The sequence below is a fragment of the Eptesicus fuscus genome, chromosome 14, assembly GCF_027574615.1.
Source record: "Eptesicus fuscus isolate TK198812 chromosome 14, DD_ASM_mEF_20220401, whole genome shotgun sequence".
Classification (NCBI taxonomy): domain Eukaryota; kingdom Metazoa; phylum Chordata; class Mammalia; order Chiroptera; family Vespertilionidae; genus Eptesicus; species Eptesicus fuscus.
The window spans coordinates 31,341,173-31,485,351 of NC_072486.1; the positions used below are offsets into that span (position 1 = coordinate 31,341,173).

The following is a 144,179-nucleotide window of genomic DNA, read 5'->3' on the forward strand; positions in this document are numbered from 1 at the left end:
CCCTTATATAAAATGGCATAGTATCTGCATATAACCTATGTATACCCTCGCTTGTTATATACATTTTGGCTTTAAAAACGTATTAATGTCTTTTCAGCTGTAAGCATGGGAATACCCAAATAACGGTGACTTACACAATAGAGACCCTCCCATTCAAAGTGTGAGCGCGCGCGCGCACACACACACACACACACACACACACACACACACACAGGATATATAATAAGCAGCCCAGATGTGGGTGGTTCACAGGCTTAGACTCTCGTTGGCTTCTCTGGGGATACTTTTGGCTGCTCTTCGTGGTCAGAAGATGATGAAGCATCTCCGAATACCCTGTCCTCACATGGCAGCCTCCAGAGGGATAGCTCTCCTCATGTGCCTCTCTTCCCGTCATTAGGAAGCAAACCTTCCTGAAATCCCCCAACAGACGCATGCCCTAGTGGCTCCCTGGCTGTAAAACTCACACCCCTACCCTCAGCTGCAAGGAAGTTTCAGCCAGTGAACACCTGGAATTTCCCCGCCTTTATATTGGGAGACAGATTCTGCTTTCAAGGGAGCAGGGGAAGAGAAAGATGGCTGTATAGACAACCAAGAGAGGATGGAGAAAGTTTTTAACTTTTTTTTTTAACACAGTTGAAACTGAGCATGCTTCATAATAGTGTGACCTCTGTAATTGTGGAATGCAATGGGATGTTAAACGTGAGAGATGGACAGGCACCTCTCCCACTCTAATTGGAGGGAAGGAGGAATGCATGAGGGTGGATGTAGGTGAATGTGTAGGTTTGTTGGGAGGTGAGGGAATTCCCATTTGATGGCTTCCCTTTCTTCCCCGTGAAGTCGGTGACTGAGTCACCTGAGGAGGGTAAGGGAGTGTTGCCCAGGCAACACAGGATTTCCAGCTGGTTTTAAGGCACGGCTGAGGGTGGCTGCCCTGAATTTAAAATTAATCAGGAGTGTGAACGGTTTTTCCCCTCCAGCTACACTAGACACCTGGTCACAAGTGTTGAGAAGGCAGATAGATTAATATCTCAGGGGACTTTCTGCACAAGTGTGATAAAATAAATGAAACAAGGGAAGAGGATATTATCAAAATAGCACTTGCAGTGCTAGAACACAGAATCTAAGTTGGGAGAAGGTGAAAACAAGGGAGTAGATCCACAGGGAGAAAGTCAAGACAACAAAGGATCAGAGACCATGAAGTTGCTGAAGGACCGATAAGAGTGAGAGGAAGGACCGGAGGACAAGGCATACCAAATGGTCTCTCTGGACATATTCCCAACATGGTGCAGTTCTGAATGATGACCAAGGTCCGAATGTTGCATTGAAATGAGTGGCGGAAGCACAATTAAAAAAAAAAAAAAAATACGAAGAGCTATGGTATTTGGGAGGGTCATCTATATGGCCTGTGGTCCAATTTATAAAACTAGGGATGTATGAAAGAAGTGCTTTTCAAACTTCAAAGTGCATGTAAATCCCCTGGGAGTCTTATTAAAATACAGATCCTGATTCAGTAGATCTGGGGTAGGACTAAAGCTCTGCATTTCTAACAAGTTACCAGGCGATTCAGTTTGGTCGTCCGGGAACCACACTTCCAGTGGCAAGACACTGGATAACCTGTCACTGACTATCACACATACTATGTGTTTTATTTAAATGTCCTCTATCCTGCTCTGCTGAAATGGGTGGACCTTAGAAGAGATATGTTCTATCTGGTCCCAGCTTTAGCTGGTTGGGTATGGAGAACCTGATACAAGTAGAAACCAATCCATAATCTGGACTCATCGGACCAAAGTTTCTCACGTGAATCTGAACTAAAAAATAGAGATGGAAACGCTAAAGCAGTGGTGGGCAGTGGAATTTCAAGATCCATTTTCCCCATTTGGTGCCCTAAATCAAGGTAAAGCCTTATTTAAGTTTAAGTTTTGGGGAGTGGTAATCATGATGAAATTGGTTCTTAGGGGGGGGGGGAATGGAGCAGAGGCACAAAATTGACATGAGATAAGAGACCAAGCAGCTCTAGAAAGAGAGGGTGGTTATCCCTGACACAACCTCTCCTCAAATGTACCCTACACCAGCATCTGGTCTCTCTGGCCAGCCTTCTTGACTCTCTTCTTTACCTTAGCTAAATCATACTCTTTTCTTGGGGGGGTGTCTTGATTTAGAAGGCTCCTCCAGGAAGCTTCCCCTGCCACCTGAGGCTGTGGTGCCCTACATACACCTATAGCATCCCATAGTGTCCAGATCATAGCATCCATCACTATTTATGACAACCGTTTGGATACTTATGTGCCATGTATTATATATATATAAAATACATGGCACATATGTATGAAGTTAGATATTCTAGTTTCATTTATTGTTATCAATCTTCCCTTTTTACATAAAAAGGAGCTCAAAAGAAGCTAGATAACTTGCCCAAGATCACATAGTCTGTGGAATTGAAGTTTGATGGTTGCCTGTCTTCAAAGTGTTTGTGAATGAATGTTGCTGAATATGAGTAAAAGGAAGTTATTTGTTGGGCCAATCAACTTTCTAACAGAACTGGGTAAACAATTCTGGGTAAAAATTCCTGTTATAACCAAGTGTCCTGAACAAAGAGATCATTTATAAAACACATAACTGGTAGATCAGATATGCACAATACCTGATTCTAGTCAGTTGTTGCAACTTCCAAACCTACAGCCAGGTGTCCATCCTGTCCTCATCCCTTGTCCTAAACTGTTAAGGGACCACCCAGAATCTTTGCTTGGACTCTCGTTGCCAACATGGGCCCTCCGCGTGCACCCAAATATCGTGAGCGCTTTCTTCAGTCTAGGAGTTGGCGTGTCCAGGGACACTAGCCTGCCTGTGTTGGTGTCGTATGCTTATAAATGACCCACGTGCACAGCGGTGCTATGTTGCTTGCCTAGAAGTGTATCCACCTCCAGTTCTCTGTTCTCTTAAGAAGTGAAGAGGTTGACAGACACGCATTCCCTGTGGCTGCAAACACGCTTAGTCAGCACCTGCTCTGGCAGGATGAGTAGACAAGTCCACGTACCTCGCACTCATCACCTCCCGACTGTTTCTGCGAACCACACAGGCCCCCTATCACAGGCAAAACCAGACATCCATACCCTCAACCAAATTTATCAAGGACCCCGTTCCGTCCTATTGCGCCAACACTGGGGAGGTTGTGTTTTTCAGATGCTTTCAGCCCCATGCAAAGCTGTCCCCAGACACGGTCTCTGCTCCCGTGGCTCGCGCAGACGCTCCAGACTAAGAGGCTCCGAAACGAGCCGCGGGGGAGCCGGCCGTCCCGCGGGGCATCAACCGGCACCTCCAGAACGAACGCTCCGCGGCCAGCGCGTCGCCCCGGCGCGTGGGATTGGCAGCCGCGGCCGTGACGTGGCCTGGGCGGGCCGAGTCGGTTTGCGACAGCGGCGCGGGGTCCCGGCCCGGAGCTCCGAGGGGAACCCGCCGCGCGGCTCCCGGACCGGACCGTGCGCCCGCTCTCCGCCGGCCCGAGAGCTCTCTAGCCGGCCCGCGCGCCCCAGCCTCGGCACCGAGTCCCGCGCGGGTGTGGACGCGGGACCCGCGGCCCCCAGCGCGGCCGGGACTCTCCGGCGGGCGGGCGGGCGGCCGGGGGCGCCGAGGTGTGGCCTGCGGGCGCGGGGCGGGCGCCCCGGAAGGGCGGCCAGTCTGTGCGGGGCTGAGGCGGGATTCTCCGCACGGAGCGCGAGGAGAGCGGCGGAAGGTAATGCAGCCGACGCGGGGATCCGAGCGGCCGGCCTGCCCCCCCCCCCCGCAGCGCTGCGGGAGGCTCCGCTCGGCCACCAACTTCACTTCTCCCGCCGCCGGGAGCTGGGGGCGGGGGCGGGGCGGGGTGCCGGGGCTCGAGGAGGGGGCTCGTAACGAATTCTCCCCGGAAAACTTTCCCCCGGGCCGGGAGGTCTGCGCGCCCGCGGGCTGGGGGCGGGCTGGGAGCGGGCCGGGGGTCGCGGGTGGCCGGGCCGAGGGGGACGCCGAGCGGCCGGGCGAGGAGCGTTGCCCGGCGGCCCGTGCGGCCCGAGCCCGGCCGGCCGGCGCGGCGCTGAGATTTGGGGGGGACGCGGCGCGGCCCGGGCGGGGGCGCCCTGCGGGGAGTCGGCCCCAGGTGTTTCCTTTCACTTCCTTCGGCAGCTGCTGAGGATGCGGCGGCGAGCGGGGCTCGGGCGGAGCGGCCTGGCCCCCCGCGTCTGAGCGCCCGCCGCCGGGACCGCCCGGGCGCCCGGGGCCGGCGATGTGTGCCCCCCGCTGACCAGGCGGCGCGGGGAGCCCGGACCGGAGACTTCGGGCGGGAATGCTGGCTCGGTGCTGAGTGACTTCGGGGAGAGCGAAGAAGCCCCAACATGGAGGACTTTTCTACCAGGACCTACGGCACCAGCGGTCTGGACAACCGGCCGCTGTTCGGGGAGACGTCGGCCAGGGTGAGCGCGGGAAGGGGCTCCTGGCCCGGCGGGGGGGGGGGGGGGGGTTGTGTGTGTGTGTGTCCGTCCGTCCGTCCGTCCGTCCGTCCAGGCGGGCTCCTTGCGCGGCCCCTGGAGGCGCTTGCAGGGAGAAAGCTGGCTCCGCCACCCGCTTCCCCCTCGAGGTGTTTGCCCCGCCACTCGGCTCCCTCTTTGGGGCGGGGGGTGGCCGGGGGGCCCCGGCGGCGGGCGCCGAGGGAAGTTCGCCCAGTTCTGGGCTGTTGGGGCCCTTGAGTGGAGGGCGGAGGTGGGAGGTGTTTGCACACTCGCCGCCGGGGAGCTGACCTTGGAGAGGCTTCCGTGCCTGGTCCCCCCCCCCCCCCCGCCCCTCCCCGGAGGTGCTGCTGAGGACTGTTGGTCCAGGGCCATTAACGGTTCGCTGCCGAGGCGAGAAGTGAGAGTTTCTTGTTGACTTTCCTGCCAGGAAGCGGTCCAGGGTCTCTGGGCCCACCCAAGCCCCATGGCACGTTATTTTAGGCTTTTCCCCAAGTCTGTTTTCTTACAAGCCTCATCCTGTGATGTCCTGGGCCGGGCCAGGAAGAGAGCGCCCTTTCCTGGCCCCAGCGCTCTTCTTCGGAGTCGTTTGGGCAAGATCAGCTTGTTTTTGTGTTTGTTGTTGTTGTTGGTTTCACCTGGGAAGTGGCCTTGGATCCCTGACACATTGCTTTCAGTCTCTCAAAAAGTTGGGTGCACGGGAACCCACATCCTCTTGGGTTTCTCAGCCTGGGCAGGGACAGGATAGGGACCTGCACACCCCGCAGTCTGGGGCGGGGCCCTGAATCTGGAAGCTGCCAGCCTGCTACAAGACCACTACTTTATTTATTTTTTTAAAAAAACTCCATGTGGATTTTGCTTTCTCTTAAAGTGTCTTAAGAAGAAAGTGTTTTAAGCCTGAAGTCGAGGAAGATGCTCCTTGTTTATCTTGTGGCTTTGCATTATTATCGCAGCCCCCGGCGCACCTGGCTTGAGAAGGACGGCTCTAGTCCAGCAGATGTTTCTCTTTCTGCTCACATTATTGAGCATTGTGTGACAGGCCCCGGGGTCCAAGGAGCCCAGCGAGGTGGAGGAAATATGTGAACAATGTGATACCATTAGGTCTGTGTTGTGGACGGGGTATTGAGGGGTCAGAGGGGAAGCTTGGGGAAGACCCTAGGATAGCTTCTCCATTCAGTGTCTGGTGGCCTTGAGCTTTTAGATAGGAATGCCTTTAAACGAGTTTGAAGCGGATTTGGAGCCTGGAGAATGAATGGAGGCAGCTTGTTGCTTGAAGGGATCAGACGGAGAGCATCTGGTGGCCCAGCTGTTTCCCCCATGGGCCTTGGCACACAGATTGGGGTTCTGTGGAATGCAGGTTCTGACCTCATTTAGCCCCATAGCCCTTGAGTACTGAGGTAGATGACTTGGTAATTGACTTGTTGATTGATTGATTATTTATCTTCACCCGAGGCTATTTTTCCCATTGATTTTTAGGGAGAGTGGAAGAGAGGGAAAGTCAGAGAGAACTATCCATGTGAGAGAAACACATCGATTGGTTGCCTCCTGCATGAGCCTGGACCGGGGCCCTGACCCGGGAGGAGCCTGCCACCGAGGTATAGGCCGTTGTCGCAATGGAGCCCAGGACCCTTTGCTCCGCAGGCCGTCGCTCTATCCACTGAGCCAAACCGACTAGGGCTGGACTTGCTAATTTTATCGATACTTAGAAATATTGGTGTTTTCTTGCTTGGGCCTAAATAGTCAATGACTAAGTTTCCTATTGCCTGTGATCCATTTGAAATCCGTCCAAAAACTGCTATTCCAAATATGTCTCTGTTTATTGAATACATTTTAGTCCAAGAGTATATAGCCCTGATATTACTCAGGCTGTTTTAGGCATTTTAACAGTAGATTTAGCTACTCACAGCTCCTTTGATCACCCTCTGTGATTGGATATGGGGGAATTGTACAGAACAGAGACAGGATGGTCTGAGGATGGAGAAGACATGTTGTAAGTAGGTGCTAGGCCTGAAGAAGAAGAGGAACCATCTTCAAAGACAGCAGATGATTGAACTTGAGGACCTGAAGTGGGCGAGGCACAGGAATGGGGCTTCAGCAGTGAAAGGACAGGACACGTCACAGGGTGCAGCCCCGTGCAGGACAGTCACTGATGGAGCAGGTGGATTCCTGGGCCCCGAGAAACCTTCCAGGGGCACTTGCCTCCAGGTGTTCCCAGTGTGCTCTCTCTCAGATGCCAGGACACGGACACAACAGTCACTTCCCAGTGACACTTAATATTCGTGAACTACTACTTTTGAGGAGAAAAATCTAGAAAGGGGAAAACCCACTTCTTGTCATAGTGTGACAGATCTTCTGAGTTCTTATATTTACCTTATAACAACTGACCAGACATACAGCCTCTCAATTCTATTATTTTAACCTTTTGCACTCGGATGTCGAGTGTGACGGTTATTGAATGTATCAATAATTTGAAATATAAAAAAAATCCAAATAAATAAGTTTGTATGAAAAGAAACTCCAGTTTTTTATTCTACTGCCGCACTTTGTAAAATCTGGGGTATTTAAAAAATTAAATCCCGAGTAGAATAAAGGAATCGAGAAAACAAGCGAGTGCAAAGGGTTAAAATTTATTTTTTAATTAGTTTACATGTGATATTGTTCTGTATTAGTTTCAGATGTACAGCAAAGTGGTTAGAAAATCATATACTTTGCAGAGGGGTCCCCCAGCCTGGCCCCGCATCTATTTATCTTGGTGTTATTGACTGTATTCCCTATGTTGTAATCTACATCTCTGTGGCTATTCTGCAGCTACCAATTTGTACTGCTTAATTCCTCAGTTTTAAATCTAGAAAGGACTAGACCTTAACTTTAAGGCAAAGATGACTGAAGCCCACAGAGTAGAGGAGTCTAGAGGGAAACTGTTCTTGCTTAGTGCCAGCAACTGCTAGGATTCAGCTTTCTTTCCTTTGATCCTCAGATTCCTTGGTAAGATGTGTGTTGTTATTCTTGTTAGAACTAAGGAAGCTGAACCACAAAGCAGGTTACCTTTTTCAGTCACACAACTAGTTCTCTGGTTAGGTTTTACCAATGCCCTTTCATGAGTTGACTGGTATAGTACTTCAAAAGCACGGTAGACATTCACCGACTGACCTATTACCCTTTCACAGGAAATTGGTGAAGTGGCCACCCATGGTCATGGAGTGAGTGAAAGCTCGCGAGCCACATGCGGCTCTTTGGCCCATCAATCGTTGTACTGTTGATATTTGGCTCTGTTGACTAATGAGTTTGCCGACCACTGTACTAGGGAATAATAAATATATAACCATTGGGCCCTGAGCAGCGCCCTTCTGGGCAGACCCTGAGGGAACTTCTGCCTTCCTCTGTACTGGCTGCACACAATGATTTCAGGCACTGAACTCCAACTGTATTCACTCTTTAGCATATTTAGGAATAACTTTACAGATAGAGTCATGGAATGAAAGGCAAAAGTAGCCAGTTCTCTATTACTGCATAAATATCTAAGGGATAAGACAAAGAAGGAAAGCTGTTCAGTTTTTCTAAGAAGTAATTCCCTCATTCCTTGATACCTTTGGGATTACATAATGCTAAATGGGCTATCTTATACACCCTGGTCAGAATGTCTCAATGCTTTTTTCATCTTTTTTATCTGTCCCAAGTTCTGGGATAGATTACCTCTCTTTTAGAAAAAAGCAAACCTGGCACAAATGCCGTGGCAATCCAGGATATCTGAGGTTTTTAATGTGCTGTAGCTTCGCATTTTCTAAAGAAGCACTATCCAGTAGAAATATAATGTGAGCCACGCACCTGATTTTAAATGTCCTAGTAGCCATATTAAAAAGTATAAACAGCCCTAGCCGGTTTGGCTCAGTGGATAGAGCATCAGCCTGCGGACTGAAGGGTCCCGGGTTCAATTCCAATCAAGGGCACATGCCCAAGTTGCCGGCTCTATCCCCATTAGGGGGTGTGTAGGACGCAGCCAATTAATGATTCTCTTTCATCATTGATGTTTCTTACGGATGTTTCTATCCCTCCCTTCCTCTCTGAAGTCAATAAAAATATATATTAAAAAAAAAAAGTAAGTGGTTAAGAGCATCGGCCTATGCACAAAAGGGTCACTGGCTCGATTCCCAGGAAAGCGCATGTTCCTGGGTTGCAGGTTTGATCCCAGGTCTGGTTGGGGCGTGTGCAGGAGGCAACTAATCCATGTGTCTCTCCCATACTGATGTTCCCCCTCCCCCATACACTCTCTAAAAATCAATGGAGGATTAACAACAACAAAAATTTTTTAAAGTATAAATAGATAAAATTAGTTTTAACTCCATACATCCAAAATATTTTAATATATAACCAAAATACAGTTGTTTTATTATATAATCAATATAAATGGAAATATATAGTCTTACAACTTTTTTTTCATACTAAGCCTTTGAACTCCGGTGCGTATTTTTCACTTACAGCCTGTCGCAGTGTGGACCGGCCACATTTCAGTGCTCAGTAACCACATGTAGTTAGAGTAGTATTGTATTGGACAGCCCAGTCTGAAAGCAAGTGAATTATTAGTTAGGGTGGTTCCATAGTCTGTGGACTTCTCAGAATATGTTAATATGCTAATTTTCATTGGGACTCGAGTTGGAGAGTAGTGCTTTTTGTACTGTTTTGGTGGCCAAGTCTTTTAGCACTGGCACAATGCCCTACCCAATTCTTATCTCCCCCTCCTACCCAGGAGTATTCAAGGGACACTTTCTAGGGTTTGAAAGTGTTACCAAGGAATCTCCATCCCCTGCTCCTCCTTTCCCTCCCAGAGTGTGAACTAAAACCTGGAGGTATTCCCCCCTCTCTTGCCCAGGGCTACCTTTAGAAGTTTGCTTTAGGACAGGCGTCCTCAAACTACGGCCCGAGGGCCACATGCAGGTGTTTTTGCCGTTTTGTTCTTTTACTTCAAAATAAGATATGTGCAGTGTGCACAGGAATTTGTTCATAGTTTTTTTTTAAACTATAGTCCGGCCCTCCAGCGGTCTGAGGGACAGTGAACTGGCCCCCTGTTTAAACAGTTTGAGGACCCCTGCTTTAGGACAACACACCCCTGGGGTAATCTTTCTATGTGATGGATGGGCATTAAGTTATCCTCGGGGCCTGTAAGGTGGTCTTGATTTCTTGATTTGCTAGCTCACTGCCCAATCATCAGAAATCATGTCAGCCAGTCTAGACTGGTGAACCTAGCAGGGGAAGGAGAGGATGGCTCTGTCTGGGGAGAAATCTAGTGCAGTTGGTGGGAGGTAGTGTAAACCGGTTTGCAGACCAGCCTATTGATTTTCACTAGTCACCAAGTAAGTGATTCATCCTTTAAGAAGGGTGGTGACAGTTATCCCTGTATTCCTACTTGGATGTGATATAAGAAGAGTGAGTGACTTTGGAGGAAGGCACATCACTGGACTCAGGTAATGTTGGACGGGAACCTCTGTGTAGGGGGCAAGGAATTGGGCCCCGAGTCTCAGATTTTTGGTTGCAAGGCAAACGTTCCATGTACCCTTCCCTCCTCTTCCTGTGTGTGTTTTTTTTTTTTTTTTTTTTTTTTTTGTGTGTGTGTGTGTGTGTGTTTTTAAGGTGTAAAACAAGGTTTTTTTTATGATGTGTAGTCCAATTCAAGCAATTCAAACTTGGGGCATTTGGCTTCTGCAAATACTAGTGTAAGTTTAGAGGGCTACTTCTTGCCTTTTGAGGCGTGAAGGGTGTGGGGGTTGCTTGCTTTATTAAGAACAAAGCTGTGGTTCGTATTGTTGTGTCTGCCAGCTGCCTGTTCCCTTGCCCAGTGCCCCAAAGGCTGTTCTCCCAGGGTTTCTAGCTTCTTTCCTTTGACAGAACTTCGGGGCGATCCTCAGAGGAGAGCTAGTCATCCAAGGGACCAGATCAGCTGTCCTCTTGCCTCTCACTTTAGTTGCAGTTTCTTGGGCTGGAGACGCTCTGGGGGTTTGGCTCAGGCATCTGTGTTTTTAGAAAGCTCCTCAGAGGATGCTGGTGCCGAGGGAGGGCTGACATCCCGGATCTCACCCAGGCTCCATGGAAGCCCAGTCCAGGCTGGCACCTTCTCGTGGACCCCTTTCCTTTAGCTGCCTCCCTGTCTTGGCAAATGTTGTTCTCCTTTCTGTAGCGCCCTGTCTTCTCCAAACTTCGGATTCTGCTCAGTCAACTTCCCACCTCAGAACCTTCCTACAACCAGCCTGCAGCCACACTTTGCTCCTACAAGCCTGGCAGTCAGAGGCGCTCCTGCACTTGCTCCTTGTGCTTTGAGGGATTTATATATGGGTTGTCTCTGGACCAGAGTAGACACTCCTGGTGGGGAGGAGGCCGTGCCCTCAGTTCTCCATAGCACGAGGCACAATGCTTTGATTTTATGTGTACTAAGTTTACAGTGAAGTGAGAATTTAGCATCACCAAAAAGTAACCTGCATTCTTGGGAGATCCTGGAACATCAGTAACAGGCGGAAGCTGGTGTTCAGAAAGAAACCTGGAATGCTGATACCAAAACAGGAAGTGGTGCTTCAGGCTCTCCTGCAATTCAGGTCCTCACTCTCCCCTCTCCCTGCTGAGCTTCCGCAAAAAGGCCGGTAGTAGGAATACGTACAGTATTGTATAAAAACACTTACACTGAGGTCTGGCCTTTCATAAGTGGATGGTCTGCTGGGTTTTCTTCTCTGTAGATGGGTTTTCCAGGTCTGTGATAATAGGCTGGATCTACCAAATTGATCTTATTTTTCCCCTTAAGGTCAATCCATAGGCCATGTATAGGTGACCATGTTTAATGAACTGCCATAGGGACATGTGTTTCTGTGGAAATTATGGAATGCATTTGAAATTGGGGCTGCCCTACAAAGTGGGTCCAGGACATAGCACCCACTCAGCTCCCACACATCCCTGAGGAGCCTCATCTCATTGGGAGATGGGCATTAGATGTGGTAGAACTAACACTGACACCATATTGACAACTATTTACCAATCCTCTGTTAATGTCAGTACTCTGTTCTAGACACTTTATGTGTAGTATTTCCTAGTCCTTACAGCAACCCTGCATATTTGACCATTGTGCAAATATGGGAATTCAGGCCTAAAGTTAAGTGACTTTTGCAAGGCAGGCATATGGTAAGAGAATAAGTCATGTGTTATCTCCTAACCTCAGGGTCAAGGCAGGCATATGGTAAGAGAATAAGTCATGTGTTATCTCCTAACCTCAGGGTCCTTTACTACCAACTCTAGGGATCATTTGCCCCTTAAACATGTGGAATAGGTTTGTTTTCTATTGTTGCTGTAATCTGATTTTCATAAATGGTGCTTCAGTGAAAAGAATATATTTCAAGGGCATGTATCTGTGAGAAAGAGAATCTGGCAGGAATGGGTATACAAAAGCATTCACAATGGAAAGATACTTCAAAATGTGAATCTGTGGTATAAGAGAAACATTTAAAAACGTCTGTGTACTTACTGTGTCGAGAGAGAAGTGAGGGGAAAGTTGGTGTTCAGGGCTACACAAAGCCGTGGAGGATGTGGATACACTGAGAGTTCAGAGCGTGAGACTGTCAGGTGTGGGCGGACCTGCATTCTCATAAATCCTTTCTCACGCATCCGCTGGCACCGCTCCGTCTGGCGTTTCTTTGGCAAGCCTCCGAAGGACAGAACCTTTGATCAGAGAAAAGGTGTCCCTCACTCTCCACCCAGTGGGCGCTATCCCTAGGCTTGTCCCTGGTGCCAGCGTGAGGGGAGGCTCCTGCTGAGTCAGAGCCAGGTACCTCTGGGGACCCAGGTTAAACCCACTGGCTCAGCTGGGCCCAAACCTCCTCCCACATCCTCTCGGTAAGTGTGTTCCCAGAGTGCTGCCCTTTAAGCGTGCCACCCGGCCATTTCCAGAGTTTTCCTGACAATTGATTTGGAAGAAGAAAAGGAAAATCATTTCTGAGAATTGGCCTTTTATTTATGGCACGAGAACCCTTATGTTTGATCGGGAAATGAAGAAGTTTGGACGCAAAATTGCAAAATTGTTGGATGTGGCTCAAGGGTGTGAATCACTCCTTGTAGGCTAACAAAGGTGGGAAGGAAGGTCATGCCCTTTGGACATGTCCAACATGCTGACTAGATTGCTTTCCTTCTCTCCCCCTCACAAGACGGTCACTGTCTTCAGTGACCCGAAGAACATGTGGGCTAGAGATAATAAGGGCTAGGGATAATAAGTACTGAATTTAAAGGGATGAACCCTTTAATAAAAGGATGAGCCAAGTGCCAGGGAGCATGAAGAAGGGAGTAATTCTCCAGGAGACATCAGATCAGAGGGTTTTTGAATCTTAGACCTAGAAGCTGGACATAAGACTTAACAAGAGGAGGTGACCAGAAGTCCCACACAGGAGGTCCAGCTTGTGTCAAAGGGGTAGGAGCTGGAAAGCACAGGAAGTGGCCAGGGGCTGTGATGGTTCCACTGTGACTGGACTCTTGAACTGAGGCAAGGTCAGAGGAAGGGCGGGGCTGGGTGGAGAGCCTTGAATGCTGTGCTAAGGAGTATGATTTTCTTCTGGAGGCTTTAGGTTGTTCACTGTGCATGTACATTTTTTTTACTCAATTATTCATTGTTATGAATACCTCATCTCAGGAAATGTCCTTTGTGCTGGATAGTATATCTTTTCTCATGGAGCATAGATGTACTGCAGGGAAGATAGGCATTAAACAAATCTTTGTTTTTCTTTCTCTTATTAATAAGCTTCAGTCATCCTAGCCTTTTTTTTTTTTAAAGTAGTATTTAAAAAATATGCCTTCCTTCCTTCCTTCCTTCCTTCCTTCCTTCCTTCCTTCCTTCCTTCCTTCCTTCCGACAGATAGAAAACATCTTAGATCGGCTGCTTCCTGCATGCTCCCTTCTGGGGATTGAGCATGCAATCTGGGCATGTGCCTGAGATCAGGAATTGAACCAGTGACCTCTTGGTGCAAGGGTCAATGCTCAACCACTGAGCCATACCAGCTGGGCCTGGCCTTCTTTTTTTCCTTTTAATTCCCAGGCTCACTTCTGCCTCCGGGCCTTGGCACTGCAAGATCCTTCTCTCAGGTCATTACATGTTTCATTTATTTTTCTTATAAAGGCCCCTGCTCAAATGTCATATCATCAGAGGAAATTCTTTTGACTAAAACTGAGCCCCCAATTTCCACCCTGGTTACTCTTCTTTGACCTTGTTTTATTGTCTTCCTAACTTCCTAACACTTAGCATGTGAAAAAAAGTGGAGAATGAATGCTTAGCATCCAAGTTGGAAACAGGATGGATAGAAGGCTCTTCTAATGTTGAGGCAGTTGAAGTTTTTGAGGCCAAAACTCCATGAAGGAAGAAATTCAATGTAGAGATGAAGTCAGAGATAATTAATTGAGCCAGAGAATGGGTACAGGATTGGTAGAGAAACTGATCACCTGCTGGTCCTCTTCAAGCCGGAAGGAATGAAAATAGGGGAGGAGTTTTCCTCTTTTTTTGTGGCCTTTTGTGTGTGTAAGAATTTCTGCTGCTGTATAGTCTTCGAGAGTGGTACCAGGAACCTCTTTGAGGTAGAGCTTCTAACTACTTTCTTGAAAGAGACAGAGTCAACCCAAAATAAAAGGCCATGGAAAAACAGTGAAAGCTCAGCCCAAAACATGAATTTATGGTAAACTCAGTTAGTTTGTTCTTTTAGCTAACATTTGAGCATCTAGTCTATGCTGGCACTGTGATTGGCCGAGGGAAATGACCAGTGCCACTTTCCACCAATACGGTGACACCTTTGTACATTCAGAAGAACATTATCTGCACTCTGGGTAGTGGCAGCTCTGCTCTCTCAGTCGCATGGCAGACATGGCCCTTAGCCTCCAGGACCCTTATAGTGCAGAGGAGGCGGCTGACGAGTAAACTGGGAGTTAAGTTAGGACCGTCTGAAGGTTTCACAGCAAGGCTTCACCCCAGCACAGAAGCAACTGGGGTGTTGAGGGTGACTCGGGGCTGGGTTTTCAAAGCATCCAAAGCAGATGAGCATAGCCACCAGGAAGCCTTCTGTGCATTGCTGAAACTGCTGACTCCACGGTCAGAGATTGGTAGGGAGGCCCTCCGGTCAGAGGTTGGGATGATGTAGTCAGTGGATGTGGGTGAAGTCCAGATTGAGGCAGTAGAGCAGAGGGTTGGAGGAAGAGGGGTGTGGCAAAGCAGGCGCTGAAATAATTGAGGTAACTGAGAAGAAGGGAAGAAGTTGGCATGAGACTGCCTGGGCACATATGTTTCAGAAACTTGAGGATGTTTTATTCTATTCCAGCTGCTCCAACAGAATACCATAGACTAGTATTTCTCTTGTGGTTCTGGATGCTGGGAGTCTGAGGTCAGGTGCCTGCAGGGCTGGGTGAAGGCCCTCTTCTGGGTTGGAGACTTCTGAGTGTATTCTCACGTGGCAGTAGGGGCTAGGGAGCTCTCCGGAGCCTTTTATTTTTTAAATAAGGGCACTAATCCCATTTATGAGGCCTCCACCCTCATGACCTAAGCACCTCCTTCTTAATACTGTCACATTGAGCCTTATATGAATTTGGGAGGGGGGGAACACAAACATTCACACCATAGCAGAGGATATTACTGAAATTACCCTGTCAGCCTGGCCTGGGGAGCAGGGAGTGCCTTGCCCCCCACTTCTGGCCCCGTGAATGTGGGATGAGCTGTGGGTAGCAGGGCTCTGTTGGGGAGAATGTTCAGAGACAGACAGCAAGGGAAATCCAGCATGGGAGAATGCTATAGTCCCAGAAACAGGGTGCTCACATGGCACAGACTTTCAGGGTCGGGGTGGGGTGACTGACAGGACTTGCAGGGGTGGAGTGTAAAGACTGACCCTGTAGGACTGAGAACACCTGGAGAGGGAATGTGGGTCTATAGGGCTACCTGTGATGTTGTCTGAAGAGAAGGACTTTTATGGAGTCCCAGAGAAAGATGTACAGTAAAACCTTGATATAAAGGACTAATTCAGTCAAGGGGGTTTCCATTAAAGCTGAAAGTCCCTTATATAATAAAGTAGGTTTTTTGAATGCCTATGTTAAAAATTTGACAAATTAGTTGTAGATATAGTTGTGTAATTAAAATTAAGTATTTATGGCAGTTTTAATTTCACAGAAAAGTTTTCTCTATGTATTATTGTAATTTTAAATTTATACTGAATAGGTCTAGTAAATGTGTGCATTTACCAGTCACTGCGAGTAAACAAATGCACATGGCTGGGGCGTGGCTTAGCATCACGTGGGAACATCACCTGCACCTGTTAAAACTGCTTCAGAAAGTCACATCCCGTGACAACAGAACCGATGCGATGTGATAATGTGCTAATCATTCACTGAACATTGTTTACAAGTGGTGACTTTTGGATTTAAATATGGATATAGTTGTAAATATGTAATATTTATGTCAGCAAAAAATTAGGTGTTTTTTCAACATATGGCCTATTTGCTAAAATATGTTAAAAATAACAGGGAATTAATAACAAAAAATTCCCTGTTAATTTAATTATTAGGCACACCTTGGTTAAAAGCCTTTTAAAATTGACAGGGTGTTAATTTTCACATATGACATACGGGCTGGAAATTTTGTCCGTTAAATCTGAAGTCCTGTAACACCAAAAATGGAGCTCTCATTGTTAACCCTTCCCCACCTTCTCTCTGGAGTGCGGAGGGAATGTCTTTGTGGCATTGTCCATGCGGGGTTTTTCTCTTCTGCGAGGGTTCTCTGTTTTGCTCCGCTTCTCCCGGGCGTGAAGACGAGCTCCTCAGCAGGAGTGCCGTCACGCCTCTGGCACCCGTGCTGGTCCTGCTGTAGCAGAGCCCTCGTAACTGGGCTTGTGCGCAGGCTGGTTTCCTATGGGTAATTCCCATGGAGTCAGTGGAGCCTAGCCTGGAGCCTCCATTGGATGTGGGCCTTCGTGGCTGGCAAAGACATGTCCTTTTGGGCAACAGGACCAGGCCTAGCCTCTGTGCTGCTGGGTGTCCCTCATGGAGCAGCAAGGCCACTCACTGTTCTGAGGAAGGTGAGTGAGGGGAGCAGCCTGTGTTGTGAGAGGCACTGTAGGAAAATGCTGTCTGTGAATCCTCTAGTTCACCGTCTTCACAGCGCGAGTGCCAGCAGTGTGCCACTATCTAGGAAGGAAAACAGTAGGCTGTCTTCCCCAACCTCAGTGAACCGCCAGTCCTCATTGAAGAGACAGGCAATACCTTTTATTTTGGTGCAAGAAGTGTAACGTGGGTAATGTGATCCTGGAGCCCTGAGACAGGAACATCTCACGTCCTGAGGGTGGGGCCAGAGGAAGGTGCCCAGGAGGTGATGTTTGAGTTGAGCTCTGAAGGATGAGCGGTCACATTGGGAGTGTGGCATGTCAGCCATCCCACCACCACCCACACCTTACTCCTTTGGGAACATGATGCCTTTGGCTTTTCTACGGGTCAATATAAGAAATTATTATGGATGAAGTAGCTGCATGTTCTGTCCTCGTATTTGCATAGACCCAGGCAACAAACTCTGCGTAGACCCAAGGGAAGTTTGCCTCTTGTGACCCAGCATGCTTGCTTTTGTTAGTGAAAACTTATAAACCCCCTTGAATTTCCCACTTGGCTGCCAGGAATCTTCCTACTAACATTTAAACTTAAAGCAGAAAAGTTTTCTTTAGTGAAATTCTTTCCTGTAAACTCTTCTTTTCATTCCTAAAACCCCTTTAGAAATTATTTCTTGCTCTTTTTATTGTTGCTTAAATGGGTTAAGAGTTTTACTGGAGTAGCACAAGTCCTTAAGTCCATTTGGAAGCAGGCAGAACATAAATTGCTGTGGAAATAGAAGGTCAAACATGATATGACTCTTCTTAGCATTTCAAACTGTCTACTAGGATGTTTCCAGGTTGCTGAGGACAGTTGCCAGGTTTGGTTATTTGGGATGTTATTGCCCATTTCCTTCCAGGGCTATCATTAAACAGCTGAGCATTTGAAACAGTTTGGGGTTCGCTGTCTTGTAGCAAGATGCTGGCTAATGACTGACCAAGCAAGATTGGGTGGGGGTGCTTCTACTTTTTGATAACTGGGGAGTTGGCCTTCTACTCTGGCCCAAGTGGTGATAGATGATCCTGAGCCATAAATTGAAGCAGGAAGGGACCAGAGATCATTTGATTTGATAGACCCAAATGGGTTAAGGCAGTGGTCGGCAAACTCATTAGTCAACAGAGCCAAATATCAACAGTACAACGATTGAAATTTCCTTTGAGAGCCAAATTTTTTAAACTTAAACTTCTTCTCATGCCACTTCTTCAAAATAGACTCGCCCAGACTGTGGTATTTTGTGGAAGAGCCACACTTAAGGGGCCAAAGAGCTGCATGTGGCTCGTGAGCTGCAGTTTGCCAACCACGGGGTTAAGGGATCCTTTTCAAGTTACACAACTAGCCTTGGCAGAACTCCATGAAAACCTTGGTCTTTTGACTCTAATTTCAGGGACCACTTGTATTGGTGTAAGGATCCTTAGACCTTTGAACTGCTCGCTAGGCTTGCATTTTGCATAAAGCATTGGATAGGAGACCTTACCATTACCTGTGTCATTGAATCTAGCTACCCGTTGGTAAATGGAGGTAAGGTGTTCCTTACTTGCTGGACAGGTAGAAGCCATTTGCATGTATGTCTATTTTTTTCTTCTTCCCCATTTCAAAGGAAGATGAAGATGTGGCTCCTACTCCTCCTGCTCTTCCCTCCCTGACGGCCAAGGAACCTCACTTCCTTTCTCCTAAGTGCCTTCTGGCGCTCTGGATAGTATAAACTTCCTGAAGGTAGAGACAGTTTTATTCATTGTTGTGTGTTTGCGTCTGGAATATAGGTGGATTTTTCTTTTATTGAAATATAATTGAGATAATGTTTAAATAAACAAATAACTTGTTATATATCAGAATCCTTCTCAAGACTGTACATGAGAATTTTTATGTTCATGTGCTCATATCTGCATGCATATGAGTTAAGACTCGTTCTCAACCTGTTGTCGAGTATTTGTCTTTGGGAAGGACATCCTGATTCCCTATCCTCTCCTCTCTGCAGGTAAGGATCAAGGCTGGTTTTGATCCTGTCAACCTTCCTTGGGGAGTGAAAATAAGCAACAGTATCAAGTTTAAGGCTCTGGGAAGGGAGAATGGTTTTGGTAGATGGAAAAAGGTAATAAAACTGGGGAGGAGATAGCACTAGTTTCTGTGAGAAATTAAAATAATAGGGACTAGCTATACTAGTGGAAATAATCTGAGTTTCAGTTCATTCCATAACAGCAAAGATTAAATTCAGTAGTCTTTTCCCCCCAAGTACTCTATTTCTGATTTGGAGCCTATCAATTCTAAAACTCCTGAAATACTAATTAATTGGCTGTTTAGTTATTCTCTATTCTTTAATCTTTGTAGATTGGGAGCTAGGGGAGCTAGTAAAGCCCTGAAAAACAATCTCTGGGCCCAGGGAAAGGTCTCTCACCTTTGACTTGGACCTAATCAGTGTTCACAATGGTTTCATTTAGAATCTAAACTTTAGAGCAGTGCTTCTTAAAATTTTAAATGTGCACAAAAGTCACCTGAGGAGTTGGCAAAATGCAGATTCTGATTCAGTGGGTCTGGAGTAAGGCCCAGTATTCTGCATTTCTCACAGGCTCTCAGCTGGGGCCGGTATTGCTGGCCCACAGAACACACTTTGTGTAGCAAGCATTTAGAAGAAAGCCGAAGAGTGAGAGGTCGTCCAAAGTTAACTGTTTTTTTGGCCTGTACTCATGGTTACTTTGATAGCAGAAGGTCTGAATCCAAGGTCTTGGCTTGGAGAAAGAATACCCTTGTGAGAAACTCTCCTGCCCTTTGCCAAATAGTTCATCCCATCTTGGGAGTCCAGAGAGACTGCGTTGTAACAATAGAGTAACCAGTATTCATGTAGATGACTCAGCGTTCCATTTGGTGAACTGTCTAGAAGGCAAGTAGGGTAGTAGTCATTAGTTTAGATATATTTTCATGAGTGATTAAAACCAGTTAGGCTTACATGGATAAGTCCGACAATCTGAAAAAAAAAAATCACTTATGAGGAACTCTTCATTCCTGGAAGATAAAACACTTCACGGTAATAACACTTTATGGTAATACCTTGCCAATAGGCTTTTTGAGGTGTTAACTGCCACTTGGTATCTTTGTCTAGACCAGCAGTAGCATTCTAGGTTGCTCTTCCAGTGAGGAGGATAAGTGGAATCTGCTCTGTTGGCATTGAATCCTGTCTTCATCACTCATTGTTATTGAGAACTTGGGCAAGTTTTCAATTTCCCTGAGCCTGTTTTATTCTCAAAATACCATTTCATCCCAAGACTTTTAGAAAAGATATGCAAAAACTTTTGGCATAGTTACTATTCCTCACCATTATCCCCTTCCCCCAACACACACACACACACACACACACACACACACACACACACACACACACACACTCTCTCTCTCTCTCTCTCTCTCTCTCTCTCACACACACACACACACACACACACACACACACACACACACACACACACTTTGATCCTGGTTGGCAGCTTGCTGTTTGGAGATGATTATTCTTGGCTACCTCTCACCTGAACATCTTCACTGGCCTCTTTCTGTTGGTAAGAGGAATGTCGGCAGGTATGCAGACTTCCTTAAGCTTTTGCAAATCTCTGGAGATTATAAAGAGATGAGAGCAGATACTCTTGACTTCTCAGCATAGATCATAAGTTTAGATGAACCTTTTTCACAAGGTAGAATGGTAATAGACTATATACACATTTATGTTAAACACACACATATTTAAAATTTGTGTTGTGTGGGAATAGTGACCAGTCATTAGCCCCTGGGTCTCTTCTCTAAGGATGGTCGGCATTCCAGGCTACTATGTGTTGTGTAGGCTCCTCTAGCTGAGGCGGTGTAAGATTTGGTCTGAGCCTTCCTAGGTTAGAAGGGGTGTGGCAGGTATTCAGTGTCCTTTGTACCATGCCACACGGATTTGCACTGGCCTTGGTCTGGACAGTGGTTTGTCCTTGGTTAGATCAGGCACACCCCATATAACTCTTGGCTTTCTTTCACTCTTGCCTCCCAGCTCTGCCTGCCTCTTAACTTTGGATTCTTATTTTTCACTATGAAATGAGTGTTTAGTTGCTGTTCTGTGCTGGTTCCTATACCCTTCCCATCTCTGAGCTTTTGTTGATTCCATATCCTGCTGTTCTTTGCTAAAACTTTACCAAGACAACAGATTGCTCAGCTTTCTCAGAAATAAGACGGCTTGATTTTATTGGCCTTATAGTAGTGTTTGCTCATCAGGTCTTAAGTCCTTATGACCTTATTCTGTAAGCTCTACAAATAACTTCTGTAATTTAATACATATATATGGTCTGCATAATTAATATTAGTAACATATGTATGTGAAGTATTTAACTTTTTTAAGTCCCCATAAATGAAGCTAAATCTAGTCAGAGGCCCTAATTTCGAAGTTGCTTCTAACTTGCTGCGTGACTTTAGGCAATATTTAACCACACTCACTGGGCCTAAATGTACCTTAACCTGTAAAGTTAAGATTGGATTCGACCAGGTTTTGAAACCATTGTGGTTTGGTGGGGTAAGGATGGGAAAGACAAGGCAGTCAGGGGTTTATATACTGAAGACTTTTCCCCATTTAGTAAGTTGGAAAAAAACTCATGCTGGCACTTGACATCACTCCAGTCCGGTTCTTTTCACCGAGGATCTGGGCTGGCCATCCCAGGGCTCCTGTCTCTGCTCCTGCTCCTACTGTTCTAGCAGCACAGATTTTTTGTAAGCCTCAGTGTTCCCCATTGAATCCTTCTCCATCTTCAAAAGACTTGAATGTAAAAAAATGTCCTATCCTGTGGATGAAATGGGGCCATATGTTAAACCTGACAATCTCAGGAGGCCTGTGTGGTGGCGTTACAAACATAGGATGGTCTGAAATTAAAACTTTTAATTAAAAGCAGTTTATGGTGGGTAGTCTTGTCCTAGGCTAAAAAAACCTCCCCAGACAAAGGTCAGTTTTCACCTTCACCAATAAGCCTGTTGGTGTTTTTTTTTCATCTATAACAACATACCTTTGGAATGTCCAAGTAATTTCCTTTTTCCAGACCCCTCAAAGCAGAGGCACCACTCTGTGGAGACCACAAATCCCTCATTGTTAAGTGTTGACTGTTAACCATCTATCATTTTACTTTTTATACAATCCCAGAGGTTTCCCTGCTTTGCTTTCTCCTGCCTCCCTAATCTGTCACAAGTAGATTTCATGTAACCCACTTATAGCTTCTCTTTTGATTGTAATGTATAAATTAAGGTGCAAAACTGGCATTCTCTGGAGCATTTTCTTAATCTGTTGAGATTTTGCTTCCTGGCAATTATCAATTTGGCTCAAATAAACTCACAAAAATTCCCTATAGGTTTGAATATTTCTTATATTGACATCCCAGTCTTCCCAGAGTACCTTTTCTACACTTTGGTGGCAGAGTACACTTTGCCTTTCTGGCAATTATGTATGTGTAGAGAGGGGCAGGATCTTTGTTTCTTCATTCTAATCATGCAGTGCCTAGTGTACTTTTCTGAAAGTGCTACAGATCTACCACATGGCTCAAAAACTCTTTTCTCTTTCAGGATCGAATCATCAATTTAGTTGTTGGCATCTTAACATCCTTATTGATTCTAGTAAGTATCTTTATTTTGTGTCTCACCCAGGCTCTTAGCCAACGTTTTAAAAACTTTAGTATTGTGGTTCAATGAACTCTTCAAAAAAAAATACTTAAAAGGGGCCAGCATATCAGCACATGAAACATTCCAGTCATAATTACATTAAGACTTTTCAATTCTATTACCACTGAAAATTGCAATTAGTAACTCGAGTAGCTAAATTGGCTTCCACCTGCATACATAGTTGAATATGTGAAATAGTACAAGTCAAATAACTTATTTTTCTGAGTTTGCCTAGTAAATAAGTAACGTGTCAGTGTCTACCAGCAACTCCCTTCTGTACATACAGTATCCAAAAGGTCCTCACTTTTTTTGCTAATATCTTAAGTTTACTTTGTTCCTTAAAGCACATTCATCATATTTTGGGTTAAAAATATTTGGTCATATTATGCAACCTGTATAATATAGGTTGGTAGTATCACAATAAAATAAAAAACAAAGCTATTTCCCATAGTCTGAGAGTGACATTTCTGTGGCGCATATTCATTAAATGAAAGAAAACTTTAGGCAATTTGTTAACAAGGTTTCTTAATAAAAAAAAGAATAGGTATATTGCTGTATCTATGGTAGAAACAGATCTCCATGGGGCATTAGAAATCCCTTTCAGTATTTTTCATAATATTAAGCAAAAACAGTTATGGTTATATTTTTTTGTTGGGAGTATTCTAAGTAACAAAAAGGTTAGAACTTTTCCCAATGTAATTATTGATCCTAGGAATGAGGCTAAAATGCTTTTTAATCTTTGTTAATGAAGAGATTATTTTGAGGTTAGCTAGTTATACTGCTCTTTGTTTTGTCACCTTTCATAAAGGAGGAAAGTTAGAAAGAGGAAGTACTAAATGAAGTAACAGTCAAGCAAGTATTTTATTAAACATTACATTAAATTAACATTTCATAAGGCAAATCTGGTGATAAATATCATTTTACAATGTGAAGTATGTTATATTACATTGTCTAACCAAATTACTCCTAAGGCCTAATTTCTCTTCATACAGGTAACGCTGATCAGTGCTTTTGTTTTCCCTCAACCACCTCCCAAACCATTGAATATATTTTTTGCTGTCTGCATCTCTTTGAGTACTATTACTGCCTGCATACTTGTGAGTACTGTTTAGAATTGAAATTGAGTATCCTGAAGGGCTGAAGGGTGCTGTACCTGGACAAATTCCCAGCTCTGGGTCTATCTGAAAGGGTATCTCTAATTACAACCCCACCATCCCAAGGATGTCAGAATTCTCAATATTAATTGCAGGGTTTTCTTTTTTAATCTGAATTTCTTTTCTCTTAAATCCCAAAGTTGTAACCTTAAAGGGAAACTTCCCTTGGTGCTAAAAAATGGGAAAAAAAGAAATACTTAAAAAGACTTAGGTGGCCAAAGATTTGTTGTACTTGACTTAATTCATCTTCCTTCAAGAACTGCATACTGGGCTCAACAGGCTTTGGGAAAGGCCATTACTGCTCTTATGGGAAGAGATACAGCACTAGCTGTATTTGCATTTATTTCTAATAATTAAAAAGTCTGTTTTAATTTCTGTGCTTACCTACCCAAATGAAAGTAATTCTCCAGGGGAACCCAGAGCTGCAGTTGTACTTGTCACTACAGTTTCAATTTTACTACAAAGCTTTTCTTTTAGGTGAGAAATAAAGATGGTGGTAGGCCTCAGTTGGGTATTTGCCAAGTGTTCATTCATTCATTAGTTGGTTATTGTTTCATTTCCGTTGATAAGAGGCAGAATCAACACAGTAAACCCCTTAAGAGTATTTGTTTTGACTCACATAGGGCTTGAATCATAATAGCAATATGCTCATTTGACTTAAGATTAAACAGGATCTCCAAACTTCCAATGCACCGATTCTGCTGTCCTATGATCTGAGGGGAGGACTGGCCACCTCACTTTAGGAGCCTTTGGAACAAAGCTACCAGAGATGCTCTCTTCCCACCCCCAGACTAAAGCCAGAAGTGACTAACAGTAATTTAGTTTAAACCAAATACATGCATATGTAAGCCCAATTTTGTACTGGCAGCCTGAATTATATATAAATTAAAAAGTTGTTGCCCCTTCCAGTACCTAAAGGAACTGTATCTTTTATTCAAATAATGAAGGGGTGGGGAAAGATAGGTTTAATTGTTTGTATGGAAAATATACAAAAGAATAAACTCTGGCATACTCTTAACTGCAAACCTACTTTTGCCCACCCTGTATTTAAAACTTCCAAAAGGTACACATTTTTGAATGCTTGCCAAATGATTGGTGGATGCTCTTGGTTTGAGCATAGAACAATGTTAACTGAGCAAACAGGAACAGTATGATTTTGGATGCGGAAACTTAGTAGTACTACTTGAATGATAAAGAATAAGAATTAAATTATGGCTGCATTAAGTCTCAGGAATGTAGATTAATACAAAATTGGTCTCATCCAGGGGAAAAATAATTAGTTGTATTTTAAATACTTGAACCAATGGCTATTACTTAAATTTTTATTTAATTCTTCTTCTTTTAGATCTACTGGTATCGACAAGGAGACTTAGAACCGAAATTTAGAAACCTAATTTACTATATCTTATTTTCTATCACCATGTTATGTATATGTGCGAACCTGTACTTCCATGATGTGGGAAAGTGAGGCTGCCAAGGAGAAAATACTTACCAGGTCTCTTCAAAGCTATACATTAGGACTGTGAATAAAAGCTGGATAAGGTATGCTGAAGAATCTCCTGCACAAGTCTGATACATGATTTTCATGTTAATTGTAAATCTAAATCCCCTCTTGCAGGGGAGACATTATATAGATCACTTTGCTTTTTTAAGGAGCTGATGTTGCACTTAAACATTCCAACCCTTAAAGCTCAAACAGCACAAGTGATTTTCACTTTTGAAATTGAAATTTTTTATAATGTAATGGCATGGCGAAAGGCTATGTAACAATCAATCTTGCATTTTAAGACAAATATTCTTTTATTTCTGTTAAACTGAATATACAATTATTGTTCCCTAGGCAACCAACTCTTGCTTAAAACTACAATTTGTTTTCACATTAACAAAACAGAGACGGGTGAAAAGACAATTTGATTGTGAAGATCTAATTACAATAATAAATAAAATAATTTATACAAGGTTGTTTTTTTTTTGTTTACTTTTCTATAGAGTCATATATGTTAAAGCTTTAAGAGGCTAGTTTTGGTTTAACCTTCTCTAGTACAGGAATGACTCTTGATTTGTTTCATTTCATTACAGAAGCAAATTTTGTTTTTTAAAATTGCCCGAGAGGGAGAAATTTTATCACACCCTCACCAGCTAATGCACTAAGTGAACAGCAAACTCTGATACCTTCCTTAATTATTTTCTGGGTACTTTATATTGCAAAATATGTAAGAAATGGCCATAGTATAGGACAGGGAACTTCCTTCCCATTTCATTTTACTTCAAAGTGCTAATTTTGTAAACTGATGACAGTGGGTTCTGAAGAAGTGAAAACTGAGTTTTGACACAACCATTATCCATAGTCCCTTTAAAGTAATAATAAAAAAAAACCTGTAGTGAATATTTTTATCTTTTAATGCTTTCTTCTCTACCCAGCTTGAATCAGCTCCCAATGCCAGCAATCAGTAAAACCAAAGGAAACTGCAGCACAATCACCTCCTAGGTCTGTGTCCTTGTATGCTGGTCAGTCTTGTATGATTATCAAAAAGCTAATGATAATCTTTTTGAAGGAGGTCACTGGTAACTCCAGACCATGTTGATGAAATATAAACAGGCTTACTTGGGACTAGACAGAGATTCATATCTGATCATCAGAGATGAATATTACACCATTTTAAAAACACAGTAGTTAAACTTTGGTAATTCAAAACTCTTCTCAGTGGCTGAAGTGAATGTAATTCCCTGCTAACAGATGGCACTTACCACAGGGATCTATGTATTTAAGACCTCCCATACTATACTTCCCTAAGACTAGACCTCAGATGATGTATTTAAAGGAGGTAAAAAGTCATAGCAGCAACACTATTCGTGGCTTACGCACTGTATGTATTTAAAAGCCAGAGGAATGGTAAGTTAAGCCTCTTGGGGATTTCTCCTATTTCTTTGGGGATGTTGTAATTAACAGTGTGGCTTCTTTGCCTGAACTACCTGTTTCTAAGAATTACCTAATGACAGTTTACCAAATCTTCAACATCCTTTGAATCTTCTGAAATAGGACTGCCCAAAGATGACCCAATGATATTTGATTCTTCTCGATGATGTTGGAATATGGGATCTGTAATGAGTTAAATTTCAAATTAGTCTTAAATGTATATAACATATATTTCCTAATCCATGTCAAGAATCTAGAGTAAGTATTCTACCAAAGTGCAAAATTTAACAAGAAGACTAATCTTTATTGTTGGATCAAGAAAGACTAAAACAACTGAATTAAATAGCTGCCTGATTTTTCTCCTTAAGACTTATCAGGCACATGATGGAGATGTATTACAGTACCTGTTAGTGTTGTCAACGGCAAGACAGATTCCGTATCTATAACATCAGATGCCTGGATAAAGCCATGTGGTGAAGGAACAATAAGTATTGTTTCATCATCAATTGTTTGATCAACTTGTTCTTCTATAGTAGGAGACTCTAAATCCTAAACAATAATTTTAAAAAATGAGATTCCGACTCAGATTCTTAATAGTTTTCCTTAAGATCCCAAACATGTTTAAGTTTGAAAGGACTTAACTTTCAAGTATCCCATCCTATATAATAAAAGCCTAATATGCTAAGTGTCTGGTGGTCTGTTCAACCAATCAAAGCGTAATATGTTAATGATATGCTAAGGGCACTCAACTGATCACTATGACGAGCACTGACCACCAGGGGGCAGTCGGTCGACCGGTTGACCAGTCACTATGATGTGCACTGACCACCAGGGGGCCGACGCTCCAACTCATAGGTTAACTTGCTGCTGGGGTCCAGCTGATCAAGCCTGAGTGGGATGGGATGGACATGCCCTGGAGCCCTCCTGTGGTCCTTCCCCAACCCCTATCGTGCACGGGTCAGGGGATGTTGGGAGAGCCGGTTTCGGCCCAATCCCAAAGGCCAGGCTGAGGGACCCCACTGGTGCACGAATTAGTGCACTGGGCCTCTAGTTTTAAAATTAAAATAGAAAGAAATGAAAGTTAAGGTCTTAAAATGGACAAAAGAACCAATTCAGTTATAGGTCCCCTGATTATAGAATAATGCTGTTCTGTGGCATGAGGTTCCTAAGCTAAACCACAAAGATCTACATTAATCACCCTCAGGAAAATGCTTCCATGGGTTCCAGCAAATGTTTCCAAGGGAATGCTTTTAGTGTGGGACAGTGGTAAGACGGAGCAACACTGCTGGTTGACTGATACTTGTGCGGTCAGAGGTACAGGTTTGCACTTTATTTTGTGTCTAAAGAAAAGCGGTATCACAGGATATCACCTGATAAATTATTTCTAAGCTCTTTCCAAACTGCAGGTTTGAAGCTCAAGGCAAGAACCCATAGGCTGTTCACTTAAGTATAACTTACCTCAGTAACGTAAGTACAGGCCAAATGAGAGCGTGATTCTTCCTCTTGTTTAAGGTCTTCTTCTGTTCTGACCATAATACTATTCATCAGTTCTGTGCTATTTTGGTCACTGAATTTGGATACACGAGCATCATTAAATGATGGCTCTACAGTCACCTTAGGCTGATGAATTTCATCTGGGAAAGTATCTGCTTCCAGGGCATCTGGAGGCTCAGGAAAATCTGATGAGTGAATATCATTATCTACTGTCAGTTCTGCTTGGGATATGGAAGAAGTGATGTCCTCTGTGGCAACTGTCTGAATGATGACTCTTGGTGTGTGACACTGCACTGTGACATTGTCACTTGTGTTCAACAAATGCTCCGGCTATAAAATGTTAAAAAAGAAAGATCAATGGCAAAATGAAAAGTACCTATCATATTCAAGTTATAGGCAACAAATGACATTTATAGGTGCTAATATGAGCTACTGTTCCCCCCACTTCTCACCTGTGGAACTGCAATGTTCTTATCACGATTATTCTAGAAACCCTGTTCTTTGCCCACATGGGCCTTTGCTCACCTAATATTCCTATTCCCCTAATCTAAATCCATCACATGAAAAGATACACAGGGAGTGAGGGATTTACCCTAGTAAAGGCAGAATGAAGATGTAAAACATTGCTCCTGGGACAACAGTGATAGGGAGAATTGTTTAAATAAATGGACTATTAGTTTGGGCTCTTATATAAACTAATCTTAGTCTCTTTTAACAGGTATTCAAATATTTGAACCGAGCTCAAAATAAATCCCCCTCCCATCAGAGAGCTTGTTATGGAAGGCATATGAGTTCTAGCATAATATTAAAAACTAGAAAAACATGGTGACACTTGTCAGCCAATCTACTCTACAAAAATTAGACAGCCCAAAGAATTTATGTAAGGCAACATACAGATAAAGCATGAACAATGATCTGTTCAGGAGAAGCAGGCGCAGCAGCCGTCAGGGTTACTGTGGGACTAGTCAGAGTGAGGGGAAGACCTTGGCTTGAGCTTGTCTGAAGCAGGTAGGTACCTGGAGTCCCAGTGGGCTGTAAATGGAAAGACTAAAAGAAAAAACAACATCAACACAGATGCATAGACTACTGAGTTAAGTAAGTAGACTTCCTAGTACACATTAAGCCCAAATGGGGACTAATTCACTAGCCACAAAAGTACATACCAATTGTGTAGGTGTAAACAAGTAATAAAATGAAGGTTATAATGTCCTTTACTATGTATCCCTCTTAAGTCATTACTTGGCCTAGAGTTAAAAAGAGAGAGGCAAGGCCTTTATCCTGCTCTTTGCTTTCTGTATTTCTATGCTCTGCTCTTACTTGTTTAATGGGACCAAGATGTGGTAACATGAGCCACTGTTTCCCTTGTTATCCTTTCTCTGTAGCACATAAAAACTAGCATTCTCCCAATTTCAAAAGCTTCACATTTTTGAAAAGGCACTGCAGCAGTGTTACTTGAACAGGTTTTTTGCACAGAATGATTTTAGCAAATATTTTTTATATTAAGAGGAAATGTACAGACATAGCAATTAGCAGTGTTCTGCTAAAGGAAAAAGAAAATTCTTATTTGAAAATCTGGTAAACAGACAACACATTTATTTTTTTGAGATTATAGAGGTATAACATAACTATTCAATACCCTTACACCTTTCACGACCATAAGCTTCTATGTAATAATTTGAGTTTAGTTTATCCTAACACTCTAAAGGAAAAGTATTTGCATGTTCTTTAGACTGATGGGGTCTTGTGGACCTAAGCCACAACTGCTCTCCTGGGCACAGACTCATTGAATCCAGGTGTCCTTACTCCTAATGAGGATAGTAAATACTGCTCATGGAAAGAGTTGTGAGGATCAGAAATGATTACGATGGTGCCCGATACCAGTGGGGACTCAATTTCTTCTGTCTCTATAGAAGTGAGAGCTGTTATATGTACATGTATATTTTAATACATGTACTTTATTTAATATATGTATATATTCAATGCTCACAATTATCATCCTTTATTAATAAACTAGTGGCCCGGTGCACAAAATTGGTGCACATTAAAAGGAAAGAGACCCAGACCTGGCAGGCCCCACCCCACCGGCAGGGGACACAGTGTCAAGTCCCTGCCCACCCGCGCCTGCTGCGCATACAGCCTCCTGCTGATCGGTCATTACGGCATGAGGGCATCACGACCATTAGCATATTAGCTCTTTATTATATAGGATTAGAACAGAACTATAAATATTTGATTTTAACTTGATGAGTAAAAACTTGAAACATACCCTAAATATATGAGTATACATTGTTTATGTAGTCAGGGGGAGGGGACGGTAGCAAAAAAGAAAAGTTCTGTTTTCTACCTATGAAAAAAGATCTTTCCCTATTTTGTAGACTACTGGGTTAGGCTTAAATAAACTAACAGAAGTTTGTTCTCAAAGAGAACTTTTTGCTGTGTTGTCAATCCTTGTGAGATTTGGCTGTGGAGAGTAAACTCTTGCACTAATAGTCCTTATGTTCACAGCAAATAAATCTTAACATAATTTAAATAAAATCTACTTTATATTTTCTTCATGAAAATTGAGCTAATTCTGGCTTTACCCTATTTAGAAAGCAGGGCAAGAAGTGGGAGTTTTGTTTTTTTTTAATATATTTTTACTGATTTCAGAAAGAAAAGGAAAGGGGGGGAGGGGGGAGAGAGAGAGAGAGAGAGAGAGAGAGAGAGAGAGAGAGAGAGAGAGAGAGAGAGAAACATCAATGATGAGAATCATTGACCAGCCGTCTTTTGCATGCCCTCTACTTGGGATCAAGCCTGCAACCAGGGCATGTGCTCTGACCGGGGAATCGAACTGTGACCTCCTGGTTCATAGGTCAACACTCAAACCAATTGAGCCACACCAGCTGGGCAAGAAATGGGAGTTTTTAAATAAAATTTCCATTTCCCCAAAAAGAAACTCTTTCAAATTAGCAGTCATTAGGTTTGCCTATTTTGGAAGGTTCAAATAAATTGTAGTTAAACACTATATGGTATTTTCTGTCTAGTTCCTTTAACTTAATATGTTTTCAAGGTTCATTCTGATTGTAGCATGTATATAAATACTTTGTTCTCTTTTACTGCCAAGCCGTTTGTAGGCTTTAGGACATTCCATTTACCCTTTTATCAATGGATGGACATTTGGGTTGTTATTGGTTATTATGAATATGAACATTCATGTACAGGTTTTTATTCAGACATTTCTCTTAGGCATACCTGAAATTAGAATTGGGTCACATGGTTTAACTGTATTTTTAATCTTTTCAGAAACTACAAGATTCTTTTCCAATGTGGCCATGCCATTTAGGACTGTGACTTAAATTCTGTATCCTCAATGGCTAGTACAATGTTTACTGAATGAATGTTGTTAAATAATTTATTCCACAAGCCTTTTCTCAAATAACTAATATGAACCTTTTGGTTATAAATTTACTTATGACTCAATACAAAGTTACAGCATGCATGTGCCCTATTCATTAGCACTGTCATTTTCATATATAAAAAGAACATATTATTGGTTTATATACAAGTGGAGAAAAAGACTAAAATTCATTATAAAAGTGGAAGGCTAATTTATGTTGTCTTCTAAATATCTGGCCTCAAAACCATGGACATAGATACATTTAATGCCAGTCATGTTTTCATATTTCATTTGCTTCTATGTAGCGTTTCCAAAACTGATACCAGCTGATCTTCCTTATACATAAAAATGGCTAATATCTACTTTGTGAAATATTACTCACTGGAAGGATCTCAAACGTTTGTAGTGTCCCACTGTTTAGTGTTATTGTTTCAGAGTCAACAGGAGCAGCAGGGGAGTCTGTTGAAGCTGTGGTAAAAGCAAGGACAACAATTAAATACTTTGTAAATTTAAATTTTACTAGTGTACTTACTTATGAAAGCAATCTCATACTGAATAATTTGCCTGGAAACCTGAATTCATTTAAATTTCTTTTGAGATACTAAGAAATGGATTTTTCTGGAATGTAGCATGTATATAGGTCAGGGATTGGCAAACTGCCCCACAGTCCAATCCAGCCCACTACCAGTTTTTGTAAATCAAGTATTACAGGAACACAGCCACATGTTTCTTTCCTATGGTTGCTTTTGCACTACAATGGCAGAGTTGAGTAGCTGTGAGAGAGACAATATTTACCAGCCTCTCGTATGGGTCGTAAATTATTTCTAGTGTTAGGAAGTAAGAGGAATACACTGAGGCTAACTTGTAAAGAAATAGGAAGGTGGTAAAAAAGAAAATTTCCTAGACATTCCGGAAGGCAGTACAGATGTCTAGAATGGTAGTCCCAAAATACTAGGTTTTAGTTTTAGTGGCATCACCTCCTAGCAATGTAAACCTGGGCAAATACCTTACTTTAATTCAAACTAAAGTCCAGAGTCTTTATCTGTCCTGCCTACCTCATACAGTCATGAGGATTAAAAACATGAAATAAATATAAGCATTATTTCAGAACAACCACGTTTGGGAGACTGAACAGCACTTTAGAGATCAGATAGTATAATCTCTTTAGAGGTGTGTCATCTGAGACTCAGACTTCATCTGTCTGCTGAATGTTACCTAGAACTAAAACTACTAGAAGAAGGGTCTCTTCTGGTGCTTTCAGTTGCACCTGTAGGTAAATCCATCTGCAAAATGATTTGGAATCGACTCTTCATGTGTAGTGTTTATTGTAAGTTTATTATATTCTGACTATAACACTTCTCAGTTTGAAAGAAATACACTTCATTTGGGTTATTTCTCTTACTATTTGATGGATTCTTAAGATCATACCTAGAATAATTTGGAAGTGATTCCTGATAAATAACCTAAATCCATGGTCGGCAAACTGTGGCTCGCGAGCCACATGTGGCTCTTTGGCCCCTTGAGTGTGGCTCTTCCACAAAATACCACGGCCTGGGCGAATCTATTTTGAAGAAGTGGCGTTAGAAGAAGTTTAAGTTTAAAAAATTTGGCTCTCAAAAGAAATTTCAATCGTTGTACTGTTGATACTTGGCTCTGTTGACTAATGAGCTTGCCGACCACTGACCTAAATCAAAGGTAAGCAAACTGACTATAGACAAATGTGCCTCAAAGCTAAGCTATGCTGTGAATGAATATTAAGGTATCTACACTAATTAAAGAGAAACATGCAAATTGACTGTACCTCTGTGATGCCCACCAGCCAATCAGGAGTATGCAGATTAACCCAACAAAGATGGCTGGTTAATTTGCATTCGCAGGCACAGTGCGGCTGGGGGCAGGGTGGCCGCTTGCGTGCGCGCCGGCACCAAGCAGCCTGCATCCCAGGGACAGGCGTCCCGGGACCCAGGCCGCTCTGAGCCTGTAGGCCGGGAGCAGCCGGGGTGTCGGAAGGACCCCTGACCACTCCGGGCCTACACGCGCAGGGGGCGGGGCGGGGCGGGAACGTCTCCCACAGCAAGCGAGCAGACAGCAGGGCCCTGCTTGCCCCTGGCCGTGGCAGCGAGGGGCAGGCAGTCCCCCGCAGGGCCCCCACAGAGAGCAGATACCAGGGCCTGCAGTGGCACCAAGCAGGCAGGTCCATAGAGAGCAGAGAACCACAGGGAGCAGGCCTAAGCTGTCAGTAGGACATCTCCTGAGGGCTCCCAGATTGGAGATGGTGCAGGTCAGGCTGAGGGACCCTCCCCACCCCCCGTGCACGAATTTCGTGCACTGGGCTCCTAGTCATTTGTAAAATGCTTGCTATTTTCCAAAAAATTGTTGCCAACACAATAGTCAATAAAAATTGTAACAATCTCCATGCACCATCAATTTAGAGCCAACAGTAGCTCTAGTATTTATGGTGGACTAGTAATTTCAGTTGCTTTGCAATTCTTGAGTATAAAAACAAGCAGTGCCCAAGAAAAATTCTTCACTCTTTATTACAGTGATAGAAAACTAAAGCAAATAACCAAATTTAAATTAGAACTTTAAGAATAAGACAGGAATGCTTAATTTAAATGTCTATAAGGTAACTTTGATAGTCATTTCCTATACAAATACCGTACTTTCCAGCGTATAAGACTGGGCGTATAAGATTTTCCTGGGTTAAAAAGTCATTTTATACGCCAGAAAATACAGTATATTGGAGTATATTGATGGGATGAGATATAATGGATTAGATATATTGGACTACCGTATTTTCCGGTGTATAAGATGACTTTTTAACCCAGGAAAATCTTATACGCCCAGTCGTCTTATATGCCGGAAAATACGGTATATAGTGTTAATTACATAGTGATTTTTAAACAGGATTGTAGGTACATTTGAAAATCTGTAGGGTGTTTTTTTTCTCTCTAAAGACTGGAAAGCACTACTTGCATTCTGTGGGTGAGGTCAAGCGACACTGACCATCCTGCAGTGTGTAGGAGAGTCCTGCCAACAAAGAACTGCCCCACTCAAAATGCCAATAAACCCCTGGTTGAGAATGACACACAGTGACTGGTGTACTCTTGGCAATGACCTTTCCATAGTCAAGTTGCATTATGTAGGGGAAAAAAAGTAATGTAAAAGTAAGTTAAGAATAATATGGTCCTGAGAATTTTATGTTCATTGTCATGCTAATGGGAAGAAGGTAGCCGATAAACTTGGATTAGGTCTTAGGAAATGTATTTTCCCTCCCTACAATTGCTAGGGGTTCTCATAATCTCATTAAGCACAAAAAAATGTCAGGGGCTAAGGAAAAGACGTTAAATCAACAGTTCCCACAGGAAACTGGCTCTTTAGTCCCTGAAGAAAATCTTTTACAACCTCATCAAAATCCCTTTCTTTTACATACCACCTCAAATCCATTCCTAATTTGTGACCTCCAGAGAATTACTACAAACGATGTGCCACCTTATGGTCTCTGTTTCCTTGCTCAATTGACTATATGAGGTAGTTTTCTATAAATCAATTTCTTTATAACATCTAGAAAGATAATTTCATATTGTCTACAATGGCTGGCCAAATGGTTATCAGCACTTCCTATCATATTCATCTTTTGTGCAAATATTCAGCTAACAAAAAAAATGCCTTAGATCTCCTTTAATTCTTCAACTTGGATAAATTTCAACATTCTGGAAGATCGAAAGATATCAGAGCCATTAACCAAATTATATAGGTCACAGAGCAAGGAGTCTTGAGGTCCAAACACTTACAGACATGGGTGATCTGGACAGGAATCTGCAAGGCTGCCATGGGGCTTGGGGAGAGAGCTGTATTGTCTTCCAAGCGGGCCACTCTGATCTGAACGTGCTGTACACTAGAACTGGAATTACTGTTTGGAACTCCAGATCCCGATTTGTTCTCCAAAAGCGTTGGGTTGTTTTTTTGATTCTCATGTAACTGTTTAAGACCTTTTATTAAGACTGAAGGGAGATGGGTAGACAAAAAGAACATTGATTCTCCGACAGACCACCATCTAAGCAGCAAGGGAGGTGGGGGGTAAGGAGGGAAAGTATTTGGAATAAATAATTGTATGCTGATGTGAAATCTTACCAAAATAATAAAAATATTTTAAAACTACAGCCTGTCTGGGAATATTTAGAAACGTTCTCCATCACAACAGACTTAAAAAATTCATGACATAATATTTATTGTCCTTGCCATTTAAGATGCATTGAAAAATAGCCATTGTGAGGAACATGGAAATTGGACATTTTCTGTGTCCTAGGGTTTCTTCATAAAATTCTTACTATTTAGTAAAAACATTGGTAATGCTAAATAGCTTCTTTTTATTTTTAAATGAAAATGTACTTTCCCCAAGGACTCAAGGGCACTTGAATATTTTAGCCACTGCAAGAACAGCAGCTTATCGTTTCCAAACTAATACACAACCACCTTGAGTTCTTGTCATGATAAACTACATCAATCCTCCCAGGTGGTGCTGCAGTCTGGTTTGGTTCATGTGACATTAGTATTCATTCACTGTTCTGGGGTCTTATCAGATTTATACATTTGTAACAGGGTATTTCATTGTTTTAAAAAACCACATTTTCATCAAGCCAAAGTTTCTCAGCGTTTAATTTTCCTCTAGGAAAATAGATGTTGGAGAACTATATTAAGGGGAATAAATTTGATTACCTAAATTAAACAGACTTTACAACTTAGTTATTAGTGCCTAAGTGCACAGCAGGTAATGAAAAGTATGCTATGCCTCACTTTTAAGCAACCCCAATGTAACATTTCTAGATTTACATAACAAATGATATTAAAAATTTACAGAGCTATTGTTGTACAAAATAAATTATCACAGAATTTCTCTACATAACAAAAGTTAAGATATATGAAATTATTCAACTCATAGAAGTCGATTAAACTTCAGTTTTCAGAAATTCATCTTTGTACATAATGAAAATATATACAATTTAGTTCCTCTTCATAGTTTATGTGAAAACAAGGATGTGTGTAAGTATGTATATTTTTATCTTAGGTGCCTTGAAAGTACAAATAACATCAACTCTTGTTTTCCAAGAAATAGGGCATCAGAGATTTAAGTGAAAATCTGTAACTCATATCTTTTTAGCTGAGACAAAGAACTTCTAACCTCTAACTCCCGAGGAGTAAATATGGTTAAGACAAGGGACTTAAGCAAAAAATACATTACCAGGGAATGAAACATCTTTATGGTTTGCAATTTGCCTTTTGATGGTCCACCATTTACTTCGAAGCCACTGTGGTGAACGGACACTGCTCCATCCCTCTGCTAACAGATCCCAGTTTATGTCATTTTCATCAGCTACATCCAGTTCTGCTATCCTATAGGTTACAAAATAAGCACCTGTTAGATGTTAGTTTATTTCTCCATAATATCCCTTCTCATGATGACACCGGTGATAACAGGAATGGCAGGTTATGTCATTGAGATGCTATTGTTAAGTTGCACAGTATAGGATTCCAGGAGTGCAGAGCTGTTTCCAGAGGTAAGAGCTATGAAATATTACCAGCAACAGACTTGTTAATGGTACAACCAATGGGCAGAATTGTAAATGAACCAGATAAAGCACTGTGAAGGAAAGGGAGTAGCTAAAGGTCAGAATAGGGTAAAAACAGGTTTAGTTGTATCGTGTTCTGCAATGTTTTATAGCGTGTTAAAGGAAGTTATTTCCGGGATCCGAGCTTTCCCATTTGTAAAATTAAAAAGTATTTAGAAATGAGCTATTGATAAAGACTAGTTAAAAAAAAAAACAACTATTAAAAACAAAACCCAAAACAAAAATGACAAGATAAAAACAAGACTCCAGCAACAACCCAACCCTCCCTAAAAACAACTAACCTTGGGGTTTTGATGGTTTGTTTTCTAGCTTTAACTGTCAGGCTGATTTTGATTTTCAGTAGTGAACAGTCACAACAATAGCTTCTATTAATTACTTCAGTGTCTCAAATATTTTCTTGCTGTTTTTTTTGCCCATTTGAGTCACTGACTCTTCATAGTTAAACCAACTAACTAAAAAAATAAGCTTAGGATTATTACCTTAGTTATTTTTTGGTATGTATGAAACGCAAGTGCCTGATCTGGTCCAGTTTGAAGGTGTGGGGTAACTGCAGACTTGGTCCCCTTCTTGGCATTCCTAGCACAGTAGCCAAAGATAGAGGGCATGGAGACTGAATAGCCCTCTCACCTGCAGTATGGCCACCTAGCCCGGAATGGGGCACACTGGTGGGACAGTGGAAAAGCTGCACTGCCGTTGCCTGTGCCACACTGTTCTGTGGATATAGAGAACTTCAGTCTCCACGCCTTCAATCTGGTACTTTGCATAAGCACTAACATCACTAAAAAGGAACAAACAAAAATAAAAAGAGCTCAATATGGAATATGGGAAGGATGCTTTTCAGACATTAGGCATTTAGGCAAACCAAAAGAGGAAAATCAAGGCACCGGCAGCAATTAAGAAGCTTTTGTCATTAAAAGATTTAGGATACAAACCTGAGGATGAGATTGATTTCATCTTCCTTGGTCCACTCAGTACCTCCACTCTGCTTCCAGTTCAGGTAGTTGAGCCATTTAGAACGACACTGCTTTTCTGAGCGGGTACCCACTCGTTCTGCCACAGCTGCCCAAGACACACCCTGTGTGACGATGTCACCTGGCTCAGTGCTGGTCAATTCATGAACCACCTCTGCAAGTCTCTTTTCTTCTTCTTCGGTCCACTTCCCTGAAAAAAAGGAAATCATCCAGAATGCTACTGCTACCTTCTCTCTCTTTTTTTGCAGATCTGACTTAGCCCTGTATTTGTAAGGACTGATGGGAGTAGGCAGTAATACTACAAGTATTTCTGAATAACCCTCAGGTGTGAAACTGCATATAATACCTACTAAGTTGCATTTTACTAAACCAGTCAGGTTCTTAGTACTAAAGAAAATACTACAGAATACAAATACAAAGCACACAGTGACTATTTAAGAAAAACTATTCAAAGCGTAACTAGAAAGAATGATGTACTCTCCAGTTATACTTGGTCATAAATGGGAGGAGCTTCACTGATGGCTTGATGGACACAGAAACTCATACTCTATCTTAGGCTCACCTAAGCTTCCCTGCTCTGCAGAAGTACATAGGCTCAATAGGAATGAATGGTGAGGGCAAGTGAAATAACATGTATGGCCTCCCACCCATTTTAGTAAAAATAAAAATAGGTTTAGACAGTCTCCTTTCCCCACTATCCCCACTACTGTGATGAAATACAAGTCTGAGACTGGTATTCATGCATATTTTTATTACAGGTTTTTCTGAACTCATAAATCCACTATTAACATGTAATGTGGTCTTTTCTTAAGGAGCTTGAGTAGAAAAACAGAGAGGAAAAGACTTGTTTCCATTTTGTTACTAGTAGGTAAAGACTTCTGGAAAAATTTAAAAAGTCTACGTGCTTGCTTCCAGGATTTGTTTAATCAACAAATATTTATTGCCCATTATGTGTTTGGCACAGTCTGGATACCATGGATTCAAGACAATGTCCTGCTCTCCTATGGTAGGAAAGAAAGGGAAAACCCAGACTGCTGTCTCATGGTGTGGTACAACGGAGAGAACTCCTGATCAGAAACAATATGTAGCAACATGGAAAGATGATGTGCAGCTCAAACCCTCCGGCTGGCAATCCAGGAATGGCACTGTTTTTGTCCAAATCATGCTAACGAAGGGGGTTCTGTACTCACAGCATCTTACATGAACCTCTGGGGTCCATCCTAAATCTAAATCTCCCATTCTTGCTTCATTCATTAAGTTGTCATTCACCAGAGAATGAGTTGGTGGGGTTTACTGGTATGTCTTCATCACCTTGCGGGTAATAGTGCTGGTGGAGTGATTTAGCAGGAAACATTACTGATTTCACTTTAGCAGGGTGGGGGGTGAAGAAAGAAAATATATATACTGGAAGCTCAAGCTTAACTTGAGAACTATTTTTCTTATTAAAAGACTAATTAGTCTGGTAATACTTTCAACAACAAAGATTTAAAAAAGAAAAAAAAGACTAATTAGCCCGGCCAGAGTAACTCAGTTGGTTGAGCATTGTTCTATGCACTAAAAGGTTACCAGTTCGATCCCTGGTCCGGGCACATATGGAAGGCAACCAATCTGTTTCTCTCTCACATTGATGTCTGTCTCTTTATCTCTCTCTAAGCATGTCCTCAGATGAGGATTAAAAAAAAAGAAAAGAACTGGTCAGAGACTATGGATCCTTCAGAGAACACTAGGGCTAAAAGGAAACTATAACACTGCCTCTTCACTTTACTGGAAACTGAGGCTCAAATAGGTTAAACGAGAGTTTAGTGACAGAGCCTAAATAGTGTTGTTGGGCACAAAATTTAGGTTTAACAATACCATCTGCACATGTATATACTGTAAGGATTAAATAGGTATTTGTGATCTGGCCTAGGGACTGAAACACCAAGTTTTTTCTATGGAAAAATTTAGTTTGAGTTTAAAACAAGCAAATACATACAAACGATTGGAACACAGCTTCTTCCTAAGGTGGGACCTGGTTAGAACTAAGTTTTCCATAAACATATGTTGATAAGCTGTTATTAACAAAGTTCAACAGTTAGATGAGCTTAAATTAAAATTACTTCCTGTATATATGCCTTAAAAATCCCTGTGTGTATTAGTAATCCTTAAAAATACTTTCCCAACTGCAGCAGTTTTGGATTGCTACAAAATGGAAACACACTTGACTTAAAACCTATGAAACTGAAATGTTGTGTCTCTGTGAGCAATGCCACTTTTACACAAAAGCACAACAATAAAGAACTAGTTGGCTCTATTAAGCCTGAAGAAAAAGGAAGACTAGAAAATAAAATTTGAACAAAAATCTGAACAAAAATCTCTTTCCAGAACAGAAGGGAAAGTGGTATCAGAAGGGCCAGGAAGCTCAAATGTGACCAAAAAGTAAAACAGAACAAAGAAAAAACCCATCAGTGGTACTCACAGTACCTGTGTTGCAAGTATCCTTCATCAGTCGGCACCGATCTTTGACGGAAGATGCACTTCTTCCTAGCGCCGCCCCTATTGTTGCCCAGTCATTGCCATGCTTTATCCGGAGCCTAAAACAAGAGTCTGCCAATCAGCATTTGGTTCAACTGTTTTCTCCCTTTTAATTTCATCATTTATTCTTCATTCTTCTTCTTCCCATTTGACTGGTTTGGAAGTTGTGGGCAGCAATACTTTGAGAGCCAAAGTTTGAAAGTGTGGCCTTTTTTTGGGGTCCACAGTTGTCTGTGGGTGAAAAAAAAAACAGGCAGCAATTGCCTTTTTCCTGGGTCAGAGAAGAAATAAGTAACTTGGATATGTGTTCAAAAAAGACCAAATTTCCCCTCAGGTTATTGACATAATCTCCCAGATTTTTCCCTTTTGAATACTCCTAACAAGCTCTTCTCAGATATCTGAAAAAGTTTCATAAGTATTATAAACAGGATCATCCTTCAATTTTTTTCATGATATATATATAATACATTAATCCATACTTTATGGCTCTAACTCAATGAAGCAAAATTGTATTTCCTGTGAAATAGCCCAGAAATTAAGTGAAACACTGCCAAGTCATATTCTAAACTAAGCATGTAGCACAACCTTGGTTTTGATCCTGGTATATAAGTTCCCCAGATTTAGACTTCAGGTCACCAAGCATGGCCATCTGATCTCTTCTGTAACCCCTAACAATGGTCTAAGGATGCATTTCATTTGTCAGGAGGACACTAAATTTATAGGCATGGCTACTCTGTGCAGGTATAGATCTGATAAGTTTTTATGGTCAATCATGCTTAACAGCAGGATTAAATTAGACCAGTCTACAAAAATCTCTTGACATTTCAAAGTATAACTTTTAAAACACAAGACAAAATAATAATAAAACCCAACTATCAGAATTAATGAATAAAAAATTTTAAACTTACTCCTTGAGCTTTTCAATTTCTTCAGGTGTATATCTAGAAATTTAAAGAAATTTTAAAAAAAGATCAATTAAAACAAAGAATGCTAGAAGCCTTAATAAAAATCAGAATTTCACTTAAGGAGTCCAATGTTAAAATAGATAATATTTTCAAGGTAGATTAATAAAAATTAATACTTCTACGTTCTTTTAAAAAAATAACAAGATACTTTTAGCTATAATAAAAGTGAGCACTTTACAATTTTCTCTAGAAAATACAACATTTAAAATATATTTGCTTCTATGCTGCCAAACTCTTCCTTTAAAAATTTGGTTAATGCCTGGCTGGTGTGGCTCAGTGGTTGAGCGTCAGCCTATGTCAAGGCACATGCCCAGGCTGCAGGCTCAATCCCCAGTAGGGGGCGTGCAGGAGACAGCCCATCAATGATTCTCACTATTGATCTTTCTATCTCCCTCTCCCTTCCTCTCTGAAATCAGTAAAAATATGTTTAAAAAAAATTCGGTTCAGGCACTCTATTATCATAGCTATTCTGAAATACTTATTGATGACACTGTAAACCAGAGCTAGGAAGGAAATCTATGGTAAATTCTCACAAGGCACTAAAAATATCTTCATTTCCTCTACCCATACATGTGCACTGACATACTCTAGCTCCAATGAAAGGCTCTTTTTTTTTTTTTTAGTGGGCAAGTATGCAATACAGTCAATGCAATATATATTCTTCTAAAAAACAGAATTCAGCCACGGCCAGGTGGTTCAGTAGGTTGGAATGCCGTCCCATACATAAAAAAGGTTGCAGGTTTGATTCCTGGTCAGAGCACATGCTTAGGTTGGGGTTTCAATCCTAGGTCAGGGAGTATATGGTAGGCAACCGATGGTTGTTTCTCTCTCTCTCCCTTCTCTCTCTCTCTCTCTCATATCAATAAATGTATTCTCAGATGAGGATTAAAAAAAACAAAAAAGTATCTGATAAGCCATACTATCACCACCTAAAATTCCCAAAGAGAAACAAAAAACATGTCAAAACACCATATAAATCATTGAATTGAAAATATGATGCCTTCCCATGTTACCTATAACAGAAACCCATGCATAGTATCCAAAAATTTACTTAAAAAAAAGTCACTGAACTAGGAAATGCTATACTATAAAAATGAATAGGAAAAAAATGTTACCAATGAATTTATAGAGTTCTCTTCATACTTCCTAAATCTTTAACCACTATCACAGTTTTTATGTTACTACAAAGCAGACTTTGAGGTAGTAAGTCAGCTAAGTTTTAAATCAAACTTATGTAAGGTAATATAGGTTCTAATTTCCAAATGAGTCCTTAGTTATAATGAGGTTTCACCATATTCAGAACATGGACCTGGAGAAACATAACCTAATAATTCATAGTATAGCTGCCTCCAATTAAGGCTATGATAATAATTCATTTTTTTTAAAAGCAGTTCTTTAATATTTCTCCTAATAACATGAAATAATGCAACATTACAAGTTTCATACTTTCCCACATGGTTTCTGTCATCATACATGCGAAGCACTCTTCTATAAACTGCAAACAAAGGCCGGTTCAGACCCCATGCTATCGTCCTGTAGAAATCTTTTCTTTCGTCTTTTGACATCTCAAAGATGATTTCTGTAGCATCTTTTATTCCGCGTGCCTAAATGGGTTACATTTCTTTGATTTAGGGATTTCTGATAAAATGCATGTGAATATACTATACTTTTAAATCATTTTTAAAAAAAGATTAACAAAGGCATCTTGAAAACTAATGTTGCTAATTCATTTAATAAGTATAAATTTAAAATGTTGTAAGATAATATTGATACTTAAATGTTTCCAAAAATAAACTGTATAAAATTCAGAAAAGTCAGGTTCTGCCAACCTCTTTTAAAATTATAAAAAATTAAGATCTAAAGAAAGTAGAAGGAAGAAAATCATAAGAACAAAATTAAGAGAATTAAAAATAGAAAGGAAAAGCAATGCTAAAAATTGGTTCTTTGAAAAGATCCACTGAGACTAATAAAATATAAAAAGATAAACTTACGACAAAAGTAGTAAAAAAGACAAAACAACAATATTAGAAATGAAAAATGGGGCCTTCAGAGATTAGACAATTGAACATTATGAAAATTTTATGGGACTACATATAGAAACTTACATAAAATAAATAAATTTCTAAAAATCTTACCAAAACTGATTCAGGAAGAGAAAAAATATCTAATAAGCATGCACCATCAAGAAAATTTAATCAGTTATCAATAATAAAAACCAGAATGAAATAATGAAAATCCCAGGCCTAGATGAATTTATAGGTAAGTCCTGTCAAGCAAAAAACAAAACAAAACAAAATAATTCTGATTTTAAACTATTCTAGAGTAAATAAAAAAGGAGGAAACACTTCTCAGTTCATTCTAATAGGCTAGCATAGCCTTAATATAAAAAACAGACAAGGACGGTTTCAGAAATTAATTTTCAGGCCAAGCTCATCCATTAACAGATCCCCCAAATCCTTAAAATAGTTTAGCATGCTCATAAAAAGGTTAATAATTAATGTAAAAAGTGAGCTCATTCCAGGAACACAAGTAATCACATGAGTAGATTTATGGAAAAGAATATAAAATCTCAGTAAGTGTGGATAGAGCATACATGGAATATTCATATATGATAACATTCCTAGCAAGTTAGAAAGCATGAAGCTTGGAAAAGAAATCATTTGCAGATTATATATATATATATATATATATATATCCCAAAAATCTATGAAAAATTTTGATTTAAAACAGTAGGAAGTTAGGAAGGCTAGTGGTTATAAAATCAATATATAGTTATTTGCATTTCTATACAATGCTCATAAAAAAGGCTTTAAAAGTTCTCATTTACAAAAGCATCACAATTAGAATTAGAACTAAATCTTAGTCAAGTTATACAAGTCCTTTAGGAAGGAAAATATAAAAGTATTGAAAGATTAAAGAGGAACTAAAATGGAGAGAGCTATACAATGTTCTTCAATAGGAAGATGGAGTATTGTAAAGATGTTAATTCCCCTGAAATTGATGCACAGATTCAATGCAGTCTCAATAAAAATTCCAAAAACTTTCCATTCTCTGCAAGTTGATTCTAAATTTATAATGGAAGAGCAAAGTGCCAAGAACACTCATGAAGAGACTTGACCCATCAGATATTGGGACGTTCGAAGACAGTGCTGTATTGGTGCAGGTATCAATAAACAGAACCTGGGAACAATTAGAAAACAAATCTATAGAAGCTTGATCTAGGCCAGAATGGACATTAATTTTGACACTGAAATGACACCTAAAGAAAAGACAGGCCACTAAATTGGACAAGATCATCTGTAACACAACCAAAAAATCATTAGGATCTGGCATACATTAAGTACATCTAGAAAAAGAAAAACCCCACAGAAAAATTGCTGAAAGACAAACAGGAATTTCAAAGAGGAACCACAAATGTCCAAATAAGCATATAAAAATATGTAACCAGAAAAACACAAATTAAATCATAATAAAATAGCATCCACACCTACCACATTTGTACAAATTAACAGCAAAAAGAACCTGTTGAGGGACTGGATAAAAAAGATGAAGGGATTTGCCCTGGCTGGTGTACTTCAGTGGTTAGACCATCAGCCCACACACCAAAGGGTCTTGGGTTTGGTTCCTAGTCAAGGGCACATACCTGAGTTGCAGGTTTGATCCCCGGCCCTAGTTGGGGCACATGTGATCAGATCCCCAGTCCGGGCACATGTGGGTGGCAACCAATTGATGTTTCTCTCCCCCCACCCCACTCTCTAAAAATCTATAAAAAAAAATGTCTTTGGGTGAGGATTAACAACAACAACAAAAAAAAACCAAAACAGTACAAAACAAAGAAAAGATAAAGGGATTAGTAGTACAAATTGGTAGTTACAAAATAGTCACGGGAGTGTGAAATACAGCATAAAAATATAGTCAATAATAATAAAGAGCTAATATGCTAATGGTCAGGACGCCTTAATGTGTAACCACCGATTGCAGGAGGCGTTGCTCTGGAGACGGGGTGGAAGCGCTCCCCGGAGGAGGTGGGACCAGCCCGAGGGACTGAGGACAGGGCTTGAGAAGGCCAGAGGCTGGGCCAGGCTCGCTGGAGCTCTGTGTGGAGAGGTTCGGGTGTCAAGGCAGGGCAGTGGATGGGTGGGCGGGGCCATGTGATTTCACGCACTGGCCTCCTAGTATTACAATAACTATGTATGGTACCAGGTGGGTACTGGAGGTATGGGGTGGGGGCAGGTGAGGAGCACTTTGTAAAGTGTATGACTGTGATGTACATCTGAGGGGTCCGGATTGGAGAGGGTGCAGGCCAGGCTGAGCAAATTTTGTACACCGAGCCTCTAGTAATTAATATAATGGACCTAGGTAGTGCTGGGGATGAAGCAACAGCTTGAGCTGGTACAACTAACCACCAGAGTGGTTAGATGAAGGGATTTGCCCTGGCTGGTGTAGTTCAGTGGTTAGATGAAGGGATTTGCCCTGGCTGGTGTAGTTTAGTCACCAGAGTGACTAAAAACACTAGCAGGATTTCCATAAAGGGTAACCTCGGGGTCTCACATAATTGGTTATGAATCTGCTCAGATCATGCAAAAATGTGTGGTTTCTTTCACTCATAGGTGCCGCCCAGGGGCAGCACTGAGGCTGCTGATCTGCCTCCGATTGCAACTAAATCCCGCACCACGCCTGCCTCTCTCTGCCCTGAGCACCTCACTGCCCGAAGCCCTGTGGGGCTGTGGAGTGGAGAGGCTTTTGGTGCTGCCTGTCGGTAAAGGTGGGTGGACAGACACTGTCTTTGGTTGGTTGATTGTTGCAATCAATAAACAAGAATAGAAGGAGGGAATTTCAGGTTCTTCTACATCACTCAGTTCCTATTACCAAAATTGTTTTCCATCTTTTTCAGGCAAGCAAAGAGGACCAGCAACCGGTGGAATGTAAAAGTCAATAAAAAAAGAGTTTCAAAATGACAAAGATGCTCACAACTGGGCCCAGTTCAGGGTATAAACTACTTTAAAAGACAAAGCTTTAAGATTCTGAGAGACTTTTAAGATTTTGTTTAAACTTCAGAGTGTTAACTAAAGCAAAAAAGCTATTTCAAACTGAGAATTCAAAATTGGTTTAAAAATTTAATACTAAAATCATACACCTTCGAATGAAGTTACATTAGCCAGTCATCCATTACACAAATTATTAAAAAGCTTCTAAGTACATATTTTATGCCGCTTTGATGTTTTTGCAATTGGCAGTGAACAAATTAGTGAAACAAAAAAATATGCCATAAGATACCTTCAGGTAGCGTTCAATATTGTTCATCAAAATATCAATTTCTTCCTTGGACCACATCCCCTGCTTCCATTTATGTCCTTTAAAAGAAAACAATATTATAGAAAATGTTATTCCTTGAGAGGAGTACATTACTAAAGATTTGCTTTCTGATTAAATATATTATCTATGAAAATAGAATGTAGCTAATCTAATTTCTCATTCATCTGAAACTTGAAAGATCCCTAGGTAAAGTTGCTTTTGAAACCTCTGGTTTTTAAGAAAGAATATATTTGACCCTACTAAATAAAGACAATGGTAAGTAAAAGATTTAAAATATGTTACTTCCACTTAGTAACTTCTCTTACCCTTTCAGTAGTCTAGAACAGTGGTCGCCAACCGGTGGTCTGAGAACCACTGGTGGTCCGTGAGGTCCGAAAGGTTGGCGACTGCTGGTCTAGAACACTTAAAAAGACTTATAAGTATTAGAAAAGCCCAACTGTGCTAAAAACTTGCTGAAAAATTTCTTTAATGAAAAATAAACTTTATGGGCAAAATAACATATACAAAGATTCTAGGGCAAGGTAAACATAATACATTGGATACCAAGTGAACAGTATATTCGAAATGTGTATTTACAGTGGTTAAAAACAATTTACTTACTTTTGTTTCCTTAGAGTGGTACATTCACAACCCCCATTCTCTTGTAGCAGCTTTCTAGCAATCCTAATGAGCATAGCGGCACTACAAACAGTAAGCCTCTAAGCTACTTATCAGACCAAAGTAAGTAGATCTCTGAAAACGATTGATTTCCTAGTCTCATAAGCAGTAACTGTACTGTACTGTCTTTTAAATGTCACCGCTATCCATTTGCTCAAAAATTAACAGGACAATATCTACTTCATTTCAGAAAAAATGATAGATTATTGAAAAATGAGGGTTTCATTAGCTCATTCAAAGTCATTTAGAGCCAAATTTAATCCAATGAGGAAAGTTCAAGTTTAATTCAATTAGAAATAAGCCAGTCAGAAAAGATTAAGAACCAAAAGATTTCACTTATATGTAGGATATAAAACTGAACCTCATAGACATAGACAACAGTATGATGGTTACCAGAGGGAAAGGGTTGGGGTGGAGTAAAGGGAGAAAGGGGCCAAATATATGGTGATGAAGAACAATCTGACTGTGGGTGGTGGGCACACAATGCAATATACAGATCACATATCATAGAAATGTACACTTGAAAACTATATGATCTTATTAACCAATGTCACCCCAATAAATTTAATAAAAATAAATAAATAAAAGGAAAAGCTCAATTACTGTAACTACTTAATCACAATTTTGAAGGTCCAACTCAGAATCCTAATGATTATAAGTTCTTTTTATCTCCATATTTTTCCAGCAGACACTAAAATTCATAGTATATCTTACCTTTGTTAGTCAGAGAATCCTTATCTTCTTTAGTTGTAAACCATGCTTGGCTAACTGCTGAAACTTCCTCATTACCCAAGGGAGATATTTCATCTAGTTGCTCATTCTGTAGAATCTTGAAAAGGTTAAAATATACATTTGTATATTTATATATTTAAATTAGTTCATACATACAACAAAATGGAAATGCTGGGGTTGAGTTATGATTTTTAATGTCCTCACAGGTAGTTTGCTATCTAAATATTTAGTCATCTGTAATGTAATCTATTAAATTTAAAGGATTAACAGGCAAAACCAAAAGACATTTTACAAAATTATGGTCTGCTTACTGTTCACAACTTCATGGTAGCCAACTTCTAGAGTGTCATAACTCCTACCTTCATTAATGTACCCCTTCTCCTCAAAAAACTGTATGATACTACTTTTTACTATTATTGCAGCTAAAACAGTCTTCATTGAAAAACGTGCAGTTAAAAAATAATTCACACACCATAAAATTCACCCTTTAAAGAATACAATTCAGTGGCATTTAGTATATTTATGCAATTATCACTGGGCATATTTTTAATTACATACATACCTAATCTAGCAATTTCTGCAGGAACAAAGCCATTTTTAAGAGTTGACCTTGAGCTAAAGAGAGCTATAGTGTGAGTGAGGAAAATCTGACAACAGTTCTGCCATATGAGGTTTGACATTATCACAGGCAGACTAGGATAAGGGGAGAATTACCTGTCTAGTCATCACTCAACCTTGTGCTGTCTCTGGATTGGATGAACTACTAAGCTATGTCACTGGCTGGAGGTAAGTCCCAACAAAGACTGAACTATTTCTTCAATAAACAAAAAAATGAATTTCTAACTTCCACAGGAAATGAAACCCATCTCAGTTGGTAAGAGAGAAGCTATCATTGAACCACCAAAGCACAATAAGGGGAAAAGCCTTTATTGTTACTTACTTTATTTTTATATTTGGTAATTAATATATTCATAAAAGCAGTTTTTAAAAAATCCATGGGCAAAAAGCTATAAATCACTGATCAAGTATGAAAAGTTTTATAACTCTATGCAGCATACATTTTAGACTTTTTTCCTTTAAAGACCAAGAGACCTTTATAAAGCTGAGAACGGAGACAGACTAGACAGATGTTGTCTAAGGCCTCTTGTAATCTGAAGATCACATTATTGCTAAACTTTTAACTATGCTGATTTTCACTAACAGCTAATGTTAATCTTATTAAATATATATTAGAAATTATTAAAAGTTTTTCATTCACTAAAATGGTAATAACAAACCAAGAAACTAATATTAAATAATAACTCATTAACTCGTTGGAAATAATGCAAACAAAACAACCCTATAACTTGTCTAACATTACCACTGCTCAATCTTCTAGCTAGGTTGTAAACAAAATTATACGTATGTATAGTTATTTTTACTGCATTGAAAACAGAATGGAAGTGAAGACTACCTAGTCTTTGAACCTGAAATGAATTTGACAAGCCCCACTTTGAAGAAAGGATGTGCTCTATTGCTTCGGAGAGCTTGGAAAAAAATTCCTGTCCAAATCACCTGCTGATACCCGAGGGCAGATTATGAGGATCTGCAGCCTATCTCAAAGCCATTTAAGCACATCACAGACACATACCTCTGGAAATCCTATTGTTGCAGAACCACTTTGAAGCGCTCTATTGCAAAAGGTTCACAATGCCCCTACATTAGATGTCCTTAGTCCTTGGTGTTACCTATCAATTTACAACTATTATACTTAACTGAAAAAGGTCACTGAGATGCTTCACATTAGAAAAATAACGGTAGAATGTCTCTACTGTCTACTACTTTAAAATATATTATTAAATGAAGAAACAAAAGGACAAGCTACTAAAAAGAAAGGCACAATCAGCCAGAGATAAATTTATAAGTAAAACAGATTTAAGCTTTAGGCTAAGAAAGCAGAGAATTCTGATTATTTTTGTAAGAAATAACTTATGACACAAAGAAGTTCACATTAAGAGGAAAACAGTAAGACTGATTATAATCCAACCTCTAAACACATGGTAAAATGTATGTAATCCTACAAGCACCAAAAGGAACTACCATAACTATAACTACCCTAACTAAAATCTATCTGTAACGACTTAGTTTCCACTGACACAGAATAGAGATCATATGTAGCCTTTCTAAATCAGTCACTACAGATAACTGCTGGGTAAAACTACCTCAAAAAGCTTTATATCCCAATCAATATCTTCTATAAGATAAAATTTAAAGTTATTTAACAGCTCAAGTGAGATCACTCCATGTAGATAAAGAATGCACAGGCATCACCTATTTCAACAGATGTGAACCACTCTACAGGGAATGAATTTTAAAATTTTATCTTTGCTTACAATTCTGAGATTCATATATGTAGGGACTTGGAAATCTGAACGAAGTAATGAATCTTACCCTCAATTTTGTGGTTGCTACTTTGTTAGACAAAATATGTTCACAATATTTTACCACCTAAGGTATGTGTAAAGGATGATCCTCTTGCAGCCAATAAAAAGAGTTGGCCCTGGCTGGGTTGCTCAGTTGGTTAGTGTCATCCTGATACACCAAGATTGTAGGTTTGATCCCGGGTCAAGGCACATACAAGAATCAACCAATGAATGCATAAATAAGTGAAACAACAAATCAGTGTTTATTTCTCTCTCTCTCTCATATCAATTATAAAAAGTAAAAAAAGATTTACTATACCTGGATCTGTGTCACAGTTCCCTCAGTAATCTCATCATCTGCCACCTCTGTGGTTGCAGTCATGGTCACCTCAAAGCTCTGATCATTTTCTGAAACTTCAAGGAAAGGAATAATTCAATTCTAGAATAGCAATGGCAGGGTCTAATTAGTTTTTAAACATCCATGGAAAAAATGGGACCATCTAATTTCCTAACACATTCCTTGCTCATATATATAAATATATGTATATTTTTATATATATGCACTTAACCAATATTTATTGTGCATCTAATACCACAGTGGGTATTGCTGTTATTGGAGATAGCAGTGAGCAAAATCTGGCTTTTATGGCACTTATATTCTAGTGGGTTAAACACAAAATGAACACGGTATTATATTGGATGATGATAAGTGGTAAGAAGAAAAATATCAAGTAGGAAAGGGAATGTATTGGAAGTGAGGAAGGATATTTGAAATTTTAGATAGGAGGCCAGGAAAAGTAACTAAGACTTGGAACAAAGGAAGGGAGCTAGTCACTTAGGTGTCTTGAGAAAGAGCATTTCAGGCAGCAGGAAAGCCGAGTGCAACAGCTCTGAGATGGGGAGATGCCTGGATTTTCCCAGGAATAGCAAGGAGGGCAGTGTGGCCAAAGCAGATTGAACAAGAACAGTAAGATATGTGTGGTAACTTGTAGGCCGCTATAAAGACTTTGGCTTTAACTCTCAGACAGGAAACCAATGGAAGATCTAGAGGAATGATACAATCTTTTATTGTAATACTGAAGGCCTAGTGCACAGATTCGTGTACCAGTGGAGTCCCTTGGCCTGGCCTGTGGGGATTGGGCCGAAACAGGCTCTCTGACTTTCCCCCAGGGGTCCCGGATTATGAGAGGGCGGTTCTCGGGTGATGCACCCCGGAATCGGGCTCCCTCCTCTCTGGTTCTGGATGTGTCACCCAAGAACTGCAGCTGCCAAGACACTTGGCAGCTCTTGCGTTGAGCGTCTGCCCCCTGGTGGTCAGTATGCATCTGGTCGGACGGTCGGATGGTTGGCCGGTTGCTTAGGCTTTTATATATATAGATGATCACTCTGGCTGCTATAGGGAAAATAGCCTAAAGGGCAGCAAGGACTGGAGTACGATCAGTTAAGAAGCTAATTCAATAATCATGATAAGAGGCCAGTGGCTTGGACCAGGGTGAAATCAAGTAAGGGTGATTGTAGTTCAAATTGTGGGTATTTTGATGGTAGAGCCAATAGAATTTGCAAATAAACCAAACATGAGAGAAATGGAAAAGTCAAAGATGATATTATAGGTGGGTTTTTTTTTAATCTCAGCAAATGGAAAAAATGTACCTGCCAAGAATGAGATGGGGAAGATTGTAGAAGCAAATTTCGAAATTTAGGAAGTTTCAGGAACTGAGTTTTAAACATATTAGTTTGAGATACCTACTAAACATCTAGAGTTAAAAGGAGAAGTCTGGACTGGAATAAATCTGGGAGACATCACCAGAGATAGAATCTAAAATCATTAGTTTTAGGGATGAAACAGAAGCAGTCTAAAAACTGAGTCCCGGGGCAGGCCACATTTAGAGGTTTGGGAGATGTGGACAAGTCAGCATAGGAGTCTGAGAAGAACATGGACAGCAATGGAGAGGAAAACTAGAGAAACGTGTTCCCTGGGACCCACATGACAAAATGTTAAGCAGGGGAAGAGGGAGTGATAAATATTGTCAAAAACTGTGGATAGATCAAGCAAGACAAAGACTGAGGAAAAAAAAAAGATCACCATTGGATTTAGTAAAAGAAGGTTTCTGGAGACCTAGGAAGAACAGTTTTGGTGAAGTGAGACAGGTAAAAGCCTGACTGGCGTGGGTTGAAGGAAGAATGGAGGAAGAAATGGAGGCAATTATTTCAAGGTATTTTCCTCTTAAGGGAAGGAGGGAAATTGGATGGGAGCCAGAAGAGGGCTAATGGGACTTTTTAAAGAATTATAATATGTTTACAATGCTAAAGGGAAAAATGCTAGAGAAGAAAAAATTGACGTTTCCAGAGAGAATATCAAGAATTGTTGTAACAATGTCCATGAGTAGGCAAAGGGAGAGGATCTAATAAAATGAAGAGCTGGCTGGCCTTAGCTATGAGAAAAAATAGAATATATGGACATAGATACCTGTAGGTGTGTATTTGTGGAAATGAAAATTTATAGAAATTATTTTCTGGCTACTTCAATTTTCTCAGTAAAGTAGTAAGCAAGGTTATCAGTTGAGAGTCAAGAAAATGGAGAAAGTATTAGAGGTTTCGGGATATATGAAACAGTCATGTCAGAGTGGGATAAAGAAAATTATGGTGAAGTATGTATGGTGTGACTGGCAGGAAACATCATGAGCCCACTTCCAAGATAACGATGATCAGTTTCAAGTGGAACCAGTCAGTTTGCCTCTGCTGTTCTTCTACATTCAGGTATAGACATAAGTGGGCAGATAAATTTAACCAAGGTTGTGGTTTCACCAAAGAACAAATAAGTGAAGGAAGGAAAAAAAGACCTGACGGCAATTCGAGACAGTGATTACAATGACTAATCATGAAAGTGAAATTGGGTAAGGAGGAAACAGGACACAAAGTGGAGAAGGAACAAAGAAAAAGTGGTAAGATTAATGGTTGCCAGTGAGGCAAAGGATCATAGAAGTTTAAGAGTATTAGAGGAAGCTGGAAACATAGGAAGTAGTGGTAGGAAAACAAAATCTGAAACAGAAAACAGATGGACTCTAGTTAATAGGTGGTAATGGTAGAGATAAGGCAGTGTGAAGAACAAAAAGAATAGGAGGCTAAGATATTACAACAATCATCTGAATAACCAAGAGTTATAACTATGAGTAGGGCATGGAGTCAATGTGGTGGTAGATGACTGCAAAAACAAGTGGTCAATTAGTGATCTAGATTGATTACTATGAAAGTTAAGAGGACTTTTAAGACTCAGAAGATAAATTTTATCAGCTTTATAAAGCATGTAAAAGAAAATATGAATTTTAAATTAAATTTTAAGTTAAATCTTTAAAAATTAATATTCGCCTCCACTAAGTCCAGCAAATGACTTGCTCATTCAATCAGTCCTAGATATATAGGACTTCATGCTTTTTTGTGACTTTTTTAAAATATAGAAACTTTTCTAAGTTGATTTATCAACACACTTTTTACAAATACTGGAAACATGTAAATACTTCAAGCCTGCTTTTCATGAATTCAGTCTTATTGTAAATATTAGCCTCCAGAATGCCCTGCGTACATGATATGCTATGATCCAATATCAAGTAGCTCATGTATTTTATAACATCCAATTCAGACTAACACCATAAAATAGAACAAAATATCAAGTATAGTTTGAACCTACAATTATGATAAAGGCACTCTAATGAATTAACCAGTAAATAATACTATATTGTATATTTGAAAGTTGTTAAAGAGAGATCTTAAAAGTTCTCACTACAAGAAAAAAATTCTGCAACTATATATGGTGATGGATGTTAACTAGTCTTATTGTGATTATTTCACAATATATAAAAATACCAAAGCATTATGTTGTACACTTATAATATAATGTAATATATTAATTATAGCTGAATAAAAATAATCTGTAGCTTAGAAAATATCCATATAGGATTACGTCTGTAGTACAGATAGGTTAATCAAGTTTTAAATCGGAATCACAACATAATGACCGTCAAATTAGGAGTTTTAAAATATCATATGAATTATCATTAGGAGGAAAGATCACTTAATTAGGTCATTTAATTTAATTATAAATAGATTATGTTTGTATAGTCACAACTGGAAGCAATATTAGGAACATGAACATTAATACTGTATTTATAAAGCTTCACAGCAAACTGACATAAAAGGATTTCTTTTCTGTAAATTTAACAAGCAATTAAACTCGAAATACAGAGTATTTACCTACTTGTGAAAACATGATTTTCCACAATGAAAACCTAGTTTCAGTTTTCCCCACTGGATAAAGATGTGATTTTGCTTGATGCTGAGTGCAAAAGGCAAGTTCTCAGATGTGGCAAGACTCTCCTTTATGTATAAGAGCTTTGTATCCCAACCCCATCAGCATGGACTAAGAAACCTATTTGACCTTTGTGGGGACACCACAGTTCAACAAGATTCCCTATTTTTTGCTAAACACATTAGAAAGATAATCTACCATTACAGTTGTTGTGTTGTAATCTTTTGCCAACAGTACCTGAAATACGATACCTCCTTAGAATCCAGTCTACTCTAAATGATCCTGAAATTTAAACATGTTAAAACTTTAGTGAGAAAAACTAATCAGACTCCTATATAACTTCCAGTTAGCTATTTACCATATGAAGAGGCAGTACAGCATTGGGATTAAGAGTATAAATTACAAGAACCAGAAATGGCTGGATATGATCACTGACAAGTTATAATACCTGTGCCTTAGTTTTGTCAACTATAAAATAGAGATAATAATAATCCCTACTCTAGAGCATGCTTTCTCAATGAGGGCAAGTTTGCTTCAAGAGTGTTGTGCATGAAAAAATTTTTATTCTCTTTATTAACAAAGCAAAAACATACAGACAGCACATTTAAAAAAGTTCATGGGGGGAAAGCGTGATCAGGGAAAAAAAATGTTTAAAAAGGCCCCTGGTTGCGGTGGCAGTGAGGGGGCAATAATAATAATTAAAAAAAAGATTAAATTAGACAATATATGTAAAAGCATTTATAATCACCCCTGGCACATATATAAGCACTTATTATGTATGAATTAAAAAGAGGGTTTTTGATGAAATGAAGAGAAAAATAATGGGTTTAAGTCTACCTTCAAATGACAACTAAATCTCTTGCAAGCTAAAATTTAATTTTAAAAGGAAACTCTGCTTTTAAACAGTGACTTACGTGGAAGTGCAACAACTGATATGCAAGGAGCAGAATCATCAATACTCTGATCATCCTCAGAAGACAAACAAAGCCTTTTATGCAGAGGTTCAGTACTATCTTCTGAGTCTATTTCATCAGCTTCTGATGAAACAAAACAAAACAAAAATCTCAAAACGTTCAAAACAATGAGGAAAACACACAATCTTCAAGTAATGACTGTAAAACAATCTTCTTACTGATTTGCTCAGTTAACTAAGCCCAGTTGTACAAGTGGGACTCCAAATAATATTGCCTTCTCAGTGTCTACTGCAGTACCTAAGCTTTTATTCTTATGACAAAGAACTATGACAAAGGTGCCACTTTTTGAACATCACACTTTTGTGCTGTCAACTATCTGGCTTTCCAAATATTTCACATGTAAAGACAATTCACTCACAAATACTTACTGAGTGTCTACTATGTGCTAAGTGCTTGGCAAAGAACAATGAGAGACACCGTGACTGTCAAGAAGCTCACAGTGTAGAGGAGGAGATGACTAAACTAACAATTTCAAAATAGTGTATTAAGAGCTATGAAGCGGCTGATAGGAGCAAAGAGGAGAGGCATTTAATTTAGACTAGAAGTGAAGGGAGATTTCCTGGAGAAGATGTCTTTAACTTGAAGAGAGGCAGAGGAAAATGAGTATTATTGGCAGTAGGAGTAATATATGCAGTGACACTGAGGCATAAAGAGCTTAAGGTATGTTAGAAAAGTAAAAACAGTCATGAACTGCTGGAATATGGATAAGCGAAATGTGGCAAAAGTGAGTCTGGAAGGAAAGATGCGATGATGGGAGGCTATGTGCCAAATTAAAGAACCCGAATTATATTCTAAAAACCATGGTAAGCTTTAAACACCTTCTTACACTGTTGAGTACCATGACCAATGTCTTTGTAGTTTAAAAGATGAAATAGAGGTGGGAAACTGGTTAAAGGCTGTTAGAGCCACCCAGATGAGAAAGTGAAATAAGAAAGGAGGACTTGAGAAGAGAGAAGGGAATTGATTCAAGAAACAATTCTATCAACAAATCTTCATGACAGAATGAATGTGGGAGATGAGAGGATTATTCCTACCTGTATTTATGATCTAGGATACTAAAACAAATGAAATTGACTGAGAAAGGAAAAAAGAACTAGGTTGGAGGATTCTGTGACAAAATTCAGTCTGAGACATGTGACATTAAAGGTGCCTCTGAGAAACGGAGAATTCATAATAAAATCAGAAGTTTGAATCATTTTAATACGTAGGTGGTAGTTAAAACAGCAAGTTTGAATGAAATAACCTAGGGATTAAGTATGGAGTGAAAAGAAATTGCAAAACTTAGGTTGAGCAAAGATGAACTTAAAAGCAAAAGAAACAATAAATTATACACAAGAAATAGGTAGAGAAAAATCACAAACCCCAAGGCTGTTGAATCTTGAATCATTATACATGATCATAGTAAATCTTACCCAGTCACATAAAATTCTCTAACACAGGTTCGAGAAAAATATGTTTATTTATTTGTATTGGCATGACTATATCTATATATTCTAACGTATCACATATACTCTGGTGAGGAAGTATATTATGTATAGTTACTCCATCATTATCTTAGGAGGCTCAACAGATCTTACTAATAAAACAGCTACTCATAAAAGGTTAAAATTTATGGTAAATGAGAAAATATACCAAGGGATATTTTTAAAACATAAAAATTAAGATTAATTCATAAACCAAAGAGATAACTTCCTTTCCTACGGTCCTGGCCTAAACTGTCCAGATGGATAATAGATATCAAAGGTGACATAAAAGTGAGAAATCCAAAAAGATTCCCAATTATGCCTACAAGTTCTCCTACCATTCTGAGGGCAATGAAGAATGAGGTTCCCGTCTGTGTCCCGAGTCAAAGTTACAGAGTTCACAGTTTCTACTGTTACTGTGTCAGAATCCTCTTCAACTGTGCTCATACTCAAATCTGTACAAGAACATATTTCAGATTAGGATTAAAAAAATTATTTTCAAATATGAACTTAAAGTAGCCCTCTAATTTCCCCCCTCCCCCTGCAAAACCCCCACAATTTGTATCGGCCTACAGTGTTCTTTTATGTGAAACTGCAATGCCAGTTCAGATTTCAAACACTGTTTTTCAAAGTTTATAACCATTATTTAGAATTAGAGATAGCTCTGGCTGGTGTGGCTCAGCTGGCTGGGCGTTGCCCTGAGCACTGAAAGGTAACAGATTCAATTCCCGGTATCCAACAAGCCTGGGTTGCAGGGTCGATCTCCAACCCCCAATAGGTGATATGCAGGAGGCAGCCAATCAATGTTGCACTCTCATATTGATGTTTTTCTCTCTCTCCCTTCCTCTCTAAAAAAATCAATGAAAAAGAATTAGATATAATAATACTATATAATAAAGAAGTAATATGCAAATTGACCCCCACATGCTCTCACAAGATGGCCACCCCCATGTGGTCAAAGATGGCCAGCAGGGGAGGGTAGTTGTGGGTGATCAGGCCAGCAGAGGAGGGCAGTTAGGGGCAACCAGGCTGGCAGGAGAGGGCAGTTAAGGGGCGACCAGGCTGGCAGGGGAGGGCAGTTAGGGGCAACCAGGCCTGCAGGTGAGGGCAGTTGGGGGCGACCAGGCCTGCAGGGGAGGGCAGTTAGGGATTACCAGGCCGGCAGGGGAGGGCAGTTGGGGGCTACCGGGCCAGCAGGGGAGGGCAGTTAAGGGGTGACCAGGCCGGCAAGGGAGGGCAGTTAGGGGCAACCAGGCCTGCAGGCGAGGGCAGTTGGGAGCGACCAGGCCTGCAGGGGAGGGCAGTTAGGGATTACCAGGCTGGCAGGGGAGGGCAGTTGGGGGCTACTGGGCCAGCAGGGGAGGGCAGTTGGGGACAATCGGGCCAGTAGGGGAGCAGTTAGGCGTTGATCAGGCTGGCAGGCAAGCAAATGGTTGGGAGTCCCGGATTGTGAGAGGGATGTCCCAGATTGGAGAGGGTGCAGGCTGGGCTGAGGGACCCCACCTTCCCCAGTGCACGAATTTCGTGCACTGGGCCTCTAGTCTATAAGAATTGACTGCTGTGATTAAAAACCTATATTATTCACTTTTTAAAAATATATATATATATTATTGATTTTTTACAGAGAGGAAGGGAGTGGGAGAGTTAGAAACATCGATGAGAAACATCAATCAGTTGCCTCCTGCACACCCCCTACTGGGGATGTGCCCACAACCAAGGTACATGCCCTTGACCAGAATCGAACCTGGGACCCTTGAGTCTGCAGGCTGACGCTCTATCCACTGAGCCAAGCCGGTTAGGGCAGTATTCACTTTTTAAAGAAATGTTTTTACCACATGCAATGAATGTTGTCTGTCAAGTCAGCTAGTCTCACCACTTTTTAGTTATTTTTTATTGGCAGCTTTGTGATATATTTAAATGTATTTAACTTCTGATTCTTTAGTAGAAAATTCATTAAAGCTTTTATCTTAATCTAAGAATTACTTCTCCAAAACATTTTTACAAGTAATTAAGCTCTGTTATTATCTGACAAGATAATAAACTAAATAACTAAATAATTCTTTTAAAGTTTCTTTTTCATAATATTAAACAAGCACATACATCCAAATTGCTTTTTTAATAGAGATGGAGCAATGCCTTCTTCTGAAATAGAGAACTGTTTTTTTTAAAACCACTATTTTACACATATTTTTCTTTTGTTCCGACAGACTGATCAACCTTTGAATATAGTATTCATGGTTAACAGGGGGAAATTTGTTGAATTATAATCACTAGCCTGGTTGAACTCTTCAGGCTTACCTTATAATGTTCAATGAAGTTCTTGCCTCAATACTCAATTTTGGTTTTGTCCATGTACTTTTTACCAATTATCATAAGAAAGGGGACACAAGCCTTAATGTATATTACATTATTCACACATTATTTGGCTTTTACACACAAGATATTAGTGTGTTCATATATTTACCATTTACACATATGCACTTCCGCTAGGCAGAACAACTTAGGATCTACTAACATTTACATGGTGAAGACCCAGTGAGACTCACTAAAGTTTTATTATACAAATTGCTGTTTTAAAAGGACATTATTCATTTTACAATGGTAAAGATGCCATTCCCAAATTAAAGGTAACTGGAAATCATGATCTAGTTATGATTAAAATTTGCAGTCATGAGGTGAGGTCCGTGGAACAAGGCAGGCTTACCTAGAAAACAGATGAATCAGCTATATCCCTTCCCACAGAATCAAGTCGCCTTCCCTTAGCCACCAGCATCACTTTCATGTTATCCAGACTGTTTTTCCCCCATGATCCTATAGCTGCAACACTGAAAAAATAACAGCATTACACAGTTAGTCTTGTAACTACACTTGTATGCTAGCAGTATGCTGATGACACTCTAGCCTCATGTGTTACGTCAACTAGAAAAATGACAAAACCAGAATTCTTAGACCTTTAGGAAATCAGCCTCTAAAAGAAGGGCAGAAATGATGAGATTCTGATGCCCACTGAGTTAATTCAAAGGCAGTTTCTCAACCCATTTGTCCCTCATCAGGCAGTCAAACATTCTTGGAGAAAATAGTTTGAACTGTTAGTGGTTCTATGAATTATAGACTAGGTACATATAACATGACCCACGGTGTACATCAACTAATACAGTACCATAAATCTGACCAGTATCGTTTCTTTATAACAATTAACACCAGGGAGCATTTGAGATCTCGGTCCCAGCATACGTTATAATTTGGGCTCAAATAAACTCTTATAGAAATTAAAAATTAGTAACTAACACCATTCTTCACATAACACCTATTTCATCTTGAAGTGTTAAAAAGATATAATACCTGTGAACAATCCTGTCTAGGGATCTGTGTATGTGTGTGTGTGGGGGGATACCAAATAATCAGACTGGAAAAGGTACATTACAAGCAAGCTTTTGAAGGCAATATGAAACTTACAAAACCTGAAATAATTTTTTTAAAATTTTTTTTAGAGTCTACAAAGAAATTTGTTTATGACAGCCATGATTTAGAACATTTAAAAGTTTTTCTGGGAATATGATTTGGGAAAAATGTGGTGAGAGGGTAGGACTCAGCAATCCATGGGCATGTTAAAAGATGTGCACAAACTCTTGGGTGAACTCTGCTCTGACATTCGGCCAAGATGTTTGCCTGGCAGCACCCTGACATCCTAGTGGTTGGAAGGCCCTGGCTCAAGATAATTTATTTGGAGCCTTTCTTCTGTTTCACTGGTGCTTCATCTAGTGTGGCATCCACTGCTGCCTCAACTTGCTTTTGTCACTTTTTCTTCTCTTTTTTGGGCTTTGGTGGTAAGTCCTGGTCATTAAGTAGCACACACAACCCTCTCCATCCTCAGTAGAAGTGTCATAATTCTCATCCCAATAAGGGTCTTTGAACTGCTGCTCAACTTGGTCTTTTTCTTAGTTCTGAGTTGGATATAATTTTCCACATTTATCTTTTGCCTTTCTTTCCTTTCCCCTTTGGTCTCTGAAACATAAGGCCCCGCAGCCATGACCTGTGGCTTGTTCTTTAGCTCTGCCAGCTGCTTGGCAAAGTACTCCTGGATGGTGAAGGCACTTGTCATAGCGGAGGTTTCATTCCCATCTGGAGTAGGACTGGAATCATCCTCAGGAATCTTCTTACTCTGTCTTTTCCAAAAAATGCAGTCAAGATCTGTTTTGCTCCAAGATGACTGATCTTTCCCTTTTGTGAATTTATAATGAACATGGGTTTTTGGAGATTCTGGACTTTTCTTCAAGGCTGAAAGATTTATTTTCCTTGTTGTCTGAGGAGGAGTCAGTGTGCTGTTTCCAGTCCATGGCAAGTGTTCAGTTCAGCCAGAAGCTGGTTAAAATCATCCTGATGAGCAATCCAGGTGGTTATTTTTAACTTGAACTTTAATATGACCTGTGGCTCCTTGCTCTTGAGACCCTAAACTCTTTCCTTTAGACCACATCATCTTTTCTAGCATGCTCTGGTCAAACGTAGAATCATTACTCCACATGGTATTTCTCAGATCCATAGCCCACTTCTGTTCCCTCTGCCACTCAGCCATCACTGACATGTCACAGAGCCTGTGATGAGTGGTCCTCGGGACCTAATTAACAGGAGCTATGGAGCAGACAGCTAACAGAAAGTTAGGGAAATGACTGTTTTTTTAAAGGTTTCTTTCAATAGGCTTCTCATCTTTATCCCAAAGGGTCAGCCAAAAGTTCAAAAGCACAGCAGGTGTCGAGGTTCAAGGGGGATAGTCATATATGAGAATTGCTGTACATAATTAAGTCAGCAGTAAAAAAGGTACAGATCCTGGTAGAGAAATCTTGAGTCAGCTATTATATTTCATGCTGTCCTTATTTCTGAATCCATTAAATGTTTTTTAAAGCTGGTTTGTAAGTAATACCTACTGCAGAAGATGGAAAAATAGAAACGTTTAAAAAAAGCTAAAATCATCTATAAACTTACCAAAACCAGAGTTCACTGTCTTTGGTGTGTGGGTGTGAGAGAGAGACAAGACTATTAGTGGATAAGCAATTTTATATCCTGCTACTTGGAGTTCATTCATATTGAAAAGTGTGAAGGAAACCATGGTTAAGTATTTAACTGAAGTTTCCTGTATCATTTAAAACTTTCACTGTATAAAAAAATATATTATTTAACAATTACCCTATCACTGGACATTTATGATGTTCCCAATTTTTCATTTCCTTAAAACATACCGAAACATTTATTATATACTCTATTTCCTTAAATAGTAATTAGTGAAAATTATTAAATAAAAAAAAGAAATGAACACCTAAATCACATTACAATCTATTTTCCAGAAAGGTTACACAAATTTATATTCCAATCATTGAGATGTAAACTCTATTCCTGGTAACCTTGACAGTATTTTTATTTAAAAAGGAACTCCAAAGCAAAAAGAGCACAACTGCTCATTTGATAGGTACAAAATGGTTACTGGTTGAGCATTTAATGAAAGTCATCTTGGGACCCAAGTTAATCTAAAGCTTTAGGGGAAAAAACAAAAAAAAAACAAAGGTAGATTAGAGAAGACACGGTGAGAAAGTAGTACAAGGAAAAAGGAGTATGAAATAGCTATATGAAAGAAGGCAGTTATACCTGCTATTGGAAAGTAGAGAGTTCCCATGAAACCTTTAGTAAGGTGAAATGGTTAAAGCACACCAATTACCTACCATTAATTTACAGGAAAAAAATTTTGAGCGTTCCCAAACCCCCAAAATAATCTACCAAATCATACCAAATACAGGCATACCTTGTTTTATTGTGCTTTGCAGGCATTTTTTTAAAAACAACTGGAGGTTTGTAGCAACTATGTTGAGCAATTTGATTGGTGCATACTTTTTGCAGTATAGTATAAACGTAACCTTTATAGAATACACTGGGAAAATAAAATGTGTGACTTGCTGTGCTGCAGTGGTCTGAAACTGAATCTGCAATACCTCCAGTGTATGCTTCTACACTTAAGAATGTCCAGTTTTACACTAAGTGTCAACAGCCTAACGAGCTCTTGGGCTTTTTAACACCTTAGGACACATCTTGCTAATGGATGCACAAAATAGAGATAATGCACAGATGCTCACAGTTTTATGCTATGGCGGCTTGATGCGGAGATGCTACATTACTTGAAGAGAAATCACTTGCAAGCATGTGACTAAAAGCCAGCCAACTGATGGATAATAGCAAAGTTCTTAAGGTGGGAATTGATTTGGCAGAAATAAGAAAGAAGGCTGGACAGAAGATATAATTTGGAAGCAATGTTGATAGAATCTGATGAAGATAAAAACAATGGGAGCTATTTCAAAGATGATTCTTGAGGTGGGGGAGTGGGTGGGGAAAGGTCAATGGGGGAAAAAGGAGACATGTAATACTTTCAACAATAAAGGATTTAAAAAAGGAAGATTCTTAGGCTTTTGGCTTAAACAGCTGAGTGAGTTTGGAGACTCTAAGAATATATTTCATTAAATATTTTTATTACTGTTTGTATTAAAGATATGAGGCATCCAAATGAAGATGTCAAGTTGATAGTTGGAAGCTGGAATTCAACAGGTGTGAATTAGACATATAAATGTGAGTTAGAGGAATCCAAATTGTTTTAACCTTTTGCACTCGGATGTAGAGTGTGACTCACACGGTTAGCATCGGTAGCAGCTCGTATGTCAAGCCACACTCGACACGTAGTTTCACCACGGGGGGGGGGGGGGAGGGGGGTTTTTGTCTATTTTTCCAGTATCTTTTCTTGTTTTCATTAGCATGAAAGGACAAGTAAAATGTAAATGCCGTCTCAACTGATGCCAAAAAAGAAAAAATGAAAAACCAGTAACGCATGTGAAATTTATTAGGAAACTAGTACATGATCTTGTTGGAGAATTCAGAGATGGTACACTAACTTCCAGTGGTAGATTATTATCCACTAACTTAGAGCAATGTTTAGATGGAAAGCTCCATATAATCACACCTCACCCTAACAAAAAACACAAAGATTGTGTTGTTTGTTCTAACAGAAAAATCAAAGGAGGAAGAAGAGAGACGATTTATATTTGCGAAACATGTGAATGTAAACCAGGTCTTCATGTGGGTGAATGTTTCAAAAAATATCACACCATGAAAAATTATAGAGATTAAAATTACTCTTTGAATGTATCAATAATTTGAAATATAAAAAGAAAAGAAACTCCAGTTTTTTATTCTACTGCCGCACTTTGTAAAATCTGGGTTATTTAAAAAATTAAATCCCGAGTAGAATAAAGGAATCGAGAAAAAAGCAAGTGAGTGTAAAGGGTTAAAGATCACCTAGAGAGATTAGAGAAGACAGTCTAGCTTCCAATTCTGGAACACTCTAACAGTTGGAAGTCAAGTGATGCATAAACAAATAAAGGAGTAGGAAAAGGACCAACAAGTAGTATAGGATGAAAACTAATAGGTGTGATGCCCTGGTCAATGTGTCTCAGTTGGTTGGGCGACGTCCAAGGCACCAAAAGGTTGCTGATTTGATTACCAGTGAGGGCACATGTCCGGGTATCAAGATTGGGGGCATAAGAGGCAGCTGCTCTCACACATCCATGTTTTCCCCTATCGCTTCCCTCTCTAAAAATCAACAAAATTCTTAAAATGAAAACTAAAAAACTAACAGGTGCTAACTAAGAGGCCCTGGGTGTTTTTCAAGGAGCATCAAGTAGTCAACTGTGTTCAATAGGACTGCTTTGAGGATGACTATCTGATCTGGCAATATGAAGAACATTGGTGACCTTAAGGTAAGCAGTTTCAGGGTAGTGGGGATAGAAGCCATACTGGAATACACAGAGAATTGGAAGTAGGGAAGACAATACAAACAGGTCTTTTACGGGGTTGGGGTTTAGCTTTCAAGCTAAGTAGGGAGAGAGAATACTAGCTACCATAATGTCAAGACAGATGTTATTTAAATATATTTTATTGATTTTTTTAATTTTTTTTTTTTACAGAGAGGAAGGGAGAGGGATAGAGAGTTAGAAACATCGATGATGAGAGAGAGACATCTATCAGCTGCCTCCTGCACACCCCCTACTGGGGATGTGCCCGCAATCAAGGTACATGCCCTTGACCGGAATCGAACCTGGGACCTTTCAGTCCGCAGGCCGACGCTCTATCCACTGAGCCAAACCGGTTTCGGCAAGACAGATGTTATTTAGAAGAGCATATCAGTTATTCTGATTTGACCAGAGTGACTGAGAAATGTTGGGTGAATAAACTGACTTAAAGATAGTAAGGTACAAAGTTGAATATTTTAATGCGTTGTATTCTAATTAATTATACACGAAACTGGACTGTTACCCATTTGATTTATCAGGGAAATATGAGGAAGATCTCCAAATCTATAATAAATTTTTTGGTTCTCTTTGGGGCAAATAAGTACACACCACCAGTCCACTTAGATCTTCCTTTCTCTGTCACTGAGTTATAGTTATACCACATGTACTATTTTTACACTAACTAGAAATAAGAGAGAAAAAGGTAATAGCCATTTTAACTGGTGAAATGGTACTCTAGTCATGTTTCTATCGTTCCGTGGCTATATTAAACAGAAAAAAATTACCCTAATAAAATCAAGGAAATACCTGAAATATGGTACAAAACATTTACAATGGAGTATTTACATATATTCACATTTAAATGAGAAATATAAATTTTTATTTATAATGGCCAATGAACATGGTGACACTACTTATTGTAGAAAAAGAACTCTTGAATATGTTATTTAACACAGAATCAAAGAAATGAATCCTTCATCCTACTCTATTACAGTATTGATGTAAAGCTTTTATTCAATGGATAATTTTATGTATCTCCACTTATATTGTTCTGATTTTCTAGGCCAGTGGTCAGCAAACTCATTAGTCAACAGAGCCAAATATCAACAGTACAACGATTGAAATTTCTTTTGGGAGCCAAATTTTTTAAACTTAAACTTCTTCTAACGCCACTTCTTCAAAATAGACTGGCCCAGGCGGTGGTATTTTGTGGAAGAGCCACACTCAAGGGACCAAAGAGCTGCATGTGGCTCGCGAGCCGCAGTTTGCCGACCACGGTTCTAGGCAATTCAGTGACATATATCTTCTAAAAACTAGAACCAAGAAAAGTGACATTTCTTCCTAGTTTTGGGATTAGTTCTGTAGATAAATTTGTATCAATCAGTTCCCAAGCACAGTACAAGTACAAGGGTAGATTCTATTAGTGAAGATCATGAGCAGCACAGAAATTTTACTAACCCTAGGTGCTTGGAATTTATTCTACATTGAAAAATGGGATAAGGCTACATAGTGTGAAAAAAATTCATTATAAGATACTTTTATAAGGGGAAATCAAGCAAGCTGCAGAATATACTAGTACAGCACCAGAATTTTACTGGATGAGGTAAGAATTAAAAACCACTAACTAAGACACAGTTTGGGGCATATTTAAACTAGTAAGACAGTAAGGACCCATTTAATTTTCAGGTGTTTTTCTGACCCAATATATTAGCAGAAAATTACTCCTCTGTAACTTTTTTGTGATGATCACCCAAGTCTTTTATTCATGTATTAACATACCTATTTTTTTTAAAAAATTTACGAGATCCTACTGTCACATCTTTTATAATTTTTTTTTTTGCATTAGGAACATTTTCCAATATTACTACTTACTCTGCCACAGCATTTTTAATGAATACATAGCATCTCAATTTACCTAACCATTAACCTATTACTGAACATTTTTGTTTGAGGTCTTGCTATTATAAAGATTCCATATTGACTATCATCATACCTATCATCATTGCATATAACTAACTAGAGGCTCGATGCACAAAATCTGTGAAAGGGGCTCGACCCTCGCAGCCCCAGCTTCGTCAGGAAGGTTGTCCGGAAGGTTGTCCAGCTGTCCGGTCTAATTAGCATATTATGCTTTTATTATTATAGAATCCTTAAGAAATGTTTGTAAGGGGATTTCCTTAGTAATGTATAATAATCTAAAAGATGTGTTTTAAGATATTTTTATTTTGAAAGAGAACAGATAAATTCCTACATCCTGAACACAATTACATAGAGGGGTGTAAAAAAAAGACAAAGCCACAAAATAAATCTTGAATATTGATTTTATTCAAGTTAGGAATAGGGGACATGTCATACTTGAAGTTGAATGCTTTGGGCTATGGTCTCGGGCCCCAAGGGATTTGCTCTTCTGTATACTTTGTGGAAGTTTGAGAAGCAGAGTTATAAATGAACATAAAACATACCGAATTAAGGTACCTAATTAATGCTCATTATAGCTTGGTTTTAAGATGGCAAAATATGACTGTACACCATAAGAAGTCAATAAAGATGTTAATGAAGTTTATTATAATATACTTTAATTGCTTAAGATGTTGATTTCAATTATCGATTGAAAACAGTATCATTATTTAAGAGAATTACTTGATAATATTACAAGATGTAGCATTTTATATCTGGTTTGGCAATAAAATCATATTGCTTATTAAAACCCAAAAATGTTATTTTTTACCCAGTGCATGACTTAAGAGCTTATAACATTTACTTGACTACATTTTAAGATTTCATCCATTTAAACTGAGCACTTGATGCAAAGCAGCATCAGAAGATCTTTAAAGTTAATACATCAAATTATCACTATAGTCTTGATTTACACAGAAGTTAATTTTTAAAATGCATTTCCTCCACACACTAAAATACTCATAGGCAGTACATAAACTTAATGAGCATTTTTGTGTTACATAACACCTGATAGTAAATAAAGATTAGCTTTGACAACCTGGTGCTTGAAAAAAAGGCCAGACAACACAACAATGTACATTTAAAAAAAAGGAGGGGGCAACAGGGAAAAAAAAAAAGGGGGGGGGTAACATTTCAAACAAACAAACAAACAAAATTGTTCACAAAGGGCTCTTCAGTGTACCTTTTCCTGACAACTTCTTTCTGGTATCTATCACAGAATGGGTTATCTATCCACGAATGTAAAAAAAAGCTAACTTGATAAATAGGTTCTATCTCTTATTTAAATTTATTGTTTACCTTTACAGAATCAAGCAAAAACAAAACCTATTTGTGATTTCTATTACAAAAATTATGAAAAAAGGGGGAGAAATGATACGAATGCAAACAAATGCCACATACATTTCATAACTATCTGTATTTTATATTTAACACAGCAACAAGCTGATCACTTTCTCAGGTCATTTCATATTCAGGGATAGTGAAAGATGTGGAGCTGAAACTGCAAAGCATTCATAATAATTAGGAAATTCCTTTTTTTTTTCAGATGGGAAAATAAAGTGCTAAAAGTGATGGTGATAAGAGGAAACTGAATAATAAAACAAAACTCCATTTTGAGAAGGCAGGCTAACATCCCTCAATGTTAAAAAGGCAGCCTCTCTATAGAATATTGGAAAAAATGGAACTCTTCTCTTCCTAAACTTTATTGCTGTTCTAAAGGTTTGATGTCTTTGCAACACAAACTTTCAAAACACTCCCAACCCCTTCAATATTTTAACATTTATGCGCCAGGATGTTAATCTCTAAGGACACTTTTTTCACATTGTCTTATTCATCTGCACAAGTGTTAACTTAAGCCAATGTACTTAAAGGTGCAGGACAAAAGCAACTGTTCACAATAACATGTTATTTTCAGAAAAAATTTATTACATTAATAAAAATTAGGGTCTGTAGACTTTGGAGAAATAAATACAGTGAGCAGAAAGATAAGCATTGGTCCTAGCTGGTTTGGCTCAGTGGATAGTGTTGGCCTTTGGACCCAAGGGTCCCGGAGTGGGGGACATGCAGGAGGCAGCCAATCAATGATTCTCTCTCATCATTGATGGTTCTCTCTCTCTCTCCCCATCTCCCTTCCTCTCTGAAATCAATAAAAATATATTTTAAAAAAAGAAAGAAGCATTATATGGGAAGGTAAGGACTAGTTTTGCTATTTTTATTTCAATACTAACTAGTAACACTTAACTTTACAAGTATAGTTATCTCTCCTGCTGCCTTGAAGTGAAATGAAGTAAAACCTTTCTCCATCTTAAAAAATCTAAGTAAGTATGCAATGCCCAGTACTTACTGATTAACTGTTGATGAAGACAGGGCAATAGCATTTTTGGCTCCACCATCTAGCTCAACTGCAATCAATTAAAGAGATTCATGCTGAATATGCAGGTCTAGATCAGTACCAAAAATCACATTTTGGGTGAGCCTATCAACTAAAATAGTAAAAAAAAAAATGAGTTTGGTGGCAAATAAAAGCACCTAGTATATATGGGAGTTAAAATAATGAGATAAAATCACCACAAAACATGAAATGTACTTTCCCCCAAAACTGTAACAAGTACTAGTAATGTATTTTTCAGAAAAAAAGAAAAAGTTTATTCTCCCACCAGCCTGTTTTTATTCTTAAAAACATTCAGTCTGACCATTTTCGTAACATGAAGAAACGTAACTTTAATGTTCTCCTAAATCTTAACCTAACATAATAAAATCTTATCCCTACTACACCCATCATAGTAAAAAGCTAAGCTTTAGTTGCATTATCATCACCACGGAGTCTTTAAACATTAAAGTGCTGGTAAATTACTCAAATTACTAAAAAATAATAACAACAATAATACCACGGTTATCTGAAACACAAATTTAAAACCAGCTCAAAGAAAGCATCTCAAGTTATGAGAAAATATGAAAATCCTTAACGGAAAAAGAAAAACAGATTTTGTTGGTAAAATTTGCAACACAATGCAAGAGTATTCTCTTACTTGGACTGGAATTTAAAAACAGTTAAGTGGTTAACTGTCTCTCAATAATTAAAGGTATAATTATGAGTAAAAGACAAAAATTCAAAACGGGGAAAAAAACCACACACACCCAAGTGGTATTATTCTACGCTTAAAACGCGGATGAGACAGAAATCCCGTGTCACATGCACTTTGCTGGCTGTGCCCCCAGGAAGCCTCGCCTACGGTCGGAGAGGAGGTCCAGGACGATGCATCAAGTGAGGAAAACCACCGGGGTGGAATGTGAATGCCCAAATGCCATCAGGGGAAGGGCAGGAGGGTCCTGACTTAGGTTTCATAGAATGATCACCCTCTCGTTATCTACATCGAATACGTTTACTATAAAAAAACAAACAAACACATGCTGTATTATCATTCCACGGCACAGAAAGGCACCTGGACACCTCTCCAACCTACGCCGGAGACTGGGCTAAAACCACTCTACGTCCCTGAAGAGATACTCCCAAGTCTATTTTAAAGGACACATGACATTAAAAAAAAAAAATGTACACCCTTCCTCAGGACTTGGCAGAGGTTGGCAATCACTATTGGCCGAGGCATTTTACGGTTCTCCGGTCGGTTGGGACGCACGGTCTTCCCGGCACCCAGCCCCTGCCTCTCCTTTTACAAAAAGGGGCTCAGGCTGACCGAGACCGTTGGGCCAGCGAGCCCGATCCCCTCGGGCTGGGCCACGAAGAGGTGAGCGAGAGTGAATCCAAAAGGACGGGAAGAGAAATCTAAGACGCAAATAGGGTAAAAAAGAAAAAAAAAAAAAAAAACAACAACCAGGGGGGTGGGGCGAGACCCACCTCTTCATTGAACCACCTACCACCAACGAAAAGGTTAACCACCACAACCAAGAGACAGAAAGGTGACCACCACAGAAACAAGGAAGGCTTCCCGCCCGGCTCTCGGCATTCCCGGGCCCAATTCTCTCAGCAGCTCCCGGCCCACCCCACCCCCAGGGGTCCCGGCGCCATTTAGCTCCTCCGAAGCCGCCGCCATTTTCCGCCCCTGCCGGGTCGCCGCGGTGCCTCGGCGGCTGCTGGTTCCTCTCCTCTGCCGCCCGGGAGGCCGCCGCAGGCCCGGCCCCGAGAGGGAGGCCCCGGTCTGAGCGTGCGGGGACGGCAGCTTCAGCGTCACCAAGGCCCAGCTCCCACCCCGCCCGCGGTGCCCGGGGGCCGGCAGCTGGCGCCGGCCGGCGGGAGCAGGCGGGCAGCAAGGGGGCCGGACAGGCTCCACTGGGCGGAGCGGCCCTGGCGGCGGTTGGGACCTGAAGGTTCCATCGCACTTACTTCCTGTTTTGGGTCCGGGCACTTTGGAAGAACCAGGATGAAGGCTCCAAAAAATACCAGGATGGAGGAAGCAGCCACGGGCAAGAGTGGCTACAGCTGGAGTAAGCGAGCGCGACGAGCCACCGGAAACGGAGCTACGGCCGCACCCCGCCCCCAAGCCCCCGCCCGCTCCCCCGCCCGCTCTCCCTTCCCTCGGGCTGGCCCAGCGAGCCCGGTGTACGTCACTTCCGGCCAAGTTGGAGCGCGAAAAAGGGTCGCGCTTTATTGCGCGAAAAAAGGTCCCCGCTTTGTTGCAGACCAGGTCTATCTGTGGTCGGCTGTTGTCTTCCTCTCCTCATACTCGGAAGACCTCCGTACGGATTATCTCGCTGCTGCGGATGTAATGGAAGCAATGGAGCTTTTTCTTTTTCTTTTTCTATGCAACCGTGGCCCTTCTGGCTTCGGAGAAAGTTGGGCTCCGCGCGCAGGCCCAGTTTCCTAATTCTCCAGGGCTCGGAGCGGAGGAAGCTGCAGGTTGGAACGGCTTGGAAGCGGGGTCTGAGTGCGGAAGGAAACCTGAAATTGTGTGTCTGATCTTTCGCATTCGGTCGGCTTTGCAGTGGGCGCTTGGCCGGCGTAGACGCTGACGTCAGGTGTTACCTATTTGGACGTGTGTTGCCATTAGTGGGGACAGGTATCCTGTCTGAGTGTAGGAAGATGCTCTCGTCTTAAAGCACTTGAGACCCAGGCAAGGGTTTTGCTTTTTAGAGTTCCAAGGCTTTGGAAATCGAAAGATTGTGTGGTCTGAACCCTGTTACTGCTCTGATGATTCTGACCTCATTTTACTTGTTTATAAAACTAGATTTATCATACTCTGCTTTCCCTTGCCAACTGGGAGTAGAGGAGTTTAAAAGTTAGACTTCACTGAAATAATTGCATCCAACAATTGTGTGAAGACTCACACTACATGGTCACAGTGCGAATGTGGTCACCATCAGTTGTAAACGTCAAACGAAGGCTATCAGGAAGGACACTTCGGCAGTTTCTTATGAAATTAAACGTGTCCTTACCCTATAGTCCAGCAATCACACTTCTTGCTATTTACACAAATGAGTTGTAACGTTATGTCCACATAACAACCTGCACACAGATATTTATAGCAGCTTTATTCATAATTTCCAAAACTTGGGAGCAACCATGATATGCTTCAGTGGGTAAATTCATAAACTGTGGTACGTTTATACAAGGGAATATTACTTAAAGCTTTTTTTAAAAAAGCTATCAAACCATGAAAAGACTTGGAGAAACTTTAGATGCATATTACTAAGTGAAAGAAGTTACTGTATAATTCCAACTCTTACGACTTTCTGAAAAGGAAAAGACCAACAGTTGCCAGAGTTTGGGGCTGGACAGAGAGGAACAGGTAAAGCACAGGATTTTTAGGGCAGTGCAATGATTCTGTATGATCAATAATGGTAGATACATGTCATTGTACATTTATCAAAACCCATAGAATGTACCATACCAATGATGAGCCCTAATGTAAACTATGGACCTGGGTGTTAATGATGGGTCAATGTTAGTTCATCGCTTGTAACAAATGGACCACTCTGGTGCTGAATGTTGATAATGGGGGAGGCTATGCATGCACCTGGTGGTCAGGGTGTGGGGGGGATACGTCTATAGAAAATATCTATACTTTCCCCTCAGTTCCCCCCCCCCTCAGTTTTATAGTGGATCTTAAACTACTCTTTAAAAAGTCTGTCTTGAAAAAGAAGAAGTATGAAAGAGCTTAAAGAAGACTGAATTCGGACAACGGGAGCCAACATTTTTTGAGAGCTTATGTGTCAAATGCTTTACATGTATTACACTCATTCAGTGTTTGCAAGCGCAAACTGCATAAGTACAGTTGTGACTAACGAATCCTGTTTTAGATAGGAACCAGAAAGAAGTGAAGGAATATGTCCAAGGGCACACAGCAAATAAGTAGTCAGAATGGAAGCCTCAGCTCTAGAGCCTATGATCTGGACTACCCTTCTGAACCTCACAAAATACACTTTGGCAAGTCTTTTTATAATGAAAACAGTATTACAACTAGTTTCCGCAGTGTAAACTGAAATGGAAGATGGACATGTTTGACTAATTCTCAAAAATAAATGCCAGAAGCAGCAATTTATTGCATCTAACTTTATTGCCAATTTGTGGTACTTTCTACATCCTATTGTAGTGATGACATATATAATATATAATTCAATTTTAAATAAGTACATAAGTAATATGTATGTAAGCAAAACCATGAGGCAGGATAGAGTCGTGGTATTAATGTTGGAATCAAACCTGAGTGTGAATCTTGATTTCATTGCTTAGTAGTGAGTATGGTACTTTACTTCTCTAAAGCTTCACTTGCTTTTGAAAAATGTGACAACAATATTTATCTCCAAGAATAATGAGTTCAACATGCTTTGCACAGAGCCTGACATGTTTTAAGCACTTTAAAATGGGAACTAATAAATTTCTAACCCAGAAAAGTAATTAAGCTACTCAAAGAGCAGTTGTAATGAAATAATCACACATATAAAATTATTAACATTTATGAGGAAGTGATTCCTAATTAGCCACATTTTTCATAAAGCATAACCATATAGGATTGTTTTCACTATAGCATAGAGAGTGATATTTAAATTATAGTCTGGCTGCCCATTCTATTCTGCAAAATCTTAGGTCAGCCTGCACTCTGCTGTTAATTCCCTAAAAAAATCAAGTGCATCCTCATAATTCTTCCTTCCTGGTGAGTTTCATAACTGCCGTTTGCCAAAGTCAGTTCATATTTCCTTGAGGAGGACAAATGTATTTTAATATTGATTTAATACATAACTTAAAAAATAAATTTAACTTCTCTTTATGATAAAAACTAAGTAGGTATACAGGAAATGTACCTCAACTTAATAAAGGCCATGTATGACAGGCCAACAGCTAACATCATACTCAATGGTGAAGGGCTAAAAGCTTTTCCTCTGAGATCTGGAACAAGAGAAGGATACCCACTTTCACCACGTTTATTCACCCTAAAGACTCCATAGAAAAAGCTTAGAACTAATTAACATATTCAGTAATGTTGCACACTACAAAATCAATTTACAAAAATCTGTTGCATTTCTATACACTAATAAAAACTTTGAGAGAAGAAACTCCCATTTACAATTGCATTAAAAAGCATAAAAATACCTAGGAATAAATTTAACCAAGGAGGTGAAAGACCTGTATATTGGAAACTATAAAACAGCAATTAAAGAAATTGAAGAGAGCACAAATAAATTGGAAGACATTCTGCACTCATGAATTGGAAGAATAAATATTATCAAGATGTCCATACTACCCAAACAATATACAGACTTACTGCAATCCCTATCAAAATTCTAATGGCATTCTTCACAGAAATAGAATAAACAATTTCTAAAATTTGTATGGAATCACAAAATAACCCATATAGCCAAAGCAATCTTTAAAAGAAGGAACAAAGCTGTAGGCATCATGCTCCTCATGTCAAACAATATTATGAATCTGTAGCAATTCAAACAGTATGGTATTTGCATAAAAACACACATAACACTATGGAACAGAACAGAGAACCCAGAAACAAACCCATGCATATATAGTCAACTAATTTATTACAAAGCAAAGAATATACAATCGGGAAAGGACAGTTTCTTCAATAAATGGTGTTGGGAAAATTGGACAGTCACATGTAAAGGAATGAAACTGGATCACTGCCTTGAACCATACTGTTTTCCATAGTGGCTGCACCAATTTACATTCCCACCAACAGAGCACAAGTGTTCCCTTTTCTCCACATCCTCGCCAACACTTGCTAATTCTTGTCTTTTTTTATATATACATATAACCCTGCACGGTGTGGCTCAGTTGGTTGGATATACTGAAGGGTAGCTGGTTTGATTCCCGGACAGGGCACTTGGATTTTGGACTTGATCCCCATTGGGGGGCATGTAGGAGGCAGTTCATTCTCACATTGATGTTTCTCTCCCTCTCCCTTCCTCTCTAAAAATCAATACAAATATTTTTAAAAAAACAACAGTATGGAGGTTCCTCAAAAAAATTAAAAACAGAACTACCATAGGATCCAGCAATTCCACTTCTGGGTATTTATGTGAAGAACACAAAAATACTAACTTGAAAAGATATATGCACTCACATGTTCATTGCAACATTATTTACAATAGCCAAGATATAGAAATAACCTAAGTGTTATCTATGGATGAAAATCAAGAGGGTGTGGTATATAGGTAGAATGGGATATTATGCAGTCATAAAAATTTTGCCATTTGCTACAAAATGGATAGACCTAGAGGGTATTATAATAAGTGAAGCGAGTCAGACAGAAATATGTATACTGTAGAATCTCTCTTATATGTGAAATAAATTAAAAAAACCCTCATAGATAGGATAGATTGGTGTTTACTAAGATGTTTTTTAATAATTAAAAGTAAATCTTTTAATAACACTTGCATATCTGTGACTTGCATATCAATGCAAGACTATTCATAACATAACTTGAATACTAGATAAACTTTTCTGCAGTTAGACTTCTAGGTTATTCATTCCTACCTCACTCCTAAGTCAATGTGTGCCTAGGGAGTGCATGAGGTATTTTATATTATCCTAGGATTTACTTAACTAAGAAATATTTTGTAGGAAAATAATGAGAACTTGTTCTATCTAAATTTTTTATAACACTTTTATGAACTTCATCAGTGATAGAATATTGATGGAATTACCTTTCTTTTATGAAAGGACTAGAGGCTCAGTGCAGGAAATTTGTGCACAGGTAGGGTCCCTAGGCCTGGCTGGCAATCAGGGCGGATCAGGTTCCCCGCCTCCCCACCTCCCTCAGTGCCCCACCGCTGACACCGCCTGGTGGTCAGTGCACGTCATAGCGAGCGACCGAGCTCCCAGTCTCCCAGTTGAACTCCCCAGAGGACACTTTGCATAGTAGCCTTTTATATATATATACTAGAGGCCCGGTGCACGAAATTTGTGCACGGAGTGGGGCGGGGGAGGGAGGGACACTTTAGCACTGCCTGCACCCTCTACAATTCTGGACCCCTACACCTTTTTCTTATCTAGCTAACCTCTTCACATTTAAAAAAATTAACTGAAATATCACCTACTCTAGGAAATCCTCTTTGAACAAATGTCTTTACAATCTGTATTAAGTATTTTCATAGTATACCATTCTTTTTCTTCAACAACTACTTAGAGTGGATGCAATGTGGTTTTCATTCTTGCATCTGAATTTTTTCTTCTTGCTCTTGTAATAGTAAAGCTTATCCAATTTACATTTGCCCTTCAAGGGCTTATATTTGGTTCAGTTTCTAGTTGGCTCCTTGCTTTATTTTTAAGCAAAAAATTTGGGTTGTGATAGTAAACCTCACTTGTAATCAAGCCTGTAGGTCTCTCTATCTGAATATTTCTATAATACCTATCACTTTAGCATACCAGAGATTGTCTTCATTTATAGAAAATAACAATAAATATCACCTGATCATTTGATCTTCTAGTAATATATATATATATATTTTTAAATATATTTTATTGATTTTTTACAGAGAGGAAGGGAGAGGGATAGAGAGTTAGAAACATCGATCAGCTGCCTCCTGCACACCTCCCACTGGGGATGTGCCCACAACCAAGGGACCCTTCAGTCCACAGACTGACGCTCTATCCACTGAGCCAAACCGGTTTTGGCAATCTTCTAGTAATATTTTATAGCAAGATGTATTATTCTAGTAATTTAACTATTACAAAACTGAGGCGTATAGAAATAAATTACATTGAACAATAAAGAATGACTCAAATATCAAAGCATTGTACACTTAGGGCCTCCCTTGTCCTGTGCCTCAGATGTCATAGCATAGTTCACAGTTCACATGGAACTCAGCTTCCTTTAAAATAGAAAGGGATGCCATACTCATGAAGCAGCTACTTCCAAATATATTTTTTAAATTTAATTCATAGCACATACTCTTTGTACTAATTATTGGAAAATCATCCTAGCAATTGCCTCTGTTCCTCTCTGTATTGTTGCCTTACATTCTGATGTTATTACTTTGCTTTTATCATCCACTCGCTCTAATAAGATAGTGAATTTATTTAAGGGCAGAGAACATGACTTGAACTTGTGTTTCTCTGTCATGGTGCCTAGATAAATACTCAAAGGCCATCCAGTCCAAATGACTGTGATGAGAGAGGCCCACTGTTGCTGGAGACCTCTTATTTTTATTTAAGGGCCTCACTTGTTCTGTGCCTTTACAGAGGGGTAAGTAGGGGCTGAGGGAATTTGAGTAAACCCAGACAGAATTCTCTTCCTAAAAGATTTTGCTAAGCTGACCCCTCTGGGACCACCGGGCATTTGTCCAATTAAAACCCAGACACACAGCAATAACAAAGGCACTGGTCCGTGGGGATCAAACCTGCAGGAACTTACCCCCGCATTCAGGACCAGGTTGCTGGGTAGACCTGGGCTGGTGCTCCTAACTCTGGGGACAGTGAAAATTCCCTTGGCTGCACGCTGTGATCTCGGGTCAGCTCTGCCTGGTCTGCTCTGCTCCCCCGTGATGGCGATGGTGGGTACGGCTTGGCCTGGCCTGCTTTGCTCGCCCCATGATGGCGATCATGGGTCTGGTCTCTGCCTGTTCTGCTCGCCCCTGTTGGTGATCGCAGGTCTTGGCTTGGCCTGGCTTGCTCTGCTCTCCGCGTGATGGCAATTGTGGGTCTCTTCTCTGCCTGCTCTGCTCTCCCTGTGATGGCAATCCTGGGTTCCACTCAGCCTGGCCTGCTCTGCTCACCCCGTGATGGCGATCTCGGGTCTCTGCCTGCTCTGCTCGCCCCGTGATGGCGATCGTGGGTCTCTTCTCTGCCTGCTCTGCTCTCCCTGTGATGGCAATCCTGGGTTCCACTCAGCCTGGCCTGCTCTGCTCGCCCCGTGATGGCGATCGTGGGTCTCTTCTCTGCCTGCTCTGCTCGCCCCGTGATGGCGATCGTGGGTCTCTTCTCTGCCTGCTCTGCTCGCCCCGTGATGGCGATCGTGGGTCTCATCTGTGCCTGCTCTGCTCGCCCCTGATGGCGATCGCAGGTCTCGGCTTAGCCTGGCCTCTTCGCCCTGTGATGGCGGGGCAGGGCAGCTTAGGACGCTGCCCCTGCCACCTGCCCAGGTCCCCTTGAATCCGCCGGAGGCTTAGGGCGTTGCTCCTACAGCCTGCATATGCAAATTAACCTCCATCTTTGTTGGGTTAATTTGCATACTCTGATTGGCTGTGGGAATAGCGAAGGTATGGTCAATTTACATGTTTCTCTATTATTAGTGTAGATAGATGATATATATATATATATTTTTAAATATATTTTATTGATTTTTTACAGAGAGGAAGGGAGAGAGAGAGAGTTAGAAACATGGATGAGAGAGAAACATCGATCAGCTGCCTCCTGCACACTCCCTACTGAGGATGTGCCTGCAACCAAGGTACATGCCCTTGACCGGAATCGAACCTGGGACCTTTCAGTCCGCAGGCTGAAGCTCTATCCACTGAGCCAAACCGGTTTCGGCATAGATAGATGATATATTAATATAAAATTCTTTCAGATACTGAGAGGCAGGTTCTGTTTTTTCATGATAGTCTCATGTCCTGGATGGTATGATTCAGAAAAAAATGTTTGTAAGGGCTTTTGCTCAAAGTAAATGAAAATACAATTGCCGAGAAGTCCATTTTCTTTCTACACAGTCTCTGTGTCCTGTTACTACAGCTGATGGGTATACACTGGAAAGCCTTCCAGAACTTACAGAGAGCTGATGAGGAAGTTATTTCTCCTATGCTATTAGAGGAATGAACAAATTGTCCCTCGTTCGGGCCACACATCAGGCTCTTCCAGCTCCTCTCCTGACTCAGATTCCTCCTCTAGGCTTTTCTCCGGGGCTATAGCACTCGTTCTTATCACCCTTTTCCTGCCCTCCATTTTGTGTCTCTGTCTCCTCTCCACATTTCCTTAAATTTCTCAACCTGGTCACTGCCTGTCCATACCCTCTTCTCTTCTTTTTCTTTTGCAAAGGATCTTTACTGAGACCTATTAATGGAACATTATAAAAAATCGGTTCCTTTACAGTAGTGGGGTGAGGTGTGGTAGGGCATTTGTTCAGCTAATGCGGGAGTGTATTTGTGCCAGAATATGGCACAGTACCTTCACTTAGCAGAAACTTAGATGTCTATTGAGATAAAAGATAATTAAGTGTCTTAAATCAGAAGATCAGGAAGCTAGCCATTTCTATTCTTTGGCAATAGTTACTACAGGAGAGCTTAATTATTTTTTTCAGATAGTGTCACTATTTGAGCAACTCTGGAATGAAACAAGCAAATGTTACCTTTTATTACTACTCTAGTGGAAAGAGGTTATTTTAACACAGCGTCACGTGTTCTTAGTGTTACTCTCAACTTTATAGCCCAAATCTCTTTATTCATCTAGATGCAGTATTTTAAGGATAGAAACATTACATTTTAACCAGCAGATGTCCCTATTCAGCAAGGTTTTTGTTTTGTTTTGTTTTGTTATTTTCTTTCCAGAGTAGTAGCTTCAACAGCAGATGGGAATTCTGTTGCTTGAATTTGTTAGTGATATGCTATAGTAGACCAATGACAAGATTCAACAATCATAAAACCAAAAAGATTATGCTTTGAAATCCAAATTTGAAAGGTCTATTCGAATTTAAAGACTTGTCATTGAAAAATCTCCTCTTTTATGCAATCCTACCTAATAAAAGGTTAATATGCAAATAACCATCACTCTGCTACGCCCACAATTGGGCCTGCGGGAGGCTGGGGGGCGGGACACGGGGTGGCCTATCTGGCCGTTGAGAGGCGCCGGAGGCTTTTGGCCTGGTGCACGAGCGGACACCCAGCTCCCCTGCCATCGAAAGCGGGGAGCTGGGTGTCTCTCTGTGCATACGGAGAGACTATAAGATGCCAAGAAAGAAACCACTACTAAGGAAAGGATTCAAAAACTAAAACTATGGAACTTACAGGTAAAGAAGTAGGAGAAAATCTTTGCTACTTTGGAGGTAGCTAGATAGCTTAGAAGGACATAGGAAACTCTAACCATAAAAAAGTAATTGTTAGATTTGTTAAAATTAACATCTTCTCTTGAAAAAAGTCACCATTATGAAAATAAAAAGGCAAGTCATAGGGAGAAATTATTCACAATACATATGTCTAAAACAGACTTTTATGGAGAATATCTATGAAGCAGTCTTACAATTCAATGGTAAGAATACAGGCAACCCAATGTTCAAAATGTGCAAAAGATTTGAAAAGACACATCACAAAAATAAGATCTATACCATCATGAGATGATTAATATCATTAGTCATAAGGGAAATGTGGATTAAGCCTCAGTGATTTTCTACAAAACACACTAGAAAGGCTAAAATTAAAAAGACTGACAATAACAAGTATTGGCAAGTATGAGGAGCCACTACAACTCTCACGTAGGTGGGAGTTAAACTGTTGCACCCACTTTGGAAAATGTATTGACAGTTTCTTAGAAAGGTAAACATTCCCTTACCATAGACCCAGCAATGTTACCTCTTGGTATTTAAAATAAATCAATAAATCATAACATTTGTTCACGCAAGGATTTGTACACAGATGTCCATTGTAATCCTATATAATAAAGAGCTAATATGCTAATTAGACCAGATGGCAGAACAACCTTCCAGAACGATCAGTGGGCGGGGCTGTGAGGTAGCCGGGGCCACAAGGCAGCCGGGGCTTCGAGGGCTGAGTTCCTTGCACAAATTTTGTGCATCGGGCCTCTAGTGTTTCAAATAATTCCCTTGAGAAGAAGATTCAGGGACAAAGAAACGGGGAGCCTGTTGCAACCTTTATTGCTTTCAGAAGTTTGCACATTTGTGATACTCATTCATTCCTTTCATCCAATAGATCTTCCTAAGCGTGAACTTTGTGCTGAGCACTATTCTAGACATAGAGAATATGGCAGAGAAACAAAGTCCCTGTCCTCAAGGCCCATATATTCTAGTGGAGGAACTGGAGGAGCTTACATTAGTGTTTTTCAATGGGTCTTTGTACAAAACTCTCGGTTAGAGTGCCAATTTACTAAATTATTTTAATTGTTCATAAAACTTGCTCATGATGAACAATTTAATGAGGGATTAAGACAAAATATGAATCAATTAGTATCATCAGATTAATCTAAATTGCAAATATTAGAAATGATGGACCAATGTTCATTAATCTTGCTTAATCAAAGCACTTTGAATAATACCTTACAAGTAGTGAATGCTCAAAATGTCAGATATTATTATTTGTCCTTACACATCATAACTACAAAGAATAAAAAGCAGGAAGTAAATAATTCTCTAGGCAAAGTGTTTTATGCCCTAGAGAAATTATATGGCCTCTTACTTGAGGAATCACCTTCTACTGGGGTTCACTGGATATCCTTAATGTACATGCAAGCTGCATATAAACAAAAACATACAAGCTAAAGGTCTTTCTTGACTTGGAATTGTTAGAGTTAAAACCCAAGCTCAACAGAAAGCACTGTTGATCAAGCAAGCTATTCTTCCTCCAAAATTACCTGAAATGGCAAATTAGTCTTTTAACAACAACCTAATTTAAATATTTCTACCTTATATTAAATATAACCATATTAAATTAAATTTCAGAGCATAATAGCTTTGTTATAATGACTGTATCCTAAGTAGGCAAACTGAGAGAAGACCAAGTGTAGACATATGATTTTTTAATGAAATTAAGAAAAACAGCATTAGGAAAGCAGTTTCTATGAGCCATCTGTTCAGACTTGAGAATACTGTTATTATATATAATCGTATTTTATATTTGTAGCTTTTGAAGCAGTATTATATTGATATTAGCAAACCTAGGGCTAGGAAAATATGTAGCTCTAGTGGTCACAGCATCACTAATATATTTTTTCTGTGCTTGTTTATGTTTCCTACTAGGAGTTTACATTTATGCTGAACTTTGATCTGTGTTGGTTCAACTTGGTACATTAAAATATAAAGCTATTACAGCCAGTGCCTGAAGGTAAAATTCATTTCTCTGTTTCCATAATAACTCGATAAGCTTTATTTTTGTTGAATAGGAGTCATTTTCACATGATGCTTCAGTCTTTTCTTTCTTTCCCTTTGCCAAAGAACCATCTGCTATGGAATTATTCTATATTGAGAACACTCTTAATATTGAGCCTGTAATAAATTTTCACAATAATCTCCTCTGAGAAGGAACCCGTGCTGTTTTACCATTGTTGACCAATTGCAGAAAAATATGTGATGCAAAGTCTCATACATATTTACATCTACACTAATAAAAGAGAAACATGCAAATTAACCTTCACTTTGCTATGCCAAGCCACGCCCACCAGCCAATCAGGAGCAAGTATGCAAATTAACCCAACCAAGATGGCGGCCGTCCACGGAGCTGGAGCAAGCAGGAGGCTTGGGTTTCCCCCAGCGATGGAGGAAGCCAAGCTTCCTGGCCAGCCCTGGCCTCTGCTCAAGGCTACAAAGTTTCAATTATAGAAAATAAATAAATCCTAGATACTTGCTTCCAGCTGGCCCTGGCCTCCGCTCAAGGAGGCACTGGGACCTTGGGTTGCCGGGGGGGGTGATCAGGCCAGGATGGGACGGCAGGGGCTGTTGGAAGTAAGCAGACCAGCAGAGGGGCCAGTTGGGGATGAGCAGGCCATCAGTGGGGGTAAGTTGGAGGTGATCAGGACAGCGGGGGGGGGAGGGCAGGGTGGAATGAGCAGGCCAGCAGGGGGTGATCAGGCTGTCAGTGGGGGGCATTTGGGGGTGAGTAGGCCGGTGGCGGGGGACAGTTGGGGACGAGCAGGCTTGCAGGCAGAGTGGTTGGGGGTAATCAGGCAGGCAGGCAGGCAGGTGAGCGGCTGGAGCCAGCAGTCCCGGATTGTGAGAGGGATGTCTGACTGCTGGTTTGGGCCTGATCCCTGTAAACTGGCAGTCAGACATCCTTCAAGGGGTCCCAGATTGGAGAGGGTGCAAGCCAGGCTGAGGAACACCCCCCCCCCCCCATGCACGAATTTCGTGCACCGGGCCACTAGTGTTGTAAATAATTACGTTAAATAACAGTGGTGAAAACGGACATCCATGTGTTGTGCCTATTCTTAGGGGAAATGGTTTTAGTTTTTGCCCATTGAGTGTGATGTTTGTCATATATGGTCTTTATTAGGTTGAGGTATGATACCTCTATTTCCACTTTGCTGAGAGTTTTTAATTAAAAATTAGTGGCCCGGTACACGAAATTCATGCACGGGGGGAAGGGTGTCCCTCAGCCTGGCCTGCACCCTCTCCAATCTGGGACCCCTCAGGGGATAACCGGCAGTCGGACATCCCTCTCACAATCCAGAACTTCTGGTTCCTGACCGCTCGCCTGCCTGCCTGCCTGATTGCCCCTAACTTCTTCTGCCTGCCAGCCTGATTGTCCCTAACTGTTCCTCTGCTGGCTTGATTTCCCCTAACCACCTCTGCCTCAGCCCTGCATCCAGGACCCAGGATTCCCTCCTCTAGCCAACCACAGGCACCCAGGATCCGGGCTTCCCTCCCTCCCTCTGGTCAGTCATAGGTGCCCAGGCTGGCTGCAGCCACAGGGGATGGTGGGCAGGTGGCTTTGCCTGGGCTGTAGCCACAAGTGCTGGCGCCCAGGACCGTGGGGTGGGCGGCTTCTCCATCTCCCGGGCCACAGCCAGCCACAGGTACTGGTGCCCGGGACTGCGGAGTGGGCAGCTTCTCCATCTACAAGGCTGTAGCCAGATGCAGGTACTGGTGCCTGGACCGCAGGTGGGCAGCTTCTCCATCTTCCCTGGGATGCAGTGTGGGCAACTTCTCCGGCTGGCTGCGGCTGGGATCATGGGGCAGGCGGCTTCTTCGTCTCCCAGGCTGCACCCACCCTCAGGCGCTGGGGCTGGTTTCTCTGTCTCTCCTAGGATGTGGAGCAGGCAGATGTGAGGCTTCTGCTGTTGTCTGCAGCCTGGGATCACAGGGCAGGCGGTTTCTTTGTCTCCCGGGCTGCAGCCAGCCTCAGGCACTGGTGCCTGACTTCTCCGACCCCACAGGCCCAGAGTGGCAGGGGGTGGGGCTGCCACCATGGTTTCAGGTTAATTTGCATACTCACTCTGATTGGCTGGTGGTGTAGCGGAGTGACAGTAATTTGCATGTTTATCTTCTATTAGTGTAGATGGGTGTTGGATTTTGTTGAATGCTTTTTCTGCATCTATTGATACAGTCATGTGATTTTTTTTTCTTTCAGTTCGTTTATGTGGTATATCACGTATATTAATTTGCAAATATTGTACCAGCCTTGCATCCCTGGAATAAATCCCACTTGGTCATGGTGTATGATCTTTTAAATATATTGCTGGATCCAATTTGCTAAATTTTGTTGAGGATTTTAGCATCTATATTTATCAGGGATATTGGCCTGTAATTCTCTTTCTTTATAGTGTCTTTATCTAGTTTTGGGATTAGTATAATGCTGGCTTCATAAAAAGAGGTTAGAAGTGTTCCTTCCTCTTGGATTTTTGGGAATAATTTGAGGAGGATAGGTGTTAGTTCTTCTTTGACTGTTTGGAAAAACTCCCCTGTAACTCATCTGGACCAGGGCTTTTGTTTGCTAAGAGTTTTTTGATTACTGCTTCAGTTTCCTCAGTTGTTATTGGCCTATTCATGTTTTCTGATTCTTCCTGATTCAGTTTTGGAAGGTTGTATTTTTCTAGGAATTTGTCCATTTCATCCACATTGTCCAGCTTGTTGGCAAATAGTTGCTCATAGCATTTTCTTACAATCCTTTGTATTTCTGTGATGTCAGTTGTTACTTCACCACTTTTGTTTCTGATTTTAATTATTTGGGTCCTCTCTCTTTGTTTCTTGATGAGTCTGGCTAAAGGTTTATTAATCTTCTTTATCTTTTCAAAGAATCAGCTCTTGGTACCATTGACCTTTTTTATTGTTTTTTTTTTTTTTTTTTTTTTTTTTTTAGTCTCTATGTTATTTATTTCTGCTCTAATCTTTATTATTTCCTTCCTTCTACTTACTGAGGGCTTTTCTTGTTGTTCTCTGTCCTAACATGTGGTCTATCTTTGAGAATGACCCATGTGCACTTGAGAAGAATATATATTTTGCAGTTTTGGGTTGAAATGTTCTATAAATGTCAATTAAATCCATCTGATCCAGTGTGTCAGTCAGAGTCACTGTTTCCTTGTTCATTTTCTGTCTGGAAGATCTATCCAGGACTGGAATTCCAGTTTACAACACTGTACCATAGGTGGTGGAAATGGGAGAAAACAGGTATCTGGAAGTTACCAGTATTTCTGGAAAATAAGCACTAGCAGAGTGCACTCCAAGACCACAGAGATGTCTCTGGGTCCCCAAAGGCTGGAAGGGGAGTACCCATCTGAGTCATTTCCAGTGATGGAGATATTAGACTGTGGTAACGGGGCACCGAAGTGGTGATTGGCACAATCCAGAGACATTGAATCCTCTCACAGGAGATAATCTTTTGTTAGAAGCTGAGAAATTTTGTTACATATTACTTTCAACATATTTAAAATATAATTGACATAAGCACTTACAAATCATGGTGTGTGTAGAAAAAGAATATTGTCTGAGTGTAATAGATATTCCCATATTTATTATACTGCTAATAATGTAAAATATTCATACAAATTATTTGAATTCTACATATCAGCAATTAGTAACATAGAGGTTCCCTGAACATCTGGGCAGAAAATTGAAAAACCTGCCAGTAGCTCAAATAGGACAGGGTCATGTTCTGAATTTCTTAGTTGGGCAGACATTTCCAACTTTTGTTCTCCTACAGCTTACACAGTCAGGGCAGAGCTAACTTGCTCAACAAGAAATTTCTTCTACGAGGGCCTTCTTGTGGTGTACCTGGTTAACATCTGAAAATCACTTTTCATGAAAAGTGACATCTGTAAGCTCAGGGTTCTCTCACTGACTCTTGGTTTAGGTTTATTTGGTTCTAAATAAACTTCCTCTAGGAGAGTTTCTACTAGTGATGAGCCTATTCAGCAATGAATTATTTTGTAATCAGGCACATTGCAGTCTATCAGAAGAGCACGGTTCTCCACGTGTTCTATCATTTCCACTAACATTATAAACTATGGTCCATTTGGACTCTCTTGAAAAGACAAAAATTGGCCAATCCACCCTGTTTCCTTTACTGATGTCTCAGTGTCAGTACATAAAATGTGATTGAGAAGAAATTTAGGTGAAATTCTTAAAATCTGTGATGGATACATTTAGCCTACATTTCAGTTAAGAAAGTGATTCATACTTCATGTCTATTTTCAGTTGCTAAAACTAACGCTATGTTAATTTAAGCCTAACTAAAAGTTCTCTCAAATTGCTAATTTTATAGTTGCTATAAGTAGCATAATTAGGAACTCTACATTGCTTTTTTAAAAAAGAAACCGTGTTTTTTAACTATGCATAATTCTGACTCTAGCACCCTTGTTTTTTGTTTTTAAAAAGTTGTAGATTTTAAAAGGAACTGTGGCCCTAGCCAGTTTGGCTCAATGGATAGAGCTTGGCCTGAGGACTGAAGGGTCCCTAGTCTGATTCTGGTCAAGGGCACGTACCTTGGTTGCAGGCTCCTGGCCCTGGTCGGGTCATGCAGGAGGCAACCAATCAATGTGTCTCTCTCACATCAGTGTTTCTCTCTGTCTCTCATTCTCCCTTCCAGTCTCTAAAAATCAATGGGAAAAATATCCTCAAGTGAGGATTAAAAATTAATAATAAGTATAAATAAATAAATAAATAAATAAAAATAAAAGGAACTGTGGTGGTACTCACATGTCAGCTAGGGCCTCCTATTTCCTATCTTATGAAATCAATGTAAGATTGCATTAAAAGCTCAATTGCCAAGTACAGTTATGTTCAAAACTTTTGATCGACTTCTTAGGTTCTCGGCATTTTACACAATTATGACTCTTTTCCTCTAATTCTTGCATCCAAGCAAATACTCTATTTTACCTTAAAGAATCACTAGTTTTTTCACTAGTTACCACAGAGCTTCACATTCCAAGAATTTAGAGGTTATATAAGAAAGTTAAAGGCTTCAGAGAGGAGTCATGGCTTGCACCATGGATTCTTTCTCTCCTCTCCTGCTCTCTTCCCGCCTCCTATCAGGAACAAAGCTAATTCCTCTTTTGCCTTATAAATAGTGATTTAGCTAATATACTTAGTCTTACTTGTGGTAGACTACTGCTATTTTCCATATTTGTTCTTCCCTTCTTTTATAATAATAGTAGAATATTTGAGTGCCAAGATAACATTCCATTTTGTTAACCTCCTGTGCAGCCAGGTATGATTGAATGACTATCACTGTGGCCAATGTGATGTAAGCAGAACTCATGTGTACAACATCTGTTTTTTTCCCTAAAGGAATGATCCTGCTCTCTTTTTCACTTTTCCTTCTTCCGTCTGGCTGGAATGGGGATGTGGTGGTAACAAGTAACCTTGAACTGTGCAGATAAGAGCAATAGGAATAGTGGAGCAACAAGATGGACTGATACAATGGTATCCTTATGCCTGTCCTTGACTGAGTATGCCCTGTATGATACATGCTAGGGAGAGAAACTTTTATCTTCTTACTGCATTTATATTTGGGGTTTCTATTTCTACAGTGGAGCCTATATCCTATCCATGCAATGTCCTTCAGACTCTTACCATTCACACCAAGGCATTTCTTAAGGACACTATGCACTTCCTATGAGGAACTCTGGTGAACCAATCGTTCTCCCCCTCTTTACATTTGTATGTGACACTTTCTGTAGGAGGGGAGGATGAGTGACATTTCCTTAGGTGGAGATGTGAGGAAAATTTCAGGTAGAGGAAAACTTGAGGAGGAAATATTCAAGAAAGTGCAAATAATTTCTAGGGAATACAAAAAATAATACAATACACCATGCAATTTTGGCACATAGGGGAATTCTGAGAAACAAAATTGGAAATGTGACTTGGGTAGAGTAAAGCGGTGGTGGTGGTGGAGGTATATCAGTTAGTCTTTGCTGCTTAGTTGTGTAACAAAACACCCCAGCCTTTAGTGTCTTACAAACAGTTATTACTTGGTAACTGAATGGGTTTGGAGTTGGGGTTGGCAGCAGTGGTCAGTTCTGCTGTTTCCCCTGTGCTTACTCATGCAGCTGAAGTCTGCTGGAAATCAACTGGGATTGGATGGCCCCATTCACGTCTAGTTGATAGGTGGGAGGCTGGTGTGGCTCAGTTCTCCTTTATGTTGTCTCTTCAGCTGTCTGGTGCTGGCTTGTTCATACGGCAGCAGTGCTCCAAGTGCAGCAAAGAAGGCAAGACTTGATTTCAAGTACTTTTTAAACTTCCTGTTGTTTCATATTAGCAAGTCTCCGACCAAGTCCATATCTCACATCTGAGTTGGAAGAAGACTTCACCTCTTGATAGGAAGAATTGTAAATTAGTAGGGGCAATATTTTGTAATCTGTTAGATCCTTGGATACTAAGCTAAGACATTTGTACTTTTAATTGATAGACAGTGAGAAAGGAAGGGCACAGACTTAGGGACCAAGCTTAGATATAGCCAAAAGCTGTCTTTTAAAAAATATTATTTTTTAAGAACAGTTTTCAGTTTACATAAAAATTAAGAAGATGGTACAATGTGAATTAACTTGCCCAGGTACAGGTAACTAGTAAGTAGCATTCAGTAATCCTTTGTTATTCACATTTTATATTAATATCGTATGTCTGTTATAGTTAATGAATTAATATTGATGTAGTATTATTAGCTAAAGTCCATACTTTATTTAGATTTCTATAGTGTTGACCTAATATACTTCTTCTGTTCCAGGATCCCATCAGGATACCATAGTATGTTTAGTTGTTATGTCTCCATAGAATCCTCTTGGTTTGTGACCTTTTCTCATTTCCTTGTTTTTTGATGACTGGAACTGTTTTGTGGAGTATCCATCAGATATTTTGTAGAATGCACTCTATTGTAATTTGATGTTTTTCTTATGATTAGACTTAAGTTATGGGATTTTGGAAGGAAGACCGCAGAGGTGAAGTGCCAATTTTATCATATCATATGAAAGGCACATACTATCCACATGACTTTCCACAGTTAATGTGAATCTTGATCTTGTGGCTGAGGTAGTTTTTGTCAGGTTTCTCCACTCTAACGTTACCCTCCTGCCAATACCCACATCTCCCCTAGCCTCAACATACTCTTTGGAAGGAAGTCACTATGCTCAATTCCTATTTAAAGAGTGGAAGATAGGGGGAAAAAAAAAAGAGGGGAAGATGGAGTATCTACATAAATTATTTGGAATTACTTTGCATGGGAGATCTATTTCTTCTTCCCCATTTATTAATCTATTCAATGATTTATTTGTATTAATATGGACTCATGGGCATTTATCATATACTTTGGGTTATACTCCACTACTTCCTTTTATTTTGTTGCTCAGATTGTCCCAGCTTTGGTGACTGGAAGCTATTTCAGTTGGCTCTTGGACCCTTTTGATATACCTCCATCAATCATAGGCCAATGTAGCCTAGAAAGCCAGGATACACAAGTATAAGCAGTAGGTGGCATAAGGCATGGAAGACAAAAGGGGGAGCTTCATGAGGACAACTGAAGGGCAGTGGGAAGTAAAGAAAGGCTTAACCTTTTTTTTTTTTTTATATGAATTGGAGAAAATAAGAAGAATTATCTCAGTAGAGTGGATTTCATGGTTGAAGATAACATCAGAGGAAAGCCAGATGTTGACCATTATTATACCCCAAAGACTTTTTTTTTTTTTAGAAAAATTTGAGGGTGCAGGGAGTTTTTACAGTTGAACAGAGATGCAATAGAATGCAATGGAAGGAGCTAGTAAAGTGTTCAGCAGAGATAGAGGACTGTGGAAGAGGCAGGAGGAAGGTGGAGATTGAGCCTTGTGAATCAAAAGTGTATTTATGATACAATATCTCAGTATGAGCCCCAGACTAGAGATTTGGTAGTTAAATAAATGAACAAAAATACCTTCTGACAAATGGCAAGTTAGTAACTAATAAGTGCTTGCTCCAATAATTATTTGGAGCAAGAATGAATGAAGAACATATGCTGTTTATTTGAGCTATTCGTACTTAGATGAGCTGTTGACAAAAATGAAAGGATTTTAAATTAGAACCAAAATCTTGCAGAATGTAGTCAGGAAATACTGGAAACACTGGCACTTTAAATATTCACATGGAAAAGTCATAATGCAAATGAATTTTTACAATATGTGAAAAAATTATATAATGATATATAGGCTATGTCATTATACACTCTTAAGTTGGGAAGAAAGAAATATAATGGTTATCTCTTTCTCTCACAATACTCTTTACATTTCCCAAACATTTTGGTATCCATCCCTCACTTTGGATTTTCATTTGAGGAGAAATGAAAGGTAGGAAAATGTTCTGAAGAGCAGAGACATTTAAATTGAGGAGAAAGAGTACCCTTTGTTTATCATATCTCACCTCCTCACCCACCACCTCCAGCCTCTTTTGACTGCCACAACCTTCACAGCAGGGGTTCAGGATCTGAAGGAGGGGCCGACACACAAATGAAAATGCTACACAAGAAATATGAATTTAGAAGGCATTGGGGGCCAGGTAGAGCCTCTTTCTTGAAGAGACACACCGACTTCTGGCCTGGTATGCTATTTATTTACTTGAATACACACTTGCCCTTTAGCAATGCATACAGGCAGATCAAAGGTAAAGTTTGGTAAACAGTAAAAGGATTATCAGGTTAGGGAATTACCTTAAGCCACCACTATCTCAATAGATGAGGTGCTTAGCGTCAGCCCTGCTAACACCCAAGGTCCATCGGCCTTCTGAGTTCCTTGGTGCACTGACAGTATTGGCAAGCGGTGGCTTCCCACACCCGACCATCACTGGAGAACTAGATTTGGACAACTTAAACCCAAAGCGATCAAAGATCTCCATGAGCCTGCTTTGAATAACACAATGAGAATAGATTCAGAAACTAGATTTAAACTCAACTTTGAAGACAGAAACATCTGAAATATTTGAGATGAAGAACTGGACAATTTAAAATGACACAAAATAACATAATAGGATTTTTATTATGCAGGGAAAAATCTTTGTAAATCTGGGCCAGAAGTTTGCATCTGTTATTTAATGTTACCTTCTGTTACTTACTAATTAGATGTCCTTGGACAGATTAATTTACACTAAAAGTTTTTTTTTATTCATAGGATTCTGGAGACTTAAATATACTATGTATATAGGTTTCTCTTTCTATTTTTTTAAAAAAATCCTCACCTGAGGATATGTTTGTTTGTTTGTTTTTTAAATATATTTTATTGATTTTTTTACAGAGAGGAAGGGGGAGGGATAGAAAGTTAGAAACATTGATGAGAGAGAAACATCGATCAGCTGCCTCCTGCACACTCCCTACAGGGTATGTGCCTGCAACTAAGGTACATGCCCTTGACCAGAATCGAACCTGGGACCCTTGAGTCTACAGGCCAACACTTTATCCACTGAGCCAAACTGGTTAGGGCTGAGGATATGTTTTTATTGATGAGAAAGAGAGAGAGAGAGAGAGAGAGAGAGAGAGAGAGAGAGAGAGAGAGAGAGAGAGAGAGAAGTATCAATGTGTAAGAGAAACATCAATCTGTTGCCTCCTGCACATGTCCAGACTAGGGCCAGGGATCAAACCCACAATGTGGGTATGTTGCGAATCGAACCCACAACCTTTTTGCTATACAGGACAATGTTCAACCAACTGAGCTACCAGGCCAAGGATAGTTTTGTTTTATTTTTATTCAAAATAGAATCAACTTTAAATTTAGAGAAAAATTGCAAGTATGGTATAATTAACTTTTGCTATAAGCCACGAGAATAAGTTATTGACATGGTGCTCCATTACCTATGAATACTTTTGTGTGTATTTCCTATAATGACATTTTATACATAATCATAATCAATATAGTACTACTATCTAATCTTCAGATCTCATTTAAATCTTGCCAGTTGTTTCAATACGTTCTTTACAGAAAAAGAATCCAGTTCAGAATCAAATATTGCATTTACTTTTCATCTCTCTTTAGTCTCCTTCAATATGAAAGAGTTTCTGAGTCTTCACTTGACTTTCATGAGTTTGGCATTAATGAAGATTACAGATTATTTTATAAAATGTCCTATCATTTGTGTTTGTCTAATGTGTCCTTGCAACTCAATGTAGGTTCTGTGCCTTTGTCAGAAATACCACAGAAATAATGCCAAGTTCCTCACATTGTATCCTATCAGGTGGCACAGATTTTGATTAATCTCATTATATTACTACAAAGTTAGTGCATTACAACTACACAAATTTATCTTAAAATTCTGAAGATCAGAAGCCTGAAATGGGTTCACTAGGTTAAAATGAAGGCAGAGCTGTATTCCTTCTGCAGGCTGTAGGGGAGAATCTGTTAGCTTCTCCTTTTTTTAGCTTCTAGAAGCTGCCTACTTCCTCAGCACATAGCCCCCTTTCATCTTCAAAACCAGTAATCACATCAGTTTGAACTCTACTTTCATCACATCTCCTTCTCTGACTCCTTCTCCTGCCCCCCTTCTCCACTTAAAAAAAAAAAAAATTTATTGATTTCAGAGAGGAAGAGAGAGGGAGAGATAGAAACATTAATGATGAGAATCATTGATTGGCTGCCTCCTGCATGCCCCTTACTGGGGATCGAGTCTGAAAACCGACCATGTGCCCTGACTGGGAATCCAACCATGACCTGGTTCATAGGTCAATGCTCAACCACTGAGCCACACAGGCCAGGCCCTTTTCTACTTTTAAGGATCCTGTAATTACATTGGATCACCTGGATAATCCAGGATATTTTTCCCCATCTCAAAATCCTTAATCTAACTACATCTGTGAAGTCCCTTTTCCTAACAGATTCATAGGTTTGGAAATTAGGATGTACATCTTATGTGGGTGGGGGGCACATTTTTCTACCTACCATACTAATTTCTGGTAATGTGCACTTTAGTCACTTGATGAAGGTAGTTCCTACCAGTTTTTCAATTATAAAGTTGCTTTTTCTCTCACTATAGTTGATAACTTTTATAGGGGAAATTCTTTGGGACTATGTAAATACCCTATTTTTATCAACTTCCTTCCTTCCTTCCTTCCTTCCTTCCTTCCTTCCTTCCTTCCTTCCTTCCTTCCTTCCTTCCTTCCTTCCTTCCTTTCTTGACTTATGGATCTTCATGGATTACAAAATAAATTAAAAAAATTTTGTTTATAAAGTAAGCAAACAAACAAACTTCGTATTCCAGGCTCATCTTGTATTTTCTCTGACTCCACCCCTTGAATTGGTCATTTCCCCAAGAAGCTCTGGTTCCCTTTTAGTGAAGAGCAGTATTTAAAAATCAAGAATTGGGTACTAGGAGTGCTTATTACGATTGGAATGTTGCTATTCCCAGGCCTCTCAGTGGACAGAAGTTTATACACATCTTCACAAAGAGATTTGTACAAGAATAGTTATGCAGCTTTATTCATAAAAGCTCAAAGCTGGAAATAGCACAGCAGAGTGCGTGAACACTGTGGTATGTTCATACATTGGAACACTGCTTAGCAAAAATTAAAAAAAAAACAACAACAGAAGAAAGAACAAATAATATATGCTGTCACATGGATAAATCTCAAAATCATTGACATAAAAGAATCCACACATAGACAAGAACATTCTGTATGAGTCCATTTATATGAATTTTAAGAACAGATAAAACTAAACTATGGCAATCAATCAGGACAGTTGGCTGCCTATGAGGTTTGAAACAGTGCAAGGAGACAAAGTAATTTGCTACCATTATAGAAATATTTTATCTCTTAATTGGGGTTAGTTATACAGTACACCTATTGAATTGTACATGTAAGATTTCTATGTTAGTTTTAACTCAATTAAAAAAAAAAGAAGCTTGGCAGAGAAGCTTTTAAGCCTCATCTTGCCCTTTCTTCCTAGCACCTATTATGTAACTCTGAGTATGGATGCCACGAGATAAGGATGGCAGAATAAAGAGATAAGAGTGTAAGTTCCTCACTATGTTGAAGGACCACATATCATTCCTGAAACTGCATACCTCTAGAGTGTGTGTGTGTGTGTGTGTGTGTGTGTGTGTGTGTGTGTGAGAGAGAGAGAGAGAGAGAGAGAGAGAGAGAGGAGAGAGAGAGAGAGAGAGAGAGAGAGAGAGAGAGAGAGAGAGAGAGAGAAGACAGGAAAAAGAGGTTGAATCCTAGTTATTATTGTTAAGCCTCAGTTCCAGCAGCCCAAACCATTTCCCAACTGATACACTTACCCTGATCTCTTTTTCTTTCATCTTGTTTGGTTAAGAGTACAGTATTTCTAAACCCAATGTTTAGAAAAATTCTCAGTCCTGAAGGAGAATTAAGTAGTTATTTCACATGACATTAATTGCCTGTTCTTAAAGCATATTCCATAGAATATTAATGTTATAAAATAACTTTAAATAAACTAGATTAGTCTTTTATGTATGACTAATTATAAATTATTGAGAACTATAAGTTCCCACTAGAGGTATACATTTTACTCATGTCTCAACTATTTCTTGGCCACTGAAGTTTTTTTTCCAGTGGTGCATCAGGCTGAATCTGAATATGATTTTGGAGACATCACTGGAGGTCATGTGTGAAACTTGGAATGAAATCTTAACTGTAAACAACATTCCTGTTGGGATTTGCCATCTTCCCTCCCCACCTCTCCTCACGTCAGCAAGGTATATAACTTGCTTCAATTTGCTGTCATGAGCCAGTCATGTGTTCCCTATCTTGGCAGAACTATAGAAAAGCTCCCTAAGACAGAGAGTATTTGGATTATTGGAGTCCTTTTTAGTGCAGTGGCCTCACATCTTCTATCCTGCCAGTTTTGCCCTTCTCTTTTCAGTCCCTTATTCTTGACGATCTGGGCCTCTGATGTTCCTCTCATGTCCAGGGCCTCTGTAAATACTGTGCATGTGCACATCAGACTCCAGCAGGCATCATTCATTTATACAGTGACGTGAAAAGTGCCTTCTGGAATATCCAGTGGTTCAGCCTCAGGCCTACTCCGACTCTTGGTTCTTGCCTACACCCGTTGTTTCCCAACAGACTCCATATTCCAGGTTTCACTGTTCATGAATTGTGACTTCTTTAACATTTCTAGTTTCTGACTCTTCTTGATCTTCTTATCCTCACTTTCATCTTATGTATGCTTTTGAGCTCCTGACATATTGTCCTGGGAACTGACTATGGCTAAAACAAACTGGTATGCCATATCCAAGTACTAACACTTTCCAATGTTCTCCCTTGCCTTACAAAATGCTCTTCTGCTTAACAGTCTTTTGCCCACAGGATACTTTGGAGACAGGTGAGGGAAGGCTAAAGAAGGATGCATGTTTGAAATTCCAGATCACCATGTGTTGTAAATCTTTGGGGGTGAAGGTGAGCTCCTTTTTTTCTCAGTACTTTAGATTACCTGTTGGGGTTTAAATTTTTTAAAGGATTATAGGACAGAATGGTAAAATTGTCTCTAAAGAGAAAGAAAGGTTGCCCAGCAGGTAACATTGAACTATAACCTGACTGAATACATTTAGTAGCTGATGACAGAACAGGTCAGATGGTGTGGAGGCTTGACTGGCCCTGAAACTTCAGAAAAAGAAAGACCACAAAGATTCACTGTGCCTAGGGATAGGAGACCTTGGCCCAGAGAGAGTGTATAACTGACATCAATCATTCTAAGGTTATAATCCCTCCAAAACCTTTTGATTATAAGCTAACTTCTGATGCAGTGTTCTTATGGGTAAAGAATGTGTGGGCCATAATAATAAGTGGCAGTAAACATTTTCTTTTGCAAATTAATATACTTGAATTTGACTGTATATATCAATCTTTGTGAGCTGGATTTTAGTGGGATGCTACATAGTGTTTTGACAAATCAGGTTTATGAGATTTCAAGACTGACAGCTATGAGGAATCTACCATGATAAGCTACTCTGCTGGCAGCTGAATGAGTAGCTAGTCCCTCTTCCCTAGTCATTTTTCTCCCAACCACTGCCAAACATGTGCTCACATTTTCTACAGATTTCTAGTCTATGTAACACGGATTAATCTAATGTGTCAGTATTTAATGGCATACCAGTATCTCTGTACTTTCACAATCTCCTTCCTGCTTTCATTTTGGGATGAATGTATCTGTGGAAAACAGAGTGATATTATGACCATGCAGGAAATTAGATAAAAGAAAGGATTTCCTAACAGGTGTGTTTTGAAAGTTTTGTTTCTTTTTAATTTTTATTTTAATGTAATGTGATTAATTAATTTATTTAGTTTAGGAAAAGAGTTTAGATATCAATTTGCCTGAAATATCTTTTTTTTTTTTTTTTTGCTTTTGGAAAAAGGGAGCAAGTTCTGATGATCCCACTCTTTTTCGTCTAGCCCAGAGATCCTAAGTTTCATTGTTCCCCTTGATATTAAAAGTGTTATTCTGAACAAGGATCTCTGCAAGGTACTATTCAGGTTTGAGGCTTAGGTTTCTCTCACAAAGTTAGGTGAGAAAGTAGGAAATTGATGTGTTTATTTACTTAACTTAGGTAACATCCCATGAGTTTTGTTGAATTCCTGATTCCATATGGATAGGAAAAACCTAGATAATTTCCTTTTATTCAGCCTTTCTCCATGGAAACATCTGAATCAACATGTTTGAATCACTGTGATGTAGATTACCACCCAATCTCTTCAGTGCCATAATCTGTGTTGTTTGTAGATGGCCAAAATAATTAACTTGGCTGTTATGCCATAGTATTCAGTGATATTTTATGACTGGAAGCTTCCCAGGAAGTGCAGTATGTAAATCCTGAGGATAAAACCTATATTATGCAAGGCAGACTGGAGAAATGGAGTCTTTGATGACATAAACTCCTTTATTGTTAAAGCCAGTTTGAATCAGTTTCTCTCTCATGTAAATTGAGTGTTAATGGATTCAACAATTTGTTTTGTAGAATGTTTGTAATATAGCTTTAACTGATTTCATCTGTATGTAAATGTTGCCATGGGAAGGGGCTACACAAAATAATTGGTGTTCCTTGAGCCTTAGTAGTAGTTCTGTTCTCATCCCTCCCTGACTTCTACCTCTTTGTCCCACTTAGAATTTTGAAGGACTTCCTGAGGGTACTGAGTCCTTACAACTAATTTATTCTTATATGAGTTCTACTATACTTACTTCATAGGGAACCAAGCTTAAAATTTTGTCAATAAAATGTTTGTTGAATAATGATTATCTATTTAAAAATAGATCTTAGATTTTCTTTTTAATTATAGTAAGAAATTACTTCTTGTAATCATTTCTTAAGTATCCATACTTGGAAATCTGTCATCCCTAGATTCTAACTATATCAACAGAGACCATGAAAAATAATTTCTGCTGAGAAGCATGGCAGTCATTAACAGTTTGGCTTATCTCCATTTTTTGGTCCACACTCTCATAGTCTCCCTCATTCTATTTCCAGTATGTTCATGTTTTCCCAGAATAGCTATGAAATCATGTAATTAGCTTCCAATCAGCATTGCTGACACAGCCACTGGCATTAAGTACAGAAAATTGATCAACTTATTTTAAAGAAAACATTCCAAAGGACTTAGGCCTATTTCCTAATGCCAGGAAGCGTCTGATCTGTCTATTAATACTATGCTTCTATCATTACAACACAAAATGGCTACTGAAAACTGTTCCCACCTGCCTCTAAGAATGCCTGGTCTTAGATGCAATAAATACCCAGTTGGGCCAGATTTCTGCACATGAACCATAGTTTGCCTGTCATGAGGCCAAAGGAGCTGAATGCAGAGGGGTCAAAAGCCTATAAAATAACATGTTTAAAGGGGAAAGGTAATCAATGGTCTGGTAGGTGGTATATGGGGGTAACAGTGGGTTGCCATTCAAGAAGTTTTAAAATAAGGGAAATTGAGTCACAGTTAAAGACTAGACATGCTGATGACCTAATTGGTGATGTATATGTGTATATTTGTGACTATGTGCATATATAAAGTGAGTTAATCTAATTTATTCATCCGAACAATGCAAATAATAGTACCTATTTCACAGTTGTGAGGGTTAAAATGGAATGAAGCATGTAAAGCATTTAGTACAGTGCCATCTCTAATAATAAAAGCATAATATGCAAATTGACCGAATGGCCATCTGGACATCTTACCACAGGATCGAGGCAGCCGCCGCGGCTGCGAAGGCCTACTCTTGCATGAATTTCGTGCATTGGGCCTCTAGTTGCATAATAAGAGCTTAGAAGAGGCTGAGAAGGAAGGAGCAGGCCCAAGAGCACACAAGCAACCCGATTGACCTCTTTTCTGTACTGAGGTCTTCCCAAGAACCACTGTAAGTGCTTTATATGTTTGAACTCCCTTAATCCTCACAACGGGTTCTTTTAAGTACTTTCAAATACTTATGTTATCTCCATTTCACAAATTAAGAAACTGGCACTAAGACGTTGCTAAGCACAATTTTACCATATTTACAGAGTTGGTAAATGGACAAGTGCTGGAGCCAGGCTGGACTTCAGCCAGTGTGTGCTGTCAGCTCTATGGAGTGAGTGTACCAGTGCCCACCTGGAGGTTCTGGTGGTTTATAGGGCTTCCTACTTTTGCCCAGAGGCTTTCTTCCCTCCCACCCCAAATATATTTTTATTAATTTCAGAGAGAGGAAGGGAGAGGGAGAGAGAAATAGAAACATCAACGATGAGAGAGAATCATTGATTGGCTGCCTCCTGCATGCCCCACACTGGGAATCAAGTCTACAACCCTGGCAGGTGCTCTGACCCGGAATAAAACCGTGACCTTCTGGTTCATAGGTCAACACTCAACCACTGAGCCATGCCAGCTGGGCTTCCAGGGGCTTTCTTATCCACCATCAGTCATCTCAGGGCTTTTAGTTTGTGAAACTGCTGATGTAGTAAAATGAATTTGCATAATTATAGATTTACAGAAGATCTCTACATTCTTTAATCTTTCTACTTGCTTCCAGACATCTGGTGATTCCAGTTTCTCTTAAGACCTATTTATAAAAAAAAGTGGTGCCCTGACCAGTGGTTAGAGCATCGGCCCACAAAGGGTCATGGGTTGCTCACAGCACATGCAGGAGGCAACCAATTGATGTGTCTTTCTCACATAGATGTTTCTCTCTCTCTCTCTTCCCTCCCTCCCTCTCTTCCACTCTCTGTAAAAATCAATGGAAAAATATCCTTGGGTGAGGATTAACAACAACAACAAAAAGAGCTACTTAGATTTTGTTGGTTCTTTCTATGCCTAGTAATTTTAGATTTTATCTTAAACATTTTGAATATTGTGTTATGAGCCTCTGGGTCCTATAAAAATCCTCTGGAAATGGTCGATTTTGGCTTTGCTGTTTTAAAAGGGAGTCAGCCTGGTTAGATTCAGACTACGAATTGTCTTCTATGGGCAGTGGTTCTGGTTTTAAAGTCTTTACAGATATTGTGTCCTACTTGGGTGCCAGAGTGGGACCTGGTGGGATCTATACTGTAGTTCAGTTCTAAAGCCTTCACTGTGCTGTGTTGGGTCTCTTTAGTGCATGCATATCTCAGGGGTGGCTAAGACTTTGGGCTCCTACAGAGATACATGAATTGAAAGATTCTCCTTCAGCCCTAGCCAGTTTTGCCCAATGGATAGAGCATTGGCCTGCAGACTGAAGGGTTCTGGGTTCGATTCTGGTCAAGGGCACATGCCCAGGTTGCTGGCTTAATCCCCAGTCGGGGGCTTGTAGGAGGCAGCTGATCAATGATTCTCTCTCATCATTGATGTTTCTATCTGTCTCCCTCTTCCTTCCTCTCTGAAATCAATAAAAATATATTTTTAAAAATTATCCTTTAGCTTTCTCCCCTGTGATTTCCTTAGTCCCAAGAATCCCTTCCAGTCCCCTGACTAGAAAGCTGCAGTTTCTCTTAGAGTTTTAGCCTCCCCACACTGTTGTGCACTTCCCATAACTGGGGTATAGGGGCAAGAGAAAACAGAAAAAAAATATTCTGGATTTCCCCCATGCTTTTGGGGGTGGGAAGCAGGCCCTTGCTTGCATTTTTCTGGCTGGAGATAGGCCTTTTTCTCAGGGTTTTAGGAACCTGTGTGACCATAGTTGTCACTGCCCTCACACTGAGGGTTGCTTTGAGGAAGCCTGGAATACAGAAAAAACAACACCACAGCACAATAGAGATTTCTCCCACGCCATCAGGCATGCTGCTACTTCGTCCTCTGATCAGAAAGAGAGTATTTCTCTTTGAAATTTTCATGTCCATACCCACTGCACAGTTACAGGATTTGGGCTACCCTCAAGCCTAGGCTGGGAAACTCTGCTGTACAGATTGTTCTTTGAGTTTTTATTTTCTTCCCCAATATGTCTGCTGTTATTTTCAGAGTCCTCAGATATTGCTTTTTGTATTCTGTTGCAGGAGTTTTAGTTGTAATCATCATAAGAATTAGGGTGTAGTACGCTTATACCATCTTGAATTGAACCAGAATCTCCTTAGTTATCTCTGAAACTGAGATATCCCATTTCTGTGTAATCTGATAAATTCAATATGCATTGTTATATAAGGAATCTTAACCCACCTAGAGTTATTCATTGATTTATTTATTCACTAAATACTTGAATGCTTACTATGTTCTATGCCCTGAATATAAATAAGTCCCAATTTCTACCTAAGTTTTTCATAGTCTGGTACAGAAGACAGATAAACTAGAAATTGTGGTACAGAATAAGTGCTATAGTGGATCTTGAATTTTATTTTATTTTATGTTTTGCAGATCTCAAATAGGGAATCTCAAAGGCTAAGTTCTTTGGAACAGATCTCTTTCTGGTTTATCTTTTTCTCTGATAGTTCTCTATTTTCTTAAAAATATAGTCCAGAATGATTGGTTCCAGGTACAAATTTCTATTTATAAAGAAATTTCAACAAATGTATTTTGAGTAAAATTAAAAGTAAATTCTCACTTTACTGGGCTAATTGAGAGAAAATATTTATTTAACACTTGGTGCTAGCACAACTGATTGTCCATTTATAAGAAAATAAAATTGCATCTCAACATTTTCTATATATAAAAGTAAGTTCCAGCTGAAAGATTTAAATATAAAAATTTAAATGTTAATAATTTTAGAAAAAACACATACAAAACACCATGTAGGAGACAACATATACAATCTAGGGAGAGAGGAAGACCCTAATAATAATTTTAAAAAGAACCCTAGGAGCTATTTTGAAAAATTGACATATCTGAATATAAATACTAAAATTTTTGTGTGCAAAATTAACTCTAAGCAATATCTGCACTCACTAGATTTAGAACAGATATTTGCAAAGCAGATGAACTTAGCAATAGTTAATAACTATAATATATGGAGAGTGATTAAATGTGGGGGTTGGGGTTGGGGTTGGAGGGGTAGAGACGTGGATAAGGGAGTAAGGAGTAGATCCAGAAGGGCAATTTGACAAAAACAAACAAAAAACACAACTCAATAGAAAACAAACAAAGGTTATGAATATGCATTTCAAGAAGAGCAAATCCAAGCAGTCCATAAATATATTAAAATATGCTTTAATGCACTGGTAGTCATAAAAATGCAAACTAAATAAACATTGACATATTGCATTATACCTTCCACACTGGCAAATGTTAAAATAAATAAAACAAAAAAAGGTAAAACAGCTATTGCAAGCAGGGGTAAAGGAACCAAAAGTGCAGTTACTGTGCTGGTCGAAGTGAATTTTTATAGTCCACCTTTTTGATACCCAATGTCACATATTTTCTTTCCATTTATATAACCCTTTTATTCTTTCCTCAAGGTTCATGATCACTGGGTGATATTCATTTCTCTCAGCCAGGTCTCCTTGTGTTTTTCTAGGGCCAAGTGATAAAATTAAAATATGAATTATTGGTTCTCAACACAACATATGCAATGATTAGGAAGTAGCAGGAAAAACTGCAATGTAAGCTTTCATTTGGAAAGAGAAAGTAAAAAACACCTAGCTGTCACGGGTCTATAGCACATAATCAAGCCCTGATTATCAAGAGTGGCAAAAGGACTCTCTGTGGTGTCAGGAAGTTCTCTTTTCTGGGAAATCTCTCTGTGGGTCCACTCCATAGCCTCTGGTAATTACAGGGATGGGAGTATGGACTCCTCCTTGTCCATCACATTTCATGACCAACTTGCCCAGTTGTAATAACTTACTTCTAGTTGGTGAGTTTAGAGGGTCTGAGGATGGTTCTAAAGGCTGATTAATGGAACCATCGATTCAATACTAGGATTGGGGTTGGGGTTGAGGGTAGGGACATGGATAAGAGAGGAGTGGGCAGACCCAGAAGGGCAAAGATTTTATCATCTCTCAGAAGATGTAACCTCCTCCAAAGTTGTGAGTTGTGTTTATCTGGCCCCTCTCCTGGGGACCCCAGATCCCCTAGCTCTTTTTCTGAGCTGAGGTGGTGGGAAGGACCAGAGCCTCAATGGGTCCCTTCAGGTCTGGGTGGGACATAAGAACTGCAGTGGCTCCCTTAGGTTGAACACAGCTGGAGGCTGAGTCAGCTAGAAGTGCTGGGAGACACTGACAATGGCTTGGATAAGTCTGGACGCAAGTCATTACTGTACCATCTCAGGGAGGCAGAAGGAGGCTGGAGCAGACCTAGTCCAATCACTACGGCTGACTGAGAGGGTGGGGTCTCACACAATTCCCACTCAAATCATGCATATGCAAATTATAAAAATGGCTGTAATCATGTGCATAATGTTCAATATTTATACAACAGACTTGTTCATTATTTATGCAGGATCTTGCATTTACCTCTGTTAATTTTCATTTTATTAATTTAATTTAAGAATTGGTGAGATGAAAAGAAGCCAGCTAGTCTATAGTTCAGGCAGAAAAGGGAAAAGTGAGCAGCAAAATCTTTTTTATTAGGGCTTCCATAGCCAAGAACTGCGCTAGATTGGGCAAATATATTAATTTGACTAGAGGCCTGGTGCACGAAATCTGTGCATGGGGGGAGGGTTGTCCCTCAGCCTGGCTTGCACCCTTACCAATCTGGGACCCCTCAGGGGGATGTCCAACTGCTGGTTTAGGCCCAATCCCAGACATTCCTCTCACAATCCAGGACCGCTGGCTCCTAACTGCTTGCCTGCTGGCCTACCTGATTGCCCCTAACTGCTTCTGCCTGCCAGCTTGATTGCCCCCTAACCACTCCCCTGCCAGTCTCATTGAGACCTAACTGCTCCCCTGCCAGCCTGATTGCCCACAACTGCCCTCCCTGCTGCGACCCGCCTCTTCCGCTGGGACCAGCCTCCTCCACGAGAGGCGGTGGAGACGCCGGGACTGGCTTCCTCCACACTGCACAGAGCTGAGGGACCCCCAGGCCTCACTACGTGGAGCGGCCGCAGGGCCCCGCTCCTCTGTGCGCGCAGCCATCTTGTGATAGCCACCTTGTGATGGCCACCTTGTGGCGGCCATCTTGTGACAACATGAGGGCATGACACCACCTAGGCTATTATTAGTATAGATGGTTTTCAGTTTTGGGTATGTATCAGAATCACATGGCAGCTTTGTATAAAATGATGTTCAGGTCTTACCCCACTTCAGTGAGCCTCTGTGTTCTTCATTAATTTCCAGTTTCAATATGCACCCAAGTTTCTGTCCTCCCTGCATTTACTCATGATATCCGAGGTAGATGTCATTTCTCTCTTTACAGAAACCCAAGTTAGGATTCAGAGAGATTAAGTAATTGGTTCGAATTGGGCCAGAAGAGAGGGAGCAACTTATGGCTGATGATTATCTGTAAGTAACTGAAGACTGTTTGTAAGTACTTTCTGCCTGAATTGGTGCGGAGTTTAGAAGCTTGGAGATCTTAGTTAATGTAAACAGCACATTGTTCTTGCTCTTAGTCTGATGAAGAGTGATGACATTACACTGTTTTTAAAAAGTATCGCACATTAAACAAAGAAACAAATGAATATTCTCAGTGTTAACTTGCTACCTTATATTCGTAGCCCATTTTTTTTCATAAAAAATTTCAAATATATTCATATAGTTAAAAAATAAAACAATAAAGAAAAAAATTATTCCTTAATATTAGGTGTTTCTAATACATCCTTGAGGGAGCATGGGGAGAGTTTATGTACTTTTTTTTTTAAAATATGTTTTATTGATTTTTTTACAGAGAGGAAGGGAGAGGGATAGAGAGTTAGAAACATCGATCAGCTGCCTCCTGCACACCCCCTACTGGGGATATGCCCGCAACCAAGGTACATGCCCCTGACCGGAATCGAACCTGGGACCTTTCAGTCCGCAGGCTGACGCTCTATCCACTGAGCCAAACAGGCTTCGGCTGTGTACTTTTTAAGATATGTAAGTCATTTTGGGTCACTTCCCTCCCCTGCCCCCAATCCCAGCTTCATAAGTTTTCAGCTGCATATAGAATACAATGTAAACTCCTTTACATCAACTAAAGACATTTCACGATTTAAAAACTTTTCACAATCTGCCCCTGCCTGCTTCTTCAAGGTTTTCTACCATCTCCTGTAGACATATCTCACCACACTGGCTTTGTGCGGTCCACGGGTCTTAGAGTGGATGGCTTTCGGGTCTTACTTCAGCCTATCTAATGCAGCTTGTCCATTAGTCTGTTTTATTTTCTTTATAGCACTGATGACTATCTATAAATATCTTATTTACCTACTTTCTGTCTTTCTCCTTCATCCACAAGTAACTGCCATGAGAACAAGAACTTTGTCTTGTTCCTCTATGTTTCCAAACTATCTAGAAAAGAACAGTGCCTGGCACATAAGAGGTCATAATACATGTTTTTTGAATGAATAAATAAACCTTCTCAAGGACACATGTACAAACATACATACACATGTGCATACACTTTAAGAAACATATACCAATGGGATCATGCTATCCTGTTTAAAAAAATTAGTTATGTGTCTTGGAGATTTGCCCCCCAAAACATACAGATATCTACCTAGTACTTCTTATGGCTTAAAGGTCTTTAGGATATAAAATTTAGTTAAAAATAAAAAACAGAGGGCACAATTAATACTATTTTGTGGATGTACTGAATATTTTGGTTGATTCCAGGAATTTTCCATTTCAATAATGCAGCAGCAATGACTATAATCATACTAGTATCCTAGATACTTTTGTTTCTCTTACTTAAAAAATTTAATATTTCAGATATGTTCACATTTCATCAGAATTACCATATTATGTGATTGTTATTATGTTTTAAAAAAGTACTGCACATTAAACAAATAAACAAATAAATATTCTCAGTGTTAGCTTGCTATGTTAAATTCTTAGCCCATTGGTGGGAGGGAGGTATTACTTGTTAAAATTAGTACCTAAGGATTTTCAAAGATCAGTAGGATGATTATTAGGGAGAAAAAAAAATGTTTTGTTTTGCTTTAGCTCTAGACTTATTATAGGTGATATTATTATATAAGCCAAGTTTTAAATGAATTTCCTGGAAAAGAAAGAAGTGTTTTCCTTATTACTCTGACTTTTTAAAAAATTCACGAATTGGTTAACTTCTCAAGTGTAAAATACAGCAAAGCCCAGGCCTCCTGACCCATGAGGAATTTCAAAAGGCTGGCTAATTGGCTAATGCATTATTGATTGTACTTTTAAAATCAGTTCTAGGAAATGGGCAGTCCTTGAGATGAGGTGGAGAGTACAGGGCTGGAGTCAGGTCACATTATGTCCCCTTTTCTGCTCTACTGGTCTTGTTAATCTAGTGCCATTAGGTCATGAGGAACACAGCCTTGATGGGAAAAGGAGTTTCTAAGAGGGCTGTGGCCTGAGGATGGTGCAAAAGAAGTGAGAACTGAGCTTTGTGGGTAGGAATAAGGTGCACTTAAAAAAAAATTTTTTTTTTAAATTATTGATTTCTGGAGAGGGAGGGAGGGAGAGAGAGGTAGAGAGAGAGAGAGAGGTAGAGAGAGAGAGAGAGAGAAAGAAAGAGAGAGTCTAGGGAGAGGTATTGAGATTTTGTTGTTACACTTATGCATTCATTGGTTGTTTCTTGTATGTACCCTGAGTGGAGATTGAACCCGTAATCTTGGAGTATTAGTACGATGCTCTAACTGAGCTACCTGGCCAGGTCTTAAGGTGCACTTTTATAGCATGTTCCTATGTAAAGATGTAAGACTCAGATCTAATTAGCCAGCAGAAGCAACTCCTGCCTCACCCCAGGGCTGCTTCCTTGAATTAAAATTCATCTTTCAACAAGAGCAGAGGAGAAGGTGAAGGGCAGATGGCCCAGGTCAATTTATTTGATCCGCATATCAATGATCCCAAAGTCACCTTTGTACCCTAATTTATCAGTGTTTTTTTTAAAAGCATTCATGTAAGCCTAAGCAGGAACTTCCACTTACTGCTCCCAACACCAATCTGATCTTGTTATGTCACCACCCTCCGGGAGCCACAAGTCAAAGTAGTGAGAAGCAATGACCAACGCCCTAAGACCTGGCAAGACCTGCCTTTCTTTGGTGGCAATGCCTGGTCTATTTACACAACCAACCCCAAGAAGAAAGAAGGCCAAGAGAGAACATGTATGCGCTTTATGCACTTTATATGCACAGTGAATTCATGCACTTTCAAGTTTGGCCAAATGAGTATTTTGAGCCTTATCAATCTGCTAGCAATTCCTCTTTCTTGGGGATAAGAAGAAAAGGGTTGGACTAAAGTAGGGAGAGTAGCAGATGTGTTTTCTCTTCTATATCTGGATTAAGTTTAAAAAGAGATGTTTTCAAGTAGAAATGCTAGCACTCAATTTAAGCAACAAAAATCTGAAGATAGGAAATTTTTTTTTCTAGATCTGGGAAGGCTCCGTGTAGATCTAAGTAGCATCTCTGGTGATACGAGGTCAGGAGTGTTATGATCTAACTAGGGTCTTTTTCCAGTCTAATGGCTAAGATTTCAGGAGATGCTAGAACATCTCAGAAAGAGGTTGAGATCACTGGCTGAGACCCTCCACTCCCCAACCAAGGTAATATCTCAGAAATATAGATGAAAACCACATTGTGAGATTTTTTCCCCTCCTCTCTTCATATATCCCAGTGATTACTATGGGAGGTTTTAGTGGTAAATGGTGTAGTATTGAACTTTGAGGTTATAAGGAAATATGAAAAGTTTTTAACCTATATATGAACCTTTGCTAGAATGTTTGCCTTTGAGCCACGCCTGACCATATTATTACTTATTCCCATGATTCCAATAGACTGGTTTGTACCCAGAAAAAGTCCTGGTTTGTGGGCCACATCATTTGGGGCAATACTTATTTTTTCTGTTATATACAAGGAGAGATTTCCAAGGAACCTGAAGAATTAAAGAAGAAGTAGTCTTCATTACCCTGGTTTTAGAAGTCAAAGGCTCAGGGGGTGTTCTAGATGGACTAATTAAAAATGAGAAGATGAAATCAGGATTCTGACACCAGAGTTACGGAGGGTTTTAGGATTTACACATATCTAAAACTCAAAATATAGAGGCTGAATTAGAACTGAGGACCGAAACCTCTTGATTACCCTTTGGGGGTCTGCTTCTAGTGAGAAAATTGACTTTAGGCATTCTGGTTCGATGGCAATTACTTTTTTATTGTATAATACAAAGTTGGCATTTGATTTTTAATGCTTCAGTCTCCTGGGTTGGTTACTATGAGTCCACCCTTGGGAGATGGCAGTGCCAGTTACTTAGCTTTTATCATTTCACTCCAAATTTACCCTTTTCTATTCTGCTCTGTGATGATATAGCTGAGACTTTCCAAACTTCATTTCCCAGAATTCTTTGTCTGTTAGGTTTAGTGGGCAGCAACCTGCCCCGCCCCCCTCCACCCCCCAAATGGGAAGTGAGGAGGAAGGGATTTTTTTTCTGTTTTCTTGTTATTCTTGTTAGTAAAGTACATAAGCATTTTGTTCTGGGCTTCTTTTGGTATTTTGCTCTTTTGTCTCCTCAGAGGTACCTGAAGCAGCCAGGTCTCCCTCCTCTGAGCTTCTAGTCTCTGATAATCTAAACTCTTCTTTGAATGCCCCTGGCCTAAGGGGTGATAGCTGCAATTATTATTTCTGGGTTATCTCTCAGTGTTTCTATTTTGCTCCTTCAGCTCACCGATACCTGTGTAACTAATTCCTTACATTTAATTTCCTCTTGAAATATTTACTTTGGTGCCTGTTTTCTTGACTAGATCCTAATCCGTAGTAATAGGAGTAACCCCAGGAAACATATCCTAAAAGATAGAATTCTATAATTGGTTCAGCTGTGCTCTTGACCTTGAATACTCTGCTTAACTTCCTGGCAATAAAAAATGAGTTACTAATAACCCATGCCATACATTGGTATCATGATTAATTAAATGATCGCTGGTGGCTGATTGTGATGAAGTGTTTACTGAAGCATAGGTCTTGAAGACCAAGTGGCTGTCATACATATCTTTTTTGGTAATAATGAAAACTGCAGAAACTAGAAGGTAGAGTAACTTCTTTGATTGCACTGGTGAGCTTACTGAGAAAAAATGATAAATTCAGGCCTTTAAACTCTCAACTAAAGATACTGCTGCAGAATTCGTTTCTATAGCATTCCTAAAAGAATCTCTTATTTTCTGTAGCCTGACTTTGCTGCAGATCTGTCCATAATTTAATTGTGTGGAATGCAGAATTACAATGTAAGTTGGATCTATAACTTGCCAATCTCATATGTGAAAGTGAGGACATTGATTGAGAAGGAGTGAAACCTGGAATGGAGTGTCTGTGTGAACTCAGACAAAACTGAGACTTGAACTCCTGAGTTTTTTTAGCCCCGTTGGCCAGTTAAATGAAATCTTCTGCTCTGTCTGTGGAGATGGGCTTTCCCTTGCTCCAAGAATTTTGATTGCACTAGTGAGCTTACTGAGAAAAAAAATGATAAATTCAGGCCTTTAAGTTGCCTTAAAAAGGGATGCATAGCCTTGTCAAGCACTACCTCTCATGGCCTCTGTAACTTGAGTCAGAACAAGTACAAAATATGACTTAAGAGGGTATAGATATGCTCAAGAGATGAAAAATTTTGCTATTATATATTAGCAAAAACCAGGTGAATTTATGTGGGAATGTATTTTCTGGTTGTTGGATGAAGGTAGATGAAATATAATAACATTGGATCAGGCTAAATTTATTGATATGAATTCACTGAGAGTCTGAACTTAATATATTAGCTCAAGCAGCTGGAAATGGTTGTAATAGTTTGCTTGGTTGATTTAAACTTGGACTCAATGGTTCTTTACATTTAATGAGGTGGAGATGCCAGAACGTGGGCATATGTGGAGGAAGGAATTCAAAGGTTAAGGGTGGTGGGAACTTTGGAGTGGATTAATCATATAGTCTCACATTGCCCCACCCCCTCCACTATAATACTAGAGTGGACCTAGCCATTACTCCCTTCACTAAGGCAATGAGAAATATATTAGTGAGAGGGGCTCTAGCATAAAAAAAAAAAAAATGCTGTGTGGCTGTGGTGGCAGATATCTGGAGATTAGGGACAATGGAATCAGAATGTTTTGGCTCACTTTACACAGGAAGATACTTAGGCTCCCCTACTCCAAATTTAAGTTTGGGTAGAACTAGAACCCATATCTCTTGACTTCTGGTCTGAGACTCCTTCATTAAACCTCATTTAGGCCAAAAGCCATTAGTTTGTTTTGGTGTGCACGTCAAAACTTAAGGCCAGATTTATTCTCTCTCTCTCTCTCTCTCTCTCTCTCTCTCTCTCTCTCTCTCTCTCTCTCTCTCATGACCCATGGGTAGAAAATATAAAATTGCAAACCATTACATTTACTACCGAATGCACGTGTATGATCCTTTCAAGTTACAAAGCCTAAAGTGTTTACTATGTGGCCCTTTATAGAAAAAGTTTGCCCACTCCTGCTCTAAAATTAAAGCAATCCAGATAAAGCTTAAATTCCTTCTGAGCACCCTCTTTTGTCAGTATAACTTAACAATATTGTATTTTCATGTTTGTAGATTCTTTGTAGACTTAAATAATCTATGGTTTCTCTGGTTGGAAAGATGGGTGAATTTTCCAGAAGACAGAATTTTTACAGGTCACTGATACAATGCAAAGTTGCCTCCTGATAATTAAGAGGTAACTTTATCTTTTCAATTGTTAACATTCACTATATTAAAAAAAAACTATTTCTTCAGAATTTTTAAGTTTTATTAATTTGTCAAATTGAAAAGTGATACACATATATTATGTAGGTTGGGAAAAATATAAAAAGTAGAAGGAAAAAACTCTCTTTACTAGACCAATCACCTAAAGACAACCATTGTTAACAATTTGTTTTTTTTCTTAGCATTAATTTTCATTGAAAAATTCTAAATAAGTACAAAGTAAAAATTGATGCATTCATTTCTTTTTCCTTTTCTTAAAAAAAGAGTTTATTGGAATTAGACGACATATGCAGGGGCGAGATCTCAAAATCTCCCTGATGTGTTCATTATTTTCAGATTGTTTCTAGTTTAGCCTCAAATGTAATATTTATAGACTATTTAGTCAATAAATAATTAAGTGTTACCTGCCTCTTTTTTTCTTATGAGATGTAGGATTGAATGTGTTTTCCAAATGTCAAGAAATATATCTAGGACAAGCCATTATTTCCTAAATTACCAACGTCATTCTGGAGATGGAGTTATTTAGAGATGATTGATTTTTTTATTATCCCGCCAGCCTGAATACTTACTGCAGTGTTCCTTTCTCACCATTCACATTTTAAAAATCTCGCACGGAAAGAGAAACATAGAAAGCCTCTAGGAAACGTCTCCATTCTGTGCCTCTGTCTTCCCTGTGGAACTCGGCCATAGCTTCTCCATCCCATTTGTCCTCTGGAGAGCCTCCGTGTTGGAATGCGTCCTGCTGGAGGAACAAGTGCCAATGCATCCATCTGAAGACCTATTTCAAACACCTCTCCTCGTGATTAAACAAATATACTGGTTTTCAGCCTTGCTTCCCTCCCCTAAGATTATGTTCAAAAAGAAATCTTCAGTGAACACTGTATTAGTTTCTCATTCCTGCTGAAACAAATTACCTCAAATTTCATGGCTTAAAACAACAGAAACCTATTATGTCTCATACTTCTGAAGGTCAGAAGTTAGAAATGGTTCTCACTAGACTAAGGTCAAGGTGTTGGCAGGGTTGTGTTCTTTCCTGGAGGTTGTGGGGACATCTGTTTTCTTGCCTTTCCCAGTTTCTTAGGGGCCTCCCACCTCCCCCATCCATCTTGAAAGCCAGCAATGGCCTGTCTAGTCTTTCTTACACTGAATCCCTCTGACACTGACATGCCTGCCTCTCCCACACTTAAGGCCCCGAATGATTACATTGGGCCCACCCTGCATAATCCAGGATAGTCTCCCAGGTCAAGATTCTTGACTTAATCACAGCTGCTAAATCCCTTTTGGCGTGTGAGGTAACATGTTCACAGGTACATGGGGATTAGGACGTGGGCTTCCTTCTGGTGGGATGCATTATTCTATTTACCCCAATTTAACTCAAAAGAGTGGATAATGTTTGAAATGGGACAGAATCATTAGGGATATACTGTTTTCCTTTTGCTAGTTCTCAATCATGCTAGTTTTACTACTTCAGCTATTCTAGTATAAAATATCTGTCAGGAGTAAAATTACTATTGTTATGTGCCTTTTTTTTTTTTTTTTAAAGTTCTGGCTCAAGATAAAATTGTGAAGCAATTTTTTTGGTCTATCAAATTTTTTTTCCCTCTCCACTTCTATTTCTTCTTTCCTAGAACTCTGCTCTCTTCTCTTACTCCAATCTTAGAGTAATCCTGTTAAGGTATTTTAAAATAGGAACTAAATAAATAACTATTCTGAGGATATTTTCACATTATCAAAAGGTTTTATTTTAAAGTTAAAAGATTTAAAGACACATCTTTCAAAATGATCATAAGAGACTGATAGTACATTGTATTTTTTTAAATTTCTTTATTGATTAAGGTATCACATATTTGTCCTCATCCCCCCATTCCCATCCCACACCCTTCCCCACACATGCCCCCACCCCCTTGTTGTCCTTAACTGCTGGTTAGGCTCATATGCTTGCACACAAGTCCTTTGGTTGATCTCTCCCCTTTTACCCCCACCCTTCCCTACCCTCCCTCTGAGGCCCGACAGTCTGATCCATGCCTCCTTGTTTCTGGGTCTGTTCTTGTTTATCAGTCTATGTTGTTCATTATTTCCCCTAGATGAGTGAGATCATGTGCTATTAGAAATACACTTATAAGAACCGAAAATGAGACAAGCAATAATGGTTATGGTGACAGGCAAATGAATCAGTCTGTAGTGAGTTTCTTTCTGGGCCAACAGTTCTTTTGAGACACAATTTCAATGTCCAACAGTTCCTTATGTGTACATGTCAGCACTGACATTACAGTTCTGGATGGTGGAGTACATTGTATTAAAATATATATTAATCCTCACCCAAGAATATGTTTTTATTGATTTTTTTTTTTTTTTAGAGAGAGAGGAAGGAAGAGGGAGAGAGAGAGAAAGAGTAACATCAATGTGAGAGTTGAAAGTGAGAGGGAAACATCAATCGGTTGCCTTCTGTATGCACCACCCCGATGAGGGATCAAACCTACAACCTGGGTGTGTGCCCTGACTGGGAATTGAACCCTCAACCCTTCCATGTATGGGATGATGCTCCAACCAACTGAGCCATACCGGGGGCTGTATTCTAATATTTATTCATTACATGCTATGCTAGTCACTGCAGGGATTTAAAGATAAGCAAAACTTAGTTGTCATTCTTAGTTGACAGTCTGGTCAATTTAAAATTTGTATTACTAGATCAGAAAACTTTCAAACTACCCATGTAGGTTTTAGGCCTCTGTAGGTATATTATTATTCACAGGTATTAGGGTTCAAAAACTAGAATTTTTCTTATGGAATTGCCATGAACCTATCTTTACCCAGGGTTGCAAATTTATTAATACAGTGTGCTAATGAAATGTACTCTTAAAGTTTCCCATACCTTCTGATAGCAGAAGTGGGGAGGAAGGAATGAGACATAAACTGTTTTCGTCTGCATAAATTTGCCAGTGTTCCATATCTTCTGGCTTAAATATTCTCTTCTGAATGACTCAGATTCTTAGACTTTAAATTTATTTCCCCTCCTCTATACCTTTCCAAAATAGTATCTGGGTGTATTTAATGATGAGGCTTATGGGACCACATGATTGTAGGAGGATATTCAGGAGCTTCTGGTTTTTAGCTGGTCTCTGCTGTGGAATAAACATTTTGGTTTTCTTCCCAGACTACTGAAATGCCTGTGTGGTCATTTGGACACTATGTGGGCATATACCCTGATCCCATACATATTTTTCTAGAGGTGACACCTCCACATATTGAGGCCTCACAATCTCAACTCCAGGTTCTTCAGCTCTCTCAGAGCCTCATGCCCCCTCATCAAGGCATGTGGGAACCTCTGGGTTCCTTGTGTCCCTTGTGCAGGCCACAGGAGGCCAGGACAGCTGCTTCAGACTCATCTGTCCTTCACCAATGCAGCATTACTGCTTCTGCATCATGCTGGATGTGGCACTCCATCTGGGAGCATAAAGTCTTCCAAGTTGCGCTTGGGTGTTGCAGATAAGATTGCCAGGAGACCTATTGTAAGGAGGAGATTTGCATACAAACGTTTATTGAGAAGGGTTCACAGAATCTGCACCTTTGGAGGAATGATGAAAGCGGGATTGAACTGTGATGGGATGCAGCAAAGGCTCTGCAAGTCCTATGGAGAAGCTCTGAAGTGGGAATGAATAAAAAGGTTATCCTGAATTAAGGCAAGCGTGCTGGGCGTGTATAACTCAGTCACTGAATGAGAATTGTCCCACCTCCCATCCCTCTGGGGGAATTCCCTTGGGCAAGGAAATTCTCTTTAGCTGGGAGCAGTTTTCCTGAGAAATATTTAGCTGTGAATTGTCAGATATCAACACATCCATCAACTGGGGAAATATGTGCTTTAGTCCTAAAGAAAGGAGGAACCGGGACCTCACACCATAGCATCCACTATCCTGGGGAAGCATACCATAGCCTCTCCTGACTCCCAGTTGACATTCTTGGGATCCCCCGTACCCATCTGGATATTCCTAGTGGGTCTAATGGAGATTTAGCTGACTCTGTGTGGGCATTCCAGCCTGAGAGGGGAAGAGGGGGCATAGTTATTTGATCTTATTTCTGTATTTCCTTGTCATTTCTGTTTCTTTCACTCTCCCTGCACAGTAAGATGTGTGCTATCCTGTCCTCCTCTCTGGAGTGAACTTTTACAACATGTTGTCAAGGACTGTCAAGGGTCTGAGACTTTACCTTACTCTCAGGCTAACAGGTTAATCTGCCACAGTTTTAAGAATGCTAGATAAGACTCCTGAGTCACAGACCTAGGGCTTTATTACTCATGGCATTACACACAGCATGAGCTTCGTATTAGTGCCCATTTTCCACTTTCCCCAGACTTTTTCAGTGGATGCCATCCATTTGGCCAGCTGTCTAGCAGAGTACTGAGGACCATATGGAATGTATTAGAGGTCAGGTCAGAAAGTGAGATATATCACCACCCATATGTAGTTGGCCAAAACTTGTTCATGACCTGGGGAAAGGTAACCTTCCTATTTTCTCTGTCATATTCTTTAATAAGAATTTGCAAGAGGACCTGAAAAGACACTTATCCAAAGAGAACATATAGATGGCCAATAGACAGATGAAAAGATGCTCAACATCACTAATCATCAGAGAAATGCAATTTAAAACCACAATAAGATCATTTCACCTGTCAGAATAGCTATCATCAATAAATCAACAAATCATAGGTGTTGGCAAAGATGTGGAAAAAAGGAAACTCTCATGCACTGTTGGGGGGAATGCAGACGGGTGCAGTCACTGTGGAAAACAATATGGAGGTTTCTAAAAAAATAAAAAATGGAACTGCCTAATGACCCAGCAATTCTACTTCTGGGAATATATCCAAAGAAACCCAAAATACTAATTCAAAAGAACATATGTTCCCCTATGTTCATTGCAGTGTTATTTATAATCACTAAGCTATGGGGTCAACCCAAGGGCCCATCAATAGACAAGTAGATAAAGAATATGTGGTACACATATACAATGGAATATTGTTTGGCCATAAAAAAGAACAAAATCTTACCATTTGTGACAGCATGGATGGACCTAGACAGTATTATGCTCAGTGAAATAAGTCAATCAGAGAAAGACAAATACCATATGATTTCATTTATATGTGGAATCTAAAGAGTAATGTAAATGAACAAACAAAATAGAAACAGACTCATAGATATAGAGAACAGACTGTTGATTGGCAGAGGGGAGGAGGGTTGAGTGCAAAAGGTGAAGGGATTAAGAAGTGCAAATGGGTAGTTACAAAATAGTTACAGGGATGTAAAGTACAGCATAGGGAATATAGTCAATGATATTGTAATAATTATATATGGTGCCATGTGGGTACTTAAAATATCAGAGGATCACTTTATAAAGTAGACTAGAGGCCTGGTGCATGAATTCATGCACGGGTGGGGTCCAGCCAGCCTACCCCAATTGGGCTGGGCTGGTTGGGGAGAAGGGCTGCCAGCAGTTGGCCTGCTGGCCCTGCCCCCAATTAGAGTGTTGGGGGCTGGGCCGGCCAGCGGGGTGGGGCCGATGAGGGCCTGGATCAGGCTGGTTGGCTGCCTCTGTATATGTTACAGCCACCAGTAGTTCTGGTCATTCCGCTGTTCCGGTCGCTGGGCTTTTATATATATAGATGGTTGTCTCACCACTATGCTGTACACCTGAAACTAACACAAAGTGATATTGAATGTAAACAGTAATTGTAAAATAAAATTTAAAGAAAAGACACACACATAAAGAATCTGCCAGTCAACAATATTTATTGATGATCAGCTTGGTGCATATCATTTTATTAGGCACTGTGAAAGTAAAAAGAGAGTAAAAAATTTCCATGCATACATATAGAAAATGGATTAAGTCTTTTTAACTCGTTCTGTTTAAGTTTAAGTTATAGGTTGTGTTCAAACTTCATTATGAATTAGTTACTATTTAGAAATTAGGGGAACAAATAATGTATAAATTATGGTGTATGTATCAGATAACGTTTTCTGGGTTCAAATTCTAGGTGCCTGGATCTCTGGTAGTGATTGCAGATAGTCTTCCATGTTCAACAGCTGAAGCAACAGAAGAGGGTTGGCTAAGTAGAGTAGGAAATTGTGTGTAGTAGGTTAATTCTTTCCTGCGCATAAAAAAAGATACTACAAGTTAAGCAGTGAGTGGCAACCTAAACAAGAATGGGGTTGGGACTTGGGATCTGAGTCATGAGAAAACTATATAAAAAAACAGACAAGTGACAGGACACAATGATTGTTATCAACTGGCAAGGGCTGTCATACAAAATTGGGGGGAGGGATGAAGTAGCGTGATTATTGAATATATAGTGATGTTAGCTAAAGAAAAGAAAATATAATTTAGAATTAATATGACCTCCTTTTTTGTTGCAACAGACTTATACATATATTTTCAACAGACTTGGTGACCTTGTAATTATGGAATTAAAGCAAATTAAGCAATTAGTTGCCTTCTGAGGTCCAATTTTGTCCCCCTACCCCCATTCTTTTTGTGTGTTAATCCTCACCCAAGGATATTTTTCCATTGATTTTTAGGGAGAGTAAAAGAGAGAGGGAAAGACAGAAACATCGATTGGTTGCTTCCTGCATGTGCCCTGACCAGGGCCAGATAGGAGCCTGCAACCAAGGTATGTGCCCTTGACCACAATCAAACCTAGGTCCCTTTGGACCACAGGCTGACGCTCTGTCCACTGAGCAAAACCGGCTAGGGCCCCCTATTCTTATTTTTAAATGATTCAGATGATCAGGTGGCACAATGATGGTAATAGGAAACTGATTTGGAATGTAAATTATATGTTGGGCACCCCACAGGCACTTTTAAAATAAGTTTATTTTAACCTTCATGAGGATGCTCTGAGGCAGGCATGATTTTCCCTGTTTTAACAGAAGGGAAAACTGAAGCCCTGTGAAGTTGAATGTCTTGATGAAGGACACATGACTAATTGTGGAACTGGAACTAGAAATCAGGTCTTTGGGTATGGGTTGTAGCTGAACATTGTAATGCTGGTATGAATATAGCTATTGTAGTCTCTGGTTGGTATTTTGAGTATTTTATAAAACCACGTAAAAGATTGCTTACTTGAACTCCACAAAAGAGGTAAAAGGAAGAAAAGTGAAATATTGAAATGTTGAAAGGTATTGATTTTGGCATCACAGAAAAATATGTGTACCTCTCACTCGAGTGTTCATACGCTCATTCTCTTTCTCTTGCTTTCTAATTTATATCTCATCAATTTCTGAAAGAGGATTGATGGAAACTTTTTGGTTGACTCCCAGGAAAGTCAATAAATATTAAAATTATTTTAACATTTCTAGCTAAATAGATTGTTTGCCCTGAGATTGATAAAGAACTTGTAGCTTGCTCTTCTGTTTAATAATATTTTCTTGGGAGTCACACACTTTGTTTAGTGTAGCTGTAGTTCTTTAATTTTTACTGTAGTATGTGAAATTCTATGAATATATATCACAATTTGTTTATCCTTTGAACTAGAGGCCCAGTGCATGAAATTTGTGTATGGGTAGGGTCCCTAGGCCTAGCTGGCAATCAGGACTGATCTGTGGGGCAACCAGCGGGACGATTGGGGGCCCCCACTAGCACCCGCCTTGGCTGGTCTGGGGCCTGTGGGCTGGGGGCAGCTCCTGCATTGAGTGTCTGCCCTCTGGTGGTCAGTGTGCATCATAACAATCAGTCGTCCCGCTGGTCATTCCTCCATTTGGTCAATTTGCATATTAGGCTTTTATTATATAGGACTAGAGGCCTGGTGCATGAAATTTGTGCACTGGGGGGGGGGGTGTCCCTCAGCCTGGCCTCTACCCTCTCCAATCTGGGACCCCTCAGGGGATGTTGACTGCCGGTTTAGGCCCGCAGAGATCGGGCCTAAACTGGTAGTCAGACATCCCTCTCACAATCCAGGACTGCTGGCTCCTAACCACTCCCCTGCCAGCCTGATTGACACCTAATTGCTCCCCTGCCAGCCTGATCACCCCCAACTGCCCTCTCCTGCAGTCCTGGTCCTCCCCAAATGCCCTCCCTTGCAGGCCTGGTCACCCCCAACTGCCCTCCCCTGCAGTCCTGGTTGCCCCCAACTGCCCTCCCCTGCCAGCCATCTTGTGTCGATGTGGGGATGGCATCTCATGACAACGTGGGGGTGGCTATCTTGTGATGACATGGGGCAGCCATCTTGTGGCGGCCCTCTTGTGACAACGTGGGGGCGGCCATCTTGTGATGATGTGGGGGTGGTCATTTTGTGACATGAGGGCATGAGGGTCAATTTGCATATTACCTCTTTATTATATAGGATTATTATATAGGATTGTTGACAAGCATTTGGGTTGTTTCCTGATTTTTGCTGTAACAAACAAATGCTGGTATGAACATTCTGGTGCATATATGCAAGTGTTTCTATACTGTAGGAGACATATTCTTGGGAGTATAATTGCTGGGTTATAGGGTAAGTGTATCAACTTTATTAGGTAATGTCATAGTGTTTTTCCAGAGTGAATGCTGTACCAATTTATACTCCCAATAGCCATGTAAAAGTTTTCATTTACTCCGTAACCACACTTTATACTTGTTACTGTCACTTTTTAACTCTTGCCCATCTGATAGCTCAGTGTACTTTTAATTTGTATATCCCTCAGTACTAATGAGATTAAATATAATTTCTTATGTTCTTAGTCATTCATGTTTCCACTTTGATTGTTTTCCAGTTCCTTTGCCCATTTTCCATTGAATTATATATCTTTTTATTATTGACTAGAGGCCCAGTGCATGAAATTTGTGCATGGGAGGGGAGCGTTCCTCAGCCCAGCCTGTACCCTCTCCAATCCAGGACCCTTTGGGGGATGTTTGACACCCGGTTTAGGCCCGATCCCACAGGGATGGGATCGGGCCTAAACCGACAGTCGGACATCCCTCTCGCAATCTGGGACCGCTCACTCCTAACTGCTCCCCTGACTGCCTGATCACCCCTAACTGTCTCTGCCTGCTGGCCTGATCACCCCTAACTGCCCTCCCCTGCCAGCCTGATCCCCCCTAACAGCCCTCCCCTGCTGTCCTGGTTGTCCCTAACTGCCTCTGCCTTGGCCCCCGCCACTGTGGCTTTGTGCGGAAGGACGTCTGGATGGATGTCCAGAGGACGTCTGGTCTAATTAGCATATTACCCTTTTATTAGTATAGATTTGGACAAGTAGTTTTTAAATTATATATATTTTGGATACTAATCATTTGACAGTAGTTTGTGATGCAAATCTTTTCTTCAGTTTATGATTTATCTTTTCATATTTAAAACTGATTTGTTTTATAAACATCAGGATTAAATTTTAATGCAGTTAAATACATCATCTTTTCTTAAATAGTTTTAACTTATTGTGTCTTAGTTAAGAAACCCTTTCTACCCAAAGGTGACAGTCTCTTATCTCTTCTTCAAAAGTGTTTCTTTTTTAAAAATACATGGTTTTCTTAATATATACAGTGTGATTTAGGAATATAATTTTTTCCATATGGTTAATCAGTTAGAATCCATACACTCTCCACCATATATCAAGTTTTGTGACTTGTATAATCAAAAAGCCACTCTCCATTCTTTGATCAGATTCAATATTTTATTAGATGGTTGTGATTAAATATGCTTTATTGAAAAACAAAGTGTGGTTAAGGCAGATTAATCTAGACCTGGTAAGCAGGAAGCAGTAAGGGTGTAAAAGAGAACTTTGAGCCTGGCTGGTGTGGCTCAGAGGTTGAGTGTTGACCTATAACTACGAGGTCACAGTTCTATTCCAGGTCAGGGCATGTGCCCTGGTTTCAGGCTGGTCCCCAGTAGGGAGCGTGCAGGAGGCAGTCTATCAGTGATTCTCTCATCATTGATGTCTCTGTCTCTCTCTCCCTCTTCCTCTCTGAAATCAATAAAAAAAAGAGAACTTTGAAGTAGGGAGACTGTGGGGAGCGGGATATAAGATGACACGGTCCTTGCACCTGTAGGGGCTAGCAAGGCTGGCACCTACCTGCACAGATTTCCCAGGCCTGTTTGGATGGCAACTAATCAGTATAACGAGAGCAGCCCCTGCCTACAAAGCTTTCCCAGGGTTTGTTTATATGACTGCTATCAGTAGGATAAGAGCTACTTTCATGGCTTACCAAGAATATGTATTCCAATTAGTGAGATTTATTGTAACAAGAACCTGTCCTTCAACTTATCCCTCTAGTAGTGATTTTAGAGAAACAAAGAATGTTTTCCTTTTGATTGATTCCCTGCTTAGTGTCTTATGTATAAAAAGCACTGTACTGCTAATAAAGATTGCCAGAACTTCTTGAGAGTTCTTGGACCTCCTGATCCTGCTGTTTTTTCTCTTGCTTTTGTTTCTCTTATTCTTTCTTTTCTCAAATCCCACCTCCCTACCTCAGCCCGGTTCAACCCGTCAGGCTGGTCCCTGACAGGAGACCAGTTAGGAGTTTATCACAAGTTCAAGAAAATGAAGTCCAAATTATAAAAGTGACATGGAAATGGAAAGGACAAAGATGTGAGAAAACTTGCAGAGGGTGTATTTAGTGAAAAATTGAATATGGAAAGCAAAATAAGGTAAGTGACAAGCCTGACTATAAGTTTTGAGCTTCAGTGACTCTTTTTTTTTTTTTTTTTTTAGGAAAAACAAGATTATTTCAATGTTAAATTTATTATAATTGATGTGGCCATAGGACACTGAAGTAGAGATTTAGGAAGTATTTGTATATAGTTGATAAGTTAAATATATTGGAGGATGTTTTTAATAAACTTTGTGAGTTTCTCCATTCTTATTGTTTCATAAGAATTATTTATATATTTTGGATACAAATCCTTCTCCCAGGAATATTTTTTTCTGGATTGTGTCTTTTTGTTTGTTTTTAATCTTTTTATGGTACCTTTTGAGAAAAAGAAGTTCTAAATTATTATGTAGTGGAGTCTATCAATAATTTTCTTTGCACATTTAAAAATATATATTTTTATTGATTTCAGAGAGGAAGGGAGAAGGAAAGAGAGATAGAAACATCAATGATGGGAGAGAATCATTGATTGGCTGCCTCCTGCATACCCCCTACTGGGGGTTGAGTCTGCAACCTGGGCATGTGCCCGACAGGGAATGGAACTGTGACCTCCTGGTTCATAGGTCGACACTCAACCATTGAACCACACTAGCCAGGCTGTTTGCACATTTTATCTAAGAAATTTTTCTATGCAGCGAGGTAACGAAAATAGTTTCTTATATTGCATTCTAATTATTTTATAAATATTTAATTAAATTGAAATTGATTGTTGTTTATGGTATCTGGTAAGGAGACAGTGTCAAATTTTCCCTTTATGGTTACCCAGTTGTCCCATCACCATCTATTGAAAAGTCCATTTACCTGTCATAAATTTTTAAGATCATCTTGGTCATATGTCAAGTGATAAATGCATGAGTCCATTTCTAAGTTTCTTATTCTGTTTAATGTTTCTAATTGCCAATCTGTGTCAATACCACCTGATTTTAATTTCTGTAACTTTATGATAAATTTTGATATATAGTAGGGCAAGTTCTCCCACCTTTTTTTTTCTCATTCCACAGAATAGTGTCTTCACAATCTTGACTCTTGAACCTAATTTTTGATTTTAGACTCAACATGTTAATTAACACATAAACATACACCTTATGGAATTTTTATTGCCACTGCAATGAATTTACATAACAATAAGCTGTAATATTTATGACATTGACTCTTTTAGTTCATAATCATGGTATAGTTCTTGATTATTTAGGTTTTCTTTAGTGTATTTCAGTACAGTTTTATATATCTGTCCATAATGTTTCTGCATATTTTTATTAAATTTATTTCTGACTATTGCATATATTTTTATTTCAGTTTTAAATATTCATTTTCTACCTCTGTATTATTGGTGTATTAAATGCAATATCTTTTTACATGTTGATTTCATACTCTGCAAATGTACTAAATTATTTTCTTGTTCTAGAGATTATCTGTAGATCCTGTTGTATTTTTGTAACAAAGCATACAACTTGAAAATAATGATATTTTAACTTCTTCCTTTCTATTCTTTTCACTGTTTATTTCCTTTTGGTACTACCAAGAGACTCCAGTACAAAGTTGAAAAAAGTGGGCATTATGTTAATTGTTCTGACCTCAATTGGAATGCTTTTATTATTAACTATGATGTTTTGTGGATACTCTATTAAGTAATTTTGTTAATTAAAAAAATCAAAGCTAAATCATTGGCTTCAATCAAGGGAAAAGGAAAGAGAATGGGAAAGGGGAATCTATTGTTTTTATTTTCATTTTTAAAATATATTTTTTATTGATTTCAGAGAAAAAGAGAGAGAGAAAGAAAGAGAGACAGAAACATCAATGATGAGAGAGAATCGTTGATTGGCTGCCTCCTGCATGCCCTACGTAGGGCATAGAACCTGCACCCAGGCATGTGCCCTGACTGGGAATTGAAACGTGACCTGCTGGCCGGGGGAGTTTTTAATTCCAATTATTCTATTTTTAATTTCTAAATGTTCTATGTACTCACTTCTTTCCTCCCTCTCTTCTTTCTTTCCTTCCTTTCTCTTTCCACCCTCCTCCTTCCATCCTTCCTTCTCTCTTTCTCTCTCTCTAAACCAGTTTTGTCTTTTTAAAATATTTCCTTACATTCAGGCCTTTAAACTAAAAAAAGTACTTAATATATTTAATATTTATTATTTGTCTTCTAATTCCAATATATGAAGCCTTTTGTATCAAACTTTGCTGTCTGTTGTTTCAACTACTTCTCATTCTACTACTTGTTTCCTCATACATTTTGTGATTTTCAACTACAAGTTCATGTTTGTTGGAGTTTTATCTTGTTCAAAATTTTCAAGCCCTATATTGGCAATTTATTCCTCCAGTGACTATTTGCTTCTGCCAGACATTGGGGAACCTCACCAATGCAGAAACACTTTAAATTAATTTTTTTTTTGCCTGAAGTTTTTTGGATATACCCAGGTAATATGAGATTGGGATACAAGTTCAGGGAGGGTCAGTTTGTGGATATCAATTTCAAAGGGTGATTTTATGTTTCCTTCTACCCAATGCCACATTTTATAATAAGCAATTTTCCTTGCTGTCCCCTGGATTTATTTCTAGTTCATATACACCTTGAGGGTTTAGGACTTTTGGGTGCCTGATTTATTAAAGCTTCTCCTATTAGATTCCTCATCTTGGTCAGGTGCCTCCAGGATTTATTTCTTGTTGGCTGTGAATACAGAAGCTCAAGTTCACCTTCATGGGTAAATGTTCTCAAAGTGAAAGCCAGATTCAAAGCTCAGCTTACCTCTCTGGATCCCTATGGCTTTTCAGGGTACTTACTTTCTTGCCAACACATTGATGTATTTAAAAATATTTTTTATTATTTTAATTATTTTTCAGTGAGAGGGTTGGTCACAGTGTATAGTGTGTCATATTATTGGAAAATGGATTTTTTGTCTTTGAAGATAATTTATTCCTATAATAAATTTAAGGTCGGCATGAAAAGGATGAAGAGGTCCTTCATGAATGATAAGACAGTATAAATATAAGATCATGGACTATATTACTCATTTATATATACTCTCATACCTTTTTATTGCACACTGTTATGTGAGGTGATGTGTTATACTACCGGAGATGTCAGTAAGTATACTGAAAGCTTCTCAAATTTGAAAGATAATTTGCATTTATAGATATAAATGATACATTCAATGAGGATGGTACAAACTAAATATTCATATCCAACTGAGGAATTAAAGCAAATCATTGTAAAGAAGGTGCTATTTTATCTCAATCTACAGGGTAGGCAGAGGGAGATGAGTAGAAGTTTATTCCAGGTAGAGAACAAAGAGCATAAACAATGGTGTAGAGGTAAAAACAAAACAAAAAAACACCTAAAAAACAAAAAAACAAGGAATGGCTTTAGATTACTGTATGTTTGATGGATTATAAGCTATTTTAAGGAAATAGTTAATGATAAGAATGGAAAGTCAGACAAAGGCTTGAGTATGAAGAGCCATAAGTTCTAGACTAAGCAATTTGAACTTAAATTAGTAGGGGGGCTGAGAGTTACTAATAGATGTATAAACTTTTCAATTTGATACAGTCTAAAATGTGTCATTTATGGGAGGCTGAATGTAGAATCAATATTTATTCAGTTAAACTCTAGCAATTATAGACAGGGGTAAATGAAAATGGGATGAAGCTTGGGAATGTGAAACCAGTTAAACACTATTTTACTCAGGGTTTTTGATATGAGTAATTTCCATTCTGATGATGGCTTGATGTTGTTTACATAATTACTTTCTTCCATTACTTAGAAAATAATTTATTTATTTTCTGAATAAGTTTGAAACCACATCTTGGTGTTTCCTTCCATGCGTAAGAATCAATCCTGAGTCATAACCCGAAGGACACATTATTTAGGAACTAATTTCCCCTCTTATTTTAAAGAGGAAGAACTAGGCTGGTTCTTGCTCACATTGTTTTGATCATTTTATCTTATTTTTTAGTGGAATAGTGCATCTCTATACATTTCTTAGGCCACCTCATTTTGTTAATGAGACAAAGGATAATTAAATGTCAATAAGGATTTGTGGTATCAAAATTCAAGGTCCATTTTATGAATGCTAAGGATCAGAAAGTTATCCAAGGGACACTAATAGGCATATTATGATGTAATTTTTATTTCTGAACTGAGATGAAAAATGGGAATGTGTGTCTTTCTTCACTCTAATACCAAAACCTCATTAGGCTTGGCCAGCATGTGGGGAAATGACACAGCTGAGGCTTTCTCAGGCAAAATACATTAACATTACAAATGAAATTTGGTCTGAATTTATCTCAAGGAGCATTTCTCTCAAAGGTATAGTACGAATTACATTAGCAGTACAGTTATTAAGCTTTGTTGAATAATTCTGTTTTAGAAAAGGAAAGTGACCTTTTTGTATCTCTCAAGGAGTAATAGCTTTACATATATATTTAAAATAATACTAATTGGGACAGGACGTCAGATTTACAAAAATATGGGAGGAAATTGGATATTCAGTTAGAAAGTATAAAGTATCTTAAACAAAGCATTTCATAATATTAAATATCTGACCTTAATTACTTCCTAACCAAACAACTCTATCTTCTGTTACAGGTTGTAGATGGAGAATGGAGGTCAGAAAAATACTGTTGAAAATTCTCATTTTTGTACTTGAAATATGGGCACAATTTGTAATCTAAACTCCTCAGTAATTACTGTAACTGTTGTTTTTCTTCAATGAACAGACTTACATATTTTTCACATTTTGACATGAAATCTAGTGTTCCCTAAAAAGCAATGTCAAAAAATAAATATGTTCTAGTTTTTATGCTTCTTTGTGGTCATTTTCTTTGGAAGTGATAACACAGTCAGATGTGCTAGCATTGAGATGCTTGAATTAACTTAAATTTTAATCTCTAATGCTGGCTCAAATATTTTAAAAAGAGATAACATGGTAATATAGAACATTATTTTACACAAAGAAAGACTATTAAATGCCAGACAATGAAATCAAAGGTGATTGCACACTGCCAAATCTATTGAAGATATTATGGCATTTCAAAGCTAGGAAAATGGTATAACAGATTCATGGTCTTACAGGATTATTACTCAAGTGCCAAGCATCCATCTATCAAACAGATGACTTTCAAGAGAAGGTAATTCACTTACAGTGATGGGTAATTCAATTAAGGAAAAACTGTAACTATCAGCTTAATCAAATAGGAAATGCAAACAAAACCCTAATATTATACTGCCAATCTTACAGGTACCCAAGAGGTCAAGAACAGAAGCATGGATTATAAAAAGCAACACGTTGTCATGCTGCCTGACCAAAATCAACTCAGGAGACTGAGTGGGAAGACATTGGAACTCAAATTTCATTTTGATGATGTTATAAGTGCTATACCTAATTGCATGAATAAAAATATAGTATTCATGAAAATGAAAACAATTTAACATATATCTAATTAGTGTTTTGTTTCTGAAAACATAATAGAAGCAGAATGGTAATCATTAAGTTCCAAGATGGATTTATGATCTCTAAGTTACTTCACATTAATATAATATCCTTTTTTTGAATGGGCCACTAAATTTGAGCTGGGATGAGCAATCTTTATTTCAGTGGGACACTTAACGAATTTATTGTATTCTTGTGGACAAAATGGAGAAATACAGCCTAGATTAGACAATTAGAGGTTGAATGACTGGGCTAATACAGTCCGATGGTAGGATTGATGGCATCTGAAGAGAGGTTTCTCATGACTCATGGATGACTCTTTCCTAGGCATTCTATGCAGTGTAGTGTTTTGGTAACTTGTACACATGGACACTTTTCTGATAGGATTTACAGTTATAAAGAAGTATCATGGGTAAAAATACTTTAGATGATCAAATCAGTATCTCTGAAAATTTTGAGAGCAGAGTAATGGACTAAATCCAATAAGGGATAAATATAAAATCCTGAACCTGGGTATATAAAGTAAACTTGTTCAGATAAGCTAGTTCTCAGTTTCTAACCATTTTGTTATACCTCTCAAAGACTCAGTTTCCCTATGTGTAAAGTGGGAATAATAACACTAGCTACTTAATAGTTTGCGGTAAGGGTGCAGCACAGTTTTGGCATATAGTGAGTGTTCGAAAGGTGTTAGCTACTTCTTTTCCAGAAATCCTGGATCCAAATTCTGTTACTTATGGGGTACTTGACCTTGGGTAGGTCAAATTCTTATTCTTTCTAAATCTCATTTTCCTCATTTGATAGTGGCGATAAAAATAGTACTTACCTCATAGGTGGTTGTCATGAAAATTAAATGAGATGATGCATGTGGGGCCCTCTTTGAGGTACTTGGAACATATTGAGTTCCTAATGAACGTTCGTAATTGCAGTGACCATTAGTTCAACTTCCGGAAAGTCTACCTAGACAGTCTATTGCAAAAGTAGAACTAATAATTGTTTTAGAATAAGGGAAATTATATTTCTACTTTATTATAGACTAAATCTATGTTATTACTTCAGTTTAAATGTATACTTTAAGAGGAATATTGGAAATTGAAGTGAACATAAAATTAAATCACGTGAAAAGTGATGAAAGAAACTGGGGATGCCTATGCTGGAAAAGAGAAGATTAGGATAGGAGGAAGCTAGCTGAAGGGTTGTCATTGGAGAGATACGAGGCTTGCTCTTTTGTCCTCAGAATTAGAATGATGGCAATGAGACAGATGTTTTGCTGCCCTGAAGAAAGACATTATTACTGTGAGAGCTGTCCAAAGGTGGGAGGGCTGCCTGGGAAGGTAGTCATTTCTTGGTCCCTGAAGTTGTTGTTGTTGTTGTTGTTGTTTTAAGTTTGAAAAGTCATTTGAGAGAGAGTTGCAGAGACCACTCAGGGATTTGAGATGAGATTTGGCTCAGTGATCTTTAAAGGCCAGTCCTTTTCTGAGGTTCTGTGGTTCTGCAGCTGTTGACTTCTTTATGATGCTTAACATTTAACACCTTTTAAAACCCTGCTTCCAGTCACCCAGCCTTTTCTTTCAAATTATTTGACAGAAGCATCTCACACTAAGTAAGAATTGCATACCCCTGACCTTTAAGGGCTAAAATTTATTTCCTTCACGGCTCTTATCTTGAGATATCTGGGTAAATGGATTTGCAGAATCTGTGCATGCCAATCATACTTGCATTTCTTTTAAAATGGGAAAGTTGATTAAATGGTAAAAGAATTGTCAGGTCATGGGATCTCTGATGGCTCAGCTTCAATAGCCAAAAATGCTCCTGTTTCAAGTACTGTAAATATTAGTGAGTAGACATGCAAATATTGGGTATACAAACAATATTGGTTCACAAACAAACCTGTTATTGCATGCATTCTTTGAACAATGTGTCTCATAGGAAAATTTTTTATTGACATTTGCTATCTTATTTAGCATAATATTCTGCTTCCAAGTGGTTTAATTTTCCTCTGATTTTTAGTTCATGCTTCCTGGCCTTAGAGAATTATGTATGTAAAGACTCAAGGACCATCTCTCTGCTGTTATATTGATTAGCAAATAAATCATGAGTGGCTCTGAAGGACAATGGAAAAGGGAACCACTCCAATAGGTACAACTGTATGGTGAACCTTGCCTGGGACAAGGTGACACGGTGTCACATCTCTACCAATTCACAGGCAGTAGCTAAAATTTTGGCCATATGGTGAAGTAGTTGGAAGGAACAGGATTGGAGGTTTGCTGTTAAGAGGATTGAGGAAGATTTATGAGTGCATCTCTTGAAATGGGCCCAGTATGTGGGAGTATTAAATGTCTTATGTGAATTTTCACTAAATATTTAATAACCAGGTGAACCAGATGACATCTCAGCATACTTCCCCAGTGACCTCACTGTGTCAATGAACTCTTAAACAATGGTCCATCATATGAAGAATGTGCATACTTTAATAAAATATCGATTGCCTCTCTCCAAGGCTAGCCTGGCCTCCTACCATTATTGAATGCCCAACCTACCAGCTGTAGAGACAAACAATGAGCTCTCTATATAGCATGATATAATGAGGGGAACAGCCTACCTCTGGGTTGATTATGTTGGGTCCCCTCCATTATGGAGTTAACAGTGTTTTGTCCTCACTGGAATCAACACTCTTGAAATGGTTTGTTTTCCTGGGCCACGATGCTGCCCCTGTTGACTTAATGCCTTATTACATCATGTTTTCTCACACAATATTTCTTTTAGTCAAGAAACTCATTTCAAGCAAAATAATTAAGGCCAGTGCTCTTGGGGTTCACTGTTATTCCACAAAACCTTTACCAGAAGCACCCGGCTATTGCATAGCAATGATCTAAGGAACCCATTTACTGTGTCAGATGGGAAATTACACCCTTTGACACTCGGGTGGTTTCCTTTAGAATAAAGTATACTCTGTGAACTAGGACTAATATATGATGTGGTTTCTCCCCAAACCAGAACACACTGGTCCAGAAACTGAGGAGTGAAGCAGGGGTGGTATTTATTATTATTACACTGAATGATCAATGCATAAACATTTCCATTCCTTGTTTTTACTTTAGACTTTGCTAGTTTGAAGGGCTTAGTATTCAATGGAGAAGTATTCCACCAGGGAGACAATTGACCTGGAAGTTGAGACTGTCATTGGCTTTTTGGGTTCCTCCTGCCAATGTTCTAGGAAGAAAAAAACACAAAAAAAGTATACTATGATGGTTCCTCTGGAGTGCCTCCTAGTATTGTAACATCCAGTGATAGAAGTTAATGGGAAACTATAGCAACCTGTATAGTTAGGACCATCAAGGAATTAAGTTTTGTATTACCCCATTAGACAAAGACCCACAGCCAGGTGAGTTGCTGCCTGAATGCAAAGGGAATTTGGAGGAAGAAAGTTAACATTACCAAAGGTAATCTCAGAAGTAGTTGCAGAAAAAAAAAATTATTGTCCCTGATCATATTTTGTTCCTTGTTTTTCTATGTATACAATAATATATCAATGTTTTTCCTCTTGTTTCCCTAGTTTTTTTCAAAATTAATAAATATTTAATATCTACAAACCTAACATCTTGTCAACTTTAGTGGCTGACAATTTTAGTATTTATTAGGTTGCACTTACCTTAAATATTCTTTTTAATTTTTAAGTTAACATACAATAAAAAGGACTTTTGGTGTACAGTTCAATGGATTTTAATGCATAGATAGATTTGTGTGACCCCATCACAAGACACAATTTCATCTCCCTCCAAAGTCTTCCTTGAGTTGTCCTTTGTAGTCACACTTCCCTACCAACACCCCTAACCCCTGACAACCACTGATTTGATTTCTATCATGATAGTCTTGTCTCTTTAAGAATGCCATATAAATGGAATCATATAGTATATACACGTTTGAGGCTTTCTTCCCTTCCTTAGTGTAATGCCTATGAGGTTCACCCCAATTATCATGTGTGTCAATAGTTCATTCCTTTTTACTGTGGAACAGTAATCCCCTCGTTTTTACTATGTGGTAGATTGGTGGTAGTTCACTTTACAGTTTATCTGCTGGATTTTAAGATATCAAGATGGGATTGTCACTGAGCTAGAAGAGAAATGAACATCACCCAGAGGGGGAAGTTTTAATGCAGGGATAAGAGTGCTTTTATATATTGAGTAGCAAGAGAGTGGACTGCTGCAGAAATTGCAGTTTGATTCACTTATCCCCAATCGGCCCCATTTTTAGTATGCCTTCCTGAACCAAAAAGGTGAGATAACTAAAACATTCCCAAGACTCCCTTGTGACCAGATTCCAATAATTTAATTAAAAATAAACAATAAACAATAATAAAAAATAAAACTAGGTTTTGACAAGGAAATGTACTCGCATGAGTTTCAGAGGGAGACAGTGAACATGAAACAGCAGCTACATGATTGTGGATTAATTCTTCTGGCTGACATGGCAACAGAGGCATTTGGCTCCTCTGCTCTTGTGGGCACAGAAGTTTGAATGTTTAGTCCTTAGCATCACACGTGCTGAGTGGCACGTGAAGGCTGCAGTGTGGTTTTCACTATGGTAGTCTTGTGGGCTGTAGGGTATCATTCCTCACTGTGTTTTTCCTGGCTGCATAGATCCAAGCTAGGTTCACTAGCCCTCCAAGAAATTCTGTAGGGTACCCAACACTGTGTAATAAATTCCTTTCTCCTTAAATTGGGTAAAGTGGACTCTATTATCTGCAACTAATCCTTTGCTTCTCAAATTGAAAATTTAGAGATTCCCCCCAATTCATCTTTGGATAAATGTTAGAAATTATTAAATTCACTAGTAGCCCTGTGCACAAATCCATGCGCCAGTAGCTCTTTGCGGGGCCTGGCCACTCTGCGCCCACTGCCCAGCGGCTCTCTGTGGCCCAGAGGCCCATCCACGGCCGGGTGCAGAATGCCGCTGGGGTGACAATGCAAGCATTCCTCCCCACCCCCCGCCACTCTGTGCTCGCTGCCCAGAGGCCCTCCATGGCCGGGATGGAATGCTTGCCTTGTCGCCATGGCGATGAAGCAAGCATTCCACCAGGCCACTTATGCTGCCCACTCTCAGTGGCCACCCCCGCGGGTCTAGGGGACTCCAGCAGGGCTGAGAGGACTGGGCACTGCCATCTTGTGGCTATGGGTGCTGCCATCTTTGTGATGGAGTGATGCTTAATTTGCATATTACCCTTTTATTAGATAGGCTTGTTGTATTTAAAATATTTGATATGAACATTAAAAAATTAATTCCACTCATTTATGGTGATCACACAATGCATTAATTCATGTAACATGTATCACCGAGTGCCTATGTATTAGAAAAGTTAAGCTAAAATCTGTTTACACGAAGCTTCCATTTTTGTGAGGAGAAACAGATAAGTAAAATAGGCTGCAGGCAAGATGATGACAGTGCTAGGAAGAACAGTAAAGTGGGGAAGGGAGGTAGGGAGTGTCAGGGATTTTAGAAAGGGTGCCCAGGAAGGCTCTTACTGGGAAAATGACATTTGAGAAAAGACCCAAAAAAGAAGGAGCATTCTGGGCATAGGGAACAGCAAATACAAATGCCTTGAACTAGGTTGAAGGGACAACAAGGAGGCCAGTGTGGCTGCTATGCAGGGAGTGAGGTGCCTTTGGGGTCATAAAGTCAAGTGAAAAAAGGTACTAACATTTTATGCTAATGACTGGCATACAAGTAATTGAAATACACACACACACACACACACACACACATATATACTAGTAATTTTCTTCTGATTATCAACAAAATGCAAATACAAAATATAAAAACTAAAACTCCTAATCTCTTAAGAGGACATTTGAGGCACCTTTCCCCATACCCTTTATGGGGAGTTTAAGACTCCAGTGGAGAAATAGTAGTGTGACTAACTTAAGAAGGGGACATTTACAATGAGGTACAAATATACCAATAAGCATAGTGATGCTTTAGTACAATAACTCATTATGTATATTAACTCACTGCACATCGAGCCTACAATGTTAATTTGTAAGCTCTAATTTGCTGCTGAAGAAACTGAAGCTAAGGGAGATTAGGTAATGTTACCAAGATCACACAGCCAGTAAGTGGTGGAGTTTCAATGTAAAACACAAATTTGTCTTACTTCGCATTCTTCCTGAATATTTCCAACAACCTCTCACAGTAAATGCAACTCTGTATCCAAGTGAAAATTTTTCTCTGTAACTGAAAAAAAGCTTTATTTTGATCCTTGAAGGAAATGAAGAGCAAGGGAGATCTATCCCACTGGCATAAGGCTTTTATGGACTTGGAAAAAGTAAACCTAGATACCCTAATTTAGCTTTTCTTCATATGACCCATTTTCTGTTTTTGAATCACCTTTTTTGTTCCTTTAAAATTACTTTTCATTTATCCTCCCCAATTCTACATTCTTCTTTCCTTACAAGTTATTTAAAATATGATGAATAAATAGATGTGTAAAATATCTATAATAAAAGTGTAATATGCTAATTAGACTGGACAGCGAAATGACCTTCTGGACATCCTTCCGGATGAAGGTGCTGTGGTGGGGGCTGAGGCAGAGTTGTTAGGGGCGATCAGGCAGGTAGGCAAGCGGTTAGGGGTGATCAGGCAGGCAGGCAGAGTGGTTAGGGGTGATCAGGCAGGCAGGTGAGCAGTAAGGAGAGATCAGGCAGGGAGGCAGGCAGGCAGATGAGCTGTTAGGAGCCAGCGGTTAGGCCTATTGGGCCTAAATCGGCAGTCAGACATCCCCTGAGGGGTTCCAGATTGCTAGAGGGTGCAGGCCGGGCTGAGGCAGCCCTCCGCCGCCCCCCCCCAACCCTGTGCATGAATTTTGGGCACCGGGCCTCTAGTATAATATAATAGCTTCAGTATCATACTCCTCTTTAATACACCCCAGATTTCTTGTTTTAAAAAATTTCAGCTTTTTTTAGATTAACGTCAGATAGTCACATTTTATCAATTAACTTAATATTTGAAAAACGTAATTTTCATTGTCTAATCCTACCATGTGAAAAAAAAATTCAATTGGCCATTCACATATTTTTGGGCACAAAAGATTATTTCATTTTAATTTTATTAGACAACAGTGAGCATTTTTGTATAGAAACTTTGTGCTCCTTATTTAGTAGTTACTTAAGTTAGAGTCCTGGAAGTAAAAATTAAATTAGAGTACTGGATTAAGGCATAAAAATATTAAAATATCTTAGTACATATTGTTAAATTGCTCTCTAGAAATACATGTTCTCCTGAGTATATAACCAGCAACATACATTTGCCAAAATTATCTCTTTGCTAATTAGATACAGAAAACATTTCATATTAATTTTTTCATTTTGACTGATTTTTAAAAAAATTTGCTATTCGACGTCATTCAGATTTTTTTTCTAACCTTTGTGTGATTAGACACATTTTAAAAAATTGGGGTTATTTATACCATAATCCGCTTTCAGTTAAAAAAATAAAGCAAATCTATGTGTTTAACATCATTTGGATACAGCTACAGCTTTTGTTGATTGTTAATATAGTTTGGTTTAATTTTAAGGTACACACTGAATAAAATAAAGTGGAAAAAAAAAGTATGACCATCTGGTAACTTTAAACTTTTTAACCCTTTATAGCTTATCCCCCCAATTCCATTAGGAATTAAAATTTTTATTATTAAAGTGCTTTTTGAAAAATTAGACTTTTAAGGGTGAAATTGTCAATCAGGTAATCACAAACCATTTGAATAGTCTGCTGTTAGATTGTAAAACAACAGGAACAAAGGATTTGTAGAGTTTTTATTTTATTTTATTGGTATATTTTCCTTCCTTTGTAAGTCTTTTGCTGGTTATAATTACTCAATGTCAAGACGTTTGCTATAGGTAAGACTCCTATGAAAAAATTATTTATTGACAGTGGCAAACTGTCCCCCTTGGGAAAATCTGTAATTGTTGTTTAACTTAGGTGTATTGATCTTTATTTTTACAAGAAAAGAAACTATTTTCAATCCACTTGCCATGCTGCTAGGTCTTATTTAGATGACAAAAGTAATAATATAACTTGACTCAAATCCTAGGTGGATTAAATAATAAAAATATATATAAAAAGAAAAAATATAGACATTTGTATTTGTATGCTCTTGCATAGGTACAGGTACCTCTAAACATAAAACAAAGGAAGAAATCACAAAAGGAAATGTTGCTATATTTGAATTCATAAAAATGTCAATCTTGCAGAAAAAAAAAAAGTCACCAGAAACAAAATTACTAGGTGTACCGGTTAATAATGGTGGATTTTGTAATTAAAAAACACACACGATAATTTCAAGAGAAACATCAAAAGTGCTTTATTTAAAGTAATGTCCATCGCTAGTTACACATTTCCCCATCTTTCAGGTAATTTGTGGATACCGTCCCAATAGAACTTTTATTGTTTTGAGGCAAACCATTCAGAGACCCAATTTTCCACTTCTTTGTACGTTTTGAAGTGCTGCTCAGAAAGTGCATGTGCCATCGATCGGAATAAGTGGTAATCTGAAGGAGCAAGGTCTGGTGAATACAGCGGGTGGGTTAGTACTTCCCAGGCAAAATCTTTTAATGTGTGTATAACTGGTTTTGAAGTGTGTGATGGTGCGTTACCATGAAGCAAAATTACTTTGCCGTGTCTTCTGGCCCATTCTGGTCCTTTCTCAATCAAAGCATGGTTCAAATTGATTATTTGTTGTCCGTAGTGATCAGTATTAACGGTTTCACCTGGTTTTAGAAGCTCATAATACACCCCACCTTCCTGATCCCACCAAACGCAGAGCATTGTCTTCTTTCTGAAGCAATTTGGCCTTGCAGTCGATGTTGATGGTTGACCTGGATCAACCCATGATTTTGTGCATTTGGGATTCTCAAAATAAATCCACTTTTCATCACCAATCACATTCGATGCAAAAAAGACTCTTTCGTGCCATTGAAGCAACATTTTACTGATGCCTTTTTGGTTTTCCATTTGTCTTTTGTTCAGTTGATGTGGCACCCATTTTCCTTCCTTTAAAATCTTTCCCATTGCTTGTAAACGATCGGAAATTGTTTGCTGAGCAATGTTTAATCTTTCTGCAAGTTGTTTTTGAGTTTGACACGCATCTTCATCCAATAATGCTTGTAATTGTTGGTCTTCAAACTTTTTCGATTGGCCTGGACGTTCTTTGTCTTTCACATAAAAATCATCACTTTTAAAGCGTTTAAACCAGTGTTCACAAGTATCTTGAGATGGAGCATGTTCACCGTAAGCTTCCTGAAGTATATGATAACTTTTTCTTCAAAATAAAGTAATGAATTAAAACTTCCCGCAAATGCTCTTTTTTTTTGGCACGAAATTCGACATTTTTAAGGGTAAAAATATCTATGATGTTAACACCTTCAGCAAATTTGACATATGAAGTTTTGAAGCTTGCTGTCAATACAACAAAATAGCATACATATCAAATCGCATATATATCAACATATGTGTAACGCTATCTATTGAAAAAAATCTGCATTATTCGTCGGTACACCTAGTAAAAGGAAGACTACAAACTGAGAAAAGTATTTGTGACATAAATGGTAAATAAAATTGTAATACAAAAACTTTATAAAGATTGCTTACAAATCAATAAAAAAAGATGGAACTTCTATAGAAAAGTGGCCAAAGAGTACCAGTGGAAAATTCACACACACTGACAAGAGATGGAAATATATACACAGTAAATACATATGAAAAACTATTCAATGTTACAAATTATAAAAAATACATTTAAAAAATACTAATAAGATAACATTTTTTCTTCTACTAAAATGGCAAATATTTTAAGTATAATAGTACCATAAACTATTGGTAATAACTGATACACATTTTTGGAGGGAATTTATGCAGTATTCATTAAAAACTTTAAAAATATATATACCATGTGATGCAACAATTTTGATCCTAGAAAGACATCATAAAAAATTAAAAGAAGATGTGTGCATAGGTTATATACTAAGGGCATTCATTCTAGCATTATTTATAACATTGAATACTTGAGAAACAATGCCTTATATCCAAACAGAATATATTATACAACTAGAGGCCCGGTGCACGAAATTCGTGCACGGAGGAGGGTTGTCCCTCAGCCCAGCCTGTACCCTCTCCAATCTTGGACCCCTCAAAGGATGTCCGACTGCCCGTTTAGGCCCGATCCCTGGGATCGGGCCTAAACGGGCAGTCGGACATCCCTCTCATAATCCAGGACTGCTGGCTCCCAACTGCTTGCCTGCCTGCCTTCCTGATTGCCCCTAACTGCTTCTGCCTGCCAGCCTGATCACCCCCTAATCACTCCCATGCCAGCCTGTTTGCCCCCAACTTCCCTCCTCTGCTGGCCTGGTCACTCCTAACTGCCCTCTCCTGCAGGGTTGATCACCTCCAACTGCCCTTCCTTGCAGGCCTGATCCCTCTCAACTGCCCTCCCTTGCAAGCCTGGTCCCTCTCAACTGCCCTCCCTTGCAGGCCGGGTGCCTCCCAACTGCCCTCTCCTGCTGGCCATCTTGTGGTGGCCATCTTATGTCCACATGGGGGCAGGATCTTTGACCACATGGGGGCAGCTATATTGTCTGTTGCAGTGATGATCAATCTGCATAGTTCTCTTTTATTAGATAGGATAGAGGCCTGGTACAGGGGTGGGGGCCAGCTGGTTTGCCCTGAAGGGTGTCCCTGATCAAGGTGGGGTTCCCTTGGGGCATGGGGCGGCCTGAGCGAGGGGCCTGTGGTGGTTTGCAGGTGGGCTACGCCCCCTGGGACGCAAGCGGAGACCCTGGTATCTGGAATTTATTTTCCTTCTACAACTGAAACTTTGTAGCCTGGAGCAGAGCCAAGCCTGGGGCTCCCTCCGAGGCCCGAATCCATTTGTGTTGGGGTTATAATTGAAACTTTGTTGCCTTAAGCGGGTGGGCCCGGCCAGGGTGTGCAGAAAGCTTTGTTTCCCCTATTGCCAGCGGCAACCCTGGCCTGCTCTCTCAAGCTCCATTCTGCCGCCATTTGTTTGAATTTGTTTACCTTCTATAATTGAAACTTTGTAGCTTGAGTGGAGGCTTAGGCCTGCAACGGCTGGCAGAAAGCTTGGCTTCCTCTGTTACCTAGTGAACCTTGCTCTCTGTGGCTGTAGCCATCTTGGTTTGGGTTAATTTGCATACTCGCTCTGATTGGATGGTGTGCGTGGCTTGTGGGCGTGGCTTCTGGGTGTGTCGGAGGTATGGTCAATTTGCATATTTGTCTATTATTATATAGGATTGTTAAAGCTGTGCTGTCAGAGACTTTAATAAATTGAAAAAATATTCCTGTTGCTAAAGAAAAAAATAAATGTGGGTTATAAATTGTAATTCCAGATTTTCCGTGCAAACACATTTAAAAGACCAGGAAGGAAATTCCTCAATATGCTAATGCCATTAATAGTGTCACTTCTGGGAGGTGGGATCAAAAATTTTTATATGCTTCCTGATAGTCTTGAATATTTTCCAAAATATTTACACTAACAGTGTATTAATGTTATAACCAGAACACACACAAGGAAGTTAAACTCACGTTTCATGCGGAAATGCTTATTAAAAGGACATAGAAACAGTGCCACAGACAAATTCAAGTCAACTTATTATTAAAATATTCTTATTGCTTTGAGAGAGAAAGGAAGAGGGAGAGAAAGATGGAAACATCAGTGACGAGAGAGAATCATTGATGGGTTAAGAATCCAACGGTGACCTCCTGGTTCCTAGGTCCACGCTCAACCACGGAGCCACACCGGAGGAGCCAGAGCCAAGTCAATTACATGAGTCTGTCGGGTAGATTTCTCCAGATAATTAATTATCACACTCTTTTGAACAACAGGCTTGCACTCAGCCATTCGCAGAATCTTAGGGACCCTTGCGATCCACAACACTGACAAGGCATCATGTCCATTTTTTTTTTTTTATTTTATTTTTTTTTTATTTATTTATTTATTTATTTATTTATTTATTTTTAAATGAATCTTTATTGTTCAGATTACAATTGTTTCTCCTTTTTCCCCACATATCTCCCCACCACCCAGTTCCCACCCTCCCTCTGCCCTTACCTCCCCTCCCCCCGCTGTCCTTATCCATAGGTGTATGATTTTTGTCCAGTCTCTTCCCGCACCCCCCACACAGACACCCTTTTCCCCCTGAGAATTATCAATCCACTCCCATTCTATGCCTCTGATTCTATCAAGTTCACCAGTTTATTCTGTTCCTCAGATTTTTAATTCATTTGACTTTTAGAATCACTTGTTGATAGATATGTATTTGTTGTTCATAATTTTTATCTTTCTTCTTCTTTTTCCTCTTTTTAAAGAATACCTTTCAGCATTTCATATAATGCTGGTTTGGTGGTGATGAACTCCTTTAGCTTTTTCTTATCTGTGAAGCTCTTTATCTGCCCTTCAATTCTGAATGATAACTTTGCTGGGTAGAGTAGTCTTGGTTGTAGGTTCCTGCTATTCATCACTTTGAATATTTCTTGCCACTCCCGTCTGGCCTGCATGGTTTCTGTTGAGAAATTAGCTGATAATCGTATGGGAGCTCCCTTGTAGGTAACTAATTGTTTTTCTCTTGCTGCTTGTAAGATTCTCTCTTTGTCTTTTGCTCTTGGCATTTTAATTATGATGTGTCTTGGTGTGGTCCTCTTTGGATTCCTTTTGTTTGGGGTTCTGTGCGCTTCCTGGACTTGTAAGTCTATTTCTTTCATCAGGTGGGGGAAGTTTTCGTTCATTATTTCTTCAAATAGGTTTTCAGCATCTTGCTCTCTCTCTTCTTCTGGTACCCCCATAATTCTGATGTTGGTTCGCTTGAAGTTGTCCCAGAGGCTTCTTACACTATCTTCAACTTTCTGAATTCTCTTCTCTTCATGCTTCTCTGGAGGAGTGTCCTTGGCCTCTTTGTATTCCAAATCTTTGAGCTGATTCTTGCAATCCTCTAGTCTGCTTTTGGGTCTCTGTATAATATTTTTTATCTCAGTCAGTGTATGTTTAATTTCTAGTTGGTCCTTTTTCATATCCTCGAGGGTCTCATTGAATTTATCGGCCTTTTCCATGAAATTCTTGAAAAACCTTATAACTGTGGTTTTGAACTCTATGTCCAGTCGCTTGTTCTCCTCCATTTCTTTGGTTTGTGATCTGTTTCCTTGCCTTCTCATATTCTCTGCTTCCCTGAGTTGGTAGGGTAGCTTTGTGTACTAGGAGTCCTATTGGTTCAACGGGTCAGCCTCCCAGTTACCTGAGGTGGACACTCTTGGTGAACCCTTGTGTACTGTGTGTCCCCCAGCAGGAGCTACAGCAAGGGCTAGTTTTCTCCTCCTTTGCTTGGGCGGTTTTGGAGCAGTCTGGAGCTGCAGTTGGTTAAGCTGCCACAGAACAGGCCATTTATATGCAAAAGCCGCTGTGTGGAGCCTGGGCGGGTTTGTAGAATGTGCGGGGCGGGGTCTCAGGGCTGGGTGGGGTCTCAGGGCGTCACTAGGCTGGGGCGTGGCCAATGGCGATGGCTGCCGTCAGCCGTCTCTGCCTTTCCACGTTTCCAAGTCCCTGCGCCCCACGCTCCAGCGCAGTAAACAATGATTGCTGGGCGCACCTCTGCAAAAAAGTCACTCTCACTTTCCGACCCGATGGCCGAGAGTCCAGCTTCTCCCCGTAGGTGTCTGGGTCCCCCGAGTGTCCCCAGAAACTGGATTTCAGAGTGATCGGGAGCTTGTCTCCCTGCGGGTTGAAGAAAAGCCGCGCACCCAGCCCGCCGCCGGCCCGATTCGCGTGCCTCCGTACCTCAGCTTTTCAGCGATTATGCTCCTTTCTCTTCTTGGTTGTGAATCTTCCACTCAGCCAGCTTTCCCGTGGTTCTGGGTGGTAGAAGTTTTTGTCTTTTAGTTGTATTTTTGAAATTGTTGTGTGAGGCAGCAGATTAGTTGTTTAACTGTGCCGCCATCTTGGTTCCTCCTCTCAGTAAGCCATCATGTCCATTTTTGTTTACGACTTGATGCCCACCACCCAGTTCAGTATGTTTTTGAATGAAAGAAAAGGAAAAAAAAAAAAAAATGAAGGCCACCACAGCCATCATACAGATGGTGAAACTGCTTCCTCCAGAAACAAAAGGGCTTACGTTACTCTTGTCGTCCCCATCCAATAACTGCTACCACCCACCCATACGCATGTCCTGCTTGCCAGCCAGGCACCCTTCAAGCACTGTCTGTCCATCCGTGTACCGGGTCCTCCCCGCCGCGTCACGGGCGAGGTATTGTTATGATTTCCACCAGGTGGGTGAGAACACGGAGCCGCCACCTGCATCTGTGTTTCCTTCCCCTTTCTTCCTCGCCATTTCACACAAACCCTGCTTCGATCTGACGCTGGCTAGTCTGGGTTTTCACGGGGGGATGTCTCCCCGGCGCATCTGTGTGCGTTCGTGGGAGCTGCGGGAAGTGGAGATTTTAAAGACCCGCCGCGGGAAAACCGTGTCTGGATGTCCTGTATTCCACTCGGGCTCATCCCTGGAGCGCCCCTCCCGGTGGGCCTCGGGGACGGGGGACCAGAGACAGTACTGGGGACCCCGGCCGCTCTCGTTCTCTACCGCGTCCTGAGGCTCCCGTCTCCCGGGGCCGCGCAGCCCCTGCGCCCCCGTAGGACCCGCTGGGCAGGGCCGCAGCCCCCGCCCGCGCCACCTGCGCCCCGGATCCCGCGTCCCCGCCCCGCGTCCCGCCCCCGCGCCGCGCCCGCGGTCCCTCCCTCCGGCGTGACGGGAGCACGGGCGCCTGCTGCCCGGACCGCGAGCGCAGCCGAGCTGTCAGCGGGGCGGACGGACCGGGAGCGAGCGAGTGGCGAGCGGAGCGCGCAGCCCAGGAGCCCGGGAGCCCGAGCGCGCCCCGCCCGGGGAAGCCGCCTTCCCTCCGGCCCGCCGCCCTCCGCCGGACGGAGATGCTGCTCCGCAGCCCGGGGCCGACGCGCGGGAGGGGCCGGGGGCGGCCGCCGGGGGCTCCTCGCTGCAGGCTCTCGCCGCCCTGGAGCCCCGCCTGGCTCTGCTGCTGGGTGCTCGCCGGCTGCCAGGCGGCCTGGGCGAGGGACCTGCCCCCCGCCAGCCGCCCGCTGCCTCCGTGCCAGGAGGTGAGCCGCACCTGGTCCTCTACCTGGAGTTGGCGGGGGCGGGGGGGGGGGGGGGAGCGGAAGCAGGGGTGCGGGTGGTGCCTGTTTACTGCTCTCGGCCCGGCCTCTCGCCGGGGGATGAAGTTGCCGCCCGGGCAGCTGGCCGCGTGAGGGTGTGTGGCTCAGGTGTCCTTCGGGTGATGCTTCTCTGGGCGCGCTCCTGTGTTCGGAGGGCTCTGAAGGACTTTGCGGCGCCCTCTTTGGAGTGTCAGGCGTGAGGACCCGGGGCCGAGGGAGAGGAGGCTGGGGCAGCGCCGCCAGTGGGGTCTGGAGACCCATCTCTTCACAGCTTTTCCAGGGAGCCAGATACTGCCGACCCAGGGAGGGTTTTCCGCGCCTCCCCTGCTCCCCCCTCCCCTGCCCTCCCCTCCCCTCCCCTCCCCTCCCCTCCCCTCCCCTCCCCTCCCCTCCCCTCCCCTCCCCTCCCCTCCCCTCCCCTCCCCTCCCCCCCCCTCCCCTCCCCTCCCCTCCCTGGTCTCTACAAGCCTTTTCTCCCCACTCCCCTGCACTCAGCTTCCCCATAAGGCCCTCCGATTTGCTAAGCCAGTGCGTGGCATCCTCCTGGCAAAATATGGATATGAATTAGGAAGAAAAAAGGAGTGTGTTACTTAGGGGAGAGGCGGCCTGGTGATCTAGAAAATTAGGACAGACGGAAAGCATATGCCCCTTCGGGGAGGTGTTCATCACTTGGCTGCATCATGGCCACTGTGTATTTCATTGCTTGAGATTGTTGCTGATAGACAGCCAAGAAGAATAAATTATGGGTGATGAGAAAAATCCCTTGCTTTTAGGGTAACTGGGCTGGGTGTGCCAGAAATTTGCAGGGGTGTCATTGGTCCGTGTATTGGGTGTTTATCTTTCCCTTGCGTGTTGCAGAAAGTGCACCCTCTTAATGAAAATCAATGAGGGGAAGGAAGCAACATTTCTGACCTACTTTGAGTGATTATGTCGGGGAGGATATGAGGAGTGGATACTGTTTTTAGAAAGATTGCTAGGAATCGGGTGATGGGTTGTCTTCATTTATGTAGCAAAAATAGCTTAGCTCATAGCACCTCTGGGAAGACCCTGTTTCAGTAGACCCTGTTTCTTTGTGTATGATGCTGCCACTTTTGAGTTTTACCCAGGCTTGAATTATAGGATGTCTGCATGCGAGACATCATCCATCACCCCTAGATTTCATCTTCCTCTCTCACAGAACAAGTCCCAGGACGGACTGAAATGAAGAAGAGATCAAAGGCATGCGTCCAAGCACCCAGTCGTGTTGAAATCGGGGCAGTCAGGGCAAAACCTCAACAAACAGCTGTGTTTAATTTCTGAGTTTATTAGTATAACTAGTTGTCTAATCTGTATTTTTCAACTTTGCCTATTACCTGGGAATAATCCATCCTTCCAGGTTTCTGTAGAAGGCTGCTGCTTAACAGTCCCAGATGGAGCAGTTGCACTAGGACAGAGATAAAACCCTGCCTTCAGCCCTCAGCCCCAACATGCAGAATGTTATCTCTTTTCTGAAGTGAAAAGTCATGAGCTTCTTGTAACATTAATTCTCAGTTACCTGAAATAGGTGGACGTCAGCCAGCGGGGTGATGCGTTTGGTCACCACAACTAGGCTGATCCTGTCGCTCAGCACGTTTTACACAGGCACACCTAGAAAAAAGGGAGTAAGACTCTGCAGCCTACGACAGAAATATCGTAGTGAGAGTCAGGGCGATGACAAAAGTTCAGGAAGGTTGTGTCCAGTTAGAAACTGCATGTGACTCAATCCGTTGGGGGTCTCAAGTTTGAAGTTCCCTCTGAAAATGGGAATAAAAGAAACAGGAGGGTTCCGCTGAGCCTGCTGGTGCCGGTGGTGTTTTTAGAAATGGGCATGCACAGACCCACGTACATTCTTCCCGATGACTGACAGACAGCTGTGAGACGATTGGGTGTTAGAGGTTCCTTTGGAAACGGGAGGCGCTGAATCTGCTTCTCAGTCTAACCAGCTGAACTAACTTACAGAATTGATCATTGTTTCTCTGACATTTTTTTAAAAGAGGGAAGTGGGAAGGGCAGGTGCTGTTCACACTCTGGGCTTGTGCTTATGGGTAGGGAGGGAACTTCCTCTGAGACCTGGCTATGGAAATATGGGCCAGACCCCTGTGAACGGAGACAGTCCAAGTAACTATTTTGTGCCCACTCCTGCTTGTTTATCCCTTTCCACTCTTTAGTAACAGAAAAGGAGGTGGGTGCCACGTGTAAGGGACAGCACCATGTATTGTGGTATGGGGGAGGCGTTAGTGAGAGCAACTAAAGTGAGGGTGTTTGAGGCTGGGAACTAAAACCAACATGAGAGCATATTGAAGTCGACTAC

General features: G+C 40.2%; 2 protein-coding genes and 1 pseudogene across 4 annotated transcripts; 1 reads left to right on the forward strand and 2 right to left on the reverse strand.

Annotated features, from left to right (window-relative positions):
* Positions 1–3,411: 3,411 nt before the first annotated feature.
* TMEM243 (transmembrane protein 243) lies at positions 3,412–25,377 on the forward strand. Of its 2 annotated transcripts, XR_008558061.1 has the most exons (6): positions 3,412–3,733; positions 4,159–4,445; positions 22,167–22,217; positions 23,255–23,359; positions 24,762–24,958; positions 25,257–25,377. XR_008558061.1 is itself a non-coding variant. In XM_054725912.1 (5 exons), the coding sequence occupies exons 2-5, from the start codon at positions 4,368–4,370 to the stop codon at positions 24,882–24,884; spliced, it is 357 nt and encodes a 118-aa protein (XP_054581887.1). In that variant the 5' UTR covers positions 3,412–3,733; positions 4,159–4,367; the 3' UTR covers positions 24,885–25,377. The 2 variants fall into 2 exon arrangements, 1 of the variants encoding a protein (XP_054581887.1); XM_054725912.1 differs by having other exon boundaries at positions 24,762–25,377.
* Positions 21,332–71,347, reverse strand: DMTF1 (cyclin D binding myb like transcription factor 1). 2 transcript variants are annotated; one of them, XM_054725911.1, is made up of 19 exons: positions 69,254–70,013; positions 59,835–59,955; positions 57,469–57,585; positions 55,608–55,730; positions 50,710–50,804; positions 47,971–48,085; positions 46,561–46,637; positions 42,730–42,887; positions 41,227–41,259; positions 40,268–40,377; positions 37,766–37,994; positions 36,446–36,597; positions 34,998–35,207; positions 31,586–31,671; positions 28,722–28,874; positions 27,792–28,157; positions 26,738–26,882; positions 26,407–26,516; positions 21,332–21,397 (listed from the first exon to the last, which is right to left on the reverse strand). In XM_054725911.1, the coding sequence occupies exons 3-18, from the start codon at positions 57,575–57,577 to the stop codon at positions 26,407–26,409; spliced, it is 2,271 nt and encodes a 756-aa protein (XP_054581886.1). In that variant the 5' UTR covers positions 57,578–57,585; positions 59,835–59,955; positions 69,254–70,013; the 3' UTR covers positions 21,332–21,397. The 2 variants fall into 2 exon arrangements, with proteins under 2 accessions (XP_054581886.1, XP_008147712.2); XM_008149490.3 differs by lacking the exons at positions 21,332–21,397; positions 69,254–70,013 and adding an exon at positions 71,252–71,347 and having other exon boundaries at positions 25,802–26,516.
* On the reverse strand, positions 60,800–61,718 carry LOC129151373 (PIN2/TERF1-interacting telomerase inhibitor 1-like; annotated as a pseudogene).
* Positions 71,348–144,179: the final 72,832 nt, after the last annotated feature.

What these genes read in the sequence shown, in the direction of transcription:
- TMEM243 (XM_054725912.1), top strand. Translation starts at nt 4,368, where the DNA reads ATGGAGGACTTTTCTACCAGGACCTACGGCACCAGCGGTCTGGACAAC. An exon ending in TCGGGGAGACGTCGGCCAGG is followed by an intron (nt 4,446 to 22,166) that starts GTGAGCGCGGGA and finishes TTTCTCTTTCAG; the next exon opens with GATCGAATCATCAATTTAGT. An exon ending in TAACATCCTTATTGATTCTA is followed by an intron (nt 22,218 to 23,254) that starts GTAAGTATCTTT and finishes CTCTTCATACAG; the next exon opens with GTAACGCTGATCAGTGCTTT.
- DMTF1 (XM_054725911.1), bottom strand. Translation starts at nt 57,577, where the DNA reads ATGAGCACAGTTGAAGAGGATTCTGACACAGTAACAGTAGAAACTGTG. An exon ending in TCTTCATTGCCCTCAGAATG is followed by an intron (nt 55,731 to 57,468) that starts GTAGGAGAACTT and finishes TTGTTTCATCAG; the next exon opens with AAGCTGATGAAATAGACTCA. An exon ending in GAAATCAATCTCATCCTCAG is followed by an intron (nt 36,598 to 37,765) that starts GTTTGTATCCTA and finishes TGTAACCTATAG; the next exon opens with GATAGCAGAACTGGATGTAG.